This window comes from Mercurialis annua, linkage group LG1-X (assembly GCF_937616625.2).
Source record: "Mercurialis annua linkage group LG1-X, ddMerAnnu1.2, whole genome shotgun sequence".
Lineage (NCBI taxonomy): Eukaryota > Viridiplantae > Streptophyta > Magnoliopsida > Malpighiales > Euphorbiaceae > Mercurialis > Mercurialis annua.
In genome coordinates this window covers 11,739,749-11,883,512 of record NC_065570.1, presented here as the reverse complement: position 1 = coordinate 11,883,512, position 143,764 = coordinate 11,739,749, and the positions used below count along the sequence as shown (strand labels likewise).

Sequence of the window (143,764 nt, the reverse complement as noted above, 5' to 3'; positions counted from 1 at the left end):
ACAATTAAAGCCAAAAATCCATCAAAAACAACATGCAACAATGAAATCAATATCAACAGAAAATATCCGCTTGATGATCCTCACAAACTCAGAATTTAATTACAAAAAGATGATGATCAAGCTTCAAGAAACCCAACTTGAACAAAATCAACATGCAACACCAAAATCTTCAAAAGAATGACAAAATAAGCTTAAATATCCAAGGATCATCCAAAACCGTGAAGGATTGAGCTAGGGTTAGTGTAGATATAATTGGGAGAAGTGTGGGAGTGTTTGAGTTTTAAATTTTGAGTAAAATGATTTTTAAAAACGAAAATTGGATTTATAATCAGACATGTTTAGACGATCGTGATCCAAATTTTAAAAAGAAAACGATCGTCCAAATTTTAAAAAAATAGACGATCTTCTAAACTTTTTAGACGGTCGTCCTACACTTAAAAATCCCTTTTTAAATTTGGACGAAACTTGAAAATATTACGGTTTCAAAACCTGATTAAAATCCAAATGCTATCATGCATGAAAACACCCCAAAATCCAAATCAAACCACATTTCAAACATAACATCAATCAAAATCAAACACGTAAAGCAATAGAAACTCATCAAAAACTAAACAAAATCTCGACGATGCACGCAGAAAACACACGGGATATTACAATTGCGTTCACAAACGGCTCAGCCCTCTTTCAATAAAATTCACTTGGTTCATTTTAAAATACTTCTCATAAATTTAACTTCTTGAGAAGTATATTTTTTAGGAAAGTTTGATAATTTAACTTCACTGTAATATTAATTTTAATATATATAATTTTGTTTTCTAAAATTAAAAGACAAAATAATATTCCTAAATATTTTTGCTAAAAAATAAATATAATTTTTTTTCTTCTATTTAAAATTCAATAAAATTTGTATTTTCGTTTATCGATTCTTGTCTAACAATTTGGACCTATTTAAGTCATTGAGTATATATTGAAATGAATGTTTTTTTAATAATTTATAATTATGCATTATCCAAAGATGTTAGTATGAGATTAATAGAAGGAAAAAGTATTAATTTTGTTATAAATAAACCTATTTTATATATCACTTTTCTTTTTCAAACATTACTAAGTTTCTGAATACATCATTAGTGGAATAGGAAACAATGGATAAAAATACTCAAAGAGGTTCAACTTATCTGTGTTTTGAAATAAAAGTCATTTTCTGGTTAAAGAGAAGTTGACTCTTAACTTTTCGAAGAAACAATAAACCGAAATTAAACTAAACAAAAAAAAAATCAACTTTCAATTTTTTTTATTTTCATGGTTTATTTTACCTCAATCAAGTGAGGTCATATTCAAACAGTCTAAATAAGAACTGCCACGATCTAAATTTGTAATTTTCAAAAGTTCAAATAGATTGTATTCTAATTATATATATATATATATATATATATATATTTTATGAATTCTAATATTAATTATATTTTTATTTAACTTTTAGTATAATTCTCAAATAAATATTAAATTAGTAGTAACTTTTATTGAAAATTATTCAAATTTATGAAGCTAGATTAATTGAAGTATTCAATGAACATTGGTTTAAATTTGATTTGAAAAAGATATGATAAGCCATGGATACCAAAGTGGTGCTTTTTGACCTAAAAATGAGTCATAACGTTACCCTGTATCCTTATTGGATCCCATTTGGAGATGTGATCTTATTAATGATATAAAGTGGCGGTCTTATCAGTCTTTTTGTAATTTTTGGACTTCTTACCAAGTCAATCTATTGTAGTAATTACGTAAGTAAAGCTATAATTTGTTTGGTTCTTTGACAACTTTTCAAGTCTCAACTGTCGGCGTTTCGGCTGTGGGGATTTTATACTTGGTCGCTTCCATCGCACCTATGTTTTAGAGTGGTTCAATCTTTTTTATAACTTTATTCACTCATTTCTCAAATAAATAAATATACAATAAATAGAGGCTAAAGAAGAGCTATTTTTTAAAAAAAAATTATAAAATAATTTTGATGTACAAATAACTATATATATGTTCTATTTAATGTTAGAAATAGAGTTAGTAGGTTTTTTTTTTTTGCAAACTATAGATTAAATAGATAGACACTAACTATGACAACAACTACTAGTTACATATAACAATTATTTCATTGTTTTGCAATTGCAACGCTAAACAATTCACGTCATTTCGACGGGATGATGTTGCATCTGACATCCAAAGCTGCCAGTTCCCGTTCCGTTGTCTTTTTAGTTCTTCGTAGTCTTCTATCTTCAATCTTCAAATGTAAAGCCTCCATTTTTAATAGTTCCATGATTCTGCATTTTATGTTTAAAATAGGACTTGAACCGAAGATCTCAAAAGTTTTGGACTGCACTCATTGCTAATTGAGTAAGAAATCATTGGTAAAGTTAATGGTTGAAATGAAAACATTACAATTATACTATATAAATGTATATTTATATTATTTTTGGTGTTTCAAGTAAAATAAATTTGTTGAAAGATGGTAGGTACTTAAATAAAAGACCCAATAACAAAATAAATTCAAAATTTACAAGTTATGTTGCGGAATTCAATAATTAAACTAGCGAATCATGTATTGTGTTAAATAATTATACCAAAATAATTCTAAGGATAGATTGGAGGGTCACAAGTGGACCACTTAACTACCAACATTTTAGACATAATTTAAGTCGATATAACTAACTCCACAATAGATAATTCCAGTTAGCCTGAACACCAGTTAATAAATATACAATAAAAAGAACACCAGAACTTTAACGAAGTTCAAACACAAACCGACTTACGTCTTCGAGCACTACTAAAATATTCCACTAATGTCTGTAACATAACAAACTAGAGAGAATAAATCGAAATTTTAGGAGTAATAGAATAGTTTGCTTTTAAAAGGGATGATTAGGAAGGGAGAATGGGTTTCCTTTTATAGGTGAAGGAAGACTCCGACTCTTACTTCCTAAGCAATGTGAGATAAAACTACAAGACAAATGAATGAGCTTATCTCAACAAATCTCCACCTAGGTAAATTTTCTCTCTCTACAAACTCGGACTATTTTTAGTAATGCCTTCTACTATGCTTCAAAGTCCCAACTCTCAAATTCTTAGAATACTTATAAAATTCAAGCAATGTTTGAACTCGACTGCCGTCACCACTTTTGTCATCATATTTGTAGGATTTTTCATGGTCAAAATTTTCTGAAGTGGGACTATCGGACATTAACCCAACGTTTATTAATAGTGTACCAAAAATAAAATTATTGGTTTACCATTAAAATCATTAGTTAACCAACAACAAAACCATTACAAAAAAATATAATCAAATTCATCTACTAGTTTAATAAATTTATCACAGCAGGTCTGCCACCTCCCGCAACAACAACCAGTTCTCCATCTCCTGTCGTTGCTCCTTAAGACTCACGGCGGCCAGAAAACCCACGGCAACAACTCCGGCGGCGACAACCAGTCCTCCATCTTCGGCCGTTGCTCATTTAAGACTCACAACGGTTCAAAAATCCACGGCAACAACTCCTCAAGATTACCAATAGTTGTTTCCTCTTTAAGAATAACAGCATCTGTTAATTTTTTGGAAACGGCAGCGGTAGCTTTAAATCCAAATCCGACGACGTTTCTCTATTTCCAACAGCTCTTACCATATTTGGCGAGGTTGCAATTTTATCCTTAATTTGAATAAACAATCGGCGGCAAAGAAGCGAAGAATTCGGAAGGGCAGACAGAAAAGAAAGGCCAAACGGCTGTAGAAAGAAATAAGAATAATAAAATTGAGAAGATAAAGAAATTAGATTATAAAGAGGGGTAATGATTATTTGTGAAAAGCAAAAGAACAAAAATAACAAAAAAGTCTAATCGTATTTATCAAAACATGAAAAAAAGACGGTAGTTATGGAAAAAAAATTCTCGTTTCTCGTATATGGTCTAAATTTCTCAAAAGAAAACCATAGTGTGGCAAGCCCGTCCACTCCAGAAGGTTCACGGACTGGAGTCAACTTTTAAATAAAGGTTTATGGTCAAACTTGACGAGAAATTATTTAATGACAAGTGTAATACAAATTTCATATTAAAAATATAAAAAAAATGTTAGATATATAAGTGAAAAATTACCAATTGTTTTAGCCTTTGAAAAAAAAGACCAAATAACCTATTATCTTAGGGCTTTTTACATAAACAACCTATATTGGCTAATTGTTTACTTTTATACATGTCATATTTTTCACTTACTAAACTACCATACACGGAGCTCATTATAACTTTTATACGGATCTTATATATTCAACCCTAATAACACAATCATCATAATTTCATTTATTTTCTCTCTCCTCATCATTCAATTCTCTATTCCTCCCAACTCATATTTCTCTCCCTTCCTCTCAGCTCATCTTCTTCTCTCTTCCTCTCCGTCGTCTTCCGCTTCGCCGTCCTCTATTCCTCCGCTCCTCCGTCTCCGTTGTCATCTTCGCCAACGCCATCATCTCCTCTGCTCGTTGTGTCATCTATTTGATTTCAGATCTACAATTTATTCATTCTTCTTCTTTTTCTTCTTTTTTATTTTCAGATGTACAATTGTTTTACTGTTTTTTCACCATTAAACATGTATATAGATTATATTTCAAGAATATAATGTTAATTTCATGTTATGTAATATAAAATTATGGTTATATGGAATAATTTTTTGTTATTTCTGCATTTTATTTTTGTGTTTGGTTGTATTTTTGTGTTTATTTATTCTGCAGCTCGATTTTTTTATTATGGTTGATTGTTGAATTATTATAATGTTACAGTGTTGTTGATTTGTTGTTGATTTTGTGTTGATAATCAGTTGGTATTTCCTTGATTTTAACATTGGAAAAATTTGTTTTTTTTTTAAAATTGGCAAATTAGATAACTTTGTCAGCGAAATAAACTAAATAAAATAAAATTTAACCGAGAGTAGATAATTATATGTTTGCATTATTATGTTGACATATTATTGATTTCTTGTTGATATTTTATCGTTTGTCACAATTTTTCAAAAATTATGTTCTATTTTATTCCTTATGTTGATTCGTTGTTGATTTATTGTCGACATTATGTTGATATGTATTTCAACTTTTTTTGATTTTCAATTTTATGTTGACATGCTGTTGATAACATGTCGATTTTTCAACCATAGAAAGAAAAATAAAATTAGTCTTAAATTGATGTATTAATGAATTATTGATATGTTTTTGATAATATGTTGATTGTTTCTGACTTAAATCAATCAATGTTCTCATTTTACAAACATTTTGACTAAATTAGCATTAATTGTTGATTCGTTGTTAATTTATTGTTGACATTATGTTGATAAGTATTTTAACTTTTTTTTATTTTCAATTTTATGTTGACATGTTGTTGATATACTGTTGATAACATGTTGATTTTTCAATCATTAAAAGAAAAGTAAAGTTAGGCTTAAATTGCTGTATTGATGAGCTGTTGACATGTTTTTGATAATATGTTGATTGTTTTTAACTTAAATTAATCGATGTTCTCATTTTACAAATATCTTGACTAAATTAGCATTAATTGTTGATATCATGTTGACATTATGTTGATAACAACGACAATAATTCAAATGAAAAAATAAAATTATTTTTACATATAAAAATAAAAATATATTAAATATACACCAACACAACAGTTCACAAATTAAAGAAATCTATTTGAAAATATATTTTTTTTCTCAATTCTCTTTGCAGCTGCACAGTTTCTTCAAAATCACTTGTATAATTGTTTTGCGTTACACCTCTCATACCTAACTAAATTTCGACAAAGACGGTTATGATACAGTTCCATTTCATCTAACAAAAGTTTATTTCACAGACAATATTATCTTATTTGTCAATGTTAAAATAAAACGAATCAGTAGATATCAACATAATATCAACATAAAGTCAACATAAAATCAACAACACTGTAACATTATAATAATTCAGCAATCAATCATCATCAATAAATCGTTCTGCAGAATAAAAAAAACGCAGAAATACAACAAAACACAAAAAAATGCAGAAATAACAGAATTTTATTATATAAAATCACAAAATTATTCTATATAACATGAAATAAGTATTAAATTCTTTAAAGATACTCTTTATACATGTTTAATGGTGAATCAATAGTAAAAGATAAACAAATTACAGATCTGAAAATAAAAAAAAGAACAAAAAATTTCAGATCTAAAATTAAAAAGATAAAAGAAAGATGGCGCGGCGAGATAAAGGCGGAACGATGGAGGCGAAACGGCGGAGGCGCAACAGCGGAGGCGAAACGGCGGAAGCGAAGGAGTAGAAATCGTGAATTTTTTTTCACAACTCAAAAGAATTTACTGTTATATAAGTAAGAACGGTTAAGATAATGATGAAATAGAGATGAAAATGAGTGAAGTAAGAGGAGTCGTGCAGTAATGGAGATAACGTACAGCAAAATCGTGGAGAAGAGAAGCGAAAATGGCGGAGAAAAATGAAGAATCTGCCAATTGAGAAGGAAAATAAGAAGACGGTAAAAAAGAAAGAAATCAAACAAAAAAGGTTAGGTTTCATAAAATTGATGGTGTGAAAAGTAAAGATATGGATTGGGCCGTATAAAAGTAAAGTCTAGTCTAAATTCTGTATTTTATATAAAAAGCCCATTATCTTAAGGTTTGGATTGAATGTGACATTTGGCTTACGGTTCGTAGTTTTCATTGTAAATTCATGAGAAGATTACAAAACTATATAAAAAATTAATAAAGTTTATAAAAATGCTAGCTAAACTCATTTATTACACTAGCACCTAAAAACTTAAAAAAATTACATTTTACACCTAACCACTAAATAAGAGACACATGTCTTACTCAAATAGCCAAAAAAAGTAAAAAAAAAATGTGCCAAACAGCTGTCAAAACGCGTCAAACAGCTGTCAAAACGCGTCAGAAGCGCGTCTGACGCGCGTCAGAAGCGCGTCTGACGCGCGTCTTACACGTGCGTCAGTCACGCGTCAGTTTTTAAAAACTATTCAAACATGTATCAGATATGTATCTGTTATGTATCAGATATGTATTGAGGATATATTTGATTATTATTTTTTCATATTTCTAAAATAAAAATAAATAAATAAATAAATATATTATTAATATGTACTATTTATGTGTCTCTAAGGTGTATGTATAATATTTTTTAAATTAAAAGATATATATATATATCACGTGCTTTAATAAAATTTACACATCAAATTATATAAATAATATTTTGATAGTTACTATTCACTATAAATTAAAATATAAAAATAATAAGTTGTGATTTTTTTAACTCAACTTTTATCAATATAAACACCCTCACTTGAATTACAACCATTATTATACACAATGTATCAAAAATCTATTGATAATACTACATCTCAAAATACACACATAATACATATATTAAAATAGAAAATATAGGTCTAAACTATTTCTGATATGTATAAAAGATGTGTCGAATATGCATAGTATTTGTATTTGAGTTATATATTTAACGCATTGAATATATAACTTACGAGTAGTTGAAATTTATCTATAACATATATTAAAATAAAAAACATGTCATATGCTCTGTAAATTGTGTAAATTATTTATCAATGATACGTATTAAGGATGTATTTGTCATGTTTTAATTGTATATGAAAGATGTATCTAAAAATACATCTAAAAGACATATATATATATATATATATATATATATATATATTTATATAACATATATTTAGATATTCTTTGAACTGTTTCTGATATGTGTTAATGATGTGTTCGAGATGTATCGAAACTGTATAGGAGATGTACCAAAAATATATCTCGAAGGCATTGAGGTACCACCATTGACGAGAAGACGCATATCAATGATATATTTATCATGTATGAATTCTATATTAAAAATTTACCTAATAAATACATCTAAGAAACAACTTTGTTTTAATAATGTCCTCTTCTCCTATGAAGCAGTGTTGGGCCTTTGCAACAAGACTATTTGGGATTTCAGGTCTGTTAATGTTCCTAGTTCAGTGATGGAAGGAAAAAGTCAGCTTTGTTGGCAGAAACCGGATGAAGGTTGGATTAAAATCAACACGGATGCGGGTAATTTTCAGAATGGTTCATGGGGTTTGGGTGTTGTTGGCAGAGATAACAATGGAGATATTATTGTTGCTGGACATGTGAGGAAGAGGGCCTCGCCGGAGATTATTTGTGCCGAAGCGGAAGCGGTAAAATGGGGTTTGGAATTAGCTCGAGACTGTTCTTTAAATCAGATTGTTATTGAAAGTGATAATTCTGCCTTGATTGCTGCATTCTGCAACAATGGTGTGTTTTTAAATGAGCTTGGGGATATTCTGAATGAGATTCGAAATTTGGCTATAGGATTTGAACAGGTTTTGTGGAAAGCGGTTCCCCGAATTCGCAATCAGTTGGCTCATGATCTTGCCAAGGAAGCTGCTGCTGAAGATGAGTTCATATGGATAGAAGATATTCCAGAATTGTTTCAACAGAAATGGCTGGAGGAAAAGATTAGAAGTTGTGAGTTAAGTGGTAGTTAGTTTTTTTTCTTTTTTGTTTTGCTCTTGCTGTGCAAGGTTTTATTATTCATCAAAAAAAAACATGTCAAACACGTTTGATGAATTAATATATATTTAAAATAAATGTATTTGAGCTGTTTCTGACATGTATCTGATAATATAACATATGTATCTGATATGTACAAAATATGTATCTTGAAGACAGTTACATAGTATTAATGAAACTTATTAAAAACAAATATCTCAGATACATCTATGCAACACATTTGATATATAATCTTATAATTATTTAAAGTAACAATATAAAATACTTTGTCCTTATAAATTTCATAAGCTCAACCATTCCTTAAATCTCTTCCTCCACCAACTTCCTCACATTCTTAAACATGATTATCTCTTAAACATGTTTGATATATAATGTTGAATTATTTAAAAAAAACTTTCTTTAACGCACTTATAATTCATATCACACAAATTAATAATCAAAACACATAAACATTAACATAAAAAGATTTTAAAAAATTCAAAATAAAACAATACACTTAAAAATATACGTAAGATATTTTTAATGATACATCTCAAATATATAAATAATACATCTCATATGTAGAATCTGGAACCTTTTCTACTTTCATAAGATTAACCAACGGATCAACTTTGCTTGGCAAGACTAAGTGAAGAATATAGTTGTCATTACGGAGGACAACCATGGTTGATGGTGTAATCTTATTGATATCGATACTTTTATCAAAATCAGCAACATATTTTCCTTCTGGGTGGACCTGGAAATAAGAGGGGAATAAAAGTATTTTTTAGATATCTATCTTAAAGCCATTAATTTCAAATAACTTTATCCACATAAAGTCCAGACTTTACAGAATATACATATTATTAGTCTACAGTATGCGTAGGATGTTAAAACTTAAAACTACATGTAACCAAAAGTCCCCACTGAAGTATGTCTATCCGCACCGGAATTTTAATTGGCAATTTCCATCACGTATATGCTTTTCCCTGAGAAGGTTGCTAATCCTAACATATTTAATAAATAACAATTTAATTCACAAAAGGACAAAAAAATATAATAGACTCACAGTCACAAGCATCCTACTTTCCTAGTTGGAACCATTTTTCAATCATAGAATCACAAAGCAAAAACAATAACTTTTAACAATTTTCAAAAGATAAACAATTCAAAAGGATTATCACCATTTATGATATGTATCAGAATTATAAGTGAGAAAGAGGAATTGAACAAAGTACCTTAACTAGCATTTTATTTTTGCCCATTACTTTGACAACTTCACCAACATAAGACCTGGAGTTCCTGAAGCAGCTGTAATTCTTCCCTAAGCATCCCCACTGTCCATATCAACCATTATTAAATTTATCAATCCAATTACTACAAGCCAAATTTTAGCTAAATAACCAAGTAAACAGGACACCTTTCGATGTAAATAATTTCAGTGCTAATCTTCTAGATTCAAGCATATGAAAGAAACTAAATTTTCCTAAAGTTTTCAACTCAGTTATGAGAACAAACCTTAGCTAACAATTTAATAACCAACACCTAGATTCCCAATTCAAACAAATTAAAAAGAATGAAGAATTAAGGTAAGAAACAAATACCTCTAGAATTAAGCTCATTACGTTGAGCTTAGAGGCGATTAAGATTATGGGTCTTTTGCCTGACGAGAAGCTGAAGCTCGTGAATATATTGGAGATAATACTGTCTCAATCCTTCACCTTGTTTTACGGCGGATTTAGCAGAGCAAGTTTCGTGGGTGATGGGTGTTATGTTCGACCTTTACTGTTCATGTGTTCATCTATGAAAAAATGAATCAAAGATATGATAAGTGGAGGGCTGAGATGAATCAGGTATGAGATGTAATTTTTTACTGTTATTAGCTAAAAAAAGTAAAGAAAAAGTTAGCACAGCTGAAAGAATTAGGCAGCCTTAGCAAAAATATAAAAAAAGCCCGGTATTAGCCCATTCCTGTAATTTTCTCTAAATTCATTAATGTATTCTCTTTATATATTGCACTCTCATCCAACACTTTATAGAATTGGGAGGATATAAATTAACATTTCATATGGAAAACATATATAATGATAAATGTAGTTTTACTAGTCATAATAATAGTTAAAATTGCTCATTATTTTATTGCTAGTTCATGTCGCATTTAAATAATAAAGTAAAGGTAATTAAGTCACTTAGCAAAGTTACAAAAGGAATTAAAATTGTATTATAAAAAATTTAAATTAGTAATGACTAGACGTTTTAATTAGTTTTTTACTCGCCATTAGGATTAGGATTCACATTTGCACAAGAAAACTGTTTAATATTTAGGCAATGCTGAAAACTCCCTATGTTGGAAAAGTTGCAAATGAATCTTAAATATATTTCAAGAATTCACACATCTCAAATTTGGTATAGATTTCCATATCAGGAAACTTGATGGATTAAAAAACTTAGTCATCTCAAATTTGTGGTTAATAATTAGCAAACCAAGATTATTTAAAAAATATATTTAATTGTACATATCAGATCTTAATTAGCGATACATATGTATAAAAAAATTTCAATAGTTGTGACCACAAGATATTGTCTTATTGACTAAATTTAATTGATTTTTATATTTTTTTTATCATGTGAACTCATGAATGTGAAACTTAGGGTTGTGTGGTTGAAGTTCTTTCTATGGATTTCTAAGGAAATTCCATTATTTTTTAAAGTTGTTTGTTTTATGTTTTACTTTATTAATCTTGGTTGATAATAACTTCGAGCTTTGTACATTATATATGCATATAAGTCAATATGCTTGGTTGATGTTTGAAAACAGCTTTAAAAATTGCAAAATTGTGAACAACATGAATTTCTACATGGCTATGTTTCCATTCTAATGCATTGTATTTTGACTATTTATTGTAAGAAGAATTGCATTAGTTGTGGAAATTCTACTCCATGAAAAAAATCATATTGAATATGCATAACAATGGTATATATGCAAAAATCAAACTGAAATAAATTGAATTCGGTTGTTTAACTATTCAAATTAATTTCAATTTTATTTGAAGGAAATTTAAAAGATTAAGCTGATCGAAATATTCATCTCTTTCTCACAAACTGATAAAGTTGTGATTCAATTCCTCTCAAAAACGTTCGTCTTTTTAATTATCATGTTTACATTTATATATTTATATTAAAGTTTTAAACACTATAACAATTGTCTATAATTTTTAGGCACAAAATTCTATATATCTTTTTTTAAAAGGTCATATTGTTGAATTTCAAAACTAGCAAGATAAGTGACTTTTTTATTTCTTAGTATAAACATTAAAAGAAACTTGGATTCTAAAAATCAAACCCAAAATCTTGAATTCAATTAAAATAGAGTTCATGTGGCTAATTTATTTATTATATATATGTAAAAAAATTAAATATTACAGCCGCAAAAACAAATGACAGCACCAAGAAAAATAAAAAGAGATTCTCCGTACAATATAGTTGACATCTCAAACATCCAGAAACTTCAAACATGAAACGTACTACCTTCAATTTTTTATTAGAAATTTAAACTTGATTTTTTTATTATAATATAATTATTAGATTAAATAATTCATTAAAAAATTATTAGATTAAATATGTAAGAACAGTAATACAGATAAAATAATAAAATTCGAATATGAAACCTGAGGGTGCATATTCAATCTCAGATTATATAAAAAAACAAATCAATAATTTAAGTTGACTCTATCATTCCATATAAGGTGCAAAGAAATGCCACTTGTTGCAAGAAATCCAAGTCCTTGATTTAGAAAAATGAATTTGTTGTTTATTTTTTCTTTTGAAGATCTTGATTCTTGAATAACAAATGAACAATGAGATAGATTTATTTCTATTTAAAAATACAAAAATATATTGGTAGTTAGAGCTAGATAGCTACATTGACAAGAATGCCATAAAGAATCGAAATCTACTAAAAACACTGATAAATTCGGTTCGATTTAATTGAGATTATAATTTTTTAATTTTTTTTATTTGATTTAGTTTTAGTGGTCACAAATTTGAATGTAGTACAAGTTACATAATAAAATAATAACTCAAAGTAAACAATCGAATAACCCTAAAAATTTGCAAAGTATAAATTTATTCTAATTTGATAATTTCATTGTAAATTCATTCAATTTTTTTCGATCAATTTAATTATCTAAAATCTCAATTAATTTTATATACCAATTCCTTAATTAAAAAAACTCTTTTTTTTAAAAAAAAAATTGCAAAAGTTAGCTTCTAATCTAAACAAGAAATTCAAACACAATAGCAAAATTAAATTTTAAATTCTCTAATTTTCATTAGTTGGAGGAAAAAAAGAAGCAACTTGAAACTCGAATGAACTTAAAAAATAATTGAATATTGTGCTAAGATAAAAAAAATTGACACAACCCACCATGGGTTGGCTCAATTGGTTACAAGTGTGGACAGTAAGAATGGGACTTAAAAAACCCAAGATCGAATCTCATATCCCACAAATAGGACTTATTAGAAGCATTTATGAATGAGTTGTTAAGGCCCATATTAAGTGGGAGATCCGGCGGTGGGATGCCGAGACTAGCCTCTCCGGGGGTTTACTCAGGTGGTCGGGATCCGCCCTAAAGGGTGGTCGGGCTCCGTCGGCAGTTCCCTCGTCACAAAAAAAAATTGACACAGTTAAATTAATTGAAAAATTGGATATATAGATTTTTTACGAAATTATCAGATAGGAATAATTTATAAGCTTAAATTCGTAAAAATCGAAAAAATTGACTTTTTAACACTATTAAACATCAAAAATAATTATTTGGATTTAAACCTGATAAACTAACAGTTGCTTCCAAAACAAGAAATCGTAGGTGTCTAAAACGTATGCATACCATCCTTTCACTGTCCATCACACAAACATCCATTAGTTACCGTTAAAGAAGTTACGTGCATGCATGAAATCATACTGATACCTTCTTCAACTCCGTACGCATAGCTAAATTAAGTACTGTTTGTTTGAATTTTTGTGATTAATGTTTTGGATTGATACTGACGTAATTTGACAATAATGGTATGAGTGGCTTGCTTGTCGAAGCATCTCATTTGAAAAATTACATTAAGATTTTCATCCATTACATTGAATTATTTGTTATGTTCTCATCAAAGTTTATATTTAGAATAGGCTTAATGGCAAAAAAAACTCAGACCTTTATGACTTGTTGCAATTATATCCAAACCTTTTAATTTTTACAATAATATCCAAATTGTATTATTTTGTTGCAATAATATTCAAATTGCACTTTTTATGTAATTTTTTTTGAATTTTTTGCCATTTTTGAAGACTTTTACTATATTATTATACATCAAAAAATAATAATAGCCTAATATCTTAATTGAAAACAACAAGTTTAGCCATCAATTTGACCATTATTGCTACAAATAATGCAATTTGGATATTATTGCAATAAAAAAATGCAATTTGGATATTATTGCAAAAATTAAAAGATTTGGATATAATTGCAACAAGTTGCAAAGGTTTGGGTTTTTTCTACCATTAGGCCTTTAGAATAAGGATTATTTAATTTTTAACTGCTTCACAAAAGCAGTTTGATTTTTTAAGTTTAGTAGTAGGAACTTTGTCTATTCGGGATTGAATTTTTACAGGAATCTTCTTTGTACTTTATTCTCGAATTTTTAGTTTCTTCTTAGCTTTAAGTCGTAGCCTTTATTGTGTTCCTTGTGTTCCACTTTTTGTGCGAAAACTTTTAGCTTTGGTTTTTTTTGCCATTTCTTGTAGTCTTTAATATAATCATTATTCATTAAAAAAATTATATTTTGATGAGAGTATTTGCCTCGACAATCTGCCATATATAAGGAGATAAAAATTGTTGATATGATATGTTAGCTTGTTTATGTAGAAGTGTAGTATTAGAGAAAACTTAAATGAGTTGTGTACAAATCTTTGTAGGATATATCATATGTATAAAGTTATAGCCTATCTACACTATCTTTAATATCAATCTAACTTTTTTTTTGAGAATTAAATATATATCTACCTTAATAATAATAAATAAGATAATTACAATCGGTTACATATTGGCTAATAGTTTTATCATCCACGCACAAGTTGAGCGTGGGGTGTCAGAACCGTCAACTTGTCTTGATGACACTACTAGAAAACAATGTTGTTAAATCGTAAAAATCGCGAAAACAGTTTAGCGATGGATATGATATGTCGTTAAAAAAATGAAAGACTAAAAATCGCGTCCGTCGTTAAATGTATTTTTCCGTCATTAAATTGTCAAATTTTGCAACCATCTACCGATTATATAGCAACAGATTAGCAACGGAAAATTATTTACGGAATTAAAAAATATATTTTTATAATTAAATTTAAAAAATATATTTTTATTGAATCGTAATATCTATTCATATTAACAATTAGTTAATATCATTTTTGATATATTTATATATCATTTTCGAAATTTTTATAAATTTTCCAGTAGTTCACCTATCTTGAAATTGATCGCGGCATGGCTTGTTTAATTTTAACTGTGAAATATACCATGGCTTGTTTAATCTTAACATCTTTCATTTGTTACTCCCTTTGTTCACAAAAGGAGTAATGAGAAGAATAGCCGAAGGGGTTCTATATATCATATATTTGTGTATGTGTGCAGATTAACAGTTTTGAGCATTAAAAATTTTCAAGCAACCTTGTGTGAAAAATCTTTAAGACATTGTTAGTTTTGAGTGGGTCATTTGAACCTTATATTTATAGTTGTTATATAGTTGGATTAATTACATATAAAATCACGATTTTTATACTGAATTTTAAAAGGAATGTGACTTTTAAAAAGTGTCAATCGCAGGTACAACATTCCGTTTCTTTTCAAATTCATCATTGGCATATTTTTTGGTGAAATTTCGTTGACTTGGACAATCGATGGGTTTTCCACGTGTTATGTCCCGTCAGCGAAATTGCCCCTAAAATGTGATGATGATGAATTTGAAAATAAACGAAAAGTTGTGCATGCGATTGATAATTTTTAAAAGTCATGTGTTTTTTTTTTAAACTTGGTATAAATATCGTAATTTTATATGTAATTAATTCTTGTTAATTTTACTTTTCCCCTTGAAAAATCAAGTTATGGCTTGAATTGAGCTTTTAAAAACACATAATTTGAAAATGAATTTGTTAACTCTAGTTATAATAGAAACCTACCTCATTACTGAGGCAAGTGTTTATAGGAGAAGAGTTTACTTTGAACAACTATTAAGTCTGATTATTTTTTAATAGAAACTCGTAAATTAGTGTGCTGAAGTTCTTAACTTATAATTTATTTAGAAAAAAATGTCCATAATTTTATAGTGTATGAATCTATTTAAAATATTTTTAAATAATCTAATTATTTGTAAATTATATAATAGTTATAGTTAATTAATTAAATAAATTAACTTTAAATTAAAATTTCATTTGTACAAGAAAATGATTCTAATTATTTTACTATTAAAAATACTTTAATTTATTTATAATATAAAATATTAAATATGAAAAATATAAATAATTTATTTATGATTATGTAACATATTAACAACAACTCATCAAATACATATACATATTACATGGCTTATCATTTTAAAAATCTATAAAATTTCATCAAATATTTTAAAAGTCATAATTTTAAGGCCAAACCCTAAAAAATACCAAATATTTGTGATTTTTGTCAGTTATGACCAAAACTTTTAAAATTTACAAATATAACCTGTCTTGCCAAATTATGTTCTTTTTATAGCCAAATTCGAATCCAACTGATTTTATTGCCAACATTACAACCATTTTTATAAGATTTTATCACAATAAAATATCAAACATTTGCGTGTTATGTCATAATAAAATGTTTAATCACAATAAAAAAAATCAAACCGATTCAAAAATGGCTATAAAAGAAACATAATTTGTAAAAAGGGGTTATATTTGCAAATTTTGAAAGATTTGGACATAACTGACAAAAATCACAAATATTTAGTATTTTTTGAGGATTTTGCCTAATTTTAATTACATCTGGTTCATATATATATATATATATATATATATATATATATAATTTTACAGCTTCCATTCAAATACAGAAAAAATAAATAAAGTGCAAATTGATAATAAAAAATAAGTTTTTTAGAAAAAGAAATGGAGAAAGAAAATAAATCGTAAGAGACAATGCAATTTAAGAGATTCAATTAATTTCGTTATTAGCTTATGACTTGTCCTATTCTAGTGTACTTTTTATTTTGTTTTTATTTCGATGGCATGCTTTTTTGTTTTTTGTTTTTACTTGATCTCTATATTTTTGAAAATAGTTTTATGAAATTTTTCTTTTACTTAATTTTTGTACTATAGTTTTATGAAATTTTTCTTTTACTTAATTTTTATACTTTCAAAAATAATTTATTTGATTTTTTAAAATATACCACGTTTTTAATTTTTTATTAGAGAAAATACGTTATAAAGCAGTATTCGAAAATATAAGAAATACTTAAAAATATATTTAGGGATAAAATAAAAAAAATACAAAATACAAAAACTTTGACGTAGATTTTATCTTAAATTATTATTTACTCATGATCTACTGGTTAAATGAGTATTGATATATATAATTGCATTAAGTATCTGATTTTGGACTGATATTGGAATGATATTGGACTTTAACTTGTACATGCAGCTTATGCGGCCCAAAATGGATTGTAAAAGAGAAAATTAGGAAAAACACTCTATTTTCTAAAATAATACTCCCTCCGTCCCAATAGAGTTGTCCACTTTGAGAAATTTTTTTGTCCCAAAACTCTTGTCCACTTTCAAAAAGTAACTAACTTTTACACTTAGTTTTTCTATATTACCCCTATTTAAAATAAACTAATGAGTAAATTGCAAGTGGGTCCTATATTAAATAGGGATATGATAAGGAAAGTAAAGAAAATTTTACAAAATCCATAAACAATAATTGCTTTTCTTAAACTGTGTGATAAAGGCAAAGTGGACAACTCTATTGGGACGGAGGGAGTAGTAAATTATACCTCAACAAGGAAAAGATAGAAAAAATACCTCACATTTTTAGCACTTTTATTTTTTTTACTCTAAAATCTTTTTTTATTATAATAATACTTATTTCTTATTATTTTTTTACTCTTAGTATTTTATTTTTACTCTCACATGTATATCTTTCTTTTTTCTCAGATTTTTCTCTCTCTCTCTCTTCTTCTTCTCCTCCTCCATTTTTTCTTCTTTTTCAATTTTTTCTTCTTCTTCCTTTATTTTTTTTCTTCTTTATCACGTCATTGCTCCGTCTTCGCCGATCCGCCATTCCTCCGTTGTTGCTCCGCCTTCGCTCCGCCTTCGTTTCGTCTTCACTCCGCCGTTCTTCCACATTTTAGCGATTTTTTTAAACTCGTGGTGATTATTACGATTTATTTTAACTCTCATATCTAAAATAATTGTTCTTAATTTTTTTAGTTTATGATCTGAAAATCTGCATTAAAAACGATTTTATGATGAAAAAATGATTTTCTGCAGAAAAAACGATTTTCTGCAGAAAACAGCGCTTGATTATCATATTGTTATCACTATGACGTTATCATATCATTATCATAACACTGCAGAGAAAAATGATTTTCTGTCAAGAAAAGTGCTTGATTATCATTTCAGTATCATTAACGTTAGCATAACTGTGTCATAACGTTATCATATCAATACCATAATATTACGTGGTTATGATAATAATATGATAAGATTATGATATAGTTATGATAAAGTACGTCATGATAATGTTATGATAATAATTTTTGATATTGTTATGATAAAGTATATTGTGATAATGTTATGCTAATAGTATGATGATAAGTTTATGATAAAAAGTTAAGATATAGTTATGATAATGTACTAGGGCTGTGCAAAAACCGAACCAAACCGAACCGTTTAACCGAACCGAACCGAATATAAAGTTTGGTTCGGTTTTTTAATAGGAACGGTTTGGTTTGGTTGTGAGTTGTTAAAAATTTCGGTCATCGGTTATCGGTTCGGTTTTTATGTTTTAAAAACCGAAAAAACCGAAAAACCGAAATTTTAAAACGATGCAGTTTTCATATCTATAATTAGAATGTAGCAGATATAAAGAAAGGTTTACAAAAATAGAATTTTTCTATTTCATACGATACCGTTTTATTAGACTATAAAATCATTTCTTATCTAACCCTAAACCTAATTCTTTTTCTTACTCTTTCAAAAAAGAACTCACCGCCACTCCTTTTGCCTCACTTCATGGCTTCTTAATATCTTCTGTTTATTATATCTGATCCTTATCTCTCTAATTGTTTTTCAAAGATCAAATTTTCTTTTTTGAAGAAGTAGACAAGTTTCATTTTCTGATTCAAATTTGTTATGTGAAATCTGGTGGAAGAAAAACATTAGAGGTATAATACAGATAATATATTTTTTTATTTAAATCATTTTTGTATAAATGATAGTAAATTAGATGTTTTGATAAATCAATTACTTTTAGGTTTAGTCTAACTTGATTTCATCTCTTTTTTCTTTTTTCTTTTTTGGAAATGGTTTCTTTGGAAAGAAAAATTAAAATTATTTACTTTATGACAAATGAAATAATTTTGAAATTATCTGGGGGGTTTTTCAAGTAATCGTCTTCAACTCCCTTTTAAACTTATATTATTTAATTTTTCTTTTCAATTTTTATTATCTTTATAATATTTATTAAATGAACAATATTATGTTTTGTTTGCAGTTATCTTATCACTTTCTTAATTTTGTAGTTACCAATTTTATTAAGCTTGAGTTTTTTTTCATTATATATTTTATAGTTTTATCATTTTTAAAGAGTAACTTGTTTTAACTGACTTAAATTTTTTCATTCTTTGTAGATGTCCAACTCTGAGAAAAACAATGCTGATCAATTGGAGAATGATGGTGTTGAGGGCTCTGCTCAGCCTGTTCAAGCTGATACTGGAACTGAAAATGCAAAAATATTGCAAGGTAAAAAAAGGAAGCAAATTGTTAGTAGATCGATCGTCTGGGATCATTTTAAGCGTATAACCGACGACGACGGGAAGGTAATCAGCGCTAAGTGTTTATATTGTGCTAAAATTTACCAATCATCCACTAAGTTAAATGGCACATCTACACTTAGAGCTCATATGCTAGCTTGCCTTAAGAATCCACAGAGTAGAGATACCAGACAAGCTTTACTTACTTTGCAGACTACAATGAATGTCCCTGATGTTGGTGAGGATGAGGGGATTGGAAAATTAGGAGCTTGGAAATTTTCTCAAGAATTAATCAGGAATGCTGTAGCCTTTATGATAATTGTTGATGAATTACCAATTAGGTTTGTTGAGGGAATTGGGTTCAAAAAGTTGATGGATATTGCCTGCCCTAGGTTTAAAATCCCATCTAGATGGACTGTAACTAGGGATTGCTTTCAGCTATACCTTGATGAAAAGTTGAAACTTAAAGCCTTATTAAAAAATCACAGTCAAAGGGTAAGTATAACTTCTGATAGTTGGACAAGCATTCAACGAATTAACTATATGTGTCTTACCTGCCATCGGTTAGATGATGAGTGGAAATTGCATAAAAGAATTTTATCATTTATTCCAGTTACTGGACATCGGGGTGAGTACATCGCTAAGTCATTAGAGAATTGCTTACTAGAGTGGGGACTTAAAAGTATTTTCACAATTACAATGGATAATGCTTCGAGCAATGATGTGGCAGTTTCAACTTTCAAGAAAAAATTAATTTCATGGGGAACATCTGTGTCTAAAGGTCGATATTTGCATATGAGATGCATAGCGCATATTTTAAACTTGGTTGTTAATGACGGATTGAAAGATATGCATGTCTCTATCAAAAAAGTAAGGGATTGTGTTAGGTACATCAGAAACAGCCCCGCAAGGCTTAAAAAATTTAAAGACCTTGCCACATTTGTTGAAATAGAAACAAAAAAATGTCTTTCCCTTGATGTTCCTACCCGATGGAACTCTACATTTCTGATGCTTGAAACTGCTTCCTTGTATGAAAAGGCATTTGAAAAATATGATGAGGAGGAGTCGTCATTTAGGACAGATATGCAAAACAATTTACCCAACTCTCTTGATTGGGAAATGATTAGAAAATTTTCTGAATGTTTATCTCATTTTTATGCGGTGACTAGGGGTGTAAATGAACCGAGCCGTTCGCGAGCAGCTCGGTGTTTGGCTCGATAAGAGCTCGGTTCATATTCGTTCGTATTTTAAACGAACCGAGCTCGAACTTGATTTTATGTTCGTTAATATAAACGAGCCGAACATGAACATAGTGGTGTTCGGCTCGTTTATGTTCGCGAACAGCTCGAATAAGAGTTCATGAACAAGCTCGTGAACGAGCTCGATTAAGAGTTCATAAACAAGTGCGTGAACGAGCTCGTATATAGTTCACGAACAAGCTCGTTTAGAAACTCGATTAGGTGTTCGCGAACTAATTCATATTTAGATTAATTTGTATAATTATATTTCTAATTTATTCAGTTCATATTCGTGAACGAGTTCGATTGATTGTTTTTAATTTATTCAGCTCATATTCGTGTTTGTTCGTTTAAAAGTCTGTGTTCGTTCGTTTATCCGCTAAACGAGCGGGCTCACAAACGAACTCGTTTAGTACTTATTAAGTTCGTTCGCGAGCTTGTTCGTGAACGAGCTCGTTTAGTACTTATCGAGCTCGTTCGTGAGCTCGTTCGCGAACTTGTTCGTTTAGCGGCTAAATGAACGAACACGAGCTGAACACGAACCGAACATGAACACTATAAAATTTAAACGAACCGAACATGAACACTCTGTTCAGAGCTCGATTGAACATGAACCGAACATGAACACCTTGTTCGCTAAACGAGCCGAACATGAACACTCCAAAGCTCGGCTCGGCTCGGTTCATTTACACCCCTAGCGGTGACTATACGCATTTCTGGATCCTTATATGTAACTTCCAACATGCATTTTCAAGATATTAGTGATCTGCATATGGTATTAATTGATATGATGGACAGTGAAGATATTGATGTTAAGAATATGGGTCAGAAGATGAAGAGCAAATTTGACAAGTATTGGGGTGACCCCGATAAAATGAATAAACTGATTTTTATTGCATATGTGTTTGACCCTTCTGCTAAGCTAGATGGAATGGAGTATTCACTAACATCAATGTTTGGTGATGAAAAAGGTTCAAATCTGTTTCAATCTGTTAAGTGTGAGCTTGCTCTTTTATTTGATGAGTACAAGTCTATGTATGAAACTGTTGTTGATGGAAGCAATGTGTGTTCTCAATCGAATTTGAACCTACGCGAGGGAGTCCCTTCTACAATATCAGCTCGAGTTTGTGGTGTTAAAAAGCCTGAATCACTTACGAAAGCTAGATTTAAAAAGCATAGAAAGGAAAAAGGCACCCTAGCTAACAAGAAGAGTGAGCTGGAAATTTATCTTAGTGAGTCCCTCATTGAGGATGATGATAATTTTGATGTATTGAAGTGGTGGAAGCTCAACTCAGAGCGTTTTCCGATCCTATCCAAAATGGCTCGTGATATTCTTGCTATTCCCATATCTACCGTCGCCTCCGAATCAGCTTTTAGTACCGGTGGTAGGGTACTGGACTGCTTTAGAAGTTCCTTAACTCCTAGATTGGCAGAAGCATTAATATGTGCGCAAGATTGGCTTAGAGCATCGAACCTTCCTTTGATAGTTGAAGAATCAATTGATGAGCTTGAGTTGTTTGAGCAAGGTTGTATATTTGTTTTTGTCCTACTTTTTATTTCTTTATTATCATTGGTTTTCTTTTTCTTCTTGATTATAATATGTTTTTTTTTTCAGAGTTGCCGAATCATGGGCCTCTTGCTGGCTGAAAATGCAGCATGGACAGCATCTTTTGATGCTGTATTTTGTTTTTTGGGCAAAGAGATGGTGTTTTTTTTGGGAGAAATTGTGAAATGGTCAAATTTTCCAAGTTTAGGCAACAAGCATGATAATTTTTTGGTTTTGATGGTCTGAATTCAAGAGACTTTGATAGTCTTAATTCAGCTTTTAATGAAGTGCATCTATTAACGTCAAAACAATGTTTACCGCTGATAACTCAACTACTCATATGGACAAGGTATGTGATATTAATAATAATATGCTTGAAGTAGATTATAATTTTCTGAACATCTGGTCCATTTTTTCAAGTTCAGGTAGCAAGTGTGATACATTTTGGGTTTTGATGGCCTGAATTTAAAAAATTTGATGGTTTGAATCCATCTTGAGTTGGCGCATCTACTCACATCTAGGCATGGAAATATTGTTATAAGGTAATACCTCAACTACTCATATGAAAACCTATTTGATGAATATAATTGAGGTAGATAATAATTTTCTAAAAATTTATGTTTTAATAATTGTGCTCAACTATAAAAATGATTCATTTTTTAACTGAATTATCTCCTCTTGTCAGGCTTCTATCTTGATCATTAATTCTGTTTCTGGTGCATATGGATCTATGTATTAATATAATGAATGGAGGTGATAATTTATGTTTTATCTTTGTTTCTGATTTAGCTTATTGTTTGGGTTTTTCTTTTATCATCATTCTTTATGGCATTAGTATTACCATTGGCATGAACATGTTTATTTTGTTAAGGTCTAATTTTTATGCATTCTTGTATATTGCAGATTCAAAATTCTGGACTCATTACATAATTTGTTGAATGTCCCAGCTTCAGATTCCACCCACAACATTGATGTCTTCAGTTACTCTTGTGGTTCACCTGATTTTGAGTTGCCTGTGAATTTGGAAAGTGGCCATTCCTTGTGCTTGGAGCATTTTTTTGATGCATATGCATCCACCTCTCTATATGTGTTTCATACTTTATCATTATTTGATAGATTAAGATGAATTATTTACTGTATGTATGGATTTTTAATATGTTAATATATGGATTTTAGTTAAACAGGTTTTCAACATCTATTATTATGATGTATATTCAGGAAAATATGTATTAAAGTTCTCATGTGTTGGTGTATGCTTATTTAAACAGGTTTTGGACTTTTAATTTGTGAAGTTCAATTGAAATATTTCAGGGTCTAATTAAGAGGTTACAAACCGAAGTTAAAAACCGAAACCGAACCGAACCGACTAATAATTTCGGTTAAAATAAATTTCGGTTTTCAATAAAAAAACTACAATTCGGTTTAACCATAGTTTAAACTTCGGTTATTTCGGTTTTGACAAATCGTAAACCGAACCGAACCGAACCGACCGATGCACACCCCTATAATGTACGTCATGATAATATTATGATAATATTTTATGATAATGTTATGATAAAGTATATTATGATAATGTTATGATAATTTTTATAAGAATAGGTTATGATAATAGTATGACAAAGTTAATGATAATAGTATGATAATGTACGAAAAATAATTTTTTATAGAAAAATTATGATACCGAGATGATAATATCACTGCTGCTTTTATAATAATATTATGAAAAAATTATTTTTTTTATAGATTGTTTTTTTATATTTTTAAATCAGTGATTAAAATAGTTATGATAAAGTACGTCATGATAATGTGATGGTAAGGTTATGATGAAACTATGATAAAATCATGTTAAGGTTATGATAAAATTCGTAAAATTATGATAATATTATAAAAAAAATACAAAAAAAATCATTTTTAAGGATTTTTTTTTTATATTTTTAGATTTGAAACTAAAATGATCATTTTATAATTAATTGCAAGCTGAAATTAACATAAATTGTGAAAAAATATTTATTTGTCATAGAATTGTTTTGATGTATTATTTTTTATTGCAACTTATTTAAATCTAGAACTAAAATAAAAAATCAAATTATAAAATAAAATATAATAATTCAGAATTGATTGTATATTTTTAAAATTAAATACATGGTTGAAGATGATATTATCTAGAAAAAAAATAAGAGAAAGGAAAAAAAAGTGGAATAAGAGAAGAAAAAGAAGAGAAGTGAAAGGAAAAAGAGAAAAATAAAAGAGAGAAAACATGTGAGATGTGTGTAATATTGCATATGTTATGCACTGAGAGTAAAATAACAAATATTTTGTACACGGGAAGTACACAAATAAATAAGACAAAATCATGAGGTATTTTTGTTAATTTTGGCGTGTTGATACATTAATTCATATTATTTTTGTTTTTTTAGGTAAAATCCTAAATCTCTCATTGTAAAAGGGGCTATCTATAATCTACCTAAATCACCCAAATTAATAGTAAGTTACAAAAGTATACAAAAGAGGGATTGTCTTTTCATGCAGTACAATCAATACAAAAATAAATAATATGCGATACAAATTTTCAACAAATTATTACACCTGATACCTACAATGACGTCAGCAGGCCTGACGCGTGTGCACCAGCTGTGCTGGTGCACATGCTCCACTGACCCGCAGGTGACGCGCGGGTCAGCTAACCTGTCCACTTTTTTTTCAAAAATCAAATACTTTCTTTCTTTATTTATTTATTTAATATTTTAATTTGACCTCACATTTCAAACAAATAATTTATCTAATTTTTTTCATTTTATTTATTTATTTACTTATTTAATATTTAAATTTTAAAATACTAATATTTTAACAAATTTTTAAATACTAATATTTATTTACTTATTTTAATATTAATTTTAATTTTAATTTTAAAATATATGAAATTTTAAATTTTAAAAATATAAAAAATATTTTTTACGTCTCATAAAACAAAAAAAGTAGGCACTTTTTTTGTCATATAAAAATAAAAAAATAGCAATATTTATTGTTAATCAAATATAAAAATTTTGATAAGTTTTTCAGATGTATAAAAATATTAGTATTAAAATTTGAAAAAAGACATAAAAAGTAAGGAAAAAATTTCGAAAAACGAATGCGTATCAATTATGTACTATATATGTATCAGAGATGTATCAATTATGTACAGTATATGTATCAGAGATGTATCCAATATGTATCAAAGTTGCATCATATATATTTTTCAAATACCTTTTGTGTGTATCAAATATACATCAGTTGATTCAATTAAATTGATAAAAGAAAAAAATAACAATTTATAAATTTAATTAATTCAATTAATTAAACTTCAATTTACTACATCTGAAAAAATGTATCGTAGGTATATCAAATATGTATAGTAAATATATATGTAAAGCATGTATTAAAATTTCCGATAAGTTTTTGAGACGTATAAAAATATTAATAATAGAATTTAAAAAAAGACATAAAAAATAAGGAAAGGGTTTTGAACAACGAATACGTATCTATATGTATCAATTATGTATTTGATATATATTGCAGATGTATCGCATGCGTATCGAAGATGCATTAAATATATTTTCCAAATACCTTTTATATGTATCAAATATACATCTGTTGATTCAATTAAATTGATAAAAAAAAATTTAAAATTTAATTAATTAAATTTTCAATTTACTACATCTAATTCACTTCTTAATTCAAAATTTAAAACATTAATTCAATTATTTAAATTTTTAAATTTAATTAATATTTTTAAAATTTATTTAGAACGAAATATTTTTTAGCATAATTTAAATAAATAAATATATACATAATTATTTATGAAAAGAAATATATAAATAATATTTTTAATATATTTAATAAAATAAAAAATACATTTAGTGCCTTATGAATTGTTCAAATTGAACAATCCAAAAGACCTGTGTCTTTTGAATTGTTCAAACTTGAACAATTCATCTCTCTGACCCGCACATCATGCGGGTCACCTATGCTAGTGCACCAGCAAAGCTGGTGCACTAGACAAAGCGTCAGAAGGCCTGACGCGTGTGTCAGGCCTTTTGACACGCACTCCTAGGTTAGCGCGATATGACGCGCGCTGACTTAATCAAAAAGTATGTACTGGCTGTAATATTTTGGCGTTTTTTAGTAAACATGTAATTTTTTAGAGAATAAGGTAATCATGTTATGTGGGCCCAAAAAGTGTCCACTTCTATAATTATTCCAATTAATAGGGCTGCTGCATACACAAATCTCCAAAATAAAGTTTATTTTTTATTTATGGATAATATAATGGTTGCGCCATGTCATTCGTGTAACGAATCAATTGTGCGTTAGCCATGTGGAAAATTGAATGATAAAAAAATAAGTAATAACTAAAAAATTCTCTATCACAAATGTTAATTGGCTTAATGTAAAAATGACGTGGCGCAATGGTTGCATGGATAAACACTCTTTATTTATACTTCACAATTTGTTTTCAGAAAATTAGATGTGCCCCTTAAAAGTTGAAAATAATTAAATCGAGCATTTAATAGCTTTTTTTTATTGGGACCACCACCTTTTTAATTTAAACTATTATATATGTACTTAAATTGAGTAAAATATTTACAATAATCACGTGATTTATTTTATGATTTTCTTCTCTTCTTTTTCAATTACTTTTATCTTCTCTGCAGTCGTTCTCCAGTCAAATTTTTTGCCGATTTGTTCCCCGATTTTCTGCCGGTGTCGTCCTCGATCTTCTTCCGGCACCATCCTATATCCACTATCAACGCCTTTTTCAATTTGTTGCCACAAATTATTCTCTATTTCTTTGTTGGCAATGCCATTCTCCGATCTATTATCGACGTTGTCTCGGATATTTTGTCGTTGTCATTCGATCTACAACTATGGATGCAGTAGTATTTGTAGTTAGTAACCTCATAACTGGAAAAGTATAATAAAAGTATACCAAAAATAAACATATGTTATACTATATATAAATGATGGTGGCGGTACATATGGGAAGAAGATGAAGAATTAAAAAAAATATAAAAATCATCATTAAAGACGTATGCACAAATGTACGAACAAAAATACACAAAGTATACGAACAAACTATACATAAAGTATACTATTTGACATGTCATCCATAAATTGTTAATACACATATAAAAATGAAAAAAATTGCGGAGATGAATCATGATGGGTAGGTAAAGACGAACAAATGTGTGTGCAGTATACACGAAATATATATATGGTATACACAAAGTATACCATTTCATCTTGCATTCATGAATTCATAATATACATATTGACAATAATGTGGATGAACATCACACAGCTAGAACAGAAAAAGAGGATGTAGAGGTGAGGAGAAGAAGAAGAAAAATATAGAAAAGAAGCACGATCGGTAGGCGCAGCGTAACATGATTTTAAGGTCGATATAAGACGGTTGATAGTATTGTGTGCGGAGGCAGAGGAAAGATGGCGGTGGAGATGCTCTAACAAAAGAGTTAGAGAGAGAGAGAGAGAGACATAACTAAAGAAAAAATTTAAAAATTGGTGAAAATGAGCGTGGGATCATGTAGTGCTAATTTTAATTGTACAACTTTAAGACATGTGTGTATATGTGCATTGAGATACGTAATGAATGAAAAAGGTTTTGCAACTTACGTGTAAATGTAAATTCTTTTTAGTCAAAAAGTGTTGTTCCCAATAAAAAAAATGTCAAACACATATATTTATAATTATATTACACAAAATAGGTAAAAAAACTCAAATTTTTTTTATGTAAAAATCTCTCAATTTTTTTTATATATTTACATTTATACATCAATACCTCAAAATAAGCATACTTTAGCAAAAAAAGTAACAATATTATGTGTCAACATTTCATTGGTCTTTATTTAAATCAATAAGATGTTGACATGTGGCAGATGTGCTTTTTAATTTAACCAACCCACCTATCTCCTTCGAACCACCACTGCCGGCCAGCCACCGGCCACCACCTCCAACTGAAGTCTGGTGACCCTCCGGCCGACCACCAAACACCCCAGCCAGTGGTCAAGGACTGCTAACCGACGATAAATGTTGAACGAAGTCAAACTTCAAAATGTAAATTAAAATTAAATATTTTGCTTCTACCATGCTTTGAATTCATGACCTTTTAGTGTTTATGACCATGTGCTTTACTAACAAGGTAAAGATGTGTATACCATTATATCAAGTTTACATTAAGTTTACTTTCAGTAAAATGTCAATTATATTTTACTTATCATATTTATTTTTAGTATCATAAACTTTTAATTAATTAATTTAAATAATCTAATTTAAAAAAAACTATAATCAAATAATTAAAAAATATAGTTCAGATTGAGTTTACATTGATTTTATATTGAGTTTATACATAGTTTACATTGAGTTTACATGTAGTTAATTCTGACTGTATATTAAGTTTATTTTTATATATAATCAATTAATATTTGTTGTTGGACATTTGTCCTTTCATACTCCTTTGTTTTGACTTTGACAATCAAATATGAGTGTCTAATCTTTATTAGTGTATAGGAACTCATAGGAACCATCGAGAGTCAATTCAGAGCCTTCTAGTAAGAATCAAGTTTTTGAGATTCAAGCTGTCTAGGAGGTTTTCGTGAGCGCTACCCAGTCTTGGTAATAGGCGTGAAAGGTCTGTCGCGGGCGCGACAAAGTATCATCTCGAGCGCGACCCAGGTTTCACGGGCGCGACCAAAAAACTTGAGAAACCCTTGGTTTTTTTATCATAAGTAGCGGGCACGACTTATAAACTTCGCGGGCGCGACCAAGAGATCTTTTGAAGGCTCAACAAATATATATTCTTGAATGGCCTAATGAAGTGTTGACATGTGGCAAGAGCCGTTGGAAGAATATGCCTTCTAACTGGGTAGCGGGCGCAACACCCTTGGCAGCGGGCGCGACCTCCATGCTGACAACAAAAACTTTTTTGTTGTTTGTGCTCTGTTGTAGATTTCTTTGGGTATAAATATAAACCCATTTGAAATGTTTCAAGAAAAATGATTTGCAAACCTTGAAACAACAAACACACATCTTTAAATTACATCTGTTTTGTTGTAATGTTGGAGTAAACTTGTAAACTCCTAAATCATTGTAAGTTAGAGTTTAGCTCTGGAAAAACTCAACCCTTGTGAGTTAGAAATTAGCTTTGGAAAATCTCATAGTTGGTGTTTAGCTACAAAGCACTAAGTTTGGAGTTATCTTAGAAAACTCTTTGTGGATCTCATTTAGTGGATTCAAAATCTCAAACTTTGTTTGAGTAGTGGAGTAGGATCGATTTGTGATCCGAACCACTCTAAATCTCTTGTGTCAGTCCTCTATCCTTTAAACTCTTTCTAATTTCTATATTCCGCATTCAAAGAGTTTAATCTTTCGATTCTCATTCAAAAATCACGGTTTGCCATAGGGTCTTTCAGTTGTTGTACAATAATGTATTCTTTATGCTTATTTGTTGACATTTTACATGCAGGGATTGAGTTTATAGGTGACACTGACTTGATAATAGTCACGCCCTAGGCGAGTTGTCCACAGACACCTCGCCAAACTAGTTGAGTTCTCCTAAGTTAAAAGTCTTCCTAAAGAGTCTAGATCGCCCATGATAAATTCTCCCACAAGGAAGCTAGAACGCCTAAGGAGAGATTTCCATATGAACTACTTCGCCTGGCTAAGTATATTGGGCAAAGTTGCCTCTCATCCCCATTAAGCGAGAATATCGGCTAACGTTGCCTTACACGAACAGAAGATTGTGGGGCAAAACCACGTTCCAAGACACGGTATCAGAAACATAATTAGCCTAAAACACTTATCAATCTTATTTTCTACCAAAGAACCCTTATTGATTTACGAATCAGAGTGACTTTTAGGTAACACCACCTGACGTCCTTTGAAGTTTATTGTTCTCTATGCAGGAAGGCACGAATAGGCGATCTTAGAGTTTCTTACTTGTATAATTAAATGCGTGCGCGTGGAGCTTATTGTTTCATTGTTCCTTTCAGATTAATTTTATTTTACTATGAATCTTCCCGGAGATGATGTACCACTGCCGGTCGGTGACAGGGTAGTAGAAGAGGGACCAGCGGCGCTGAACTTGTTTCTACCAAAAAATGAAGAAGGGGAGATAAGTGACCCACAACCTATCAAACGAGTGAATCTGACAGTTGAGCCAATGAAGGAGTTCCAACAAAGGAGCCAATCACTAATCCAGCCATGTTTAAAGCTATCACGGAGATTGCCAGTTTTTGGAAGATATTAAAAAAGTCATCTGTTCCAAAAAAGCTACCTGTTCAGAATTCAGCCACCGTAGTTGACAAAAGGAAGAAGCCAACGCATAATGAGAAACCAACTGGAGGATCAGACCAAAACAGAACATGCCGATATCCATTCCAGATGATAAATCTTGGATGGGAGGAGAACCAAACTCCAAAGAAGAAGATGAGCATCTAGAGGAGAAAATACATCAAGTGATGAGCGGGCTGGGGATAAGATATGACAATGTGGATATATCCCTATGCAACGACTCACCCTTGGCCGATTTCATCATAGCCCACGAGTTTTCGGAAAAGTTCAAATTTCCAACAAACCTAGAGTCGTACAATGGTACCAGATGCCCCAAAATCCATGTACACAAGTTCCAAGCGGTGATCAACGTCCAGACCAATCTGGACCATGTCATATGCAAATTGTTCCGCACTACTTTGAAAGAATTAGCTCAAGAGTGGTACCAAAGCTTTGGTACTCACTTTTAAGCAGTTCTCGGGATTGTTCCAGGCAAGGTTTGTGGCGTGCATTCCGTAGAAAAAGTTATCAACGAATTTTCTTTTCCCATCTACTTAGATTTATTGTTTCAAATTATTCAAGTCCAACAAAAATAAAACTTCATCGTCGTCGTATTTCTTCTGGTAGTGTTGTGTTCGAAAATGGCACCATCCGACGATTTGTCACGAGCTTCTTCCTTTTGCTCTGTCGTTTTTGTGACTGTTTATATTTTTTTAATAAGATTTATAATCTAACTGTTATTGTTATTTGTAATCTGATTTTTTGTACACATATCATTTTCGATCGGATGTTAATATATTTATTGCTAAGAATTGTTTTTGTCCATTATGTCTTCAATTATGTCCTATTTTCTTAAAAACAATATTTTTTTAATTTACATCTTATTATTGTTTATTTTGATGCTACTAGTGTATTTACACTAAAAACTATAAATAAACCATAAATACAATATAAATACATCTATAAGTATACTATAAAAACACCAAACAAAAGATTAAAAAAACATTATAAAAACACCATAAGATACACAATAAATACATCTATAAGTGCACTATAAAAGTATCAAACTAAAAATAAAAAAGCACTATAAAAACACCAAAGATTAGATGCTGGCGAGAATGTAAAAAATTATTTTTCAAATTAAAAAACATTATTTTGAAAAATAAAAAATATATAAAATGTAAATATATTAAAAAAACTGGATGTTGTTGTAAATAAAATCTAAAACAGCGAAGATTTCTCTAATTTTTTTTCACGGAGATAAATATTTCAAATGTTTCAAAACAATTGAGTGTTTTTCATAAAAGAATTCTCTAAGGGAATGTTAGAATTAATTCTAGTGTAGATTTCATGTCACTTCTAAATAAGTTCTATGAAGATCATTTGTAAATAAATTTTTGTATTTAGTTTTCCAAAATTTTAAATATAAAATTAATTTTAAATAAATTAAATTAAATTAAATATTTTATTTTGAATGTAAATGTACATTTAAATGAATAAAGGGTCAACACACCCTCTAAACTTGTGACACAGAATCATCTAACCCAGTTTATAATTTTTTGACCAACTAATCCTAAAACTCTTTATTTTTTGGAACAAATAACCCTATAATTGTATTTTTAAAACGCACAAAATACAAATCGGAGGTGAGGGATGCAAAAAAATAATTAGATACTTCCCTAATTCTTGCGATATAATTATCCTAATCTATTTTTTGAAATAAAAATAAAAATTATAGGTTATTTAACTCAAAAATGAAGAGTTTTGCGATTAGTTGCTTAAAAAGTAGGGTTAAACCACCTTTACACGTTTTTTCATTTTAATCATGTCCTTTAAAAAGTGTCAAATAAAATCACCATCTTTCATTTTTTTGCAAATCTATCATCGATGAGTAAAATTCAATATTTTTTTCTCCCAAATAAATGTTTAAATTTGACTAATGCCCTATTAACACACAAAATACATTCCTCTTACTATTTTCTTGTTGATTCCGGTTGTCAAGTCAAAAAAAATACACAGAATTTTCACATTCGTGATAGTTTTGCAAAAAAATAAAAGGTGGTGATTTTATTTGACACTTTTAAAATGACGTGATTAAAATGAAATAACATATAAAGATGGTGATTTTATATAGAATTAACCCTAAAAAGTATAAATTGAATTAGATGACCCCGTGTCATAAATTTAAGGGCGTGGTTGACACTTTATTCAAACTTAAATTGTGAAAATTCATTTGAATCAAACACATATTTTATAAAAATAAAATTTTAATATAAAAATTGAAATTCATTTCAACTGAAAAGACCCTACTTATAAATCAAATTTATTACAAAGTAAAAATAATAATTTGAAGAAGTTCAAGAAGAGGGCTGAACGTCAATTCAGTTACACCACTACCGACCAATACCCGCCTCTTCCCTCCAACTTTAACCGCTTCCCTCCCCAACAAAAAATCGCCATTGCCACAATGAAACAGCTTCACAAGCAATCAAGCGCAAGCTACCACCTCCGCCGAGACGAAGAAATACCCACCTCCCAGCCCTCACTCTACTCGCCCAAAACCCTAAAATACCCCTCAAGATCCCTCCCTAGATCCATCAACTACCTCTTCAAAGAGCAGCGTCTCCTCTTCATCCTCGTCGGAATCCTAATCGGCTCCACCTTCTTCATTCTCCAGCCCAATCTCTCCCGCCTCGGCCCGTCCGACCCCGCCCAATCATCCTCTACCCACTCCTTCATCAGATCCATCCCCACCGTCCATTCTTCGTCGAGTTTCCCCAAGCATTCTCTGTCTGCGCGTGTGCCGGCCGGCATTGGGCGGCGGAGGCTGCGCATCGTGGTTACGGGTGGAGCGGGGTTTGTGGGTAGTCATTTAGTTGATAAGTTGATCTCGCGCGGCGATGAAGTGATTGTGATTGATAATTTTTTTACTGGGAGAAAGGATAATTTGGTTCATTTGTTTGGGAACCCGAGATTTGAGCTGATTAGACATGATGTCGTTGAACCGATTTTGTTGGAAGTTGATCAGATCTATCACTTAGCTTGCCCTGCTTCTCCTGTTCATTATAAGTACAATCCTGTCAAGACTATTATATCCTTTTCCAATTGATTATCTTCTAGGTATTCTAGGTAGCACGGATACGGACACTGCAAAATGGTGTTATTTTAAGCTTTCATGTATAAAAAATGAAGTTTCGTATCCGAAACATCAAGTGTGAAATGTTTCTGAAATGGGACATGTTAATTGAATGAAGTGTCCGTGCTACCTAGATTGGTTATCTTTAAGTGTTTGTTTTTGTAATTGATTTTTAGTATAATGTTGTATGTTTTCTTGATTGTTTTGAGATGTGATTCTTGACTATAAGTGTTTGGTTTACAAGACAAATGTGATGGGTACTCTTAATATGTTGGGTTTAGCAAAGAGGGTCGGTGCGAGGTTTTTGCTGACTAGTACGAGTGAGGTGTATGGAGACCCGCTTGAGCATCCGCAGAAGGAGACTTACTGGGGAAATGTTAATCCAATAGGTTTGTTAGAATTTAATTGCTGCATTTTGATTTGTCATTTGTATAGTGCGGGAGATGTTTAGAGTAGTTTATAATAATTGTGTTTTTGGCCTTGAAATTTTTAGGTGAGAGGAGCTGCTATGATGAAGGAAAGCGGACTGCGGAAACATTAACTATGGATTATCACCGAGGTGCTGAAGTTGAGGTAACTTTATCAATCTCTTTTCTTATTTATTTTTATATTTCATTCTGCAGCATTCAAGCTACTGTGAGCTATCTTACTATGTAGTGTAACTATGTTCTGTTTTAATATAAATGTCGGTGTTCTTCAATAAGCCTGGCTTTAATGTTTTACTGACTTTGTTGGTGAACATCTGAAATCATTTGCTTCATTGAAAGTGCCATGGAAGCTCAGTAAGCATATTTGCTTGCAGCTGCAAACTGTCTCTTGTGAGGAAATAAAAGCGATATGATATACTTCATTTCCATAAACAATTTAAGGGCCTGGTTTTACATTCTGTGGATTTTATCATTCTTTTCTTGCATAAAGTATGTAGAACTTAGAACTAATCAACTGTCTGATAATTTATGGTCACCGGTCACATAAAGTACCCATTTTTTAAAGCACGAATGGTTTGATTCCTTGCAGTTAATTCGATGGAATTGGAATTTTTCAATAAACCTTCTTGCATGGTATATAGGGCAACGTATTGGGCTAAAATATGACCTTAAAAAGCTAGGGTACCTGTTCAATCAGCTTTCTCTATCTTTTATATTGTATCTACGGTCTGCAGAGGTTAAAGTTGAGTAATTGCTGATAATGTGCTTAAGCAAAAGTTTTAGCGACAATTTTTATCAGGCAAAAATGTGACTATAAGCTGATTAAAAATGTGGATTTACTCTGTTATACATTGCCCCATGACGTTTCCCAAGCATACTCTTGGAGAAAAATATTGAATTAAGTATGAAGTACCACTCGGTTATTGTTCACTACTTCACAGCTAAACACATTAGTGTGTAGAAAGTGAAATTATGATTTTTATGTGCTATTTGTAAGATTGGAGGAAACTGCAATATAGTAAAATAAAAAGAAGCAACTCTACAATTCCGAATTCAGAGAAGAACTGTGAAGTGAAAAATAACCAACTTATTCTCATCCTTGAACAAGAATAGAAATGGCACGTTTATGTCTTATTGTGATTTTTATGGCTACCATATTTTTATCACCATAAGAAAGATTTGCTTTCATCATCCAAGGGTACAATAAATTGAGAAGTAAGATTTACGTTGTTGGAAATAAATAAGAATATGTAGATTTTAGCGAAATTGTAGATTTTCAGCTTCTATCATATGTATATTATGAGAAAATAACCCTGTTATTTTAGTTCCAGCTGGATCAGTGTTTATAGCTGTGAATAGTTTTCGTCTCACTGGGAGATAAGATGGGTTATTTAATTTCTGCATTGGTTGCAATGCTGGAAGAACCGTTTTCGTTATTTCTTTACAAGTTCAAAGCATTATTTCTGCATAATTATTTAGACTTATAGAGAAATTATCAAAATATGAAGTTCTATTCTCCTTCTGCTCTAGTTTTTCTTTTAGTTTGATTTGGTTGGCAGTGTTAAGGCTTTCTTTCTGGGCCATTTTATCTAATTCTGAAGTCCTTTTGTGAAACATTAATCTTCCATTGCTGAAAGATAAAGATTAACTTTGGAGTAAATGAGATTTGAGTGCCACAGACATGCAGGCTAAAAATATGTTATTTTCTGTTGAAAAAGGTAGACTTGCTTGACAAATGGATATAGAAATTTATGTCTACTACTTAATTCGTTTGTTGAGCTTCATTGATGCCCATATTTCCTCATTCAACCTATGGGTTAATGACAAATCTTATGATTCTTAGGTTCGCATTGCTCGCATTTTTAACACATATGGACCTCGTATGTGTTTAGATGATGGTCGAGTTGTTAGCAATTTTGTTGCTCAGGTATGGAATTCCATTTCACATTTCCGCATTGAATGGTGGCGGTTAGCTTAATTTTTCATTTCGGGTTACTTCTCAGTTTTTTTGGTTTTAATTACATCAAGAATATCTCAGGCCATCCGCAAACAACCTTTGTCTGTTTATGGTGATGGAAAACAAACCAGGAGCTTCCAATATGTGTCTGACTTGGTATGTTTGGTCATTTCCCATGAATTTTCTCAAAGATGTATCATTCTTTTGCTAAATGGCTGTGTTTTTGCTCCAACTCTTCTGATATGTTAACTGTCTTTTGGTATTTAAAATTGACTAAATACTCCAATGATAGGTTGACGGACTGGCGGCATTAATGGAAAGTGAGCATGTAGGGCCATTCAATCTTGGCAACCCAGGAGAGTTCACTATGCTGGAACTTGCTGAGGTGTGCATTTCATATTTTTAAAGTTGCTTTTGTATATAAAGCTAGGACCATGTTACATGGAAATGAAAACAATTTAAACGGAAAAACGTTTTTACAAGAATAGGTTATAATATTGAGTTTTAGAGTTTTTGAAGTGTTTTTAGAACCGGAAATGAAAAGCCCAAACATAGGACTCGTGAAGTTTCCGTATAATGTAGAACTAGTATTGTCTGCTAATGAGCAAACGTATGTGTGTGTCCACGCTCTCGTGTTGGATAGAGAGAGAGATTACAACTCTAGAAGTTTATATCGGCATACTTGTATAAGTTTTTCCCACTGATATGTAGGTTGTCAAAGACACAATCGACTCAAGTGCGACAATAGAATTCAGACCAAATACTGCTGATGATCCACACAAGAGGAAACCAGATATCAGCAAAGCAAAGGAGTTGCTTAACTGGGAGCCGAAAATTTCATTGAGAGATGGATTGCCCCTCATGGTGAATGATTTTCGGAATCGTATTCTGAATGAAGATGAAGGAAAGAGCTTCAACTGAAACGGCAGAAACAGCAGCATGTATAGTGTGAAGAGCATATTTGTATCTTGATTCTTTTCTTGATATTCGCCACGGAAAATTAAAGCGATGTGCTTACAAGAAGATGCATCTGTAATATCTGCAGATTTTCTTTTTGTTTTATATTGCAACTTTTTTCTAGCTCGGAATTTTGGAGATAACGAAGGCATATAAAGTTGCAAGTTTTGGTGCCATGAAAAATGGGTAATACAGAGCATTAAGGTAATGGATGAATATTTTGTCATTGATTCAGGACCGATAAGTTCTATATATCATCTTTAGAAAACTAGGTGGGTGACAAAAAGAGTGTAATTAAGTTGCCTTGAAATATTGTTTAGTTTGAGTTCGGCTTGATTATAAATTCGAAGCTCGAAATTTGATTTGAATTCGATTGAGTTTTGATTTAAATGTTCGAGATCGAATTTGATGGAATAATTAAATATTAAGATTTACTTGATTCAATTATCTATATAAAAATTTGAAAATTTTAATTTTGATGTAAAAAATATTGTTATAAATACATATAAAGGATAAAAAAAATATTTCAATCAAGATCGGTTAAATCCATGAGCTTGTCGAATTGAGTATTTTAGTGCTTTAATTCAAATCGACAATTGATTCGAGTATCTCAAATTGATTGATATGGAGTTAATTTTGAATACATTTTCGAGTCAATTCCGAATAACTCACCGGGTACTACACTCGTTTATAGAATACTCAATGTTCTTAAAACCGGAACGGAAAACAAACCGGCTTCATCGGGGGTTCACGGTTAGATCGGTTCAACCGGGGTTGAATCGGATTGGATCGGATTTTTTAATTTTAATAAATATAAATGATTTAAATTAAAAATAACTAATTTTATAAATAAGAAGGACTTGCTTGCTACTATCATCGTATTATAAGACAAACTGGGTTGCATTGGTAGCTATGCTTAGCGGTGACATACTTTTTCGTTTTTCAACTTAATCTCATCCCAAACAGTTGTGGCGGAACACGCCACTTAATTTCAAACGCCAAAGAAGGGCGTAAAACAAGATTTCAGTCCCATTCACCATAAAAGATAAAAAATTTATATATTCTTAAAATTTTACTATGCAAAATATAATTATCGGTGATCAATGGTTAAAAATATATAGAATAATTACTTTTATGAGAAAAAAGAATAATTTTTTTACTGTTAATTAAATTAAAATTATTTAATTAAAAGTTATAAATAAAAAATACAACTATATATTTAATTATAATTAATTATTAAATTTATGAAGTGTAATTATAATTTATCAGTATTTAAGTGTATAAAAAATAATTTTATTGTATAAAAAAGTTAATTTTTACTAAAAATAAAATAATTATTAATTTCAGTAGTCAAATTCAATAAATAAAAATGTGATAATTTATTTAAATAAAAAATATATATTAAATTTTATTGTGTGAATATTTTAAAAAATATATAAAAATAACTAATGTGTATAAGAAAGAAAAAAAGAATGTGTTATATATGAGAGAGGAAAAAAATATGATGTGGAAAGAAAACAAATGTTGTGTAAGAGAGAAAAAAAGAAAATGTTATGTAAGAGAGAAATAAATGTGTTGCGTGGCTAAAAAATTGACATATGTGTAAGGGAGCACAAATTGAAAAAAAAATGAGTATTCCGCTAACTTTTTCCAAAAATTGGATCCATCCGGTTTTGGTCAGATACCAGATTTTTTTGGTTCAATCCGATTTCTGACCGATGTTTTAACTATGAGATTTTTACCTGTAACCGGACTGAACACCTGACCGGTTTTTGGTTAATTTGGTCGGTCCGGTTTTAACAACATTGAGAATAATTTTAGGGGCAGTTTGGTTCGCCACAAAAAAAAATCTTAGGTAGGCTCAGTCTATCACGTCATCCATATACTAAACCTATATATTATAACACGTTTAAAATAGCGGTATTATCGTAATATCACCATTAAAAGGTGTAAAAAATAACAACTAAAATTACGATAATACCACAATTATAATGACTTGTTATAATTTAATAGGTTAGTTTATGGATGACATGATAGACTGAGTCTATCTAAAAAAATTTAAAACAGAAAGGGGGAAATGAGAATGATTTTCATTGTTTGTATTTGTTTTGTCAAATTGTATTAGAAAATGAGAATGTGATTATCACCCATTCCCCCTACTCCATGAGAATGAACTTTTGGAAATAGGAATCAAAATTTAACAAAATATTTTAATAATAAATAATAAATATATAATTATAGAAAAATATTTATTTTAAAAAATATACTTAAAATAATAAAAAGATAAATTTTAATAGTTTAAATAAAATAAATCTTTTAAAATAAATCTTTTAAAATAAATTTTTAAAAATAAATTGTTTTATATAAAAAAAAAATTAATAAATAATAAATAATTTTTTTGTTTAAAGTTTACCAATTCTCATTTCTAACTTAATTTTGAACCAAACAAAAATGAAAACAATTATTCTCATCCCTTTTCATTCTGATTCTCATTCCGATTTCGGTTTCCAACCTTAAACCAAACGCCGCTTAGGTTGGTCACTGTTTGGAGTGATAATAATAAAGGGAAAGGGTCATTTAAGTTCCTAAAGTTTGGCTTTAGGATCAAATAAGCCTTCAACGTCTGAAAAGGTTTAAATATGCCCCAAATGTCTTAAAATGTTGACAACCAGGCCCCCGATTTGGACAATCATGCCCCTAAAGTATCATTTATGCGTCAAAATTAGGAGTCTGGTTTTCAATATTTTAATACGTTAGGGGCATATTTGAACCTTTTCGAACGTTGAGGGCTTACTTGATTCTAAAGCCAAATCTAAGGAGCATAAATGATCCTTTTCCCTAATAATAAAGGGTGAGATTGAAGTGTAACCAAGTTGTGGGTAGGCAGGTGGAATGATATTTTCAAGTAAAGAAAGGAAAAGGCATGAATAGAGAAGCATCTGATTCTTAAGTTAGTGAAAGAAAAATTCTGTAAAAAGATCAAATGAAGGAGAAGCAAAGTGACTTTGTGTCTCATCCATCAACACCAAATTATTCATTCCAAAATTTTATATATCTGGAAGCATATGTTCCATTAGAATCTTTATCAATTATTTTCTAAAAGCTTAATGTATTAAAATTACCAAACATTTGCTTTTAAGATCAATTTTAAATAAAATTACCAAACCTCTTTCTTCTCTCTAAAAAAACCCTAGCCGCCAAGAGTTTTCTTCTTATTTCTTTTCCGGCTGCCGTCAATGGTTTGATTTTTGTTGTTGACGGTAGCCATCCCTTTATTTATGTTATTTTAATTTGATAGAATATAATAAATAGCGACTCTTTTTCATTTTTTTGATGGATTAAAACCTATCAACGAAGCGCAATTCATTTACCAAGAAGTGAAGATAGATCGAAGATCTTTCATCAATAAAATGGAATCGTTTATGAGCTATATTAGTTTTATTTGTTTTTCATTGTTTGTTTTTTTTTTGAATGTTTTATGTTGTCCTTTCATTATGAAAGATTTGTTGTCCTTTCTCTGTGAAAGGTTTGTTGTCTCCTTTTTATGTAGGAGTTTGCTGTCTCTTTTTTATGAAGGAGTTATCAAGTGGTGATTGAATGGAATGCTCTGAGTTTGTGGGTGATTGGATAAGTTTTGATCGACGAGTGATCGAAGACTGCACTTATTTAGCGAAACAGTTAATAATTTATTTTATGTTCGTAAGTAAGATCTGCGAATCAGGCAGCATGTTGTCTGTTCCATGTCAGGTCATCGGATTTAGTTTTCGAATTATTCCGAATTTCTTACAAATGTAACTGTTTCATATTCGATTTAATGAGATTTGATGATTTCAAAAAAAAAAGATCAATTTTAAATAAATCTTTTAAAACCTCTATTTTGGGAGTTTGCGTGTAAAAAATACATTACGGTTATCAAACTATAATTTTTTAAATACGGTTGTTATCGAAATATAAAAAACTATAAAATGGTTAACCGTAATCTTTTGTATAAAACGGCCGCTAAATTATAAAAGGAAACAAAACGGCTGCTAAATTATAGTAGTTAAAAAGTTATAATTAATTTGCTAATACCTTTTTAATATTGTATCCTGTTTTATAAATATAATTGGTAACTATTTTATAAAAAATATATTGTTTGATAACCGTAAAAATATTTAACACAACCGTTAGATAATGATATCAAACAATGGTTAACCCAAGTCAAACCAAAAATACTCTTAAGAACATCTCCAAATCATAATCTTTATATAGTTGTGATGCCTTTTCAAATCATTTAAACTCAATCTTGCTAAAAACCCTAGCCGTCTTTCTCTTTTGAATTTTTTTTTTAAACTCTAGTAAGTTTTTTTGTTCATTTGGAAGGTGGTTTTTAGCCATTTTTTTACCAACAATCACCTCCCCAATCTCAAAATTTCAATTTTTTCTAGTTTTTTTTTATAGTTTTTATCTTTAATTTTGAATAAAATTTCTTTCTTGACCAATTTGGTCTACATCTAAAAATAAATTTCTACCTTAGTATCTTAATTGGGATTAGATATGATCTAATCGAAATTAAGAGTAGTCTTTTTCATTTTTGGAGATTAAATTGTTTTTTACTGTACAAACGACTTGGATCTCTGAAACATTTAGAGTCGCCATCTTACAACGAATTTCTAACTATGAACCAGTGGCGGTTCGAGATTTGAAGTTGATTAATGAGGAAGGTGTTTCTGTGGATGTTACTTTAACGGTGGCTCAAGCGATGCAGGACCATCGAGATCAATAATCACTTGGTATGGAACGTTCAGAGATTAGGCTCTTCTAGAACGTTCAGAAAGTTGTGCGAGCATGTTAATAAAATCAAGCCTAATTTTTTTGGGTGACCCGCTTGATGGTTGGAAAAGCCCTAGTCGATTACTGTAATTTTTTACAGTTCTCATCATCTCTTTTAGAATAGTTCACTCAATGTGTTAAGGAATCGTTCATCTGTAATTTTTATTATTATTAATAAAAAAATTAGTCTTTGAAAAAAAATCATAATTTTTATAAAGCCTAATTACTTAAAAACACCACACCTTGTATTTTTTTTCGTTTATACCCCGACGTAGGAAAATTTTCAATTATACCCTATTTTGGGTTTTTCATTTTCAACTCTACCCCGAAGTACTAAATTGTTCTTTTTTCATCTAAAAAAAAAATTAAAATAGTCCCTTATTTTTAACTTATATTCTAATTAAACGTTAATGTTATTAATTATACAAAAATACCATCTTCTTTAAAAAAAATAACTAATAATAACTATTTAATTTATATTAATTATCATTAATTTCTTTAAAATTTAAAAACTTAACAAAATTAATTCATAACTAAAATAATTAAAAAAAAATCGCTTTTTTTTTTCGAAGGAGGAGTTCAAATCTGCTCCTCCTCCATGGAAGGAGGAGCACGCAGCTCCTCCTTCCATGAAAGGAAGGAGCAGTCTCCTTCCTTCCATGGAAGGAGGAGCTGCGTTCTCCTCCTTCCATGGAAGGAAAGGAGCCGCTGCTCCTTCCTTCAAGTAAAGAGCTGCGTGCTCCTTTCTTCCATGGAAGGAAGGAGAAGAGCTCCTCCCATAGAAGGAGGAGCACAAAAATTAAAAATTAATTTTTTAAAAAAATATTTAATGACGGATTTTTAAATCGGAGAAGTATTATGGTAGATCTGACTTTTTTAAAAAAATAATTTAATTTTTAATTAATGATTAGAATTTATTTAAATATTTTAAAAGTTAAAGGATTTATTTGTATTTTTTCAAATAAGAGAAAAAATGATATAATCCTTCTATTTGTTGTTATTAACATTTTTATTCATAAATTATTCAAATTATCAATTGTACCCTTAGTGGGGGTAAAGTTGAAAATGAAAAACCCGAAATAGGGTATAATTGAAAATTTTCCTACAACGGGGTATAAACGAAAAAAAAGTTTAAGATGGGGTGTTTTTAAGTAATTAGGCCTTTTTATAATAAAGAAAATTATGATAAAATGGAGAGTATTTCAAAGATAGAAAATATAATTTTTTTTTATTTTAGTACGATAGATTATCTGATTTATGATTTTTTATTTTATTTTATGAATATTAAGTAATATTATTTATTTTTAAATTACTTTTTTTATTGTTTTTTAATATTAAAAAGATAATATTATATTTTTAAGAAAAGAGATAATTAAAAATTATTTTGAAATTTGAAATTTTGTTGATAAGATATGAAATAAAGAGTGAATCTCTAATTTAAAATTAAATTGGAAAATGCTTTATAACCCACATTTTTAACCAACTCTTTTAACCCACCTTTTACGTGAGAAGGTTTCATTTGTTCAAATCCCATCCAAAAATGTATATTTCAAAAAACAGAATTTAATCAATCCACTCTTCAATTGCCACGTCAGGCGGTACAAAAAGATGGGTTAAAAGTCTATTGAATTTTTAATTTATTATCAAACTTTTTAAATTAGAGAATTTGATATTTTTAAAGAGTATATCGGAGAAATGAGACAATATTTTTGTTCTCAAAATTCAAAATTCTAATTAATTATTTTTTGATAAATAAAATTCTAAATAAATTAAAACAACTTTTCTCTAATTTAATTATCCTAAATTAATTGAAAATAGAAACAACATTTTCGTTAAACCCTAATCTCAAAACACCAATTTTAAAATTTTAAAAAAAATCTGAATAAATTTGGACTGATATATATAGCTGTTGCAAAGAATTTTACCGTTGGACTGTCTCATACACATAGAGGCATATTTAAAAACTGGTCGAAAATTGAATGGAGAAGAATTAAATAAAAAATGTAGGCCATGCACAGCTGTTGTTGTATTACTATTGAGCAGTTCTGAGTACCAAACTTGTTGTCTTTAACCTTTTATTATAATCAGGCCAAACCAACGCATTACATGGAAATGCCTCGTGACCTTCATTTTATTCCAACCTCAAAATTCCATGTTGCTCATAAGATACTGTAAATCATATTTGGAAATCAAACCCAATTCAAGTTCATTAGATTAGTTCATTCTTAAATTTGTAGTTGATTCGGCTATAGAGAATGAAAGAATATAAGATTATATCAGAAGTTAACTAATTAAATTGGCTGGTTTAACCGGAATTTAAACCAATTAAATTAATAAAAAAAACGGCTTTCTATAAAAATTAGAAGCAAACTACGTTGAACAGATTTGACTGATTGAATCATAAACCAATAGCTCATTACTAACTATCCACCGGTTCAATTTTAAAAATATCATTTGGAGTTATTGAGCATTCTTCTAGGTGAAATTAGTATTATGTGATTTAAGAGTTTTGAAACTATTTTAATATAATGAATTACTTGAGTTTATGAATATAATTTAGTTACCTATCAGGATTAGATTTTGTATCGTATAATGATGAGTTCTATTAAAATTAGATTCATTTTAAATACAAAATTTTCTGGTACTACGACTAAAATGAACTTTCTGAAAAAATCGATTTGGCCCGAATCGTAATCATATTTCTAGTAGCTAGGGTTCATCTTCTTTTTTCCCGATTGGATTTTGATTCTGAATTCTAGTCTTATTTGGACTCGGCTTTACTTTTATTTTATCTATTTTCTTTGAATCTTAGTCCTGCTAGAATTATGTCTATCATTTTGTAATGGCAATTTTTGAGTAATTTTTAGGTTTGGTGGAAAATGTGCAAAATGACTAATTTATGCATAAAACATTAGGTTAGGTCCATTTTATAGCTACAATTTCATCAAAGTTAGATCATTCACTCTAATTTGCAACAAATTAGACTAAATTTTTTGTATATACTTATTTTTTTAACTTTATAATAAACAAAAAATTGGAAAAGAAAAATGAGGATAAAGGCATCAAGTATGTATCATTTTCATGCATTAAAACTTTAGGGAAAGGTGGTTGCTTATCATAAAGATGAGCTTTTAGGAGTTTCTATTCTGTGGGTAAAGAAAGGTAGCAACCGTCACTTTCTTCATCTCTCTTTTCCTATTCCATATATTACTACTTTTTATTCTTTTTTTTTTAAGCCCATCCGGTTTTCACTTCGTCCTAACTAATCCGGATCCGATCCGCGTCGCGACCCTGGTATGGAGGTTAGTCTGCCAGTTGGAATTTTATGCTTTTATTATATGTTTGATATTTCATATATGTGCAATGTCTTAGATTTTGGCATTTTATCACCAATTTCTCCTTTCAATTTGGTTTGCATATCTACCCTTTAATCATGGCAATTGAGATTATGGCATATAGATGTTGTTTGAGACAAGTAAAATGTTAATTTTTTAATTAAAAAACAAAAGCATGTTGAAATAATATTTATTCTGTCCCAATAAATCTAGACTTGTTCATTTTCTCTATTGTTTGTTTAAAACTCTTGTCTATATTTAATAAATAACTATCCTTAGAATGAATTTTTCTATATTGTATTTATTTAAAATATATTAATGAGCTACTAATTGTTACTATTTATTAAAATATTTAAAATTGACGCCGTTTAAAGGCATGTTTATCATGCTTTAATCACGCCGTATAGTGACATGATATAACGAACCGATAGTAACAAGTCAGCAGTTCTCGTCGGATTTTTGTGGATTTGAGAAAAATTGGTAGTTGGTGATGAAAGTGACGATTTTTTAAATTGCGTGATTAAAATTAAAAAAATATGTAAAGTTAGTGTTCTTATAACATTATCCCTATTTTTTAAACTGTACAGCAATAAAAAAATTGAACAATTCTACAGGAACAAAATAAGTAGTTTTTTATTTTTAAATCACGTCCACGAGATATTTAGATAAAAAATACTTATCCATAACTAAAATTTTAATTTAAATGACTCTACACATTTAAATTTGTCTTCCCATTTCATTAAAAAAAAAGGAAATCTCATTTTGAATTTTATTTTTAAAAAGTAAAATCTATTTATTCACAACTCTGTAAAACAGTCCACATCTTTGTCACCCCCACATCATTGACAAATATAGATGAGCTGAATTATTGTGCTCTGCCATTAACCTACTGTAATTAAATTTTCACCAAAGGTGGAAGTGATAAATTCAGATTGGCTCACTTGATAATAATTGAATGTGAAAAATCATACTAATTATAAGCTAAACAACTTTATTCTTTTCATGGTAATCATTTGTGGTGGCTGATCATAGATTTGGGAATTAACTTTTTGAAAAAATTGTAGAAACTTCCACCACTTATCATAACCCTATAATAAAAATTCCTTAATTTCTTGAATCATAAAAATATACATTCATACAGTCCTATTTAAAAAATTATCTATTAAACATTTCATTTTATATCTATTTGAGTAATATTTAATATAATTTTTTTGTATACCTAATTAATTTCTCTAAATTAATTACTATTAGTTTAAATACAATTAAAAAGCAACAATTAATAAAAATGAATACACATATAAATTTATATTCACATTTAATTAATTTATATTTAAAATATAAATATCCTTTTAAATGGGACAAAAAGATAGATTATATTAACTAATTTGTTTAATTTGCACAAATAATTAATTACCGTGAAATTAATCATGGGATAAATTATTAAAAAAAAACTTTTTATGTATAAACAAGTTAAGTTTTATGGTAATTTTCGATACGAATCACAACTTATTTTTAAAAAAAAGCTTCAAAACAACTGACTATCCTTAAAGTGGAAAAAAAGGTAAATAGCAAAGATCATTTTGGTCCATATATTTATAAAAATAGACAAAACAGACAATTTTTTTGTTATTTTAATAAATTAATCCGATATTTTATAAATCATCATTTAAAAATGTTACTATACAATTTTATACATTTTTAAAGAAAAATAATATCATTTTCATCTGATGAATTTTTTTTAAAACTGTTAACTCCATTAATGATGGAGAGTTGGTTTTGAAATTTTTTGAATATTAAAGTTTGTTTTGTATCTTTCTCAAAAAAAGTTTGTTTTGTATCAAATTTTACCATTATATGAAAAATTTAGATTTTTCTTAATAGTTTTCCCTAATTTATTATCAAATTAAATAGGTATTTCTGAATAATTATTAAATTTTGTCAAAATTTTATGAGCAAATTACTCTAAGGCCCTCATATATATCATAATTTATAGTTTGGTACCTCTTATTTGAAAATCAAACGATTTGGTACCTCAATTTTAGTTTTGTAAACACTTATAGCCTTCTCTTAAATATAGGTACCAAATCGTTAATAGGATTAAATGTGAGGTACTGAATTAATTGTTTAAAAATGAGGTATCGAATCGTTAAAATAACTGAAAGTGAGGTATCAAATCGTTTGAAAGTGAATATCACATTATTAACGGAATTAACAGAAGCCCAATATTGTTGACGAAATTAAAAATGATGTATTGAATAATTTGAAGTGAATTAATTATGATAAGTGTGAGGGATAATTTGTTCAAAATTGATCTATTATAGTTAACTTTGTCGTATATTTAATGCACTTGCGGAATGAGGAATAATTAATTAATGTATCTAAACATACAAAAATTGAGAGGAGAAATGAATATTTAAGTCTAAATGCATACACCAAGCTTTGCTTTTAAATGTTCTTCACTATCTTTCTATCTATCTTTTATAGATGCAGATTCTCTAGCAACACTCCACTATCCAACAATACAGCCCAATTAATAAAATGAAAAGAATGGAAATCTTCTGTGTTTCTCAAGCTTCAACTGCAATATCCATGAGCATGGATCAACCCTCCTCCTCCTGCTCCTCCTCCTCCTCCATTCAACTCGGCGGCCGGAACATCGACCGCCACAACCCGATAATCAGAGACCAAAAAAGAACACCAAGAACCCTTCAACTAGCCCCCCCTTGTACCTCTCAAACACTCCCCATTAATCCTCAACCCTACCATTTACTTCACAACAGCACAAAAACAAGCAACAAAGAAAATGATCATACCAAGAACAAGAAGAACAAGAACAAGAAGAAGAATATTAGCTCTAAAAAGCTACAAAATGATGTTCTTGTGGTTCAGAAAAACCCTGTTGGTGGTGGTGATGGTGATGATGATAAGAAAAAAAAGAAGGGTATAATTTGCTCTAGTGCTAAAGATGAGGTGGTTTTTCAGACAAAAAGGTGGGCTCAGGGTGATTTGGTCACACCTGCAGGATCAACTAGATATTTATTGGGTGATAATAGTAATAAAGATTTTGATCTCATTGATGGGTTTAATGATCCTGTTTTAGCATTGGTTTCTGCTACTAATTCCAACAGATTTGCTCATCAACAACAGTCTACTTCTTCAAACCCAGTTTCTAGTTCCATCTCACAAGAAAAGCCTTCCAACCAGGTTTGCTTTTTGGAGTTAAAATTACCTAATTCACCATATATTAATTTTTTTTTTATTTATAGTCTCAATGTAACGGTCCAATTTAACTCGTCCAAATTAAATTTCATGCTTAATCTCGATTATCCTAAGTTAATTTGTTAGTTGAATCGTAAATATTACAATTTGAAATGTTATGCTCGCTTCTTTTTAATCTTGTGATGTCCTCGTCGGTACTAGTTTTAAGTCCAGTCTCGGACCGTATTATTGAGAGTTGGGATTCGCTAGCGCTAGCTCCTTCTCCTGCAGATTCGGCATACTAGAAAACACTTGTTTTGGCTTTGATTCCAACTATAATGATTGGAATTCAACTGTTTTGAATTAACTTTAAACCACCAATTAACAAATATCATATTAATCTATGATTAAGTTAATTTTTTCAGTTAAAATTAAACGCTCGTTATTAATAGGAGATATAATTCAATTATATCACCGATTTCATTATAAATGAAAATATTATAATTTTATATACTAAACTGGTTTTATATAAAAAAAATATATATAAATTGTGAGTATAATGAATTTTAGTGATTTGTTAGATGGAAATGGTTTGATGCAGGTAGTGGTTTTGAGAGTGTCACTACACTGCAGGGGATGTGAAGGAAAAGTTAGAAAACATATCTCCAGAATGGAAGGTATTTCTAATTTTATTTATCAATTATTTTAATTTTATCAAAGTATCGTGATATAAATTATATTATTTTACTTATAGCTAATTTATTTTAATTCAATTAATTAATTTATAATTTAATTCAGGTGTGAGCTCCTTCAACATAGATTTTGCAGCAAAGAAGGTGACCATAGTTGGAAATGTGACACCATTGGGAGTGTTGGCTAGTGTTTCCAAGGTTAAAACGGCGCAGTTTTGGACTTCTGCTACAACCCCAGCCCCTGCACTACCCTCACAGCTCCACAAATAATTAATTGTTTTTGAGATCATTATGCCTGCAATTTAATGTGAATTTCATACTACTTTATTTACTGTAAATTCAGTATTTATTAATTAGGTGGGACACATTTTATATTTCATAAAAATTGGTTAGAAATTGGACAAAAAATCAGTAAACTGTGAGGTCATATTTTGGCTGTTTTTGCCAGTTTTATTTCTGGGTATGTGGGCTCTTTTGTTTCTATGTGACAAACGGAATAGTTTGGGTATTTTAAGTATGAGCATCGGGTAAATCCACCTCTAATTTTTATTTTTGGAATCGATCATTTTTAATATTTTTAATCAATTAAATTTAAAATTTGTATTTCGAATCATACAATAACTTTTAAATTTTAAAAGTTATATCTTAAAGTTAAACAACTCCTAATTTATATACCTCAAAGGCTCAAACAAATGACTTAAATATAAATTTAGAAATCTAATTAATTAAAAAAATAAAATTAAACATGATTTATTAAACTTTGAAGGCTAATAATCACCCACGGCCCCTGACTTTAGGGGTACCTTACGACAAAACCCCTGATAAAAAAAACGATCAGTAAACCCCCTAATCTTTGTGGCGGCGCTCGCTAAATCCCTTTTGGACGAAAATACCCCTGGCGCCGTCTTTTTTGATCAACTGACTTTCCAAAAAAAAAAAAAATCTGACAGCGCCACGTCAGCTGACACGTCATCAAAAATTCTTAAAAAATTAAAACACCTAAAATACCCCCATATTTAATTAAAAATTAAATAAAATAACTCAACTCAACTTTATCTAACCCAAACAATTCAATCAACCCAAACACAAACGACCCAACCACCGCCACCCGACCAACCCGCCACCCGACCACCGCCGGAAAATTTTCCGGTCATCTTCTCCGAGATGACCGGAAAATTTTCCGGTCATACTCAGATCTGTTCTTGGAACAGATCCACCATGGATCTGTTCCAAGAACAGATCCGGTGGATCTGTTCTTGACAGATCCACACCATGGATCTGTTCAAGAACAGATCCCACGCAGGGATCTGTTCTTGAACAGATCCACGACGAACAAGAAATAAACTAAAACCGGAATCAGTAATTACGTCTCCAATCAACCATTGCATTGCATCTGCAGCAGCCATTTATCCACCCACATCACCTGACGATTCCCCTCTCACGTGCCAGCGCAGCATGCATCAACCTTCACTTTCCATCACCGTCATCACCACTCTCCCGAATTTTCCGGCCACCCATGTGGCCAATTATCAGCCCACGCCTCACCGTGAGGAGCTGCACTGGTCTCTCATCATTTCTTGATATGAAAGGCGGCGAACGGTATAAGAAAGATTTGAACTTTTTCACATTTTAGTTGAAGTTGTGTAGTTAATTACTGAATCAAAGTGTTTGATTTGTAGAATGAGTGGGTTTGTTGAGGCTGAGATAAAAGTGCGGGATTATGAGCTTGATCAGTATGGAGTTGTTAATAATGCTGTTTATGCCAATTATTGTCAACATGGTAACTTCTTCTTTTTAGCTTTAGTTATTGTTGGTGAAGAGTTAGCTGGATGATCCTCTATTGCAATCTTTGTTAATTTTTGAAATTAAGCTGACCATGCTTCTGAATTTGAGGTATTGAAATGACAAAATTGAAATGACGTAATTACGTCGCCGGATCTGTTGGATCTGTTCCAAGAACAGATCTGAGTATGACCGGAAAATTTTCCGGTCATCTCGGAGAAGATGACCGGAAAATTTTCCGGCGGTGGTCGGGCGGTGGGTTGGTCGGGTGGCGGTGGTTGGGTCGGTTAATTAAATGGTTTAGATTGAGTTGATTTATTTTATTTTTGTCTTTTTCTAAATTAAATTAGGGGTATTTTGGGTGTTTAAAATTTTTATGGTATTTTGCTGACGTGGCAGTTGACGTGGCGCCGTCAGATTTTTTTTTATTTTTTCAAAAAAATGACAGTTGACTAAAAAAAAAACGGCGCCAGGGGTATTTTCGTCATATTTGGGGTTTAGGGGGTTTAGCGAGCGCCGCCGCAAAGATTAGGGGGTTTACTGATCGTTTTTTTTTATCAGGGGGTTTGTCGTAAGGTACCCCTAAAGTTAGGGGCCGTGGGTGATTATTAGCCAACTTTGAAATATAAATTTTGAGATTCAATTGATTAATATAAAATAACTTTTTTAGATAAATTGCAAATTAAATCACAATATTTATTTTAATTTATAATTATAATAAGAATTTTATAATTTTATAATGTCAGTAACCAGTTTTTCATTTTTGGCAAATTAATGCACCGAGATCAAAAAATTACTAACGTGGACATTTAAATATACAACCACGTGTTATATGATTGGTTGGTATGTTAATTTGTCAAAAAAATAAAAGTTAGTTACTGATATTGTTAAATTTATATTTTATATTATAATTACAAATTACACTAAAATTCATAATTTAATTTGTAATTATCCCTAATTTATTTTTACCGTGAAATATAAATTCGGCAGATTGACCCTTCTCTCTTTTCAGTATTGCTACTCCTTCCTACCTCCCGCTTATACAGGTACAAATAAAATGAACTATGCCTAAGTTATTCGAAATTAGTTCGAAAAGAAATTAAAACTAACTTTAAAAATTTGAGTCCAATTTGAATCCAGCCTATTCGAATTAATTTCATTTAAAAGCTATCCACATTAATCTCAAGCCGAATTCAAATATCAATTAAAGCGGCCCGTGGGACTCGTGAGCTAAAAAAATCTCTTGTACATATAAAATAATAACAAAAAATTAATATTTCAACTTTTATATATTAAAATGTAGTTATTTATCATATTAATTAGTTTTATTTTTTATTGTTATTATTATTATTATTATTATAAAATAAAAATATCAAATATAATATTTTTCTTATTTTTTGTTATTATTTAACTCAAGTTGAATTCGAGTAATTCGAATGTCATTTGAGTTCGAGTTTGAGAATTTAAAGACATCTTGAGTTTCGAGTTTGAGCTTGTATAACACACTCGAACTCGAACTTGGCTAAATTCAAATTCGAGTAGTTTGTTTGCATTTTTATCCACTTATTAAAAAATGGTTAATTCTAAGAAAATATCAATCATTTGCAAGTTTTATCAGTTATACCCAAACATTTCAAAATCGGCTAGTTTAGTCCATTTTTGGATATTTGAAACCTTTTTCTAGCAAATCATGAATCAAACCAAAAAAGATAACATTTGTGAACAGGCTAAGGTAGCCAATTTTGAATGATATGGGATATTTGAAATCTTTTCTAGCGAAATCAATCAAAATGGGCTAGTTTAATCCATTCACGAATGACATTTTTTTCGGTTTACTTCACGAATGGCTAGAAAAGGTTTCAAATATTCAAAAATGTGCTAAACTAGCAAATTTTGAAGAGAAGATTACAAAACTATACAAAAAATTAATAAAGTTTACAAAAATGCTAGCTAAACTCATTTATTACACTAGCACCTAAAAACTTAAAAAGTTTACACTTTATATCTAACCACTAAATAAGAGACACATGTCTTACTCAAATAGCAAAAAAAGCAAAAAAAAAACGTGCCAAATAGCTGTCAAAACGCGTCAAACAGCTATTAAAACGCGTCAGAAGCGCGTCTGACGCGCGTCATACACGTGCGTCAGTCACGCGTCAGTTTTTCAAAATAATTCAAACATGTATCAGATATGTATCTGTTATGTATCAGATATGTATCGAGGACATATTTGATTATAATTTTTTCATATTTCTAAAACAAAAATAAATTAATAAATTAATAATATGTATTATTTATGTGTCTTTAAGCAGTATGTATAATATATATTAAATTAAAAGATATATGTATCACATGCTTTAATTAATTCATGCATCAAATAATATCAATATAACATCTTATATACATGTGATATATAAAAAAAAGAACTAATAACAATATGTATCCCCTTCATCAAATCTATCACCATTGATAAAAATAATAAATATATATATATATATATCATTTATGTGTTTCAAAACTATATTATTTATATGTATTATTTATATGTCTTAAAATTATATTTTTAATATAGAGTATTATTTATGCGTCTCAAAAACTATTCAAACGGACACAATTTACTTCAGAATCTTTTCAAACTAAATACAACTTTAATAGTACATCTTAAATACAAATAATACATATTAAATATAACTTTAATGGTACATCTTAAAATATACCAAAAATATATATTAAATACATAAATAATATCTCTCTCTGCTACTGTAATCTAGAATATTAAATACACTATTGTGCCATCAATTATATAAAAAATAGAGCAAAAATCAGAAAATATTTGAATAGATATCATGTAATGTGTACAAAATATACAAACAATACGTTTTTGATACACTATTTATACATAATGCATATCAAAATACACAAATAATACATATTAAATTTAATTTTAATAGTCCATCTATTTTAATATAAAAATTACAATATATAAATTTTACATCAAACATGTATCTATAATATATCATAAGTTAACGCTTATGTTATAAAAAAATTACAATTTTAAAAAAATTTAGTCTGCAATGTATCATAAGAGGGAATGCTTTACTCATGGTTTCATTTTCTAACACGCTCTCGAGCGTAATAATTAAATTGACTTGTGATCAAAAATGAACTAGCGTTAGCATATAATTATCACTTGTATGAGCTACTTCACTAGTTTAAAAATCGATTGATGTATCTACGATGTATTAAAGATGTATCGGTAATGTAATATTGATGTATTTATGATGTATGTATCTAAAATGTACCGGTGGTACATCTATGGCGTATTAGGTGATGTATCTATAATGTATCATTGATGTATCCAAAAAAAAAAAGATGAACTAATAACAATATAATGTCGTACGTCATAATATAATGTCGTCATAAAAAAAGATGAACTAATAACAATATAATCGCAAACTAGGACTTGAGTAGTTCATTGCAATAAAAACAAGTAATGTTAAAGCATCAATAATGTATTATTGATATATCAATAATGTATCTACAATATACCGGTGGTACATCTATGGCGTATCAGGTGATGTATCTATAATATATCATTGATGTATCCAATATGTATATACATGATATATAATAAAAAAAGATGAACTAATAACAATATAATGTCGTCATAAAATTTATCACAAACTGAAGCTAATCTTTGAGTTTATATAAAAAAATATAAACATTTTACATAATACATATACATATTAAATATAATTTTAATACTTGTATGGGCTAGTTCACTAGTATAAAAATCAATCGATGTATCAACAATATATAATTAATGTATTATTGATGTATTTACGATGTATCAGTAATGTATTTATAATGTACTGGTGGTATATCTATGACGTATCAGGTGATGTATCTATAATGTATCATTGATGTATCTAATATGTATATACATGATCTATAAATAAGAAAGATGAACCAATAACAATATAATGTCGTCATAAAATTTATGGCTGAACACATAGTTTCATCTCAAACCGGGTTTCAAGTACCACCAGTTGAAATCAAGAATTTAGTGGCTACTGCTATTCCAATAATCAAAATAATATATGAGCTCTACAGATGTACCATACAAGTTGTGAAAAAAAAAACAATATTATCAATTAAGAAAAATTGCTATTGAATCGATATGATAATATGAGGGTTTTAAAACTTGATCAGGACCAACTTATTAAATCGATATGTTTGCGTTATGCTCTCTACCATATTCTTGTTTTCAATCGCCATTTTCTCTACAAATCCGACAGCTCTTAAACTATTTCCCTCTACTAAATCACTTTCAAAACTCTTCGCCATCCATTCTTCCCAAAACCCAAAACAAAAAAATAGTGGTAATTATGGGGGCATGAGACTAGAAGACGGTTGATGCTAAGTTGACCAAGTCGAGACTTGATTCTTGGATTTCTTCTAGGATTTTTGGCATCCGTAGAGCTCGTATTCAATTCAACATTAATTATGTCCTTATTTCTGTGAATGGCAAGGTTGTTGATAAGCTTAGACATCGGTTTTATTTTTTATTTCTCTGTAAAAAGAAAAACAAAGCCATGAAAGAATAATAATATAGAAAAATAAGGCGGGTTATTGATTCTGGGAGTCATTGTACTTTCTCAAAGTTGCAAAATGGTCACCGAACAATTTTCTATTCCAAAATGGTCATTGTACTTTGTGATTAGTAACTTCGGCGATCACGAAATGAAATTCGGTGACATTTGTCCTACGTGGCTTGCCGGAAGCTTACTCACACCTTCCTCTTTGTCATGCCATTGTCGATATCACTCTTATTTTTCTACATCATCATCTTTTTCCCTAATTTTTTAAACATTTTCCGACAAAAAGAAAAGTGTGAGTCAGCTTCCGGCAAGCCACATAGGACAAAAGTCACCGGATTTTATTTAGTGATCGCCGGAAGTTACTAATCACAAAGTACAATGACTATTTTGGAACAAAAAATTGTTCGGTGACCATTTTACAACTTTGGAAAAGTATAATGACTCTCAGAATCAATAACCCAAAATAAGCAAATATCAAAATTGCATGAAAGAAATGGCAAGGTTGTTGATGAGCTTGGACTTCAATTTTATGTTTTATTTCTCTGTAAAAAGAAAAACAAAGCCATAAAAGAAAAATAATATAAAAAAATAAGGCAAATTCTAAAATTGGATGAAAGATCAGAATGAACAAAAAATACACAAAATTAACAATTTATTTAAAATATCCAACAAAACTGGAAATCAAAATGAAACCCACTTGTCCAAAAAATAATGAAATGAAAAACAAGAACATCTTGATTGTTTATTATTGTTAATAAAAAAATACCCACCATAAGTGTTTGATTTTATTTTTTAAAAGAAATTAGATATAAAAACAAGAAAAAATGGTATAGAAAGTATTTAAAAATCTAAGAAAAGAGTAAGGAAGAAGAAGGACGGGGATGTGAAGGTAATCGAGGGAGCAAGAGTCAGAGGAAGTCTGTCTCGTCCGAAAAATTGCATTTTTTTTATTAATTTTTTTTTAAAACCTAATCAGTAAGAACCCTAGAAAATGGTAAGAGTTAAGGGAAGAAGAAAGTGTAAGTTACATGTGTTGATCTTTCAGAAAAAAATAAATCAAACTGACAGGTGTAGCATAAAGATACATCACGTATGACATGTTAACATTTCTCATTATTAGATAATAAATGCAAACCAAAAATTAGCATTGATGAAAGAAAATTAGAAACTTAGCATATTTGTAATAAAGACCCGTTTATAGCCCAATCTTGTAATTCTTCCAATTTTGAAAGATTCGGTTATAACTGAGAAAATCCTCAAACGTTTGATATTTTATTGGAATTAATGCTTAAAAAAATAGCGCACTTATTTTTATTTTTAATTATATTTTAAATTAATTTTAAATAAAAGGTAGTGATGAATTCTATAAAAATATTTAGATAGATTAAAAATATTACTCGTTATTAGATCATGATCGAAAGTAAAGTACATTTCATATGCATGTAGGTCGTGATATTCTCACCTATATATACTCAATATTGATTAATCAAATATATGTTTTTAATATAATATCAGAGTGGGTCTAGCACAAATTCTTAGATATTTGGTTGTTCGTCTAGAAGTCTAGTCCTAGCGGCCAGATCTAGTGTCGTTGCTACGTATTAGATCAAGTTATAATTTTAGGGGAAGTTTCAATTTCAAGTGGAAACTGGATGTACTATCCTGATTGCATTTGAGGGAAAGTGTAAAAAATAATTTCATATTGCTTAAAAATATAAATATAAATAGATTTATAAATGTAGGGGTTCAGCCATCTATTAATTAATAATAATTATTAGGTTATGGTTGAACGTAAAGCGCAATTTATTTATATATGGATTTTCATATTTTCACCTATATATAATTGATGTAGTATGCCTTTGATCCGGTGGATTAATGATAGGAGTAAAATACTCCTATGTTTTATAGTTGTTTTCGTATGCTTTCGTTATGTTTTATCATGCTTTTTGTGTGTTTCGGATGCCTTATTGCATGTGCGAGTATTGTAGGAAAATTGGAGCATTACAAAGTCTTTTAGGCCTAAAAGAAACAAGAATCAACGAATCGGAGAAAGGGCGAAGTATTGGATCGAAAAGATGGTAAAGCACATTCGAGAATCTGACCTGCTGCACTAATTGACGAATTTGGACCAGTTAGAAGCTTCCAATGAATTTGTGTTCTTCATAAGAGTTGAAGTAGACATCCTAAGATTTCCAATGGTTCAAGAACCAACTCATTTGGACGTTTCTGCACTGAGATATGAAGTTTTGAAGTTCGTGGTCGTGCAGCACAAAGGGCGTCTCGAATCAAGACACAAATATTCCTTCACGGAACTTCCATCTCGAATCGAAACACTCTCCCAAGCTTCAGTGTCTCGATTCGAGCCAAGGTTTAGAAAAAAGGGTATATGGCTTGTTGCACATTGCCATTTTGGGCCCAACACTCTTGTAGTTAATGTTTTTATTTCCTCTTTTGTCTAGTATTATAAATACAACATTATCTCATTTTTAGGGTAGACAACAATTTGCATCATTTAGTTCTCTTTGTAGTTGTCTCTTTTAGTTAGGAGTAGAATAGTTTTAGTGTTTTATGCCTTCATAACTTCCACCATTGTTATGGTTATTGAAGCTTTTATTGCTATATAAGAACAAGATCTTTATATTGAATGCAAGCTATTGATTACTCTTCATTATCTTATGATCTATTGTTCTTCATATTCAATTAAGGTAACTTTTCTATACTCTTTAATGTTTAGTGTATTGTTTATTGCTGTGTTGAGAACTTAACCACCTGTTGCTAAGCCCCTTGTTGTGGGATTGATATGATAGCCTAGGATTGTATGATTGGTTGGTTCACATTGTTGTTTAATTATGTTTCAATCTTGTTGTTTATTGCTTGCTTAGGATTGGTTACCCTAATCATGTTTGGAATGTGATTAACGCACCGAGAGGTGGTTAATTAGATTTACTAATACGATTGAAAATCTAGAATAGAGCACCGCGAGGGCGGGTTTGATCCTAAGTGGCCTTAAAGTTGATTGATTAATTGCTAGTTGATTAGTTGATTGTGCCTTCTAACACGAGCGTGAGCTCGGTATTGGTTAGGTGATTAGGTAGCGGTTTTGTTGTTCTTTAAGGCTCGAGAGAGCGGGAATGACACTTTAGGCTTAATTCGGCCCTTAAACTACTTCTTATTGACCAACCATGAATGCATGACTTAGCTGTGATTGCCAACCCTTTGACGTTTCCTCTTATTGAGTTAAATAATTGTTAATTTAGTTGTTAATTGCAAGTTAATGTTTAGTTGAATTTTTAGTTGTTTAATTGATACTTGAAATCAATCTCTTGCTTTTCGAAATTTCACAATCGATTTCACTCACTTTCAACCTCTCATATTTGTGGGTTCGACAACCCGGACTTAAAATTGAAGGTGACACGAAACTTCTAGGTAAGGGCATTGGCTAGGGATGGGGGCAGTAAACCAGGACCATTGGCACCAATGCATTGAAACTGACTAATGATTAGTACAGTAGGTGCTGCCATGATGCACATGCCGCATCAATAAAGGCAGTAGTGTACTCCCCAACAGGACAAAACAAGGAGCTCATAGCCTGAAGGTCATTGTTTTCAAAATGGAGCTAGTGGCCCAATAGACTCAGTTTGCCACAGCATCCGTGGACTAACCTATCATATTATAACACATTATTTTAAAAACTGATTATAGCAATTCCACTGCAACTCTAATTTTTAGTGAAGAATCAAACCGGACTAATCTCTGGTTCATAATCAAATCCAGCTGAACCAACAGATCCAGTTCTTCAAAGACTTTCAAGCAGGCTAGTAAAGTAGTTATACTATGAAATTGCACAACTTCAAGAAATAATTGGTGTGTTACGGAGTGATTGCTATTTGCTAGCTTAATTATTACTGCTGTTATTATCTACGAAATAGAAGGGCCAGAAGACTTGATTGATGTAAAATCGTTTGTCTAAATAGCTGCATATTAAACAGCTTAAGCATCAGAACATATTTAGTTACTGGTACTGCATTTGAATACCTGTAGAAATTGCCAAGGCCAAGCCGGCTTGGGCAGTGTCAAACTTCTACTTGGATACAGACTCGGGCTTATAGATTCAAGCTCATTCTTGCTCAGCGCAGCGCTTTCCATGATCAGCGTTCTGGAGTTTATCGAGTTAGGAATTATACCAAATTTAATAGTAATCTACTAAAGATATGACATTGCATTGCTTCATTTTTTTCATTTCTGTATATACTTTGGCATCCTAAGTCTCTATACTGCTACAATCTCTTTTAGTAATTCTTCTATCAGCAATCTCTCAATGTCTCTACCGACTGCATCAATATCGCCTTTCGACTCCAACCACTCTGAGTCAGTTACCAGATCATTCTCTACTTCGACCTTGGTTGTTTGCTTGTCTTGGTTAGCAAGCAACTTACGGATGCCATCCTTAAGACCAAGATTACTCCATTTGGGAACCATTGCTCTTGTAGGCATCACCCAAGGATGTGGATCCGCTAATTGTTGGTAAACTCCCTGTAGAGCTGAATTTACTCGGTCAAATAGCAATTTCCTTTCAGACCTTGGCCAAGAGTTTAGACTGAGATGCTTCTTCTCCAGGGCTTCAAATACAAGGGAATTCACTGGATATTCTGAAGAATGACATGATGCCATGAAGGTATCAGGATCAGCATCACTGATACCGGATTCTAGTAATACATCAACTACATATGAAAATTCTCTGCTCTCTTCAACTTTTCCTTCCTCTTCGTAGAATCCGAGAAAGCCTTCTTCAACTTCTTCATCACTTGAGATGAGCATGGTTCCCTCTTCATATGCTTCTGACTCCAATTTTAGTAGCTGAAGCTGCATTCGAAGGCCTATACCATAAAATAACAACAAATAAATTAAATTTGAACATTTGGCGATATTAGAAATTATAATTAACTGTTTGACTATCACTCTAAGAACCCTCTATAGTGCAAGTTACACATTTGAAAAAGCACAATAAAATATAGAGTTGAAAATCTATCATTTTTACATACCAAGAGAATAAAATTACCAAATGCATCGACTCAACTTCCCCCAGAACCCAATGATCAATTAAAAGAAATGAAGAATGATTTTGCCGGATTACCTTGTAGGTCAGCAGAAAGACTCTCGAAGCATTCCGAACTAGAAGATATATCATCTGGAAATGGAGTTTCCAGAACTGAAACAGGACTTGGCTGCTCAGCTTCTTTAGAGCTTTCCAGAGATTCTAGCACAGCTGCAGAATGCTGCACAGGAACTGAGCCTTCCTCATGTGCCGCATTTGACAGTTCCTGAAACCAAATACTTTAGGTTTAATCATCAATGTAACTGTAGCATCATCAATATAATTGACGGCTCATGCATGACTTACATATCATTGAGCATAGATAACATGTTGAATAATTCTGTCCGAGAATTTTTAATTATTCCAGGAGAAATCACTTACCACAAAATATATTTCAAATGATTCTACAATATGAAAATTTTGACAGAAGCTTGTGTAATTGCACCATCAAGGAGAGAAAGAAATTGTATATTGCTTGGAAGCCAATCTCATTCGGTTACTTTTGTCCACAAATAAGTCCAATTTTCATCCAAAGGCTTAAAGATGGATACAGATGCACATGAACTTGACCATATGAATAACATGATGTGCAGTTTGCCCATGCAACACTAGGAAAAAGTCTGATGGCATTCTCATACTATTGTTTGAATCCGATACTACTCATATCCTTTAATTTTATTCCTACATTAAATCACTTCTTGCACAAGTTACCTAATCATTTCTCTACGTTTTTATCCTTTTTACTTTTTGCTGCTTTGAAATATATGAGTTGAATAAAGTTGAGCTAAATCTTCTAGAAATCTTTAACTTTATACAAAAGTAGAGCTAAGGTGCTCAATGGGTTCAAACTAAAGTTCAGGGCGCAACAAGACTTGATACAACAAGTAAGGACTAAGTCATTTAAGTAATAGTATGTGTTGTGCATATATAGTTAACAAGGAGCATCAAAAAACGCTAAAAGCAAACCTGCGAACTTAAGACATCTGGTTCTCCAGAAGAGGGATCACCCACTATTTCTCGGTCAGTTGTCGAATCCACCACAGTTTCAGATATTAAATTTGCATCTGTAAGGACAATATCAGATGGCTTGGAAACCAAATGATGTTGTGTAGACACCTCCCGGATATTCTTTTGTGGAGACAAACTACTACAATCACTCCAACTGTCTTCAAAGAAATGAGATCTCCTAATATGTGACCTTGACTTTCTAGAAGATGAAGCTTCTCGCTGATTAAAATTACTCTTTACTGACTTAATTCTCGGCTTTTGCGTCACTTCTTTCAGTAGATAACTGTCGTTGTAACGAGTCTCCCTGCGCATGCCTGTTCTCGGACTGCCATTATTAGTAAATGAAGCAGGAACAGACTTAGATCTAGAAAGAGTGCGAACATGTTCATCCTTCCAACCATCCCTACTGCAAATACCCAAAGGTTCAACCCATCCTGCTGGTCTATCATGGCCTATATATTTTTCAGCTGGCCTCCCCTCAATATCAGGCGTAGCAAGCATTTCACCTAGAGTGCTACTGTTACGGCCAACGCCCATATCAAATGACCTGTGAGTAATTTTCCACCTTTCTGAGAGTCTCTTCCTAGCCTCCCTGCTCACAGATGATTCAGCAGAGCGAGATGGCGAAGGCCTATATCGGTTGATTCGGCCACTAGCATTCCTAGAAATCGCTGCGGGCACATCTAATTCATTAGCTGATTCATTGTCAGACCTGTTTGATGAACTCTCATCTCCAGCATATCCTCTAAACCCGGAAGTTGAGAACTTTAGAGAACCATCTTCTAGACTACTTCTCATTTGCCTGGTGATCTCCTTAGCTATTTCTCTAGACTCTCTAGACTTATATCTTGGAAGCAATGCATCATTCTGAAACCTATCGTTTCCACATGTTTTTGCCTCCCCGTTAATGCTTGAAAGTTCCGCGCTAGCATTCTGCGATTTACCAAAGTTTGGTTTCAGCACAACAATCCTTGTAGGAGTTACAGAAGACTCATTTTTCTGTGACTTAAGTTGATCTTCAACAGCATATTTACAGTAGGGCTGACCGAGAGGATCACTATGATTTTTCCTAAAATTCTTCCACGCGGTTTCTGTATCACGATTGTACCCTAGACCATTTCCTTCGCGCTCTGGTTCACGCGATGACTTCATAACCGATACACGACCACAATGAGGTGAGGTAGGGGTTGCCCGCAAATCGTGCAGATGCTTTGTGAACAATGAATTAGGCTGCTCAAGGTATTTCAGCAGAAGATCGTTGTTGGACTCTAAATCATCAACAGCAACATGAAACTCTCTCGAATCATGAAAACTTCCCTCCGTCGAAAGACGCCCGACATCCAAGAACTTCTTCTTAACAAATGCCATCTCAGCTTCACTGTGGATTCTGCTACCAGTTACCCGCCGTGAGGAACTATTCATCTCCATTTTTCCTGTATCCAAAACTTCAAACACATCTTTAAATTCTTGTTCCTCCTTCGAGCTCTTCCTCGATGAGCGGCGGCTACACGATGTGCTACTCTTCTGAGACTTTTCAGATATTGCTGCCCTCTGTACATAGTTATGAGACGAGCTCTTTGGTTGTTTGTGAGACAGCTGATGAGGTGGCAACCCGTCGAAGCCCATCAATCGGGCAATAACACCCGGCGACTTCTTTTTAAATTCAGCATCTCTAGACATCTCTTCAGCTAATAATTTCTTTATCGGCGTGCCGGTTGCTTGCTTTGAAGATCTCCGCCCCAGTTCATACATTGACTGCACCACCCAAAAATGTCTAATCATATAAAATTGTACATCAAAGAACTTGTACAAGTAAATAAATAGCTCAAATAGTATAAGCGCGACAACATTCTGCCATATTCGTGCCCAATTATATACAAAACAAACTCAGAAATTAGTTTGCAAAAAGAAAATAGAAAAAACATGTGCAATGAGTAAGAAACCTAGATCGGAAATTCTGAAAAAAAAACACCGGAAAAAACCCTAACAAACACACACACAGTAACAATTAAACAAGCAGAAGAACAAAACAAACAGCTTACTCTCAGTTACAAACACGCATTCTGCGTGTCCGCCGGATCTTAATCAAAAAGTAGACTGAGAAAAACGGCGGAGGTCGGAGGACGGAGGCGGAGGGCGGCGACGGAGAGAGAAAGGTCCGTTAGAAGAGAGAGAAAGGAAGGAGAGGAGGTATTTTTGTGTTTTTGAATGTTCAAAAATGAGTAAATGAGAGACTGACGTGCACACAGAAGCGCGGGCAAGTGGTATTATTGTTATTTCTACATTTAATATTTTAGCCTATGTTATTATTAGCTTTGGACCGTCACTGTATTCACAGGTGTTTCTTTATCCTTACTGCCACGTGTACGGATGATTTGGCGCTTTTATTCGGCGTCGTTTAATTGTTTTTTTTTAGGGGTCACGCAATCCAGCCATGCTCCGTCCCGATCCTAGTGGAGGATGGTTCAGGAAACCTTGTCTTGTCTTAGTCCTCCTAACCTCTTATCATTCTTCTTGGCAATATACATATATCTCTTTTTAGAAAAAATAATATTAAATCTACGATCAAAAAAAGTTTATAATATTAAATCATGCTTAAAAGTATCATAAATAGGGGGAGTATGTATACTGAATTAACTGAAAAATCAAACTAAACCAAAAATTAAATTTAATTGAATTCGGCTCGGTTCAAACTAAATTTTAGATAATAAAAAAACTAAAGAAAAAAAAATAAACTACATAATATATTATAATTTATTAAGAAATAGCATTGTTTTTGAAAAGCAAATATATCATGTATGAATCAAAAAAATAGCTCTAAATTTTTTTATTAAGCCAATAATTAATAGGGGTATTTGAAAAAAAAAATAAGGTCCTTTTTTGTAATTTAAATCTAACGTTTAAAATATTACAAAATAAATTATAACTTTTTTAATTTTTGCATTTCGTAATCCAAACTATTTTCTGGCCATTATTTGCATATGTTGCAGCCATAGTATTAGCATATTAAATCCTAACTTTTATTTGCAAATAAAATCTCAACTTTTGATAATTTTTGCAATCTGTAGCCTAAAAAAGATGATAAAATAGCTGAAATTCGAGATGAGGTTACAAAACGCAAAACTTAAAAAAATTAAAAGTTATTTTGTAACGTTTTAAACATTAAATTTAAATTTAAAAAAAAATAAAATGTTAAAATTTGTTTTTCAAATACCCCATTCAATATATGTAAATCAACAACATCAATAAATTTTCATAAAAAAAACATCTATATACTTATATAATTGAGAGGACCAACGGAGCGTTCTCATTGATTCTCACAAAATAGAGCATTCTGGTAGTCTCCAATTTTTTTAAACTACTTATTCTAATTTAATTATTTTAGATAAATTGTTATCATGAATTTAATTTAAATTAGTATTATAATATATATAGATAAGTATTCAATAGTTGAGTTGTTGAGAAAGTGATAAGTTTCAAGTTAAATACAATTCGTCAAATTTCAATCTATATAAACTCTACCGATGTACTTTTAATTTACATGAATAATTCTATTCAGCAATTCTATTCAGCAATTTTATTCTAACTACTGGTGCGATTAATATTTCAAGAAGGTATCATATTTTTTTTACAGCAAATCTTATATATAATAGAGATAACTTGCATATAGTGTGAACAGTTAGTATTGTTTTGTTCATTATGAGTGTGCTATATACACATATCTAATCTCCTTGCAATGATGAATGGAACACGTACCCACTAATATATGGTATAGTCATAGACTAACTCAAATCTAAGTCCCTTGCTAGAAAGTATGCATATGTTAGTTAATTTCCCTTAGCATTAGATTAGTAAATGTACGCGTGTATAATTATTAAAAACCTTCATTAATTAGTTGAACACAATTAAGATTAGGACTAAGAATAATTACTTTAAAATTGGTAGGTAGAGGATCATACCTCCAGAAGATATTGTGCTAAATCGTCACGCGTTTTTTTATTTCTCTTAAGAGCTAATTAATGATCTATTAGATAATTTTTCTTTTACGACGAGACTCATAATTGTAGCTAATTTAAAGTGTTGCACCCCAGTTATAAATTAATAAATTACTTTAGATAGTGACTTAAAGATAAGATACTTTAAGGTAAAAATTGATTTCATTCCACTCATAATTTTTAAAAATTAATTTCATCTAATTTCTATAATATTCATTCTAATCATATCAATTTATTATTTATTATTTATTATATTGATAGATTCAGGGTGCTTTATTTTCAAATTATGAAAAATTCAAAATCATTCTTGAAAATCATTCGAAAAATAACTATAACTTTTTAAAATTTCATTACAAAATTATATATAATATAAAAAAACTCAATATATTAATATTAAAATATATACTCTATTTATTCGTAGGAAAAATAGTACTATTAGAATTCGTCACTATAAAGCATTATGATGAGAAGGAAAATAAATATGCAACTTTTACCAGTGTAATAATTAAACACATGTTTTCTAATAGAAAATGAACAATAATCTTTTTATTATCAATCGTAAAAAAAATCAAACTGCATAAGAAAATTTTATAAATATTGTAAATTATTGATTATTATGGTATCCAGCCCATATTTATTATGAGAAGTAGCATCATGTATAAAACTCTAATACAAAAAAAATATAAGAATATAAAATGAAAAAAATATATATTATAAATATTCATATACTTTAGAAAAATTTATTACAAAAACTATTAGAATGTATTTTTATTTTATTTAATATTATTAGTTTCCATACTATTTATTATAATTATTTTGGCATTCTATTAATTTTTTAAATAAAAATATTACTGTTTATATAGAATATGAAATTGATTTCGCGCAAATGCGCGAGCCTACGACTAGTCAATAAATAAACAGAAAAAAGTCGCCAAATCACATAGACCACCTTTTGCAACAGATAGTGTTATATTTAGACTTAATGGCAAAAAAAATCCAAACTTTTACGACTTGTTGCAATTATATCCAAACCTTTTAATTTTTGCAATAATATCCAAATTGCATTATTTTGTTGCAATAATATCCAAATTGCATTATTTTGTTGCAAATAATATCCAAATTACACTTTTTATGTGAATTTTTTTGAGTTTTTTGTCATTTTATGGGACTTTTACTATATTATTATACATCAAATATAATAATAGCCTAATATCTTAATTGAAAACAACAAGTTTAGCTCTCAATTTGACTATTATTGCTACAAAAAATGCAATTTGGATATTATTGCAACAACAAAAATGCAATTTGAATATTATTGCAAAAATTAAAAGGTTTGGATATAATTGCAACAAATCGTAAAGGTTTGGGTTTTTTTTACCATTAGGCCTTATATTTATTGGTTCAAATGATTAAATGTATTTTTAGTATAAATTGATAATTTCATCTTTTATTTTAGGTTAAATATGTCTAAAATCCCTCTACTTAATTTTTTATTTTGGAAGTCGTTCTGTTCCAATTTGCCCTTTCTTCTTTCTTTTATAATGATTTTTCCGACGTAAACGTCCCTTGATGGATGTTAATGCAGAAATGTATTTCACTCTCTGTTATTATAGTATTAGATTTTATCTACTAATTTGTTTTAGTAATATATTATATATCAAAACATTAATATTATTCATAATAAAAATTCAAAATTATGCCTAATGTAAAAAAAACATTAATGTAAATAAAACAAACAAAATAAAATTATTATTGTAATAAAAAAATTAAAATGATATTATTTTAATACAAGTAGTTTTAATACCGCCATATCGTCTAAATATGGGTAATTTACACCAATCGTGTCTAAACTATTTTTTTCCATAAATATTCTGAAACTTACAAATGGAGTGTAGCTCAAATTGTATAGGTGTTGGGTATCAAACTATTAGGTCGTGGTCTAAATTCTCACACGACACGAGCACTCACCCTGCCTAATTATCAAAATAAAAACTTATCTAAAATTCATTAACCAATGAGTTATAATTAAAAAAATATAAACGTTGGGCAACAAACTGTTAGATCGTGGGATCAATCCACCCACAAGCGTTCCTCTTTTTTAATTATATATATGAAAAATCATCCTGAAATTTAAATAATTTCAAATGTTTTTAACTTTTTATTTAATAATTTAATTGTCCATGTTCCAAATTGCTTTCTAGTTTTGTTAATATTTTATGATTTTCACCATGTATGATAGTCTATTTAGTAACATATCGACAACATAAAATTATTTTAAATTATTATAATTTTAATTTTTTTTAAATCCATAAAAAATCTTCCAAGAATGTAATTTTTTTTACTTTGATTGTTTAACGAGTTCAATAAAAAAAATTGGAATTTAATATGAATTCAATAGATTTTAAGTTGATTTATATATCCCCGAACATTTTTTTTAAATTTAAGCAACATATAATAAAAGTTTAGCAGAATTAGAAATTTTTTAGGGTTATTGTCATAGAATATCATCACCTTCTGTGATTTCTTCTGTTTAAGTGTATTTTATTAAACGCATCACTTCATATTTCAGTCTTTCTAAATTTTCCTGCTATAATCCAATGCCGTTTTGGGCGTTTTTTTTTCTACAAAAACAATATCGTTTTGACCTTCTTTGAATGACTAAACAACATCTGATAAAAAGTTGGACTTTTGAGCTAAAAAATAGAAAATTGGAATATGGAGTGTCGTGTTTGATAAGATGTGCTTAAATAAAAAAAACATGAAAAATAAAAATCTAAATTTTTACGTTCAAATTAAAATTAAGAGAAACAATAAGCTTCGATAAAAACAGTTTAAAAATGGTTAGCGTAAATTATTCTTTAAATGCTACTCTCTCCCGGTTTATAATATTTGTCACATTTGAAAATTTCTTTTGGTAGCTTTGAAAAAGTATTTATTGCTATTTTTTTAAATTTTTAATAATAAATAATTTAATAAAATTAAAAAAATTAATTAAATATAAAATTAGTATAATTAATAAGGACAATTTAATAAAAATATATATAAATTAAAATATATTTTTAATTTTAATCTATATAAAATGATTAAATGTGACAAATATTATATAACGGAGCAAAGCAATATTAGGTATGGTTTAGACTGAATTACTGTATTTTGGTAGGAAACCTTTATTTCAGTGTCCAAAACAAGAAGGCAGAGTTATATAAAAGATAGCATCATCATAACAATTAACAACCACATCATTGTTGTCTTCAATCCCTAAGTTAAAGTTAGATTAAAATTATGATCTTTGCATTCCTTCAAAAATGATGATTGAACTTGTTTTCTTATAGTTACTCCATCTTCTTCAATGCTTTTCCATATGGAATCCAATGGTCATAGGAGCATGTGAAAGTATAAATTTTATTAGACCCACCACTCTTAAAAAGTTCATGCATGAGACCATCTATTTAATCATCAGTTTTACAAAAAAAAAAAATTATTATAATTTGCCTCTTCAATTAGCTGAGCTATAACAGCCATTTGTATTGAAAAATTATTAACTAATTAATATAGTTTTGGTTAATATTTAGTTAAAAATATCAATACCATTGTAAATGAAAAATTTATTATCTAACATGATAGAACTTGGTTCATTTAAAAATAGCTAAATCTATTTTAAGGTCTCTTAACTATACGTTTTTGGTTCATCAGGTCCTTCAACTTTTATTTAGCTTCCTCAAGTCTCTAACTTTTATTTTTTGGTTCATCAGATCCCTCAATTTATATTTGATTTTCTCAAATCTCTAAACTTTCGTTTTTTGTTTCCTTAGATTCTTAAACTTTTGTTTTTTTACTTTATTAAGTCCTTAAATGGATCTCCCTTTAAGGACCTACTGAACCAAAAAAAACAAAAATTTAGGGATTTGAGAAAGTCAAATAGAAGTTGAGGGATCAGATGAATTAAAAAATAAAAGTTTAGAGACCTGAAAAAGCCAAATAAAAGTTGAGGGACCTGATGAACCAAAATTATATAATTTAGGAACCTTAAAATAGTTTAGCCTTTAAAAATCACTCATTCAAATTAGCCATAGATAAAGATGTTTCGTACTTTTTACATAATGATTTGAAGGATAAATTTTTTTAAAAAAATGTGTTGAATTTAAATTAATTATTTTAATCAATGGTTAGAGCATATTCACATAAATTTTCTGATATTTATTTTATTCAACGGTTTGAATCTTATGTGGATCTTTAACTAAGCTGATCACATAAAACACTTTCTTAAAATGATGGCACTAGAACAACCTTATTTGCTAAATTTTTATACATTTAATTTAGATATTTTAAAGTGCGCAGATGATGGAGTGAAGTGAACTTAAAAATTTCTGTATAAAATGGTTAGCAAGTGGGATTTATACAAGTTAGAATGGTGAAAGAATCTCCGTTTTTAGCGGTGTCTTTGTTTGTCAAATGACGCCGTTTTATTCAAGGCAAAGCAACAATTATAGAAAAGCAGCAGTAATTCCGGACCTTGCTATCTAAGGAAGAGACAAACACCTCATCAATTCTTTGCCACATTTGTTCTTTTCGCATAATTTTGTTTTATTATTATTATAGGAAGTTGAATGTTGAAAATGGATTCAAATATAAACTCAAAATGGTGTCGTTTTTTTTCCCTTATCATACTTAATGCTTTAAAATTACTAGTCTTTTTTGATAAAAATTCAATAACGGTTTATTTTGTCTTTTGAATTTTGTACAAAAAATTAAATAAGACTAGATTCATAGTTTTGGACAAAACATCATCAAAATCGATATTTTAGCTCGTTTTACCTTCCAATTGAAGTGGCCAAAAATTATTATAGCATAATATAGATAAAGCTAATTAAGATGGCATGAACTATCAGATAGTAAGGAGTAAATCGATATTTTAGTTCGTTTTATCCTTTAATTGAAGTGACGGGAAATTATTAGAACGTAATATCATAAAAAGCTGGGGTGGCAGAAATTATCAGATAACGCATATTTTGAAGATGTTTTTGTCTAACCTTAATTGATATATACCTAAACCATGAATTCTATCACGATAGAGAAAGGCATAGCCTTATCGAGCCAAACCCCAATATGAACACTCATCAATTTCTTAATAGGCATAGCGTTAGATATAATAATATTTTAATTTGAGTCTCGCATACCTAATTATTTAAACTTTTTGAAAAACTAATTATTTACTATGATGTTAGAAATTTTATAATCAAAATATATACAATTGTTGTTTAGTTAATTAAAAATATTTGAACACAGAAAAACAATTATGAGACAATTCATACTTGGATTAATACATTTTTAACCCTTTAACCTATACCATTTTATTCCCTACGACTTCCAAACTAATTTCGTGTTTCAATGGACGTTTTAATTATCTTTTTTTATTTTATTTAATCTCCCAACTTCAACTTTTTTTAACTGATCCAATTTTTTTTGTCCAGCATGGAAAAAACGCGTGTGTTCAATTTTTAGTGAAGTGTCCAGTGCTTTTTTTGTGCAGTACTTAATATGATAAGTGAATATAAAAGTATAATGTGCTATATTTAATGCATTATCTTGAATACTGTGCATAGAGGGAATAATAGTCAATTTATTTTGTTGTCTAATTCTATGAACAATAGGTGTTTTTATAGTAAATCATACAGTTTCTCTAAGAAACAAGCCAGTAGGCCCAAACAAAACAACAAAAGCAAATGATATTGAAAACAACTTGTACCTAAAGTTGAAACTTTATTTTGCACATTTATATTGCAATCAAAGATGAAGATGTGTAAAATATTATCGTGCAATTAGCCAAACAAGCCATTGTAGAGAGCATGACTTCATCAAGTGATTGCTGCAATTAGGACCTGCTTGAAATGCATGTGTGCTAATTCAACTTTCTTGGTTCACCAACTAAAAGTTCACCTTTAACTGAAGATTATCACGACTATTATGGTCGGAACAAGCAAAGAGAAAAACAGCTAATGGCCGGAGAAAAGTGACGGAATAACACAATTAAATCTAATTGTCTCACCCAGAACAACCGGGAAAAAAAGGGGTGAATGGCCCTTAGTTCCTTCCCTTTCAACAATGATGGAGCTGAAAATTGGGGTTTTTGAAATTTTTGTTCCCCCCTTATAGGGGGAAATCATATTTTGTGCCCCGGAGAACAAAATTTCTTAATTTATGTCTGGGGCCCACACTGCCCACAAAGGCTCATTGCGGGCAGAAATGTAGCCCGCAATGAGCCTTTGCGGGCCAGTTAATCCAGCTGATTACACAACTGGATTAATTCTTAAGCAGCCCGCAATGGATCATTGTGGGCTGCTTAAACTCCAATGATTGGGGAGATTCTCTCCCCATCATTGGCAGCAGAAATAATTTTAAAAAATAAAATAAAATATGTTATTTTGTTATTAATTTTTTTAAAAAAACTTAATAAATAAAAATTATCTACAATTTCGATATTTAAAAAGAATCGAGCGTTTAGCGATAAAGATAAATTAATAATGGAAATATACATAATTATAAAAAAACATACAACACAATTAAAAGTAACCGAAAATAAATTAATAATGCATCCATAAAAATTTGTACAAAAATGATAAAACTACTCAGTAAAGTCTGATCTATCATGAGTCCGTAAGCATGTCCTCAAGTCGTAACCCTTGTTGACACGTTGACTCATCTGACTATCATTCAATCGGCGGTAACGTCTTCCATCTGGTCTGGTGCTTCTCTCGCGACTATCGCCGGTTGGACTGTCCACATCCTCAATCTCGTCATCATCATGTACATCAGGAGCAGGAGCCTGTGAGGAGGGGTCTAACCCTAATCCCAGAGAAAAAGAAGGAGTCTGCATTCCTCGAAAGTCACTAAACGGCTGTGGGTCCTGAACCAAATTGTAGATCCAAGGGTCATCAAGAGAAAAGTGCATCTAGGAGGGAGTCTGAGTCGGGCGAGAAGAGGAGTCCGAATCTTGACTTGGCGGCGTCGGTATGTAGCCCTCAAAAAGTCGAGACCGCTGTGAGGGAGGAGTGGTCAGGGAGGTAAAGTTCCAAGAATCATCAAATACTGGAACAGTCGGCATATATGTAGGTGTCTGAGGATGAGGTGTCTGCGCCGTCGGAGTCGCCTGAAACGGGGTAAAAGCAGAATCCGGATGCTGGGAGAACTGTGGAGGAGGCGTGGCCAGCGGCGTAATGTAATCTGCCTGCCCAAATGACGGGCCTACATAGGGTACAGACGAAGGCGGTACCGTAAAAGACGAAGCAGGATACCGGCCAATGAAGTTCTCGGTATCCCCAAATAAATCATCCTGAAAGAAAAAAAATTGGTATTTATTATAATTGATATTATAATGGAAAATATTTAAATTGAGATTGAAACGTACCTGTGCCGGGAGAGGGTCCGTAGGTGGTACCGAAAAGGATGCAGCTGGTGGGCACTGTGTCTGCGCTGAGGTGCTCCCGTAATACGTCGTGGACCGTAATACTGTCGGATGAAATCCTCGGTATCCCCGTGAAAGTCGACCTAAAAAAACAAATTGTTTATTAGAATTATTGATTTAATATTAAATAAAAGAAAATTTAGATTAAAACGTACCGGTGGTGGCATAGGGTTCGCCGGCATCTCGCGTGTCTCCTCATGAGGTCTGGCTCTGCCCCGACGACGACCTCGTATACGCTGTACGTCGACCGTCGGGGGATCTATATGAGGCAATGGCTGTGGCGGAACAACAGGCTCTGGTGGTGGCCACTGTGTGTCCCTCCGGTCCTCCATGGTGCCTAACTGGTGACTACGAGCGTAAGTACCAATACTCGACCCTGCCTCTGACTGTAAGTGAATCCTCTCCATGGCATCACGCTGATAAAAATTAAAATAGAAAGTCAGTTATCATATTATTTACAATAAAATTTAAATAAAAATTATGTAGGTTACGTACAGCTGATCCAGTCTCTGCCCCGTGATGGATAATTCATCTCTTGCTGATGCGTCTGTACCACTCCATGTACTCTGAATGGAAGTGGGGCGGATGGTCCAACAACGGGCCTTGGAACACATACAGTTCCCTGGAGTCCCTTATCGCGACATACTCTCTAAAAGTGTTTCGGAAGTTTGAGCTCCCCCGAAACTGGATGGTGTGGTGGATGTGGAGCTGGGAAGGGGGTTCAGGTATAGGCTGAAGCAATCCAAACTGCGGCATCAACCTATCCGGATGGTGCCACTCGATAATATGATAGTAAATCAGCGGCATGCGGGCACGCCAGAACTGAGCACCATCCAAAAAATAAGGATGTAGCTGACTGATAACATCCTCTGTGTATGGCTGCCAATCGATCTGCATTTGTAAAATAAAGACTTCAGTAATAGTGTTGTGCAAATTGGTAACTATAAAATAAATGTTTCCACAATAACTCACATCTGAGTAACGCAGTACATCAAGTGCTAGTCTCATGGCCTCCAAATTGCGATGAAGAACCCGTCGAAAATTTAGCGGACCCGCCCATCTGCGCAAGTAAAACATTTATAATTAAAAAAAAACGAAAATTACTAATAATTGTTCATGTAAGTATCAATAAAATGATGTACCTGTCACCTAACGGTAAGTGCGGTGTGATGGCCGGGTATCTCAACGTCGGCCTGAACGGTCTAAGGCGCTCGAATGCCCAAAGGTGAATAATCCAAATCGGCCCCCCAATGTTGAGCCTATGCTCCGAAATCATAGTGCACGAGCACATTTCGTGGTAAAGGTGTGCGAGAACCGCTGAATCCCAATTAATGCTCCCTAATGCCGTCAAGTCCTCCAGATGTGGGAGAATCCTCAGTCCGATCTGCCCGCTGTTCATGTCTGAAAAACACCAGGTGTGTAGATGGAACAACAAGTACGCCCAAACTGCCCAGTCTATCTGCTCATCTGAAGCCGCATCAGGTATCCGTGTGAAACTCTCAAACTCACCGACCAACCAACTAGTGATAACAAAAGATTCCTAACAATTTCTACACCCTATCCTACCTCTCCCAAGCAGTCGGCGAGTAACACTGTCTCAATCTCTGATAGTAGGTCCGGTAACAGCACTCCCATTTATGGGGAGTCCCGTCAAGATCGATATGTCCTGAAGCGTTATTGTGCACTCCTCATCAGGAAACATAAATGTGTGGGTCTTCGGCCTCCACCGCTCAACTAATGCAGTCACCAGAATCATGTCTACGGTGTATTGCCGCATAGTAATGAAGGGTGCTAGTGATGTCCGCATTACTCCCTCTCGAATGCGCGGATGAATATTCTCTATTCGGGTCAGTGAAGCACTCCTGCTCGAGCCCAAAGCCGGAGTCTCCTGAAATGAAAAATTAAAAGATATCAGTTGGAAAATAAAACAACAAAACATTATCCGTATAAAGAAATCATTAAAAGATTGCCTACCGGATGCTGCCAAACCGTGTCGAACCTGTGATCATGTTGTATGCTAATTTCCAAACATATCACAAGTCCTACACGGTTTGGCAACATCCGGTAGGCAATCTTTTAATGATTGCTTTATACGGATAATGTTTTGTTGTTTTATTTTCCAACTGATATCTTTTAATTTTTCATTTCATGAGACTCCGGCTTTCGGCTCGAGCAGGAGTGCTTCACTGACCCGAATAGAGAATATTCATCCGCGCATTCGAAAGGGAGTAATGCGGACAGCACTAGCACCCTTCATTGCTATGCGGCAATACACCGTAGACATGACTCTGGTGACTGCATTAGTTGAGCGGTGGAGGCCGGAGACCCACACATTTATGTTTTCTGAGGGGGAGTGCACAATAACACTTCAGGTAGCGATCTTGACGGGACTCCCCATAAATGGGAGTGCTGTTATCGGACCTACTATCAGAAATTGGGACAGTGTTACTCGCCGATTGCTTGGGAGAGGTAGGATAGGGAGTAGAAATTGTCAGGGATCTTTTGTTACCACTAGTTGGTTGGTCGGTGAGTTTGAGAGTTTCACACGGATACCTGATGCGGCTTCAGATGAGCAGATAGACTGGGCAGTTCGGGCGTACTTGTTGTTCCATCTACACATCTGGTGTTTTTCAGACATGAACAGCGGGCAGATCGGACTGAGGATTCTCCCACATCTGGAGGACTTGACGGCATTAGGGAGCAATAGTTGGGGTTCAGCGGTTCTCGCACACCTTTACCACGAAATGTGCTTGTGCACTATGATTTCGGAGCATAGGCTCAACATTGGGGGGCCGATTTGGATTATTCAGCTTTGGGCATTCGAGCGCCTCAGACCGTTCAGGCCGACGTTGAGATACCCGGCCATCACACCGCACTTACCGTTGGGTGACAGGTACATCATTTTATTGATACTTACATGAACAATTATTAGTAATTTTTGTTTTTTTTAATTAAAAATGTTTTACTTGCGCAGATGGGCGGGTCCGCTAGATTTTCGACGGGTTCTTCATCGCAATTTGGAGGCCATGAGACTAGCACTTGATGTACTGCGTTACTCAGATGTGAGTTATTGTGGAAACATTTATTTTACAGTTACCAATTTGCACAACACTATTACTGAAGTCTTTATTTTATAAATGCAGATCGATTGGCAGCCATACACAGAGGATGTTATCAGTCAGCTACATCCTTATTTTTTGGATGGTGCTCAGTTTTGGGGTGCCCGCGTGCCGCTGATTTACTATCATATTATCGAGTGGCACCATCCGGATAGGTTGATGCCACAGTTTGGATTGCTTCAGCCTATACCTGAACCCCCTTCCCAGCTCCACATCCACCACATGTCCAGTTTCGGGGGAGCTCAAACTTCCGAAACACTTTTAGAGAATATGTCGCGATAAGGGACTCCATGGAACTGTATGTGGTCCAAGGCCCGTTGCTGGACCATCCGCCCCACTTCCATTCAGAGTACATGGAGTGGTACAGACGCATCAGCAGGAGATGGATTATCCATCACGGGGCAGAGACTGGATCAGCTGTACGTAACCTACATAATTTTTATTTAAATTTTATTGTAAATAATATGATAACCTACTTTTTATTTTAATTTTTATCAACGTGATGTCACGGAGATGATTCACTTACAGTCAGAGGCAAGGTCGAGTATTGGTACTTACGCTCGTAGTCACCAGTTAGGCACCATGGAGGACCGGAGGGACACACAGTGGCCACCACCAGAGCCTGTTGTTCCGCCACAGCCATTGCCTCATATAGATCCCCCGACGGTCGACGTACAGCGTATACGAGGTCGTCGTCAGGGCAGAGCCAGACCTCATGAGGAGACACGCGAGATGCCGGCGAACCCTATGCCACCACCGGTACGTTTTAATCTAAATTTTCTTTTATTTAATATTAAATCAATAATTCTAATAAACAATTTGTTTTTTTAGGTCGACTTTCACGGGGATACCGAGGATTTCATCCGACAGTATTACGGTCCACGACGTATTACGGGAGCACCTCAGCGCAGACACAGTGCCCACCAGCTGCATCCTTTTCGGTACCACCTACGGACCCTCTCCCGGCACAGGTACGTTTCAATCTCAATTTAAATATTTTCCATTATAATATCAATTATAATAAATACCAATTTTTTTTCTTTCAGGATGATTTATTTGGGGATACCGAGAACTTCATTGGCCGGTATCCTGCTTCGTCTTTTACGGTACCGCCTTCGTCTGTACCCTATGTAGGCCCGTCATTTGGGCAGGCAGATTACATTACGCCGCTGGCCACGCCTCCTCCACAGTTCTCCCAGCATCCGGATTCTGCTTTTACCCCGTTTCAGGCGACTCCGACGGCGCAGACACCTCATCCTCAGACACCTACATATATGCCGACTGTTCCAGTATTTGATGATTCTTGGAACTTTACCTCCCTGACCACTCCTCCCTCACAGCGGTCTCGACTTTTTGAGGGCTACATACCGACGCCGCCAAGTCAAGATTCGGACTCCTCTTCTCGCCCGACTCAGACTCCCTCCTAGATGCACTTTTCTCTTGATGACCCTTGGATCTACAATTTGGTTCAGGACCCACAGCCGTTTAGTGACTTTCGAGGAATGCAGACTCCTTCTTTTTCTCTGGGATTAGAGTTAGACCCCTCCTCACAGGCTCCTGCTCCTGATGTACATGATGATGACGAGATTGAGGATGTGGACAGTCCAGCCGGCGATAGTCGCGAGAGAAGCACCAGACCAGATGGAAGACGTTACCGCCGATTGAATGATAGTCAGATGAGTCAACGTGTCAACAAGGGTTACGACTTGAGGACACGCTTACGGACTCCTGATAGATCAGACTTTACTGAGTAGTTTTATTATTTTTGTACAAATTTTTATGTATGCATTATTAATTTATTTACGGTTACTTTTAATTGTGTTGTATGGTTTTTTTTAGGGTTAATTACATATAAAATCACCACCTTTATACGAATTTTCAAAAATAACACGACCTTTAAAACGTGTCAATTCAGGGCATCACCTTTCATTTCTTTTCAAAAACAACATGGGCACATTTTTTGATAAAATTTTGCTGACTTGGACACCTGATGAGAGTGCCACGTGCACGCCACGTCAGCAAAAATGCTACTAAAAATGTGCCCGTGTTATTTTTGAAAAGAAATGAAAGGTGGTGCCCTGAATTGCCACGTTTTAAAGGTTGTGTTATTTTTGCAATTTCGTGTAAAGGTGGTGATTTTATATGTAATTAACCCTTTTTTATAATTATGTATATTTCTATTATTAATTTATCTTTATCGCTAAACGCTCGATTCTTTTTAAATATCGAAATTGTAGATAATTTTTATTTATAATATTTTAATTTTTATTTATTAAGTTTTTTAAAAAAATTAATAACAAAATAACATATTTTATTTTCTTTTTTAAAATTATTTCTGCTTTTAATGATGGGGAGAGAATCTCCCTAATCATTGGAGCGGCTCATTGCGGGCTGCTTAAGAATTAATCCAGTTGTGTAATCAGCTGGAATAACTGGCCCGCAAAGGCTCATTGCGGGCTACATTTATGCCCGCAATGAGCCTTTGCGGCCGCGTTGGCCCCAGGCACAAATTAAGAAATTTTGTGCTCTAGAGCACAAAATAGGAATTCCCCCTATAAGGGGGGAACAAAAATATCAAAAACCCTAAAAATTGTAACGAAGAAGACAAAACTAAGTGCATCATCATTGTTTTAAAAAAATAACAAATACAATGTATAAATCTTAAAAACCAATTCTAAAATTATGAAAAATAAGTAAAAATGGAGATTTTTGAAAGTTAGAGACCATGGATACTTTTGATGCAAACCCCATAGAACCATCATCTAAATTAATTTTCATGACAAATTAAAATGATTTAATCAGTAGGTGTCGCCAGTTACAACACAACCTGATTGGTAAAATCAGGTAAAACTAGCACAACATGCTTAGTGGAAATTCACCACTCCGAAAGAATGAGTTATGCATCATAAAGACTAACCTGTGTCATCTCTTGTAGTAAAATCAAAAATAGCTAACTGGGCAACGCTCAGCTCAACCCCATCATGAAGACCAGCAGTGCGTTGTATTCACTTGGATCCATCGCACATAAATTCTTCATGCTCTAGTCGACATAATGATGACATTTACAATATCAATACGTAATTACACGATCTCATTTACTAAATTTATGTTGCAAGACATTTTGACATTTGACGTAGTCAGAAAGACGTTTCACACCAACAAGAAGCAAAAGGGTGAGAACTGATATGAAATCCATCTTTGCCAAGCTCGGCTGTCCAACCTTTATCCAAGGATGGTAGAGGAACTAGCCAACTGTACACTAGGCTTGAATAAAAAAAGTGAGAAAGATGTAAATTAAGAGGGAAAATAAAATAAAATGGAAAAAAGCTCCTGAATCTTTTTCCTTCCTTTATCTTGAATTTAAGATCAATTGTTGGGATACTATCAAGTATAGGCCAAATTATATATACAACAATGACTTTAACATACTCCTAGACCACAGTAATTTCTTCATCAAGCATCTATAGAGATTCCTTTCCTACTTTATGCAACCACAAAAAAATTTCCAAACTCATGCCTGAGAGTCCACTTCTAACCCGCAATTCACACTCCGGAATCTGATTTAGTTTATTTAAAATATTAATCAATTTCTAGAGTGCTCCATAATACAAAACTATAACAACATCCTTTTGTAGAGAATGGTCCAATCGCAATAAACTTCCTTCCTAAATGCTATATATTTAATAATTCAGACACATCTGCTAAAATCCAAGCTTAACAAAAAGAACCTAAAAAAAAGCTAACAAAGCCACCATTAAATGATAAGTTGACGAGAAGTCTCTTCCTTCTCAGTTCTTCCTATGGTCAATAACATCATACTGATTCCCTGAAGTTAAAGAAGGAAGACGTAGTAATAAGGGACAGTTGTATGGAGAATTTAGGTAGTTCATGAGCTTGAAAATAACTAATTGAAATGCGGTGTTCTGATTTGTAATATGGATATTCAGGTCCAAGTGAAATCAAAATCACCCAGCATTTGTTAAAGGATTAGGCAAGAAAGCAACTTGAGGTTCAATTGCATTCTTTTAATTTGTTTAAAGCTTAGAAAGAAATCAACATGGAAGGATACAGCAAGCTAAACGGATGAAATGAGCATCAAAGAAGAAGAAGCAAATGCATTTATGGTTTGTCATATAGGATAGACCTTAAATAGCTAACAGCATAAACAAATAAGCAATTCAATTTTTTTTAGAAAATGTAATAGAGCGAGGGTCGTTCATATTATATCCATGTTTAAACCAGCCAACTTATGACCAATTTATCATTATTATACCACTAAATATAGAGCAAGCATATATGACAATCAAGAGGTGAAGCATAACCATTTCTACTACTAGTCTTGAATAAAAACAAGAGACAAAATGATCATCTGAATAAGCATCAGATATTCACCAAAATTTACTACTAAGTTCTAACTAGCATGGTAATCAAATTAAAAAAAAAAACTACGCAAGGCACTTAATAAGGCAAAAACTATGACAAAAACGAAAAAAAAGAAACAAACAAACAAAACCCTTGCTATTATTTCTCACCTACGTTCATTCCCCGGTGAGCTCAACCACTTGCTCCTGCCCCCTCTCTCTGCACCTTCTCAGAAAAGAACTTAGTTGCAAACATGTTATCGAGAAAATACTCCCGATAAGGATGATTTTTCGGGACAAGCTTCCGAAACTGCTCAAATTTTTTCTCCGCCTCTTCTTTCTTCCTCAACAAGGTATATATAATCCCTTGACACAAATAGGGCCTAAAATCTCTTGGTTCCTCCTTCACCAACTCCTCATAAACATTCAAAGCATCTACATATTTCTCCTCCATTACTCTAATTTGTGCAATCAGTAACTTAAAATCCCTCAAATCCGATTTCTTTTTCTCCTTCTTACATTTATCCATAGCAAATTCAATCCTCTTCAATACAGTATCAACTGAACTTCCAGTTTCAGCATGTGCCATAACCAATCCATGATACGCCTCTACACGGAGCGGGTCTTTGTCGAGTATATCCTCGAACTCTTTTCTCGCCGAATCAAAATCTCCACTATAGCTAAAGATTTGAGCTTTTAGCAATGGCCATTCCTCCTCATCAGGCTCTAACTCAATCAAACGCTCAACCACTTCAATTGCCTGTACGAGCTTCCGGGATTTAATCCGAACCTCCATAAGCGACTTCAAAGAGTCAATATTGTTAGGGTTTCTAGCTAATTGCTCTTCCACAACACGCTCTTGCTCTTCCAATGACATATTCGAAAAAGACGAACCTGGCGATGATGATGATCCTTCGTTTACGGGCTCCATTATAGGCGGCGGGGAGGTGACGGGAACGGCGGCAAATGCGGGTTGAATGCGGAATTTATTGAAGAAGAAAAGAGCGGCGGTGGCAGTGAGAGTGATGCAAGTGGTTTTGAGAATAGGGTTTAGGGTTTGGAGAAGTGAGGGTTTAGGGTTTGGTGGTGATGATGAGGTGGCTTTGATGGAGGTGATTTTGAACGGTGGTGATGGGGTTTTGATGGTGGGGAGGGAAACTATGGGTTTGGAGAAAAATGGACGGTTGGGATTGAAGGAAAGGTGGAGAGGTGAGTGACTGCAGTGTAGTTTAGCAAGTGAATCCATGGTAGCGGAGAAAATGCTAAAACCCTAATGAAGATGAAACGGAGAAGAAGAGAAATGTGAAAACCCCTGTGCTGATGATGAAGAAGAGAATAATGCTGGTAAAGGATTACGTAAACGTTGTCGTTTCATCTTGTTTTGGATGGCCACACTTTTTTGTGGGCCATTATTGGGCCGAGCTTCTCAAGGCTCGTTTGCATTTCAAGGCTAAAAGCCTAGTAGCAATGTCGTTTTTAACTTGGGATTTTTAGGAAAATCAATTCTAAAAATTGGAAGAAGGGAGTATCAAATTTTGTATCCTATAGCATCCATGATGAATTCTCTATTAGTTTAGAATTTTTTATTTTAAAAAATACACCTATGAAATTGTATTCCAATTGTCACGAGTCAATTTCAGAGATCGTGATCGGTGTTAGAGTATGAATATGGTTGTATTGAAATCCGTAACTGGCCTCGCGGATAACCACACAAACAAATAAAATATGTAAGAGACCAATACTTGGGAGCAACCGAGACTCCAACCTAAGCTAGCAGTTATATAATTAAATACTCGGTTCAAATCCGAGACTCCAACAACATACCTTGTATAAATAAAGGGATTTCAAAACATAACATGCCAACAAAATAATAAACATTCGAACCAATCCGAAAAACCAAATTATGAATAACCATAAAAGATAAACTAGTTTTGCTGCGGTCTAAGAGTATAAAACAATTTACTAGCTTTAAAATTAAAATAAAGGAACCTCTGAAGAATGAAAGAAGTCGGAGACCGACTCAAAACTCTCAAATCATAAACCTCAAAAATGGGGAAAACAACGGGATCAGATATACTGAGATGAGTTCATAACATTATTTACATTTATTAAATGAAAACCTTTAAAAAAACCATAATTCTTTTGTACTAATATATATCGCATTATGGAAGCAGAATTAAAATGAAATCCAAAGTATAAATCAAAGTAAACGGGAACAAATCCTCGTCAATCGCAAAGTAGACCAGACATATAGTCAGCGGAACCCAAAGTACTTACCAGTGCACACAGTCTCGATAACGCCTATCGAGTAGCTCGTTCCAACTCAGTTACATAACTATTCAAAACAGTTCCAAAACATTTATATACTAAAATTTATAAGTTACTTAATAAAGCGGTAAATAACACTACAAACTCACTACTTGCGAAACCACGTGATAATCATGGCAAGCAAACTAATCATGCGCCTCCGAAGCACGAGCAGACGACGGGTCTAAAAACAAGGCACAAGTTAAAATTCATACAATCTCTAACTTTAAGAATATTAGACACCACATAGAAATAGAATATCAAATCACACCAATGTACAAGTCGAAGTAAAGCATACATCCATACAACCAAACAAACAATTTAAGATTAGATGAGTTTTTGCTTTAAAACCAAAATCCGGAGTTCTTATATGATTTAGATAAAATTTAAAATCACTTAAAATTCTCAAAGTAGTATGTTAGCCATAAACCATACTATAAGCTCAACACAACATGTCGGGAGACACAAGTCTAACCCGATCCAAATAAAATACCAAAGTATAATTCAAAATTTAACTTCAAATTCCTTTACTTAAATCAAAGTATTTTTGAAAAAAGAGCTCAATTAAAACTTAGTAAAACAATATTCCAATAACAACAACATGCCAAACAAATTGCTAACACTTGATAATTTCACCCAAAGTATATACAACTTAAATAAACCACCTTAAATGAATCAAATATGATTTAAAATGCATTTAAACGCTCAAATTCAGATCTGAAAATACAATTTAATTAGCCAACAAAACCATAATAAAACCTAACATAACTTATGTATAATTCCACCAATCGATTACCAATCAACCCTAAACAATGATAACATAATTAAATCTACTAAAACAACCCTAAAACTTTTCTAGGCAGCCACTAAGCGATTTAATCAACAATGAAAGCAACCTAGCACATATTCAAGTCAAAATCCGACAATTTATAATTATAATATAATAATAAAATAGTTTCTATCAATATACTGGAAAAAATTGTTAGACATAATTCATCTTATTTAAAAATTCTACTCAAATATGTAATATTATCATAACTAAAGTTTTCTGGACTAAAATGTTAGATCTAAAACTTTAATAATTAAAGTTTATTCAAATAATATTTTAAGAATTAAAAACAAATAAAATTGAGTTGTTTGTTGTATTTGACCACTTGGATATCTAATTTTTGATAAAAGAACAATTTCGTAAAACGTGATTCTAATATGTTTAATAAATTAGAAAAATGGTGTACTTTTGTTCTCCACATCATATAAAATTCCAAGTCATTTTATAAGATATAAATTGAAAATTGAAAACAAAAGAAAGATGAGGTTGGAAATTCAAAATAAAGTAAACATTGTAATTTATGCCATGAATTTTAAGAGTCGCATGAAAATGAAGACAAAATAATAGTTTATGCCACTAAAAATACTGACTAAACTCACCAACCAATAGCAAAGAAGAACAACATAACCATGTAATTGAAAGTCATCAACTTATTATTTGGAAATATCTATATTAAACTTCTAAAAGAGAAATATATTTACACTGTACATTGAACAATGACTTTCACTTCCCCCTAGTAGCCCTTTCTATTTTCTGTTTCAAATATCATATCGTTAGATCTTTTAGATAATTTGTAATTTTTATAGTCCTTAAAAGACTTTTACTTTGATTGCGAGCAGTATTTTAACGCTGTTAGTAGGAAACAGTTCATGCAAAAGTTAAATTAATCATTACTCCCATGACAACTAGGAATGAGTCCTTCAGTTCTCCCATGAGCCCTTTAATCTGTTCTTACTTTTGCTTCATCACTATCTTAAAAGCACCCACGTGCTTGACAAAAAACTAACACCATCACAAAAGGACTCTAACACCGTTACCAAAAGGCAGTCAATTACAACATTAGCACAACAACTTCGTGAGGAAGTTTTGTATTGTTGAATAAACTTATGTGGAAGCTTTCATGTCCATACAATTTTTCTGGCTCTTTCCTTTTTCACCCCTGCAATGAACACTATATAAATTAGAATTTGCAAAGGAAAAGCTTACACTTCTACTATTACCTGTTGGTTTTTATACTAGGCTACTAGCATTTACTTTTAACATTTAACAATTTCTATTGCATCAGTATTTATGATCAATTCTTTGCTAATCCACTTTATTAATTTGTCACGGGTTTGCAAGTCTAGAAGTACGACATAAAAAAGAACAAGGTTATGATCCGATATTCTGTGTAATTAGATTACATTTAAATAAAATCCAATACTCGGTTTAAAAGTATATAGCATGTGTGAAATTCTCTTATTCAATTGTTTGATTTATTAAAATGTTTAATTAGATATACAATTTTATGGTTACTTAGAACTATATAAACCAACTCTATACTTTTTTTTGTCATTGAGTCTATTGAAAAAAATTAATGTGAAAATCCAAAAATTCATGCTAAGAAGTATATAGTTTATAAAAATTATTGTAATAACGCCCCTAATAAACAGATTGACATAAACTCAGTAGAGATGAAGACCAAGTTTAACCTTGCATCGCATGCTGACCAAACACTTGATAAGTTGCAAATATTATAATAATGACATGGTGTATGAAGATCTGATACTTCTTCTAAAAGGGAGTAAAAGAAACATATAGTAAAGAAAGAACCAAAACCTGATGATCACAAATGCACCAAACATAGATGACAATTTTCTGGTCCCTACCTACTTTATATAGGATAAAGAATGTCACTGCTGCCATTGTAAAAGTAAAACATTAAAAAAATCAAACAAAATGACGAAAAGTAAATGACAAATGAATTGCAGAGAGATTGAAACTGGTAGAGAAAAATATCATTCGGGGCAAATCTTGAAAAAAGAAGACAAAATACTATAAACCTCGCATTGTAAGTGAAAAAGAGAGAAATGGGGTGTTTACCTATGTCTACAATTTTCTCGTCTTCAGTAGCACTGCTTACATCCCGGCCCAAATTTTCTTGATCTGAAGAGATGGAGCTCTAATTTGTGTCGGCTTGGAGGAATGCAACGGATGATCTTTTGGTTTACACTTTTAGGGTTTAGAAATAAATTGAACGACAAAGGAGCGATATCAGCTGATCTTTTGGTTGTTATTGTGCGGATTTGTAAATGGTTGTGATTGTATGTCTTTTGATGTGCAATGGTTGAGATTGAGTCAAATTTTCTCCTCACTTAGCGTTATTAGGCTGATATTTTGGCTTTACTTAGAAATGCTAATGAAATTATGTGCGTTAAATTTAGGCATGTTTTGCCTTTTGTAGTATATTTTTCTATTTTGTGCATCACTAGAAGAAAAAAAGACTATATAAATAGGAAAAAACTGTGTGACTTAAACCTTTATTTTTAATAAAACATACATTTTGAAAATTATAATTTTAAAAAGGACACTTTGTTAAAAAAAAGTTAGTATTTACATACAATTTTATTTTTAAAACAATTAATTAATAGTCATAATTTATACTAATAATTTTAAAATAAAAAATGCTTACAAAATTATAGCTAATTGCCTAATTAATTGAAAAACATATAATTGAAATGTAATGCTCTATTTTTAAAAATTTATTATTATTATTATTATTATTATTATATACTTATATCTTTTTATGATTATATTTATATTTTTGAACAATACGTCATTGAATATTGAATTTTTTATTATTCCGATAAAATTAAATTAAGACTATTTTCTATTTATTAATTATGTTTTGTATTATTTTATAGTTGTGCTTTTTTAAAAAATTTAATTTTACCGAAGCAACACGAGGGTTCCGTGCTAGTAGATGAATAAGAGTAGGGTGAATTATGTTATAACTACAATTTGGACCACATTTTTATTATGTCTCTCTCTCTACAATTTTGTGCTCTCACTTTCTCTAAATTTTTTTTTTCTCTTCATCATTTAGAAGGTGGGAGATGATGATTTTTCCGGTTGGCCGAAAAATCATCATCTCTCCGCCCATATCTATATTCTATATTCTAAAGATGAAATGTAAAGTCCTGTACATTGCACAGGACTTTACAAGCCTAATGCATGAAGAGGTTCGAATCGTAGTTAATTGCGCAGGCAGCCAAATGCACAATCCTCATGAAACATGTCCTACATGGAGATGAATTTTTCTTTTTCTGTACTCAGCGCAAGTGCCAAAGATATGAATTATTTTATACACTATTTACAATTGTTCTTGTGTGTGTGATTGTTTTGCTATTCAACTCTCATGTCTCATCACAGACAAAGTTTTTTAATGCTTAGAGAAAAGGACCCCATATACACAATTATTTTTTCTTGGATGCTTTGCTCTTGGGGAATTCAATTGGCAGGATACTATTTGTTTTTGTGGATGCTTTACTCCTCGAGGAGCTCAATTTGCAGAAGCAAAAAAAAGGTCTCGCTAGCTTCATAGACCGTGAATTATTGTCATGGGTAGTTGTGCATTTATTTCCTCACGCTATTGCATTTTATATAACCTGCTCCGTTGGAAACAAAAAAAATAAATGCTATAGCTGCCTCCTATATATCTATGAAACTAGACTGTATTGAAAAAATTTATTTCGAGGACCAAAGTATACCTTTGACCACCGTGAATTAAGGACGACCTTTCCTTTAGTGAAACCAGTGCAGTCCTTTACACTTTCCATAACCCTGCCATGCAGCTATAAATTTAGTTACTATTGTTCTGCACCTCACACGACTTTGCGCATTGAGGTTGGCTTTCTTTTTGGCGATTTCATTATCTTCGCTTTTTTGTTTCCATATTTAATTTTTCTAAATTTGCCAGGTACCCACACCAACTCAAAAAAAAATTTACAAGGTAACGAAAGTTGCTACATATGTTTACAAGCATATTTGTTACTAAGATAGTTTGCCACTTGCTTATTTCGGTAATATGTTTTTTAATAAAATTTGTGTTGTTTCAGGATCATCGTAAAATTACACTTATCTAACGCAACTGTTTACAAATAAATGTAACTGTCACTTTTTGAATTCTTTAAATTGATACTAATATATAAGAAATGCATACATAAATTTATTTATAAAAAAGAACCACAAATTTATGTATTTGATCCATATTCTTTGCACTGAAGTTAAATTTCTTGAATTCGAATTTGTGTTTTGTCCATTAATATTCTTGGCTCATTATTTTTACTTTTGATATGGAGGGTTTATAAGCATATACGGCTTTGCATGATATTGCATTTTTTTCTTTTATATCATGGTACTTAATAACATAATGCTAATAACTTTAGAAGTTATATGATTGTTAAAGGTTGTGGAATAAATTTTACCTAACTTTTGGTTGAATGTTGTTCCTTTTTTTTTCCGAGCTCATTAGTCCTGTACAAATTTCCGTCCAAGGTGCACGTCTCGATCGGATTGCATCGCCGTGTCTATTGTACGCGCTGTTCGCAAAAACATTGTGAGTTAATTATATAACTATATTGCAGTATATCAAATTATTTACTATTAAATATAAAGTACATGCTTTATTTAGCTTTAACTTCGTCAGGTGTTACTTAGTCAAGTGTTAATTAAAAACATCGCTAAATGACTTCGAGTATATATAGTAATTATCAGTTAGTGTATATGAAGTTTTGTTATGAATCCTGTGCCAAATGAATTCAAACCCACTTGATCCACTTTATATATTAACTTAGATTGCCATTTTAGTCTTGAGAAATGATTAGAAGGCCAACCAGAAGGGAAAATGGATGTTCATCGGTATTTAAAATGATTTTGAACTTGGTTAAAATAGTCAAACTTAGAGTTATGAACTTACAAAATATATTTTATAATTGTATTTGGAAGTTACACATTAAGTTACAAAATGACTTTATTATATTTGTTTACAATTATAAAATATATTTTGTATAATACAGTTTAATAGTTTAAAATTTTTGGTAAGACATCATATTTGACATTTGGCCTAATTATTTATTATTGGTATTCTATGTTGGTGTTTGAATTTTATCAGAAATATTTATGTAGAAGCTATGTAAACCCTACATAATACTTACATTGCAATAGAAACTTGCGTTTTTTTCAATCAATTATTTTTATATTTGCAATTTACACATTAAGTTACGAAATAACTTTGTTATATTTGTTTACAATTATAAAATATATTTTTTGGTTAATATAATTTAATAGTTTAAAACTTTTGGTGTATAAATTTTCCTTTAGATGTGCGAAAATGATGCGTCTTTATGAGACATAACAGTTGAAAAATATTTTAAATTAAAACGATCATAAAAGAGAAAAATAATATATATGACATTCGAATTGGATTTTTTGTTACCTAGATGCCGCAACTTATCGTGACGTCTGACTACTTGCTTATGTTTACGCTATCTAATTTGCACTGTCCGCCACATTTTTACAAAGTACGTAAGCAGTCCGGGGCATTCTTGTGGGATGCGACAGTGGTTTTAACATTTACAGACGTTGGCTTGGGTTTGACTAATGCCGAATTCCATGAGCAAAGTAATATTTCCGAAGACGATGCCAAAGATCTCGCTGCCCAGAACGGACTTGAATTTTTGAAGAACAAGTTTGACGTTCAAATAAATTATTACCACACACATCGATTGAAAATTTTGACTAAATCTATGGACAATATTCTTGAACATTGCGGTGGAGACCCTATGTCATACGTAGGGTTGATGGTTAGGTACAAGGCCACAAGGCAAAAATGTGAAAGACTAAAATCGTAATTACTACAATTTGGCATTTCATTTGCCTTAGAGCAATTTAACGGCATATGTACAAGCGTTATAGTTTATTATGTGGATTGTTTGTTGTATACTGTATTTATGTTATATTGGTGAATTTCTTATGTTTTCAATTACTCTATTATTTGCATAATTGTCAGAAGTTTGACCTCTTTATACAACAGTATATAACAGTGTATTGCTATCGATTAAAAAACAATTACGATAGCTAACACTTTCGTTTTTCATTGGATTTGGTTTGTAGCTTTGACGTATTCAATTTCAAACAGACTGAGCATTTCCGCCTTTTTTGCCGAAACTGCAGGTTTTTGCTGGAATTCGTATACCCTGCTGCGTTAGCAAACTGTTCGAAACAAACCAGTGAGTTGCTTTATTAATTGTACTGCATGCTATTAGTTTTTGTTATCATTGCGTATTACCTAGATTTGTAAAATTAAAACGTTCGTGATTCGTATTATTACATAACGCGCAGACTGCAAAATATGCTACCACACGGGTCTCAAAAAAACGTGTCTGATTTGCATCCGCATTTTATATTTAATGATCAAACCAATTTTACACCTTAATTAAAAGGAGAATAAAAAGGTACTAGGAAATACGAGGGGCATGATGGTAAATAGTTAAAAAATAAAAGAGTTAATAGTAAAATAGGGTAAACATATCTACCAGGGACATTCGTATGTTTGTCTGATTCAGGTATCTACATCTGGGCCCAAGGAACATAACGTTGAACTTATAAACTCATAACTTCAGTTTTAGCGTTAAAAGTACACACGCACCAAGGTAAACATGATGGATTCTGTTTTGGACTGTTAGTAATTCATTATGGTTGAAAAGAATCATTTTCCTTGGTTTTCTCTCCCGGTAGCATTTGTTACATCGTACAGTTCGGGTGGATGACACAATACGCAGGTCGTGTGTAAAATTCCGTTTCTCTTTTGTAGCATGGAAATCGTTTTTTTATTGTTCCACACTTATTTTAATAGCGTTTAATTGTAACCTAAAATGTTTATTTCTTCCTGCGCTGTCTCCAAAAGATTTTTTGACATTACAAACACCGTAATTAGCGGAGCCGCCAGCTTCTAAACAATGATTCTGCAAAGCGCGCCAGTATTTGTTCGAACTCAATTTTCTAAGTTGACCTCTGTGGTGTGCACATGCCTGTGCTATCGGTAAGTTGTGAATCATTGTTAGTTGGTGGCTTGAAAATCCTATCCATGCCAGCCCCGATTTATGATACGGACCACACAGTGGGCGGTTGGTTTTTTTGCCGTGTGACGTTCACATATAGACATCTTCGATCAAAAGATTTGGTCGATAAAGTTATAATCGCGCGTTGTGACAGTGCAAGAGATGCAAGGGAAACAGCATCTAGACAGGCTTTGGAATTCTTGGAAGAGGCTTGCGGATTGCGAATTATTGATCCCAGTTTCGCGGACCTGCGCCGAATCGAGCGTTTTTTCGGTGTTTTTGGCGTAGAATTTCCAGGCCAGCGTAAGCCTGATTACAGAGAACTTTGCGCTCTTTATGAAGGAGTACGCAGGGAGTGCGAAATTCTTGAGGCGGCTATGCCGATTACCATGCAGGGCGACGAGTGGATTGACTTTACCTTTCCGACTCTAAAATCAGTCTAGGTGTTCGTCGTGTTTGGTTTTAGGGCATTCCATTTGCATATTCTAAATGTTCGCGTTGTTAAGAGACTAAAATATTATAGGCATGTTCCGTAAACAGTGCTTTTAGCTTTTTATTACACTGTTATAACTACATTATTGTAGTTTTCGTGTTGTTAATTGTCAGTATAATATATAATGCTACTTAAATGATTAATTCCATAATTTCAGGGGTCATCAGGTTACAATTGTAGATGTCTAAGCATTTTATTTCGCGACGCCGCAAGCGTCGGCATGATTTGATGCTGAATTCCCAATCCAATGAGCCTTCTAAATTGACAGAGCTACTAAACAGCGTTGTCAATGTATACAAGGGACCTGAATGCGAGTGTCCTGATTGTGGAGCTCTTTTCTGGCGTGCCGAGGCAATAAAACAGACTGCAGGTCGCAGATTGCCAGAGTTTAATATGTGTTGTAAGAAAGGCATGGTACGATTGCCAGCATTGCAAAAACCCCCGGATTTTCTTCATGCTCTACTAAATGACACAGTATATACAGAATCTAAGAAATTTCGTGAGTGTATTCGAATTTACAATGCAATGTTTGCATTTACCTCCGCAGGTGGAAAGATTGATTACGACATTAATAAAAAACCAGGACCGTATGTATTCCGTATTAGTGGGCAGAATTATCATGCGATAGGTTCTCTTTTGCCAGCCGATGGAGAGAAGCCTAAATTTGCCCAGTTGTACGTTTTCGATACAATTAACGAAGTTAGCAATCGAATATCATGCTTTAACCAGAATAGTTCTCCAAATTCGATTGATGAAACAGTTGTCACTAGACTTATTGAAATGTTTGACGAATGCAACGACATTGCTAAATCATTTAGAATGGCGCGTGATAGATTTGTTGAAGATTCTTTAGTGCCAATAAAATTGAAGTTAGTTGGTCGAAGAGAATATGACACTGATCAATACGCTGCTCCAGTAGCGAGTGAAATTGCTGGACTTTTAGTTGGGGATTTCGGTTATTATGACAAGAATCGTGATATTGTGGTCGAATATAAGACTGGGGATTTACGGAGAATTAGTTGTTTGCATCCCAGTTTCATGGCGATGCAGTTTCCAATATTATTTCCGTACGGCGAAAGAGGTTATACAATAGACATTCCGTACGCACCTACCAATAGAAATAGACGCGTGAAGCGGGCTCATATTACAATGCGAGAATACTATGCTTATTTCATTCAACAACGCAGATCTGATCAGTCAGCTTTGTTGCGAGGTGGTCGTCTATTTCAACAATTTATTGTGGATGCTTTCACGTGTATAGAACAAGAGCGTTTAGATTTTATTAAACGAAATCAGAAAGCTCTTCGCTCAGAGATATATAGTGGTATACGCGACGCTTTTTTTCGTGGTGATACTGAAAGTAATAACATAGGCAAACATGTCATACTGCCTGCCTCTTACACTGGGAGTCCACGATATATGATGGAACATTACCATGATGCTATGGCTATTTGTCGTGTCTTCGGTCATCCTGATCTGTTTGTTACATTCACATGCAACCCTGCGTGGTCTGAAATTTCTGGTATGCTAGCGGTTATGGATGGACAAACGGCAGAAAATTGGCCTGACATTGTGGCTCGTGTTTTTAAATTTAAGGTTGACATGCTTAGCAAATACATAAAGAATGGCAAGTACTTTGGGCCGATTAGTGCTTTTTTATATACAGTAGAATTTCAAAAAAGGGGCCTTCCGCACATTCACTGTTTGATTTGGCTTGCTACATCGCAGAAACCGCTCACAACCGCCCAAATAGATAACTTTATATGTGCTGAATTGCCAGATCCTGAAGTTGATTTACAATGCAGCAAGTTAGTAATTAAATTTATGATTCACGGCCCGTGTGGTGTTTTGAATGAAAAAAGCCCATGCATGCGCAAAGGAAAATGTTCAAAGCATTTCCCTAAGAAATTTAGAGATGAAACTTATATGGATGAAAAAGGGTTTGGAATATACAAACGGCGAGATAATGGAATGTATGTCGAAAAAAAATGGTATTAAAATTGACAATAGATTTGTAGTGCCATACAATCCAAAATTGTTAAAAGATTTTGAAGCGCATTTAAATGTAGAATTTTGTTGTTATTCATCATTAGTTAAGTAATTATTCAAGTACATTAGCAAAGGTTCCGATAGAGTACGTGCCGTACTTGAAAATGGTTCTGATGCTACGGGCGAAAAAACAGCTCCTCGAGATGAAGTGAAGAATTATTTAGATTGTCGCTACATATCTCCATGTGAGGCAGCTTGGAGAATATTTGAATTTCCTATTCAACATCGAGAACCTGCCGTTGAAAAATTAGTTGTGCACTTACCAAACATGAATTCCGTTTACTTTAGTGAACACGTGGGCATTAGGAGCCTGTATTATAATGACAATAATATAAAAACTATGCTTACAGAATGGTTTTCCATAAATGCTCGGTTTGAGGAGGCGCGCGAACTTACTTATTCAGAATTTCCATCGAAATGGGTTTGGAATTCCAGGGATAAAATTTGGGAATTGCGAAAACGTGGACGTAGCATAGGTCAAGTGACATTTGTGCACCCAAATGCAGGGGAATTATATTATTTGCGAATGCTATTAAATATAGTTAAAGTGCCTCGCAGTTTTGAAGAAATACGAAAAGTGGGTGAAATTCAATATCCAACTTTCCAAGCGACTTGCATGGCATACGGTTTATTAGGCGATGATAAGGAGTGGATTCAAGTTTTGGATGAATCTACAGCATGGGCTTCATCGCAACAGTTGCGTAGACTTTTTGTCATATTACTTATTTTCTGCGATGTTGGTGACCCTGTGAGGTTATTCAATAGGTTTTGGCGTACTTTTGCGGACGATGTTGAATATAATATGTTGCATTTTTGGTATTGCGTATACCACTATACCAGACGAATTACTGAAAAATCACGTGCTTTTCGAGCTTGAAAAGTTATTGAATCGTAATGGGAATTCGCTTCCAGATTACAATCTTCCTTTGCCTGCAGGCTCTATATTTGCTAATTCCGCAAACAAACTTATTGTTGAGGAACTATCATTTGACCCGTTTGATTTAAAAATAAAATATGAATCGATGGTAAACACTCTAAATAATGAACAGAAGACAATTCACGATGATATTGTTAATTCAGTTAAATCTGGGGATGGTAGGCCTTTTTCATTTATGGACATGGCGGAACTGGGAAAACTTATTTATACAAAACAATTATATACAGGTTCAGGTCAGAAGGCAAGATAGTTTTAGTTGTTGCATCATCTGGTATTGCGTCGCTGCTATTACCGGGTGGTCGAACTGCACATTCAAGATTTAAAATTCCAATTAACTTAGATGGCTATTCGTCGTGTGAAATTAAAAGGGGCACACAGTTATCAGAGCTAATAAAACAGACTGCCTTGGTTATTTGGGATGAAGCGCCCATGAACCACCGCCATTGTTTTGAAGCCATTGACCGTTCTTTTCGTGATATTTTAGCTACATCGTGTGAAAATTTTAAAAATTTACCGTTTGGCGGTAAGACTTTTGTATTGGGTGGTGATTTCCGACAGATCTTGCCTGTTGTGCCCCAAGGAACGAAAGAAGATGTACTAAACGCGTCTATCACAAAGTCTTATTTGTGGGAATTATTTAACGTTTATAAGCTTAATATTAATATGCGCGTAAATGAAAGTACAACCGTTTCTGATTTTTTGCCTGATTGTTCATTTTCACAGTGGTTGTTGTCTATTGGAGATGGTAGATATATGTCAAGACAAATAGAATTGTTTGACGAGGAAAATAATTGGATAAATATACCTTCTAAATTTATAATTACTTACGATGACAATCCGATTGAGAGTATTATTAACTATGTATATACTGAATTTAAGGAAAGTTATATGCACCCCACATATTTACAGGAAAGGGCAATCGTATGTCCTCGAAACGAAGTGGTTGAAATAATAAATTCTGCCGTGTTGGATTTAGTACCTGAACAAGATCACGTATATTATAGTTACGACAGTATATGTAATAATTCGAGTAATTTAGAAGAATTGTTATTGCTTTATCCTGTTGAATTTCTAAACACTCTTCAATTTAATGGCTTCCCACAACATGCCTTGAAACTGAAATTAAACACACCTGTGATGTTACTACGCAATTTGAATCCTTCAGTAGGTCTGTGCAATGGAACTCGCTTACTAATAATTCAACTAGGCGTACGTATGATTGAAGCTCAAATTATGACAGGTTCATTTGCCGGTGATCGGGTTTTCATTCCGCGTATAGTTTTGTCAGCAACAGATAAAAAATGGCCTTTTATTTTAAAACGTCGTCAATTTCCTTTGCGTGTTTGCTATGCCATGACGATCAACAAAAGTCAAGGGCAAACTTTAAATAAAATAGGAATTTACTTAGACAACCCTGTATTTACGCATGGACAGTTATATGTTGCATTATCACGTGTCACGAATGAAAACGGTATAGGTTTATTAATAAAAAAGAACGACAAAGATGCTGAAGGCATATATTTGAACTACACAAAGAACGTTGTTTATTCAGAAATTTTGCGGGACCTGTAAATATGCTTATCATGTTATCCTTCTAACATTGATGTGCAGTTGAACATGGCATCTGTTGAAATCTGCAATATTACAAATGATACAAAGCAAGTTCGAATTATAGCCAGAGTTGCTAGAGTCTGGGATTTTTATAGCCCTAATAATCCTGATGTAATATTCAGCTTTGAGTTTCTTCTGATTGATTACAAGGTTCGTTTAAATTATTTATTTTGCATGATTTATGTGTGTGTAGTTATATTCATACTATATCGATGCATATTGACAATGTCGTGTATGATGTTAGGGTGATACAATTCAGGGCGTTGCAGGCAAGGGTGCGGAAACACAGTTCCGTGAATTATTGGTCGAGGGTGAAGTTTATGCCATATCTGGCTTTTCGGTTATGCCTGCGCAGGCTAACTATCGCATAAGTCCGCATGCTTTTCGTCTCATGTTGCCGAGAAACGCGATTGCTAGGCAAATCGATGATTTAACAACCCCTGCCATTCCGTTTGACAAGTTCAATTTTCTGTCCTTTGACGATTTAAAAGGACGCGTTAACCAATTGAACTTTCTGAATGGTTTGTTGCAAATTTTGAAAATTGCGTAATGTATGTTTATACTAATTATATTATTAACGCACTGTTTTTTTTAGATACGATAGGGAAACTGGTGGTCCTCGAAGGTGCTGAGCAGACTCGATTTTCCGACAACATTAGAACCAAGCGATCAATAACGATTCAGAATTTACAGTATGCATCTGTGTTTATGTCTTATGGCATTGCATTATGCTACGTAGTTCTTTAACTCTATAGGGTTATTGCACATCATCATTCTGACCTTCGATACATTTGAATGAACTTTCGCAATTTTATTATAGTTACAATGTTAACGCTGCTAAATACGGTTGGGTTCAAATATTTTTATACTCAATTTGCTTATTGCTAGACATTTGAAATTTATTTACTTTTCTTGAAATTTAGGAGGGAAAGAATGAGTGTTACACTATGGGAAAAAGCTGCACGGGACTTTCCTGAAGCACATATTATTGAATGTGCCAAAGAAGGCCCAATTATTTTGGTCATAACATCGTTAGCCGTGAAGCCACATTATGGTAATTTCTCAAACATTTATAAATTAAGTTGCCATGATTTCACAGTTATGCGCTAATTCAGTTTCAGGAGAACCCGTGTTAGCGGCAACAGCGGCAAGTAAGTTCTTTGTGAATCCTGAGTTGACGGAGGTTGAATCCTTTATGGAAAGGTGTTGTTGGCTGATACAGTCGTTTGTTATTCTGTTTAGTTTATTATATTCATTTCTTATTCACTAATGACACTGCCTGCTTTATTTACACATATTATTTAGTTTGCCAATAAAACCGTCGGAATTGGAAGTGATTGTAAATGAAAAGGCCCCTTTGACGGATCCCAAAACAGAAAGGAATGAGAATCGAAAGACTGTGAATGAATTGTTGCAGCTCGATTTCCACACAGATAAGGTAATGCCCTTCTTCTACGCTGCTCATATGTAAAAGTTTATGTAATCAAATTTCCTCATATTAAGTAACAAATATTGTTTATTAGGGAAAAAAATACACATGCGAAGCTGTCATCAGAGAGATTGATTCAAGTGAGGGATGGTATTATTGTCACGACCCGAATTCCACCCTAATCCAAGTCACGACCGGCTCTAGGGAATGGGAATGGTTGTTCCGAAACCCGTAGTAAGCCTAGAACCTCTAGAAATTTTTTGCAAATATTATTAAAAGATCGCACCTCTCGTACGATCCGTTTTCAGAAAACGCCATTAAAACTTTTTCCGTTTAACGCAAACACATTTCTGAAATTATACATATAAGCGAAATCTGGTTTTCAGAAGTACTGGTTGGATAACCTCGTTATCTCAACCCTCGCTTCCTTCTGAAAACCTGGCGTGGTAGCAATGGAAACCAGGGACATAAGTCTCGCTTGCCTTAACACATAGGCAGCCTTGTTCCAATCCACACGCCACCGTTAATATGTTTAATAAAATAATGCGGACACCTCTGCGTCTCGCAACGGTGGTATTAAACACATTAAAATACACAGCGGACCGGTTACACGTAGCCGGCGTATATAAACCTTAATGTTTTTAACCCTCATAAAAACTCACGAGGCCGACTCGGTAACTAGATACAATATGCCACTAAGCAGCCACCCGAAAGGTACATATGTGCACTAGATCCTATCAGAGTATCTAAACAGAGGACTAGTGGCACGGCTGCTGGCATATCACACTTATACTATTGCAACATACTAAGAGTGCAAAATCCTATGTACATTACCAAAGAAGAGCTTTCCTGAAAAAGAGATGTGGAAGCTCGACTAATCTCAAAGCTCGTTTCCTGAAAAATGGGATAACAACAACGGGGTCAGAAATATAAATATTTCTGAGTGAGTAAACAATTTACAGGTAAATACCAAAATCGCATCATATATATAAAACCGTTATATATATAAAATATGTTACCAATATGTCGATCCATATGAAACCCTAGTCCACAATTGTCCTAACAGACACACTTATCTTACGAGCTGATAGACAACAGAATAAAGACCGTGACCCGAGTCACTGCCGTCCACTTCTGTATCTCTGGTACCTGGACCGTAATCATGAAACTGCCATCGCGGTTTTACCCGCGACCGTAACTGTATTACTGTCGTCTCAGGGTTTACCCGTGAAGTCAGGGCATCTACTTTCCCAATGACTTACACGACAGACATACCTCTATACCTCGACAGAAGTATATCTAAAAATCGGTGTTGGTGATCACACAACCTTATTGCTGCCCAATAGGTAGCTCGTTCCAATGGACCTTTCTTGGCTAAGTTATACTACTGCGATTTATGGATTTAAAATAATTGAATACTGATATTCAAAAGTAAACATGTAAACTCACAGTACTGCTAAGTTACTACTTAGCCCTGCCGTATGTGTGACAGACTACCCTGAGTCCTGGTCTGACTGCTGGACAGCTAGTCGGATCAAACATACAAAACACACAAGACAGCACATCAATACTTATTTCTGGTATAAATATCTAGGTCCTGAAACCTAGGTTTAATCAAATCATGCAATTCACATAACAAATAGCACGTATGGTCTCTTTCTCTTTAAAAACTATTTAAACCGTTTTCACCTTGAGAAAACGTTTAGACTTCACTCTAGAAGTCATTTTAGTTATAGCAATACCTAATTAAAATCATTTAATAGTATCGACTTGATTGTCAAAATAATTCACAGTCGTGTACTAATTATTTAGCAACATCGTTTGCTAATTCTTTTAAACCGGTTAAACATCGACTTTAACTCTTTTAAAGTCCTTTTTAAATGTTTAACTTTACTTTTAAAATCTCATTTTAAAAGTCTTTGACTTACGTTTAAAAATATTTATTTAAAATATTTGAGTTTCGGTCAGACAACACATCGAGTTACTAGGCGAAAACATTTCAAAATCGCCCCTCGAAAGTCCGCCGAAAAAGTCCGAAAAAGTCCCTACGCACACGTCCCGCTAAGTCACTATACGTCCGCACGTGACTGGCTGTGCGTTCGCACAGTTGACTGGCTGTGCGTTCGCACAGCCAGCTGTGCGTTCGCACAGTTGACTAGCTGTGCGTTCGCACAGCTAGTGCTGTACGTTCGCACAGCCTCTGCTGTGCGGGCGCACAGCAGGCCAGCCCCGGGGAAAATCGATCCCCGGACCATTCCGACGTGCTATTGAATTTCAAAACGCTGCAAAAACGCTATTTTAACGTCCTAGTTCACATATACACAATCCAATCACAATTTGAACGTATATTTTAATCGTTCGATACGGTAACCGTTTATAAACGAATATATATTCGAAATATATCGAAATATATTAAAATAAACGTTTAATACGGGTTTAGTACCTCGATTACTTGAGTAATCGTCGAATAAACGGAGTTAGAATCGAGAAACGGATCGAACGGATCGAAAAGCTAATTTTTGCGCACTGTTTAAAGTTTCAGCGCCTCCATTCCTTTTCTCAGAATGAGAAAATGGTTTCTGTACCCTAATTCCCTCTTCAAATGTTATATATATAATGTTGGCTAAAGTACTCTTTAGTACTAGCTCAATCATGCACTTTAAACCAACTTCTAAACTAGTCGTCCGTAGCTCAAACGGAAACGACTTTCGAATTTCGTAAAAATTTATCCAAAAATCTAATAAAATATAATAAGAATAAAAATATAATTTTTTTTCTCACCCGACTTATATTTTATTTTTAATAAATCTCGGAAGATTTATTAGGTCCAAATCAGTCCCACTTGATTAAACTTTCTACGTCCAAATTCTATGAAACTTTGACGATAGCTTCGTCAAATTATTTCGCGAATAATGACATTAAAATTATTCGCTCGGGATTTATATATTATTTTATTTTAATTTGGACTAACGAATAATATTTAATTAGTTTATAACTAAAACTAATTAAAGTAAAGAATCCAAGGACCAAATAATACTTTTTCCATAACTTGCCGCCCACTCACTCTTTCTTTCTTATCCTCTTTTTTTTTAATTAATATAATATAATATATATATATATATATATATCTTAACTTATATTCGTTAATAACACGTCGAGACTTACGAGTTTCGACATTTTAATTTCGGGATTTTATCCGAAATATTAAACTCTACAATTAGAGTGGTATATTGATATATTAATTATCAATATATTTTTATCTTACGACTCCAGTCGTATCTTCTATTCTATTAATCTCGTTCATATCATTTTATTAAAATTTAAATCCTCGATTTAAATTTTAAACTCCTATTATTACGATATAATTTTAGGAATATTTATAAATTAAATTTACACTTAAATTTAATTTACGTATTCCCGGCTAATAAAAGCTTTACACGTGGCTTATAAAATACGGAGTATTACAATTATCGTGCGTGCCCAAGATGTAAAAGTGGCGTGCAAACGTATGATAAAAATATTTATTGCAAAAAATGCGGTTTGTTGGAAGCTATGCCTATACCATGGTAAATAATTTAATCAATAATAGTGTTATTTACTTATATAACTTGCAGACTAATACAATATCATATATTTATTAGGTATAGGGTCACGGTAATAATTACGGATGCGACCAACGAGGTTCCGATTATTTTATTCGGCAATATGGCTGCAAATTTAATTGGATTGCCTGCGTTTACTCTATCAAGTATGGCGAAGGACAGATACGATGTGCCGCCCTTTTTGAAAAGAATTTGTGGGTTACGCCGTGTATTCCAACTTCAAATAAGCGACCGCATTCAAGATTGTTCAGAAATGGCGTTCAAGGTGGTCCAAGTGTTCAGCGATGCTGAAAGTAGCATGGATAACTTCCCAATTTCCCCTTCGTTGCCACCTTCGGAGTCAGTAGTACGCACGCGATTGTCTCCTACAACACCATCCAAGCTCCGTCGTACTTTGCAATTCTCAGACGAGGAATCTTCTTCGTCCTCGCAAGGAAGTAAGAAACAGAAAATCGACTAGGGGACCTGCCCCAGAGTTTTTCTAGCATGAACTGAAGCATACTATCGATCTATAAAACACTTTTAAAGTTATGGCTTGAATATTTGTATTTTTGCTATTTTAGACTTTGCGTATCTTTGTTTTTTACTTCGACATTTAATTGTTGCTGTAAATTTATTTGTTTGGTTATATTTAGTAATGTGCTATTTAAAATATAGTCATATGTGTTTGGTATAAGTTATGATTCATAATATAACTGTTCAAGACGAAAAATAACGTTGGTATTTACTGAAATAAACTTAATCGTACACTATATTTATGCATGATGTGTTTATCTAAGTATAATTTCATGACACATATTTCTTTTTAAATTACGAGATACTCCTCTATTTAATAATATAATATCGGCCAACTTTAAAGTTAGTTTTCTTGTCATTATTACAGCTATGGTATGAAAAAATTTGCATTATTGGTACACAGTATTAACAGCCAGCTTGAAATACGGGGTTCCACTAAATGTGTCGGCTGTTCAATCAATGACTATTCAACGACAGAGGTGGTTGCCGTCCACACAACTTTCTTTCGCTTTACCATACACTCCCACAAAATAATATTAATACCATGGTCTCAGAATTACACATTCCACTAGCCACTATTTTTTTCTTTCTATTACATGATTTGTTTCTTCCAGTCTTCGAAGAACATAGGCGAAACTAACATTCAAGGTGCGTTATTTGTTCAATTGTAATTGCAAACTAAGCAGTTTTGTATTTTTCAATACATTTACATTTTTCAGCTAAGAGCGTCATAATGGAGAAACTACTTAATCAAGGAAGGACATTATCGGATGGCAAATATCAAAGGTCTTACGCCAAACACGCTCAAATGCTACGTTTTCGAACGATTATTCCGCACAACTACAAATCTGTTAGGAAAAAGGATTTATGGATACTGTGTACATAGTCACATGCCGGCTTCCACTTTTTGAAGTTGAATTTGTTGACTGCAAACTGGGAATGAAGCTTTTAGGTCCGATCAGACTATATGATTACATATATATATATTCTATTATTATAAGTGATTTAGAATTATGTTACATTCAGTCAATATATAATATGTAATGAATAAAACATAGCAAGACCGTGCGACTACTAGAAAATAAATTAGTAATAGATATATGTGTATTGTTACTGATGTGAAAAAATATGTGTTGACGCGTCATTGGTTAGTTAATTATTGTCATGTTATTGTTTATCAGATATATCAGTTTACAAATTAGTTTTGTTTTGTATTATATATATATATATATATATATATATATATATATATATATATATATATATTACTAATTAATAGATGTGTTCCTGCTATTTTAGATAAAAGTGACACATATTTTGATACGCGATTATTTGATGAACTGTTGATACAATAGCTAAGCTCTAATGCATCCCAGTTTGCACAACAAAATTATTATGAGAAAATATTTGTATGTATATTATATTAATAAATGTTTTAATTTGAGGTTAATTAGTTTCTTATTAATATATATGTTTTTGATATTTAAAAAAATGGTAGCTCATTTATCGATAAGTGATTATTTGACAAACTATGATTACATTGATTTTAATTTATGCTACATCTCATTCTGCACAAAAAACTGTAAAATAAGAAAAAATTGTATATATTAGATTAATATTTGTGTATAATTAAATATTACCTATTTTTTTATTTTAAATTTGAATTTTTAAAATCTACAACCCTTTTGAAAAATTTCATTAAAACAATTTGAATACTTTACAAATAGTGCTATGTTCCAAATTTATACATAATGTCATTATTGTTTTATCTAACTTTTTGAAATAACGGTCATATTAAAACGGTAATAAACGGCCATTTTTTTTACTATTTATACTCTCTTTTTTTTATTTGTTAATTTGCATAAACCCTCTCATATATTTCCTATTTCCTATTTTTCACATCCCACTTTAAAATGAAATATTTTTTGTTTTTTATTATAGTTTTAATTGTCCTACTTCTAATTATCATGTTCCATCTCCCTGAAGATGAATTTTTCTTTTTTGTAATTTTATTTTTTCTTATTATTGGCCCACTGTTAGCTATAGCACTAATTATAGATTATGTGATATAGATTAATTATCGTAGCGTAATGTATTTGTCGTTAAAGCGATTTGCACTGTCATCATTTATGTGTTGTCAGTTTCGAGTGTATCGTATAGTAATTGCATAATTGCAGGTGACGGCCACAAGTTCGGTTCTTTTCGTCGCAAGAGTGAACGTTCAACCGTTACAAGTTGTAGAAGAATACCATTTTGTTGATTCGTAGTACCATCAATGTACCTTTTATTTTTAACTATGTAGTTGTACTACAAATGCTTAATTAAATAAAATTATTTATTATAAAGTAGTTTGCTTACCAATTATCATTGTACAGTTGTGTTCTAGCAGCAAATGCACATGGCTTTTTTATATATCATTTTTTTATATATAAGTTCAACACAATGCTTTTAATAAACCAGCAATTTGCACTACTAAAGTCGTTACTAGGCCAGCACAGGAAGATGTTGGTGTTGGAAAGGTTGTAATTTTGCTGATTACTATTTTCCCTAATGGTGTTTTCAGTTTACTTACGTTAATTACATAGGTCAATAATTTAAATTTTGTTAGTTGGCTTATTGTTCTATTTGTATAAACGACACACCTATATTGATGAAGAAAATTGAAATGATTGATGATGTATTGAACGTTGCACCATAGTTCGCTCTCAGTAGCGGTTGTATAGTGAGACACAATGAAAAAAGCATATATATGTTTAAAAGTATGGCCGACTGTTACGTGATTTGCATAGAAGAGAATACTTTATTCAATGAGCATTGATTTAATGATAAGAACGTGATGTTAATTTTCATTTTACATTTTGCAAAAATATTACAATTAATAATACTTATGTACAGATAAAACTATTATTTCATAATAAATTATGAACGGTTGAATATTTGAATATGAAAATCCATGTGCATTGCTCATGGTGTTTTCGAAGATAGCAAAATTGTTAATTTTATATTGCGTTGTTGTTTTCATGTAGGGACGGTGAATTAATTACTATCAACTTTCCAAACGCATCACAAATTCAAATTTGCTGTCTTGTGATTGCTATTATTACTTTTGAAAAATGCCGGGACAAAAAAAAAATAAATTCATTTGTCAGCTTTTCCATTCCATTTCCAATCAATTTTTTTTTATTATGTCATTCACTACAATAATTATTGCTATAGCTTTCCCCTACGTGTCTACGCATAGACTTTAATTGTTAAATTCACTTTTTAATGGGGCTAATATATAATCTATTCTCCGTGAATTAAGGACTGCCTCTTCTTTAGTCTGTCCTTTTTACATATATCACCTTTAATGTGGCCCTCATCCTTTTCAGACTAACATTTATATTTTTTATTGTTCTTTAGAAATGCATTACTCTTCGCCTCAATATATAAATTGATTATTGTTGTGTCCATCGACACTCAACATTGGCTTGGACTTCCTCCGCATACAGTGGTACGTTTGTCTGACTTTCTCTTCGTAAGTTTAAGTTTTGTGTTCCATGTTTGTACGAACTATTAATTTGCCAAGTATATATATTCGCATCTATTTAAATTGACGACGTTACGTGATCATGTTCCTTTAGGTATATTTTAAACAGGATGCCAGACCTTATAGTCACGTATGATTACTTGCTTGCACTAATGTTATCGGAATTAAAGTTGCCTCGGCATTTTTATAATGTTGTTAATCATGTCGGTACATTTCTGTGGGATGCGACTGTTGTTTTTACATTTACCGATCTACTAACGGTCCAATTAATACTGAGTTCCATGGTCATAGCAACATCTCTGAAGAGGATGCGAAAGAAATGGCTGCCCAATGCGGTGTTGATTTTTTAAAAAGCGAATTTGACGTCGTAATTAATCATTACAACACACAACGGTTAGAAGTTATAACAAAATGCATGGATGATATTCTAAAACATTGCGGTGGGAAAGACATTTTATATATTGAGCTGATGCTATTGTTGGCAAATAATCGCAAGTGTACGATATCGCTCAAGTAATATAACTTGGAAGACCAAGTATCGATCCCACAAGGAACAATGAACTAAACAACTAATTTCTAATATTCTTTAATTGGCTAGTAAGAAAATAAATGGATTTGTAATTTAATTAAACTAATATAAACTGAAAACAAATAATAAAATAGGGTTTAAAACAATAAGATTAAAAAGTTCAAGGATTGATAATCCCAAATAAATAAGCAAAATTATGGAATAGGATTTCTTAGTGATTTTATCGCGAATCGAGCTATTCTAAAGCACCGAATCCCGCCCTCTCAAGCCTCAAAGATCCGAATAAAATCACAACCTAATTAACTAACCAATTATTAACTCGCTCTCACGATATTAAAACTGAATTAAATAATCAAATTATAATTATTAAGCAAACTCAACGACTACCTAAATTCCAACCCGCTCTCACGGCGTTTTTCTCTAAGTTCTTAATTATCTATGTCTATTTAATTAACAATCTCTCAATTAGTTAACTAAACACAAACTCATGAACTAAGTAGCTAATTTAATCCAAGCAATAAGATTAATAATTAAGACACGAATTAACATTAATCCATCCAATCCAAGTAATTACCAATTTATAAGTTCATATCAACCCTCGAACAAGGGTTTTAGTTACTTATATTAAAACTGAAACAAAACAAGAAGGATGATGAAGAAGAAAGCATAATTAAACAATAAATACCGGAGTTGTCAATTTCGGAAAGAATCGTCTTGATTAAACTTGAAATCTTCAACAATCGTCTTGCAGAAACTAATTATAAACTACTTATAAACTGCTGAGAAACAGAAAACTAAAACGCTAATCTAAGAGAAAATAATTAAAACTAATGTATTCTAAATTATTCTACATCTTAAATTGAGTCTAGTACAAGGTCTTTATATAGTAGGAGAAGTTCCGGAATCTTCTAATTCGTATTACAAATTAATTTGTAATAGGAATTGTAATTGTAATTTGAGGAGGAATTTCAGTCCAATTCAAAGTCTGCTGCACGCGTAATTTTCTTCTTTCCCGTTCGGGAAACCATAGTTCCGTTCGTGACATGCCCAATTTTCTTCTTTCCCGAACGGGAAACCATAGTTCCGTTCGAAAAAACTGCAGACCGAAAGCTTTGAGATTTGATTTCTTCTTGAGTCCCGAACGAGACAAGGCCTTCTCGTTCGAGACTCATACTCATTCTGCATGGTTCCCGTTCGTGAAACCTTTGTTTCGAATGGGAACAACCCATTTTTGCTCAATCTCGTTCGTGAATCTTCAATTTCTTCGTCCGCAAGCTACGCTTTTACTCGTACACGCAATCCACCATAAATTTGCCCCAAATAGTCGTTTTTCACCTAATTTCCACTGAAACACTAACAAACACTATTAAACGTAAAAACGCCAAATAATGTATAAAAACAATACTACACATGATGAAAACCGAGTAAAATCGACCCTAATTATAGGAGTAAAATACTCCTATCAAACCTCCTCACACTTAACCTTTGCTTGTCCTCAAGCAAGAAATAAATCTTACTCTACAAAATATGTTAGAAATCCTTAGCATATAACCTAACAATAAATCAATCAAAGAAATCCCCGACCCTATGAATAATATGAAAAACAACCTTCTAAAACCGACAACTAAATAATGATGCAATCAAATAACAATAATAATTTTATGACATAATTCAATATAACAACGGTTACTAACTCATTAGTACAAGGTCAAATTGAATCACACTTCAAGCTTCACTATCACTTGCGGGACATGGAAAATAATCAATTTCTCACTTAGGCAAATCATAGCACAATTTAGTAAAAACTAAGCTAATGGCATCAATATTTCAACAAGTAGGGTATATAACAAAGAAAGCTCACAATTGAAAACATGAATACTCACCATAAGCTTGCTCATAGTCCCGGACTCCGCTACTTGATTCGGTAATCAACAAAAATCATATGGTCTTTTATTGGGTTGTAATGTGGCTAAGGTAAAGGGTAGGTAAAAAGGTTAAACAAAGGCTAATTATCAACTTAATACACTATTTATTACTACTATTAACTTCTAGGTTGATCTAACTCCGGTTTTGCGTTTATGTGAACTTATAACTTTCTTTTCTTTTTTGAATTACGCTCTCCTCATTGCTTTTTTTTTGCAATCTCAGAATTTTTTTCTTCTTTTTGAAGCTTTTGCTTGCAAATTTCTATCTCTTTTTATTTTCTTTCAATCTTTTATAAGGCGTAACTTTATCTTTTAAGCACAATGTAGTTCACTTTCTCTTTTCACTAATCTCGAGTTATTAATCACCTATATTCATCATAGTCATAACAATTAATATATAAAGTCGATAAGGTAAACAAAAGAGGTAAAACATAGAACGGTAAAGGGTAAAATATGGTAAAAACGATAAAAAGGCTTAAGGCTCAGATTGGTGTAATCTAGGGGATAAAGGGTAGTCTATTTAAGTGGTCTAAAAGAAAGGTTATACCTAATTGCCATAATCATCTAATTGTTGAAAACTCAATCGTGTAACTTTAAACGGACACCGAGCAAGTTCTAGGAATAAAACATGAAATCAACACTCACAACAAGGAAATTAAGCTCAAAACTCTCAAAAGTGTGTAGTGTTATGCCATAAACTCAATTCCTACTTGAATTATGCTACTTATGCCAAAAGTTTAAAAACGACTATAAAAATAAACAATCAACATGTCATGAATCCGCATCAAGTTATTCAATTATGTTTCAACGATTTGAACAAGTCTAAATTTTGAATTCACCCTTATTTCATCGGATTATGTCAACGAATTATTAAGTCATTAAGTAAGCATCGCTTGTCAATTGTCGAATTAAGAAATCGCGTTCATACATTCATTGATTCGGGGAAATCTAAGATTGACAAATTAATTAAGATACACACCAAATCAACTAACACTTTCATATTTAAAAGACAAAGATTTAAAGCGATACAAGACATTGTCAAAAACTACGACTATCCTAAAACACCCTAATACAATCTACTAAAGCATGAAAACACAAGAAAAACAAACTAAAAAGAACAAACTAAACCTAAGAAAACATAAATAAACAAACAATAATAAATAAATAAAAATCCTAACTAAACGATATGTTTTTCCCCCATCCTCACACTATTTCATGCAATGTCCTCAGTGTAATGAAATAATAAAAAAAAATTGAAAAACATGAGTGTAAGATGAAAGGAAAATAATACCTCTTGGGATTGCCTCCCAAGTGCGCTTTAGTTAGAGTCTAAAGCTAGACTCTTCGCGTAAGGTTGCTAAAAATAAAACCTAACATGAGGAAGCCGTCTTGGTAGCATCTTCTTCCTCTTTTTCCTTGTTGGCTCCTTCAAATAAAACTCGGATGATATAGAGTATGCTTGTACTCTATAGTAGGGAACATGAGGAGTATGAAGCATATTCATATATTTAGTATTATTTCCATCATACTCGGAATCAAACCCTTCTAAGAATGGATCTTTAAAATCAAAGGTTTTATTAAATTCCTTGTAGAGTACCGTAATACCAAATTGCTCTCCACTTTCATTATTTAAGCTCATGGATGTTGTAATTGGGTGGAAAATCGGAGTTTCAAGTTCACCATCCTCACACTGTTCTTTTTCGGCATCTACATGTACCTTTGTTGGATGATGTCCAACTAAGGCATTGACATATGGAGTTTCAGCCATCTCATCGTCACTATTGATCGGCACATCGTCAACTTGAACCACCTTCGTAACATATGGACTGTCAAGTGATTTTCCGCTTCGAAGCTCAATTACTTTTACTTGCTCTTTTAGATTTGATTCTGTTGTAGATGGTAGACCATCTTGAGCTATATTTTGAATCAAAATAGCCAATTGAGAAATTTGCGTCTCAAGACGGTGGTTGACCGCGGCTTGATTTTGGAAACCGGTTCTCATCTCCTCAATGAATTCGTCAATCTTGCTTCCTTCATCCACATTCCAATTTTGCTGAAAATCCGGTGATTGTTGTGGTTCATTATCAAAGTTGGAATTGAAATCCCATTCGTTTTGATGTGGGTGATAACTTGAATTAAAGTTCAAATTTTCATTGAAGTTCTCCCAAGTATCGCTCCAACCATAAGTTTCACTATCTTGCCATTGATCACCCATATAGTTGACATGTCCATTCCAATCTGGATAGAGTACATGACAGTCAGCTCGAGTATGACCAAAATCCCCACAAATTTCACAGTTATACTGAAAATTTTGGTACTGCATATAATTTTGATTCCATGCCATTACTCTTTCCAAAATAGGTACACCAAAAACAAATTGAGGAAAAACCAACAAATATCAAATTTCCTGCACACCCAAAAACAAGAACACCCCACGTAAAATCCAATAAACACAAAAAAGATAAAAATAAAAAACAGAAAATAAAAGCTAACACAATCAAGAATATAATACTCTTAATTTATTAAATACGCAATTGTTCCCCGGCAACGGCGCCAAAAACTTGTTGGCAAATAATCGCAAGTGTACGATATCGCTCAAGTAATATAACTTGGAAGACCAAGTATCGATCCCACAAGGAACAATGAACTAAACAACTAATTTCTAATATTCTTTAATTGGCTAGTAAGAAAATAAATGGATTTGTAATTTAATTAAACTAATATAAACTGAAAACAAATAATAAAATAGGGTTTAAAACAATAAGATTAAAAAGTTCAAGGATTGATAATCCCAAATAAATAAGCAAAATTATGGAATAGGATTTCTTAGTGATTTTATCGCGAATCGAGCTATTCTAAAGCACCGAATCCCGCCCTCTCAAGCCTCAAAGATCCGAATAAAATCACAACCTAATTAACTAACCAATTATTAACTCGCTCTCACGATATTAAAACTGAATTAAATAATCAAATTATAATTATTAAGCAAACTCAACGACTACCTAAATTCCAACCCGCTCTCACGGCGTTTTTCTCTAAGTTCTTAATTATCTATGTCTATTTAATTAACAATCTCTCAATTAGTTAACTAAACACAAACTCATGAACTAAGTAGCTAATTTAATCCAAGCAATAAGATTAATAATTAAGACACGAATTAACATTAATCCATCCAATCCAAGTAATTACCAATTTATAAGTTCATATCAACTCTCGAACAAGGGTTTTAGTTACTTATATTAAAACTGAAACAAAACAAGAAGGATGATGAAGAAGAAAGCATAATTAAACAATAAATACCGGAGTTGTCAATTTCGGAAAGAATCGTCTTGATTAAACTTGAAATCTTCAACAATCGTCTTGCAGAAACTAATTATAAACTACTTATAAACTGCTGAGAAACAGAAAACTAAAACGCTAATCTAAGAGAAAATAATTAAAACTAATGTATTCTAAATTATTCTACATCTTAAATTGAGTCTAGTACAAGGTCTTTATATAGTAGGAGAAGTTCCGGAGTCTTCTAATTCGTATTACAAATTAATTTGTAATAGGAATTGTAATTGTAATTTGAGGAGGAATTTCAGTCCAATTCAAAGTCTGCTGCACGCGTAATTTTCTTCTTTCCCGTTCGGGAAACCATAGTTCCGTTCGTGACATGCCCAATTTTCTTCTTTCCCGAACGGGAAACCATAGTTCCGTTCGAAAAAACTGCAGACCGAAAGCTTTGAGATTTGATTTCTTCTTGAGTCCCGAACGAGACAAGGCCTTCTCGTTCGAGACTCATGCTCATTCTGCATGGTTCCCGTTCGTGAAACCTTTGTTTCGAACGGGAACAACCCATTTTTGCTCAATCTCGTTCGTGAATCTTCAATTTCTTCGTCCGCAAGCTACGCTTTTACTCGTACACGCAATCCACCATAAATTTGCCCCAAATAGTCGTTTTTCACCTAATTTCCACTGAAACACTAACAAACACTATTAAACGTAAAAACGCCAAATAATGTATAAAAACAATACTACACATGATGAAAACCGAGTAAAATCGACCCTAATTATAGGAGTAAAATACTCCTATCACTAAGATACAAGGACCTAAAGAAAAAATATAAAAGACTCAAAGGCTGCGAACATTAAGATTGGACCTATCACCTTTATTTGGGATGCCAAATATTGTTTAAATATGTTTTATTATATGACGTGTATTGTTTAAAATTATATGGCAATTTTAAGATTTAGCAAATAATTTAGATGCTGTAAGCTTTGGAGCGTTTGAGTAATATAGTTGAATGTTAGTTAAATTTGGTCTATTCTAGAGTTCTTTTGCATTTAATTTTTTTTAAAGTAAACTTTAATTATTATATGTTGTAATATTGAGCATAGTTTTGTTTGGTAATTATTTTGCCCTTTTAAGTAAATCATTTATACTTGGCATGACGATAAATTACTATTCGAGTGTTATATGTTCTTAGTTTTTCTTTGCCATGTTTGTAATTTGCATTCTTTATTTTGAAATATAATGAATGCATTACCCTTTAATTCATGGCTGATGCATTTTAAAGCTCATGATTTAACCCATATTTTTTCGGTGATTCTATAAGTAATATAATCTGGAATTTATTCTTTAAAATGGTTTGGTTGTGTGAAGTTTATGCGAGACTTTGTAAGCCATATTTCTTGAATTTGCAGATGCCTATTGTGTCAGTTAGTTGTGTGTATCTACTATTAGCTGGGCTGAAATTGTTACATATGCCGGCTCCAACTTACGAAACTGATCGTACGACAAACGGTTGGCATTATTGCAATGTCAAGTTTACATATAACCATCGTCAATCCAATGATTTGGTTGAGAAAGTCTATATTGCGCGATCTGACAATGCACACGACGCTAAAGAAAAGGCGTCCAGGTTGGCTCTTGAATTTTTAGAAGAGGCTTGTGGATTGCGTATTATCGATTCCTGTCACCACGACATGCGTCGGGTGCATCGTTTTCTTTGTGTATTTGATGACGAATTTCTCGACCAACGTAAACCGGAATATACGGAACTGTGTGAAATGCTTGCAATACTAATCAAAGAATGTGAGATGCTTGAATCGGTTATGTAAACTATTATTATTATTATTGGTGTATGTGTTTTATGTTATATAAGCTGCTTGAATCGGTTATGTAGAATATTATTATAGTTGCATGCTGCTTTATACTTTTTCTATTTCAAACTACATACTGTTTTGAACAAACTTACACTATATTAACTATTATTTACAATTCTAAATTCCAAAGTTAAAGTTTAAAACCCTATACATTTTTTAGGAACATTGGTTAAATAAGATTTTGGATTGTCTTATGGCTAACATAATGTGTTGACGAAAATCAAAAACTGTACATAGTGGAGTTCTTGACGTAGAAGACCAAAAATTATCAAACGTCCATGCATATATATAAAGGCTAACAAAAATAAAATATTAAATAAACATATATTAGGATTTTGTCAAACAATCGCAGAAAGTATTTATTATACTTTACCGATTACATGTCAAATTGGACATAAACATTTGACATAATCTATAATCACTTTTAATAATAGCTCCAAAAATATTTTCGTCAAAAGAGCACAACACTTTAAAATTAGATCTAAAGTGTGCTATGGCTAACATAATGTGTTGGTGGAATCTATATTAATTGTGCTAGAAAAATATCAATTCTTATATTCTCTTATCACAAATACACAAATTTCAATACAATACCCTGCTATTTTTTGTTTAAGTAATGGATAAGTTTGAAAAAAAAACCAATGGATAAGATTGTTTTAAAAATAATTTGCAATTTAATTATGCAATTGCATTATGACGAGCCTAAGTTGGGAGACAGAGATTTGTTATGACATCTCATGGACCCTAACACAATTGACAGAACTTTGTTAATATTCAACATATATAACTGGTCATGTGAATAAACAGTTACCTACAATGTCATATAGTAGTACTTTGGGCATTGTGCATATAAATTGTCATAGGCCAGTGTCGGAAATAGACTTTTTTTCTGCAAAAAAAACATGACTTGAAATAACATCTGTCCTCTACATCCCTATACATAGAGCTCTATAAAATTAAATTTGAATATCTACACATATCTTACAAAAGCCTTAAATTGCGGGCAGCCGTTCCGTGTGTTTTGTATACTGCTCGATTTCTTATCACAACTTTAATTTTCAAATCCCGAGAAATAAAAAAAGGAGTTTACATTGCCCACATATCTTCCCGAGAAGTTGATGCCCTAAAGGAGATTGTTGACATGTACAAACATGAGAACCAAATTCTCAAGGAAGAAATGGGGCTGGAAATGATGGAAGTGGACACATTGAAGGAGAGGATTGAAGAAGTTCAAAACCACCATGCACAAGCCAAGAAAACCAAAACAAAGCTGACCTATGGATTATATGGATGTGGTGTAGTTACAGCTGGGGCAGTTCTTTATGCATATTATCGTTAGACCTTATTCCTTAGATAGTCTCATTTTTCTTGCTACTGTGCTTAGTATTGTAATGTATAAAGGTACTGTATTTTTAAATTTGCAATTATTTCATATTGTGCCTTTTTTATTTCAAATTATGTACTACTTATTCGAACTTAAGAATATTAATTATTATTTACAATTAAGTTAATATAATATGTCCCCGAAGCAAAGCGAGGGTTATATACTAGTTACTAATTATTATAGATCTACTTGTTTTAGTTCAATAAGCCTTTGTTTAAAGTTTAGTTTTTAATTTGGGTCTTGTTAATTTTCTTATTGGAATAAATTTTAAGGTCTTTTATACATCATTTGCTTAGATTTCTTAGATCTCACAAGAAATTTTAGTGTTTGTTTGAATTTTAATTTTAAAGTCTTGTAGATCTAAGAAATTAAAAGGCTATGAATCTATCTCTTTAGAGTTTAAATGAAGATGGAGATCGAAGGTCGGAAATAGTAGGTTTCAACGGATCAAGCGGATTGAATACAAATCGGAAAAGGAAAATATCGAAACAGCCTCTCAACGGAATCATTGTGTTAAAGTTCAAAGATTTATGTCTAGAATTTTCTTGTTTTTTCCGATTTTTTTTCTTTTATCTTTATTATTGCCTATTATTTTATGTTTTAATCTTTGAAAGATCACCCATCGGAGCCGTAGCGAAAGCGAGTTTGGCATTGTATCACGGTTGTAGGATTCCTCTCGACGAATGTATATATGTCCCTTGTTATATGACTTTCGCTCTTTGTAAGTTGGATCTTCATAATAGACTCTATCTTTGTAAAAGAAAAAGAAAATAAAAAGAGCAGTACCTTGTTTTCAATGAAAATCTGAAAATCTCTTAATAAAATAAACGTTTTCAGCTGAACATAGAGAAAAGAAAAAAAGAACAATTTCTTTTATAGTCTAACATTTACTGGGTTTAGGATTTATTCGGCAATAATTAAAATTCCAAGTTTATCCTTATTATCATAATTATACTACGTAGCTTTATTTTATTTTGTTTTATTATTATTATTATTATTGTTATTATTATTATTATTATTAATGTTCGGAAATCACATCGAAACGATCACTGAAAACCAAATGAAAAAAACGGGATATTACACCAATGGACTCTTTATATTTAAAAATAAATATATAAAGTCACTTTGACTCTTCACATCTAAAGAGTCAAATCAACACTTTATTTTTTAAAAACACGCGTGTTTTTCTATATTTTCTCACCTATCTCTCTACTCTTTTCTTGATCTTTTTACTTCAACTTATTTTCATCAATCAAAATAAATCGCAAGTTGTTAGGCATGAAAATATGAATATAAATCAAATTAAAATCCTGAATTCTCAATCAAAATATGTTCTTAGTCTGGAGAATTTCCTATAAGATATTTGAACAACAAAAAATTGAATGACAATGTAGAGTTCTTTTCAAAATAGAAGGAAATTTGCAGTTTAGGCTATTTTTCCGTTTGAAAATTTAGGATTTAGTAATTTCCGATGGGATTTCTCAGCAATTTATTCGTCTTTATAAGTTTTTGTAAATTTTACATTTTTATAGAGTCTTGATTTTCTGTCTATTTGTTTTTGCTTAATTTCTGCTTAAAACAATTAATTCTCTGCATCTAGAATTTCACCATGAAACTTGATCTCATTACCAATTGTTTTGGTACTTCTAATTCTTATCCTCAATAAATCCAATTTCATTTTGATTACCCAGAATTTCAAATCTATTTTCCATCCATTCACTCTCTTTAATTCCATACTTTGCAATATCTTCATTTTCTTTTCTATTTTTCGTTTCAAATGCAATCAACGAATCCAATACATTAACGAATTATCATGAAATTAAAACACTCTAGAAGTGGGTTTAATCATATAATATCTCATTAATTCACAAAATCACTTCGGTACAATATGTTCATCAATTCAGACCCATTAATCTATACTCTATATTTTACAAAATCACATCAAAGGTTTTAGCTTGACGTTTGAAACGATTATTACCCCGAATTATTAGCCTAAATCAAAGTGCATTTATACGTGGTAGATTAATAACATATGATGTTTTAGTGGCACATGAGCTTATACATGCATTGAAAAAAGCGTTGACAAGGCAAGTGTTTTGATTTAGCATTGAAATTGGACATGTCTAACGCTTATGATCAGGTGAAATGACAATATTTGAGACATATGTGATAGGAGTGAAATACTCCTATAATTATAGTGCTATTTCGTATGCTTTTGTATGTTTTCACCTCGCTTTTCTATAAAAATGTACACCTTATAGCGGGTGCGTATGTTTCAGGGAATCAAGAGCATTACGGAGCGTTTTGAGGCCAAAAGAGTGAAGAATCATCAAAAGAGGAAGTCGAGTGCGAAAGTCGGAAGCAAGCGAAGTTCGATCTCCCCCTTTAAAGGATGTCTCGAATAGAGACATCCCACTTAAGAGAGTGTCTCGATTCGAGACACCAAGGAAGCCAAGGCAATAGCTTTTCCCATGATTGTCTCGAATCGAGACAACTCCTTAAGTTGCAAGTCTCGATTCGAGACAAGAGAAAAAAGGATGGCTTCAGATTTTTGCTCAACACTTGCACATGGTTTCCTCATTTGGCCAAGCACACTTTTATGAGTTGTCTCCTATTTCCTCATTTGTAAACACTATATAAACCATTTTATCTCCTTTTTAGGTTAAGTGTGATTTGATAGAGAATCATTGTCACCTTCATTATTGTAGCAACAACTTTTCTCTCAAATTATTAGTATTGTTCTTATTGTTCTTACTATTTCTAGTAATAGATCATCATAGTTCTTTGTGTTCTTAAAGTTATTTCCAGATTTTGCTACTTTGGGAAAGTTATTCAATACAAGTATTAGTTTAATTATTGAAGCTTCATTATCTAGTTCATGCTTTTAAGGTTCATTTATTATTCCAAGGTACTAAATCTTTACTCTATGCTTAATCTTTGTTATTGTTTAATTAATTGTGTTATGATGATGGTTAGTGGCTAAACACTTTGTTTAGGGGTTGTTATGATTGCCATGTTGCTTTGATAGGTGATTAGGGTTAGGGTTTTGGATTGAGTTGGTTAGATTAAAGTGATCTCTTAATCTATGATTTGTGATTTAGTTAGGAGGGCGAGAGCTAACTAATTAGATTATACCTAAGGGAGTACAAGGTTTAATCCTAGATGCACTAGCGTGATTTAGGATTATCTCGGTTGTGAAGTTTGCTTGATTAGTTGACTTGATTAGTTTTATTGAAATCTATGAGCACGAGAGTGGATTAGATTTCGGTATTGTTAATCAAGATTCGACTCGTTCACTTCCGGCTCGAGAGAGCGGAATTGGTTCCGTAGAATAGCTTGACCCGACCTAGAATCCAATTACCTTGACCCGAACCGCCTAGTTATTACTTTGGCATGACTAGCAACCTCTAAGCTTTTACTCTTATTAATTTAAATCTTGTGTTAATTAGTTGATTGTTAGTTAATTGTTTTAATCAAGTAGCGTGTTTAATTAATAGTTTGTTTGTGTGTTCCTTTTAATTGAAACCAAAACCAATCTTTCTATTGCTTTCCGAATTGAATTTCACAATCAATTTCGTTCACTTTAAACCTCTAGTCCTTGTGGGTTCGACCTCGACTTGTCGAGTACTACGAGTTGGCTTTTTGCTAACAGTATGATGTTGGTGTTGGGCTTTCCTTTACAATGGATTTCATGGATTATGAAATGTGTAACTACTGTATCATATTCTATCATTATTAATGGTGAGCCTAAAGGTTTTTTCCGTCCATCCCGTGGATTAAGGCAAGGATGCCCACTCTCTCCTTACCTATTTTTATTTTGTACAGAAGGTTTTAGTAATATTCTTAATCGGTATGGGGTAGGATGTGAGCTTAATGGTTTGCGTATTAGTCGAGCATGACCCCGAGTTTCACATTTATTCTTTGTAGATGATTCGCTGGTATTTTTAGAGCAAACCTAGAAGAATGTGATGTTTTTATAGAAATTTTATGGTTATATGGAAATGCTAGCGGTCAACTCATTAATTTGGAGAAATCGTCATTGTTTTTTAGCAGCAATATACCGACAGATCTGTGTAGTGTTCTGGCTGATAAATTGCAAGTGGGTAGTGTGGGTTTGCAAGATAAATATCTCGGTTTGCCATCTTTGATATCGAGATCCAAAGCACAAATATTTTCAGATATTAGAAATAAAGTGTCTCAGAAATTACAAGACTGGAGAAGAAGCACACTATAATTTGCAAGGAAAGAGAATTTGATTAAATTTGTTGTTACATCTATGCCCGTCTATACGATTTCTTATTTTTTGTTGCCTAAATTTTTATGTCAAGATTTAAGTCGTTTGGTAGCACGATTTTGACGGGGACAAAAGAACTCTGATTGACAAATTCATTGGATGAAATGACAGAAAGAATTGTCGAAGCAAGCATAGAGGTGGACTTGGATTTAGGGACTTGTAGCCTTTTAATAATGTATTGCTAACTAAGCAGGGATGACGTCTACTACATGAAAAAAACACTTTGCTATATAAGATTTACCATGGCAAATATTTCCGTTCGAGTGATTTTCTACAAGCTTCAATATGAGGTAATCTATCTTAGGTATGGAGAGGGTTGTTAACTGCCCGTAATGCGCTGAATTTAGGAATGTGTTGGCGTGTTGGTACTGGGGGAATGATATCTATCCGGGAGGATCCATGATTACCAATAGAATACCCATTTAGACCGCGAATTTTACAGAATGCACCAACAGAGATCCAACGAGTTTCATCACTACTAGTAGAGGGGGGGGGGGGTGGAATGTGGATTTAGTGAAAACAATAATTTCATAAGATGATTGTGATTCTGCACTATCTATTCCGGTTCAAAAATCTTTGCTGAAGATAAGTTGATATGACATTATTCTCGAAATGGAATTTTTTCGGTTAAATCATGATATCATTTGATTTACGACACATGTCTAGATATGGAGCTGCAAATCACTGGCAACATAGGGTCTAGAACAATTGACCCTCCAAATTGGAAATTTTTATGGATATTAAATTATCCTCCTAAACTTAAACATTTTTATGGAGATCATTATCAAATTGTCTTGCGGTTAATAAGAATTTACAGAGACGTATGTCAAATACTAATCCTATATGTGTTGTTTTACACAAGATGAGGAAATTATTGTCCATTTGCTTACACAATGTCCAACGGCTAAACAAGTACGTTTTATTTAATTTACTAATTCAATATTTAATTAATGAAGTGTGCTAATAACAGGGGCCGGGATGCCTTGGCATGTAACTCTCTTAAAATAGGTCTTTCATTTGAATGATGTTCATAACTTATTAACAGGTCAGATCTTCGGTTTCCAATTGAGAGAAGCTTTTCAAATTTATTCTCTGTTTTCTTATATGATTGAAGCTAATGATATGTATATGTGCATCTATTTCGGTAGGTTATGCAAATTCAAGTGGATGATACAACCTGTTAAGTATAATCTATTGTTTTCAATTCTCAATTGTATTTATTAAATTGAAAATTGTGTTATGCCACCGCAAAAAAATTGTTTATTGAAGTTTGCCGATTGTGATTGTAGTTTGTAGAGTAGGATGTATTGTTGAATTAGAATTTATGTTAGTTTTTTTAGTGCATATGTTTTATGGTGAGAAGTTCTATATGTTTTAGCTACTGAATTTTCTCGTTGATATTATGTCTCTACTTCTTTACTTGTCAGATCTTTAGTTTCCAATTAAGAGAAATTTCTCATATTTTTCTCTTCTTTCTTATATGATTGAAGCTAATGATGTGTATATGTGCATCTATTCCGATAGAAATTATGTTAGTTTTTTTAAATAATAATGCATTTTTTCTTGGTGAGAAAGTTCTATATGTTATAGCATTGATTAGGAATCAGATTAAAATAATAATAAAAGAGTGATGATAATAATAAAGAAAGAGTGAGATGAAATAATAATTTCATAAAAAATAAGATAGCAATTCAAAATATTAGTGGCTGGTAAAAAAGGACAGCCATCTATTTGATTTCGTAAGTTCACATCAATTTAAATGAAGAAAAGTTTTGTATCAAACTTTTAATTTTAGAATTCTAAATTATTTGATAATATGCCACGTAATTATGCTAAAATATACGCAATTCTGCAAATTTAAATAAAACCTGAAATGTATCATCCATTTTTAACAATATTCAATTGTATTTCTTAAGTTAGAATTTTATTAAGACACCAAAAGATTGATGAAAAATTCACATATAATGCTAAAATATAAAAGTTTATGTAAAATTTAAATTTTTTTGTGCTAGCTAAAAGAGTAGCTGTTTATAAGTTTTGATATTAATACAGTGTTGTACCAATTCTTAAATAAAGTTTATTACCAAGTGTTGTTACCTTATATGATTTACTTAATTTGCACTACATATGAACATTAATAAATTCTTAAACTCTTACCATAACTTATTTCATGATAAGAACAGTATGCAAATAAGCATTCAAGTGAAGACAGCAAACCTTGGCTTTTTTAAGAGAATTTTATATCATATATGCCTGCTTAACTACAATTATAAAACCTACGAAATTGGTAAGAGTTGATGTTTACATCAATGCTTTAATGTTATAGAAAACTATAATTCTTTATATGTACTTAAATAGCTATATTGATATATTGTTTATATTCATTATTCTCTTTAACGTTTTATTGCTTGCTTTATTGATATTAGGTATGGTTTGAATCATTTTTTGGACTGCGGTCGAATTTGTTTCCTCATAAAGCTTTAATAGAATGGTGGAATGCTTTGATGAATAATTTAATCATATAGGAAGACCTAAAGAAGACTATGCTTTATATCCGTAATATGGCGTTTATGGAAAGCACGTAACGACCTGGTATTTCAACATATCCAATGAACATCGTCGTTAATAATCACAAAACCAAATGCAGAGCAATGGGAGTTTATTATGGCAACCCAAACAAGTTCTACAAACAATAACAGGCAAAGTATCACAACAAGTATATATGTCAACACTTTGGTATGGATGCCACCACCAACAGGGTTTTACAAGGTTAATTTTGATAGTGCTTTAGATTTACGTTCTCGAATAAGAGCAATTGACTTTATGGTCTGTGATAGTACATGTAAATTCATCTTGGCCGAGGTTCAGCATTTTCCAGGTGTAGTAGATCCGTCTGTGGTAGAAGCGATTAGGGGTGAGCACGGTTCGGGAGAATCCAGAGATTGACAAATCTCTATAACCAAACCAAAAATCAGAGATATCAAAAATTGGACCTCTGGATCCGTACCAATAATCGGTTTGCTTCGGTTCAGAGATTTTATTTTTCGGTACGGGGATTCAGTCCTAATGGTTCGGTATAGATATCACTAGAACCACATATATTGTTTTATTTAAAATATGATTTCTACTATATTATAATATATTATTTGACTTTTAAAATTAATTAGCTACTCATTTATATTTTTTACTATCATAATTAAATAATTATCAATAAAATAAAAAAGCACAACATGTATATTATCGTTCGATTTAATATTAAATTTTGATTATTTGAAAAGGGTACTTTTATCTATTATTAAATCTAAAACTATATCATTTTTGTTAAAATTATGTAATTTTGTCAATGATAGAGAATAATATAAATTGTTCATATCAAATTTTAAAAAATACTTCTAATAATTATTAAATATTAGACAAATTCAGATAATTTTCATCGAAATATATAAGTAATTTTATTTTTATGTAAATTGATAATTTATATATAGGCAGAAGGTACAAAAACGCCCTCGAGTTTTTCTTAAAAGTACATATCAGCCCTTTTACTTTATCTGGGCACAATTAAGCCCCCGTGTTTTTAAAATTAAACAATTAAACCCTTATTATTTTAAAATCGAACAAATAAACCCTTTTAGTTTACTTTTGGAACACTTACCCCCTTAAATATTTGGTAAATATTTTAAATATTAAAATTATTTTTGAACTTTTTTCCTATATGATTATGAGAGACATGTCAACCATTAACGAGTGTTTCTAATGATGTTGGATGAAAGGGGTTATTTGTTCTATTTAAAAACAAAGAGGGCTTAAGTATACCCCAAAACAGTAAAAGGGCTGATTTGTACTTTTGTGAAAACTATGATGGTTTTTTGTTGTACCTTTTGCCTTATATATATATATATATATATATATATATATATATATATATATATATATATATATATATATATATAGACTAATATTTTTAATATATATTATTTAATTTTGTAAAAAAAATTTAATGTTTAGTAATTCAAAGTTAATACGAATATATTAAACAAATTAAATATATATATTATTTCGGTTCTTCGGGTATAAGTTTGGTACTTCAGTTTGGTTCTCGGTACGGTTATTTATAAAAAATCCAGAACCGTACCAATTAAATTTTCGGTACGGTTTGGTTCGGGGAAAGTCAATGGTCAACGAATATTTTTCGATCCTGGATATTTTTGGTCTGGTTTTCGGTTCGGTTTTGGACATATGTAGGATCCGTGCACACCTCTAGAAACGATGAGACTACGAAGATCAATGTAGGAATTGCTGCTCGTCACCTAATTTTTAAAGGTGATTGTCAGGTTCTAATCAATGCAGTTAATTCTTCTTCTACTGATGACAGAAATGTCGGAGTAATTCTAGTGGATATTCATGTACTAATTCCCCACTTTTTGGGAATTAGATTTCAGTTTATTAAACGAGATTGCAATTGGGTGGCCTATTTAGTGGCTAAAAAGGCCCTTTTAGATGACTGCATTTGTAGCAATCATCATTTACTTTTAGATTGGATTACACAATGTTGTTGAGTAGTCATTTACTTTTGTATCGAATTCTACTTCTACCAATGAAGATTAGCCTATGACAAACAAAAAGGAAAACAAGTAGGCGAGGTGTCAAATGGAGAGAAATTGAGTGTGGGAATTTGAAACGAAATTGTTCCTTCTTATATTCAAACATGGAACAAACTTAGTTTAAATTGTTCAGATTACTGTTTACTTGTCTTAAAGAGCTGAGGCCTGATGTTATAATGTGAAAGCAATCATACTATTTTGTATCTTTAAAATTTAAAACTACGTCACATGTGCCTTTAGGACTATAAAAAAAATGATCATTGAGAATTATCCCCTTAAAAAGTAAATTGGTGCTATATTTCCAAGAGTTTTCAAATGGCCATAAGATATACTCTCTCCGTCGCAATAGAATTGTCCACTTTGAAAATTTTTTTTGTCCCAAAACTATTTTCCACTTTCAAATAGTAACTAATTTTTACACTCAATCTTCCTACATTACCCCTATTTAAAATTCACTAATGAGTAAATTGAAAGTAAATTGCAACTGGACCTTATATTAAATAGGGGTATAACAAAAAAAATAAGATTTTTTTTTATAAAACCCATAAATAATAATTGCTTGTCTTAAACTGTGTGATAAAGGCAAAGTGGACAACTCTATTGGAACGGAGGGAGTAGTATTTAACTTGCTCATGGAGAATGACAGATTAATAAAGCACGATTTATCCAAATATTAAGTTGCATCTGGTAAATGAAAGAGAACAATAATGAAACAGATAAAAACAATAAAAGAAAAAAAGTTGAAATTTAAAAAAAAAACAAATTAGAGAGTCTATTGAATGTATATTAAAATTTCACTTTTTATTATTAAAGATGCTCTGTATTTATTTAAAGATGCTCTTTAAAATAAGGGTTAATGTCACAAAAAATCACGAACTTTACACGTTTTCTCATTTTAATCACGCAGTTTAAATTTTCTCATTTTCATGCACGAACTACCACTTTTTCTCAAATTCATGCACGGTGCTGAGCTGGCACTCATTCATTGATGTAAAATGATCTCCACCTCATCGAATTACGCCTATGAAGCCGTGACATCTCAATACCGTGCATGCATTTGAGAAAAAGTGGTAGTTCGTGCATGAAAATGAGAAAATTTAAACTGCGTGATTAAAATGAGAAAATGTGTAAAATTCGTGAATTTTTATAACATTAGCCCTTAAAATAAAGAGTATCATTGGAGAACCCTTACATGGAACACACAATCCAGTTAAATGTTTAATTTTTTTTTCAATTGTTTTTCATTTTTCAAATTGATACTTACCAATTTTCATATTTTAATTTAGTTTTATAATTTTAAAGAAATTAATTACATACAAAATTACCAAATTTCAAAGATATATGACTTTTAAAATGTGTCAACGATTGATTTCAATTAATAAACTCGCTAAAGAACCAAAATATGTTATTGTTACAACTACGGGGGATGTTCAGTACCAATTCTTATAGTAGTGTTCGGAGAGTTGATAAGCTAATTCTGATCGGAAAGACCTGTTAAGTAAGTTTCACAAATATGGAGATCCCGTTTGAGTTTGCTCCTCTTTTTTGCTCTTCTTGCTTTTTGGACTATCTTTCAAATGTACAATTGCTGGAGGTAGAAAGATAACGGGAAAGGAACGAAGGAAAGAATCGACGAGGAGATCGAATCGTGAATGTTAAACGCGTGATGAGAATTCGAAAGTAGAGATGTTAGAAATACACCACCTTTTGTTTCTTTTCAAAAATAATATCGGTAATTTTTAGTAGCATTTTTGTTGACGTGTCATGCCACGTGGCAGACCTATTCGATGTCCAAATCAGCAAATTTCACTGAAAAATATACTCATGATGAAATTAAAAAGAAATGTAAGATAGTGTTTGTAATTGACACGTTTTAAAGGTCATGTTATTTTTGAAACATGGTGCAAATGTCATACTTTTTTATATGTAACTGATGGAGTCAGCCTTCTGATCCGGTGGATTAACCTGCAAAACAGGGTATAAGCTAACCAGACGGTGGTTGTCCGATTAACTCTCCGATGCTTCATTCAATATTGAGCTTTGAGTATCGTTTTGAGTATATGAATGTAATTGCGTGTTTAGGCATACCTCAAAGTTTTTATATAGTAGTTGAATGTATACCTTACAGACTTGGAATAGGAAAGTGAATCCTATTTATTAGGTTTGATCCTGATTAAGAGTGTGATTCCTTATTCAGACGAGAGTCTTATTTAGTAATATTTTTCTAAATAGTCTCGTCTTACTAAGTTGCAGCTTAACTTACCAAGTTGGAGTTTGTATCTATATGGGAAAGATTTTCGCGGATTTAGTTGTTTGGCCGAATCCCTAGGTCGACGCGCTTAGTTCGAGTCCTCAGGGGATTCAGTCTTGTATTTGTGAATTGAAGTATTATTCCAGTCAAGGCGAATCTCATGGACTCAGCTGTTGGTTTCGTCTGACTTAGCCTTATCGTCTGAGAATGTATCTCCTGCGACTCGGCTTCATAATTCAGATCCATCAATAATTAACTATTTTTAAAATTCAAATATAATATTAAATTTTAAATAAAAAATTAGGGATTTATTTGCATTTTATCCTTTTTGCATCTCCCTCTTCACTTGCCGTCGACACCAATTCCATTCCCAAATGGTTCTCATCTCTCGAATTCATCAACGCCAAGCTCATCTCACAATTGTCATTTTCAAATCGACTGAAAACACCTACTTCTCCATCTGACGCCGCTGATGTTCCTCCGGATCCGCTGCTGGTGCTGCTCTAGATCATCTCTGCCTCCACCGACGGTTACTCTTTTCCCCAGATTCTGTAACGATCCCGAAATTCTTCTCGCCTGCACCGTTAATTGTAATTTTTTCCTCACTGTTCAATTCAATTACTGCAGCTCTTACTTTTTTCATTTGTTTTTTTACTTTGTTAAGTCGATTGATTATTTATGCAGATTTTTAGAAAATGGAAACCCTGAAAACAATGCCGATAACAACAGAAAACAGCAACAGCAATAAGGTAATGTTGTTTGCATCTTTTGTTCATTCCGCGACGTTGAAATTTCAATCTTGAGTTTAATTGTTTGTTTATTTTACGCTGCAGGAACAAACTCAAACTTACAATGTATTTGATTTAGGAGCATTTGTTGGTGATTTAACTGTTGAAGAGGATGCCAATAGGTGTTATCATTTATTGTTTTCGTGATTTCTTTTTAATTTTCTTTGTTTCTAAGATTTACTTTGGAAATTAATGAGTTCTAATTGTTTAGTGTTAATGTTATGTTTTTATGGTATATTAGTGATGATGATGTTTCACTAGAGGGACTTGATCAAGAATTGGAAGAATGCAAAAATGATGATGTAAGTTGGTTACTTGTTATTTATCAAGCGCTATTTAGAAGAATATCATGTATGAAAAAATTATTCAATTCTAATTAAAATTTCTTAAGATATTTAGGCCAGTTTTCTTGCATGATTTCTTCTTTTTTGGAATGTCTTTTTATTATTTATAAGTTGAAGGAATTGAATTCTAGCAACCATGAACTTGCAAAACACGAGATTATTTAACTACATAAAATTGAATTGAATTGAATTGAGCTCTGGTTTTATAATTTCTAACTAAAAGGTTTATGAACTCAGCATATCCTAATTCATACTTTACCTCTTCTTCTCTTAGCAAGTATAAGTTTGAGCTTTCTATGTGTGATAATGTATTGCATATATCTAGTTTGCTTGAAGAGATTATATTCTCGTCCTCTTAATATAGTGAATCAGAACATTATGGATTTGCAGTAATTTTTGGCATGTTAGCATTATTTGCTAGACTTACTTTTTTCTTGTGCTTGAGTTCCTCGTTAATAATTATTATTCTGTTCAATGCTTTTGGAGTATCAAATTTTTATTTACGGGTGTGGAACACTATTCTCAATTTAACTATATTTCAAATTGAGATTTTGACACAATTTGTTAAAGAATCAGCGAATATTTCAACTGAGGAATAGAAATGTTATGTTATAGTGTACTTCAACAAAAGCTATATTTCTACCTTTTGATTGATGGCACTTCATAAATATACAGCTGTTCAGCTATACCTATTTTTGCTGTTATAGAAACTATTAGCACATAGATTTTGAATCTATGACATTAGATTCCAACTTTTTAGCTTAGTTAGCTTATTTTATTTTGGGCACAAGCATCTACTAAGTAGCCACTTTTTTTTAAATATCTTTCATGTATTTGTGTGAGATGTTGATTTGTATCTTTTCTATCCACCGTTGGATTTAGGTAGTTGCAAACATACTATCTAAAGGTACAGCCTTGAGGGATTATACTAAGGGGGTTGAGAACAACTTGCGGCAAGTTGAGTTAGACTCAATTCAGGTCTGTTTTTGTTTTCTTTTGCTTATTTATGGCTAATGCATATCCAGCTTGATTTTTTTTTTTGCATGTATATAACCTTTATCTTTACACAATTTATAGTTACGTAGATTTCATCTTACATGATATCTATATTTATCATGCAATCAAGCAGAAACGTTCACGTTTTCTTAAGGCTATTTATTTAGACTGTGGCACGCTTAAATAGTTTATTGGAGTAGGAATTTTATAGTGTGAACTTTAGTTGCTATTACCATTCATGCATGTAGAAGATAGTGCATATTAGCAGTTTATGATAATGATTGAGCAAAGTGGATACTCTGGGGGCTCCATCTCTAAAGGCTATTTAATTCTCTTTTCATTTAACCATGAAGGTTTTGGTTATATATGAGATTTCTGTAATTTATTCTTGCCTTGTGATTTATCAAAAGTGAAAAAGGAGATTAATGTTATATTGTTATGTAGTTTAGTTATTTATTTTGAAACGGAAAAACTCTAAACTTTCACTAGCATCCTGCCACATTGTAATTGATGTCTTTAATGGGTTTCAAACATATACTTTAGTTTCTAACAATATGTTTTTTTAGGCTAATATCCTTAAAAACTACCGACCTTTATTTTTTCTTCCAATAACACCCCGACCTTGTAATTTCGTCAATTGCACCCTATTTCGTATTTTTACGTTTCAATAGCACCCTAAAGTATTAAATTGAACTCTTTTCATTTGGATAAAGTTCAAAACAAATCCTTTATATTGTTCAAAAATTCTAAATGTCATATGATGTTTAAATTATACATAGAAACCATCTTCTCCATAACAAACAAAAAAATATAAATAAATCAAATAAAACGTCACCGCCTCCCTTCGGACCCGCCGCCGCTCTCCATTCGGACACCATTTTCTCTCCGTCACTGGTCTTCCACCGGAAACAAGCTGCGTGTCTTCCATGGAAGACGAGAAACTCGCCTTCCATGGAAGACCAGATCTGCTGGTCTTCCAGATCTGGTCTTCCATGGGGAAGACGAGCGTCTTCCCCAAGGAAGACAATGGGGAAGACGAGTTTGTCTTCCCCATGGAAGACTAGCAGATCTGCTGGTTTTCCATGGGGAAGACGAGCTTGTCTTCCCCAAGAAAGACCAGATCTGCTGGTCTTCCAAGACCAGCAGATCTGGTCTTCCATGGAAGACGAGCAACTCGTCTTCCATGGAAGACTAGCAGCTCGTCTCTGGTGGAAGACCGGAGACGGAGAGCGGCATGTGGTGGATTCTGTTTTAAATATTTATTTAATTTTGAATTAAATAATTAATTAAACATGTATTTAATTAATTCTTTTTATTTAGGGTTTATTTGAGAGTTTTTAAATTAAGGAACTTATTTGAATTTGTCCATGGAGAAAAAGGTATAAAATGATCCTTAAATTTGATTGTTTTATAAAATTAAATCCTTATAATAATAAAATTATCAATTTTTTTAATTTAGGGTGCTATTGAAACGTACAAATACGAAATAGGGTGCAATTGACGAAATTACAAGGTTGGGGTGTTATTGAAAAAAAAAGTAAAGGTCGGTAGTTTTTAAGGGTATTAGCCTTTTTTTAATATTAATCAAACATTTTTTTGAATATGGACATTTATTGTGTTATCTTGATGTATGTGCACCGGGTGAGCCCTCTGTCTTGATGCATGCAACACCTCGAGTCCTATGTTTGAATAGCTTATTAAATTGTTCAGAATATTTGGAGATTGATTCGTGCTATTTTAACTGTCTTAAAATATAATTTGTTTACTTTACTTTACCTATGTCATATTGCCATATGATATTTTCAGTTAATGTGATAGATAATCAGCATGATACCATGTCAACCATGCAGGATTACATAAAAGAGAGTGATAACTTAGTGTCTCTTCACGATCAAATTCGCGATTGTGACAGCATCTTGTCACAGATGGAAACCCTTCTCAGTGGATTTCAGGTATGATGGTTATTGGCAGGCATGTGTATGATTATCTAGTGTCCATTCTATTTTAGCTTTTGCAGCTTTTATTATTTTGTGGTTTCTTTCCGTTGTGCTTGTTTCTTTTTGTGCTTCCTCGTTTTTATTATTCAAAAACCATAGGTTTCATGCCTAAATTTTTTATGCTCAACCAGAATTCTAATAATCCTTTTGAAGTTACTATCTAAAATGAGGAATTGATTACTAAACAACCATACATGAAGAAAAATGCAATTACATACTGATGTTTCCGACTCCTGTCTGATCTCAGTATAGCTTTTGAACCCATAAGGGCACATATGAATTAGAAAGTTGATGACTGGATTGATCTAGCAGAATAGAAGACCTAAGTGCATTCTTAATACTAATTAATTTGATAATGATCGTCTTCCAGAGCGGGTATGAACTGTTATAGTAATTTATTTGTAATATGAACAAAATCCACAAATCTGCAACAGCACTGTGAGGGCACTTTTACATAATGTTGTTTTCTTTTTTGAATTTTATCAATTTCTTTGGCTCACACTGATTTTTTTTACCAAACGCTGTTGACTTATTTTAAACTTTGGTTCTTGAAAATCTTGTTTTCCTTTCATTATGATGCTGTCATCTTTGAGTAGCTTAGGCTCCATTTGTTTTCTGAAAATACTTATGGAAAATTATTCTCCCAGAAAGGTTTTGAAGGAAAATTAACTATTTTTTATTGTTTGATTGTCATATAAGAAAATGTATTTGAGAAATTTTTTAATTAAAAGAAAATAACTAAAAATAGAGTAAAAAATCAATGTCTCATATGGGGCCATGTCACTTATATCAAGGAGAAAAATTGAGGAAAATGACTTCATCATTTTCTATTCAATTGGTCTATTTTCATTTACTGAAAAATGTTTTTTTTCTTTTAGCTTCCCAATTCTGTGCAACAAATGGAGCCTTACTTTACTTGGTGGGGCTGTTCTTTCTTGCAATATAATCTTTTTTTGATTTTTATTATTAACTATTCTAGCAGTGGTGTTCTAGGCTGAGATTGGTTCTATTAGTTCGGACATTAAAATTCTTCAGGAGAAGTCTATGGATATGGGTTTGAAGCTGAAGAATCGCAAGGTATAATTTTATGGGAAAAAAGTTTTGCATTGCATTATTACTGCTTCTCTTAAAGTTGTTTTTTCTTGAGTTTGGAATACCACAAATTCTCATTATGTTGCCTTGTAGATCTGATTATGGTTGTTTCCTTGTGAATCCTCTATCGAATCAATAGTGTGTACAAATAAGATTTCATGCTGTGACAAGAATACATGGGTGTAACTTTGTGTTGAGGTTGGAAAAAGCTTTTCTCCAACAATTGTTTTTTTTATTTAACTTTTTGGATTTTCAAAATTGCTGTTCGAAAAAAAATACATGTTCATATTTTTTTCTAAAAAACAGGTTTAAAAAAGTAATTTACAATAAATGAAAAATTATTAATTATTTCAAAGTAATTCCAAAAGCAATCCCAAACTGAACTCCCAAATAGGTCCAATATATACTGTCCCCCGCCATTTTATGGTATGAGACACTTGCAGGATAGACACACGAATTATAGCTTTCTCTACCCTGCAAACCCACACACAGAGAAAAGCTATTGTTTCTAAAGAGCTGGGACTCCTTTATGATTAAAACATTTGGTTTATGGTTGGATTCAGGGGCCTAGTCTAGTCCCCACTGTCTCAGTAGGGTCAAATGACCCTACTGAAAAACCTTAAGGTTACATATTTTTCCCACTTTTTACATTTTTACCCTTTGAAATTGTAATTGTTTTCCTTTTTATTTATATTTTTCATTTTAGCATCATTGAATACAAGAGCTGGCTACCCAATGGTTAGGTTGGCATGTTTCAGTGAGAAATGGGTATATTTTGATTGGGAAACATGGGAGGAAGTCTGTGACTTGCTTGTAAACTGGTCATGACCATTGGGCATGTCACACAATGAACTATCTAAAACAACATGCTTCCCACATTTTTCTCATTATTTTCAACTACTGGTACTATCTTGAGATTTTTAGTCTGGAATCTACTTAGATTAAATTGCCATTATTTTTGGCTATTAAGCTCGGAGACTTTCAAAAATAAATTCTCTCTTGAGAACCGAAAGCTCACATTTACCAGATTTGAGCCCAAATTTCTGATGCTGCAATTTTCTTTATTTTCTTTTAATGAATTATCTAGTTTCATATAAATTCAAAATTTTATTTATGCTTTGATGTTCCATGCTTCGTTTTTATAGGTGGCTGAATCACAGTTGGCCAAATTTGTTGAAGACATCATAGTTCCTCCAAGAATGGTAGATGTGATTGTTGATGGAGAGGTACTTCTGATTCCTTTATATGCTTGACAAAATCATGATTGTTTCTTTCACAACGATGTTCTCTTCCAAGAAAAATGGATATTGTTTCAGTTGGTCACATGTGAAATAGTTCATCCTGGTCTTATGATACTCGATGTAACACATTTGGTAGAAGTTTGTGGGACAAAGTGATTCAAAAGCAGAAAATTTGGCATGAATAAGTTAGAATTGTTGCACTATTAAAATAATTTAGTGGCTTTTTTATTTTTTGAAAACTAAGATGCTTAAATTTGACTTTTCAAGGGTTTGATCAACTAATCATTACTTCGACTCGGTTCCATCCAGTATGGGTCTAATTCCTGAGGAGGAAGAGGAATAATTGGCTTACCTGTATGATGCATTTGCTTTCTGATAAATTTTAAAGAAAATTAAACATCAAGAACCAGGAATTCAGATTCATCAGTTGCACTTCTGATTCTGACCTTGTTTGTTTTCAATCCGTACAAACCGATATATATGTCCTGTTTTCATGCACGACTTTCAATTGCAAACAATTCTATCAGATGTGTTTTACATCATTTTAATGAATTCTACACCCTGTTTAGACATTCGCAAATTACTTTGATTCTTTGAATTTTATAAGCCTACCTAAAAATGTCAACTTTCTTGCCTGTTTTCAATTTTTTGTTCCTTTTCTGATGCAGCTCTGATTTCATTATATGTCTTTGGGTTGCCTCTCTCTATTTAGTAGTTAATAGAAAAGAAAAGGACATTGAAATAATTGGGCAACTTACCTTTTATTCAATTCCTTCTGCTATTATTCATTCCTCAGTTGAAATCCAATTGCCCAAATTAATATTGTTGTTGAAGCATTTAGAGAATAACAATGCTTTTGCTGTCGCATGTTTTTATTTGTCTTACATATGCTTTTCTTCCTGCCCCTTGCTGCATTTGCTAGGAACATATGTGATTGTATCCTTAAAGGTATATAGGGAATATGTTCTAGTTTGTTGTGTGGTTAGTCCAGTAAACATAGATTCTGTTCTTCTGTTTCTTGCATCTGCTAACATGGTTGCAGTGCAATTTGTATTCAGGTCAATGATGACTATCTGAGAACTCTCGAGACTCTTAGTAAGAAGCTGAAGTTCATTGAAGTGGATGCTTTAGTTAAAAACTCAAAAGCTCTGAAAGACGTGAATCCTGAGCTTGAAAAGCTTAGGCAGAAAGCTGTTTCAAAGGTAGTTTACTTATGGTCTGTAGCTGTTGATTAATTAGTCACATAAGTCTCTTAGTGGTCTACAAAATCCAAACCTTTATGACATTTTGCGACTCTAACCAAATATATTAATATGGGCAATATCAACCCAATCTGAAGGATTTGTTTTAATTCGACCTTAGTCAACAAAATTAGTCAAAATGAAAATGAGATATTCATAATTTATTATTCAATATTTTTAGCTCTTTTATTTCTTTTCCCCATTCTTTCCTCCACTCCATCTACAATATCACCATCTCACCACCACCTCTACTGCCAATCCTTATTTTTTTCTCTTTAGCTTCTATTACAACTCATGTAGACACTTCATCATGTTTTCTCTTTCAATGTCACATCAAATCCCTTATCATCTGTCACAAACTATAAGCGAAATAAGAAATAGATATATGGTTAACCCAAAAAAGTAACAATATGAGTTTCTTAAAAACAACGCTTATTATTAATTCTTTTGTAGCTTTACATTTTGTTCTCTTTAACTTGGTGGTCTTAGCGGCGATGATGGTAGTGATTGGTGCTTCCTTGCCGCAAAACAGTAATCTAAGGTACAAGCTCGACGGCAATGGCGAATCTCAGATACGAGCTTGGCTTCAGTGGCTAGATCTTTAAATGCCATTAGAATGGTTGACTTAGAAATTAGAACATACATTTTCTGTGGATCGAGAAAGGAAAATGGTAGTGAAATTGGGGATCTAAAGATGAAATTGTTGTCCCGCAAATTAAATATTATGCTTTATGCGAGAGGATGATAAAACAAAGGAGATTTAGCTTGTCAAGCTTGTGAGATAAAGTATCCAAAAGGGGAAAAAATGGACACAGATTGTGATGTTGAAGCTTTGTTTTGGATTCTCTATGGTGGTGGTGGTGGTGGTTGGGTTGTTAGTGATGCTGGTGGTACATGATAGTATACATGTAGATGAGGATGGAAGGAAAAAGAAAGGAAAAAATGAAAATGTGAGTGAAAGGAAAGCGTAGAAGAGGAGAGAAGGGAAAAGTAATATTTTATTTCAATTTTTGACTATTTTTGTTGACCGGAATAGAATTGCAATTAATCTTTCAAATTGGGTTAAAATTGATAGAATTAAAAGTTTTGGTTATAATTAATGTCAACAAGGTTTGAATTGTTTTGACCATTAAGCATATATGTTTTCATGGTGCAATGAACAGATAGTGAAATCCTTAAAACTGTCTCTGCCTCAATTATGCTTGCTCTGATTAAAACATTGATATTTTCTTCTGGATGTCAATTTATTTATTAGTTAAGTACATATAGCTGTTCAAAAGTTAGCATGCAATCAGAGAAATAACATTGTGCTGTTGTTACATTTCTTAGAATCATTATTGTCTTTTACTCGATAAATTCACTTAATGACAGAAAATATACATTTTTACTAAATCCTTACATATATTGTTGAATTATATAAAGTGCTTTTATCTTGAAAATTACTTTCTTTGCTAAAAAAAGAAATAGCTTGTATTGCTTCGGAAATTCGAACATGCGTCTGATTTGTTGCGTGCTTTCTTGGTTGGATCTAAGTTTATTGTCTGAACTTTGAAGATGTGTGAATCAGTGACATGTTCTTCATTTCTGAATGCAATTTTTCCTCAAAGGCTTTCTTCTGATGTCCATGTACCTACACCTTGTGGCAGGTTTTTGAGTTCATTGTTCAGAAGCTACATGCATTAAGAAAACCCAAAACCAATATTCAGATCCTTCAGCAGAGTGTTCTTTTGAAGTACAAGTAAGTTGTCGTAATAATTCTATGCTTTCTTGTGGCAGTGGTTTTTTTTTAATCATCCTGATTTTCTAAATGTAGCATTTCTGAAGATGAGTCAAAGCATTTAGTAGATTTCTGCTGCCTATAATTATATATCTTTATTAGTTAAATTTTTGGCCTTTTGGTGATTTACTTGTTTGCCATAAATTTATCAGAATCTGCAACCTGTCTTTTGTTTGCATGCGTGTAGGCACTCTCACTCCTGTTTTTGCAATTGATTTGCCAAAAGGTTTACTGAATTGAATAAGTAGTTTATTTATTTCTAGATGTTACATGTTTTAGTCTTACATATATGCACAATGCAAATCTTTCAATTGTGTTCGTACAGCTTACTTGATGGTCGACTGGAATTTTAGGTATGTGATTTCATTCCTCAAGGAACATGGAAAGGAGATATATACTGAGGTTCGCGCAGCATACGTTGACACGATGAATAAGGTGCGTGCCTTATAATTTAATGTGTACCTTCAATTAATATCAATTGCCATTTTCCGAAATAAAGAAATGGCTAGAACTGAATTGGGAAAGTACGGAATACATGTTGTTAAGTATTATATTATCCTTATTTGTCTGAGGATGCACTCTTCATCAATTGGAATAATTTAATTTAGATCCATCCATCATGTCATATAAGTCAGATGCGTAGCTAATTTATTGCTAAAAAATGGCAACAAAATGGAAGTACAAATCCTACTTCAAGCTTCAACTGTGATAAGCTTTGAAAAGGTGATCTTATAGAACCAAACTCTGCAACAAAATAATTCTATTAATTTTTGTATATCTGACAATAGATAAAAACTAGCTGCTTGCTTATGGTTTCATCCATCATTTATGTTTGGTAAGAAGCTTGGATCTTGTTTCATTGTTATTGAATGAAAAAGCTACTTATGTGCCTTCATTTATGATTACTTTTATTAAAAAGTAGAGCAAATCAATTGATAGTAGGATACTCTTCTTTTTTAATTATTAACTTCTGACTATACGACTATACTTACATTTCTTTAATATTTATGCTCGTCTTAACTAAGCTTTATACCAAAGTAGATTCAATTGTATGGATTCCTTCCCTCTTTACTGTCTAGTTTTAGACTATAACTTTAGAAAGACTTGAGGATATTAATCCTTTCTGACTATTTTCATCTACATCATCCTTGGTCATCCTCTCCTTTTTTTTTATCTTCACAACTTCAAAAGTCTGCACTTTGGTACTTTTGCTACTTTATGATTGCTAGTTTTTGATGCACATGTTCGAACCATCTTAATTTCCATTTTTTAACTTCATCTCTTTGTATGATCGAGCAGTGTGATTGGAAGTTTATTCCCTTTTGTTTTTGTACTCAAAGAAGACTCAATTTAATTGCCGACCCTTGGTTTGTCAGATTGCAAAGCATATACTACATTTTAGTGTTTATTCCCAAAACACTTAAAATGATGATAACTAAATATAAGTTGATTGCATCATATTTCTCTTGCAAGCTAAATGCCTTTCAAATAAGATTTGTAATAAGAGTGGAATAGCTGGGATGAACCTATAATGTTCTTAAACCTTCCAATGGGATGCACATGACATCATATCTTGTTGAATTGCTGTTTGTCAATTCTTCTATGACCTGAAAAAATGGGTACAGGCTCACGGATGATTCTCGGTCTACTGCATTTCTAATAGAATTGAATTGCCTGCAGGCTGCACACATAAATCCTTCAAGATTTCTACTTATCTGATACACAACTTTTTATCTACCTTTTTGCAACCCGCTATATCACATCTGTTGAGATTACTTACTCTCCATAGTTCTAGAACCAACTTTTATTTAAATCTTAACACTGTATCAACATTCTTGTGAAAAATATTTCATTTACAGTCGATCTTTCTAGCATAAAAACAAATACTTTGCTAGAACTGTCATACATGTTGAATTTCATGTTACTTCTTCCAAAATTTTATTGCAATTATGGAGTTCTACTTTTTCATTGCTTAAGCAACTTTGAATATAACCCAAATGGCCTTAATGTATGGACAAGATGCTTCTTCTCCATTATTTGGACGTTTGATTTAATGTCTCATCAATGAATCTGCTACCCATATCGGTCTTATATTGCCAAGACATTTCCTGACTTCAGTAGGCATTCCATTAGATTCATAGCTTGCTGATCTTCATCTGTCCTACAGCTTTTTTAGTTCTGATGTCCTTCTCAGCCTTCCATTGTAATTTTCCCTTTTTCTGTTATGCTTCCTAGGTGGCTATCAGAAAATGATATATGAAAGTAGCTCCACCTGTCTTTTTGTTCTTTTTTCTTTTTAGTGAAACTATACTGCTCATCATCATTGTCCATGCACCTAAACCGATTTGGTTTTAGCTTTTTTTTTCCTATTACCCATTCGTTACAATTTCTGTCTTCCATCCGCCAAATTTTTTCATAAGTGTTCTTTAGGGACATTTTCTCTAGCTTCACTTACTGCTTTTTGTGCTTCCTTCTTTAGCTATGCTTTTGTTGTGGAAGATATGCCTAACCTGGCATGGAACATTTTGTATTACTCAAATTAATCATTTTGACTGAAAAATTATTATAATGTTTCAGATGTGCTTGGTAAATTTCTTGCAATTGTATTTTCATTAGAGGAAAAGCTTCTGCTGCATTGTGCATTTTATTTTTTAATCTAATTCTTGTTAGATCTGATTTTGTTTTGTTTGGTTCTGTGCATAGTGCATAGGACGCAGATCATACTGTAGCAGCTAAATTTGGCATTTTTAGGATTATGATAAACTAATAATCGATATCCTTGTTTCGGAAACTAGATTTTGAAGGTGCATTTTGCTTTTTGCAGGTGTTTAGTGCACACTTTCGTGCGTATATTCAAGCTTTGGAGAAATTACAATTAGATATTGCAACTTCTAGTGATTTGATTGGTGTGGATACTAGAAGCAGTGGTCTTTTTTCAAGAGTCAGAGAATCCCTGAAGAATCGATCAGCCGTCTTTGCTTTGGGGGAGAGGATTAATATTTTGAAGGTTTTGTCTTTTCTCATTTTCGTATGATAAATGAAATGTTCTGTTATTTGTTCGTTCATGAATGAAAATGTTTATAATGCCATCATCATTGTTCATTGATTTTTTTGTCCCTGCTTCTATAGCTTTTCTTATTTCTGAAGGTTTTTGCATTTCTTTTAACGCCTCATTCATATTTATTTCCCTGATATGTTTTCATACTAGTGGTTTATGCTTATGTGTCTGCGTGTATCTGATCATTCAATCCTGTATTCTTTTTCTTAGTCATTCTGATCCTGTTTATGCTGGAGTAACTTTCGTGAGGACTAGACAATGCTTATTCTGTTTGCTGTTTGGTTGGGTAATATATGTGGGTTTTACTTTTTTGAATACTGGTATACTTAGTTAATATTTTATTGAAGAGTTGCTTTAGAGTATGTTGTATATTGAAGGGGGTAGACAGTTGATTGATAGGTTTAAGACCGATAAGATTTCTCTCTTAGTTTTTTTTGGATGGCTCTCAATGATTCACATGCTGTTTGTGGTGGGTTGTTAGGAAGATGGGAATGGATGGCTAATTAGACTGGAACAATTTTAGCTTGTTCTTTCTAATTCAGCTTTACATGGAATTTGGAAGCTGTGAGATGGAGTTTATGTTATCAAATTACTTCTTCTGTTCTGTCTGCTGTGAGGAAATAGTCAAGCTCCGAGTAGTCATTTTAGATAAAGGCAAGCTGTTCTGCTTTTTGTGACCAGAAGGTGTTTCGTTGATTTTTCCTTCAATAAAATGTTTATTTTGGAAATGTCTTGCTGTGTTACGGAAATGGGGAGATATTGGTTTACTCTTGATGATTAGAGTACTAATGTTTCAGTGTCCTCTTTATAATGCCTCTCATGAAATGTCCGAGAGGTTTTGATTTGGTGTTAGCTATTTGCTGCAGGCAGTAGTTTTATGGAAGGAAATCTGAGATAAAATTACTTTCAAGGGTAGAGAGACAGAGGGAGAGAGAGTTTTCTAGACTTGCTCATTTGACTTGTTCACTATTGCCATGGTTATTCTTTTTTAACTTTCATCTCTTTAACATCAAGCAGCTCTTAATATTTTCTGGATTATACAGCAAGTAAAAAATTGCAGACCATCATAGCCTATAGGACACACTTAATTGACCTTAGTTTCCAAATACATATGACCAAAGAATTTGATAAACTAATGTTATCTACTTGGTAGTACAATTCTATTTCCTGGGCTTAGTTATTTCCATTGTTTATGATATGCTACTGCTATGTTTTGATGAAAAGCATATTTATAGATGCAGAAGTTTAATTTTTCTTTTCCTGATAAAATACTTTTGTTCAAAGAGGAAAAGTTGGATTGATATTTCAAATTATAATTGGTCTCAGGAAATCGATCAGCCAGCATTGATTCCTCATATAGCTGAAGCCAGCTCCCAAAAATATCCGCATGAGGTCCTCTTTCGGAGTTTGCATAAGTTGCTAATGGATACCGCCACTTCTGAGTATGCTAGAGATGCTCTTTTCCTTGATGTTTTTGCTAGATAGCTGTCAATGTAAATCCACTTATATGCAGATTGCCTTCTATCATTCTGCAGGTATCTTTTCTGTCATGATTTCTTTGTGGAGGAATCTATTTTTTATGAAATTTTTTCAGGTAATTATGAAGTTTCTTTCTTTCAAAGATTGCATGATTACTTCTTGCTCAAATGCTGACAAGAATTTTATAAGTATTTTTAGCTACTTGTACTATGCGTTTGCTCTATTGTGAACGATAAGTGCGAAGTGGAAATTTCAAATAGTGGACTGATGCTTGGTGGAAATTGTATTGGTCTTCGGACAAGAAAGAAGTTTTATGCTTATGTGTGTACCAAGCGCATGGGCGCACACGTGCACATGTCCCACGTATAATGTCATGTTTATTTGTATATTATTGTTGCTGATATGGAGGTGCTAATGCTTTCTGTGATGTTTTCAGGTCCTCTTGCTGTTGTTGATGAGCACTTAAATACAATATTGCCTAATTGCTATGATGCTATAGGCCTCATGCTGATGATTCGCATCACACACCAACACCAGGTTATTTTCTTTTAATGATTTTCCTGGTCATGTGACACCGTCAAAATGTTGTTTGTTGTGTCATGTCTTTTATAGTACATGTAATTTCTAGACAATTTTATCACAGGCCATGTATTATTATCTAATCTTAACTCATTGTGACCAACGTGGTGAGAGAGCGTGAGTCGATCTGTATGTCTATGAAGAATATTTGATAATATGGGCCGCAAAATTTGGTATAATGATGGTTTGATGCTGCTGGTGGACGGATCAACGCACCCTTTAATGCGAACAATTAGATTCAACTGAGCTTGTTTGTTATGCTGTTATGACTCTACTGGCCTCGCGCCTGTGGCTCCATGTCCATATCTTTCCCAATTTTGAGCTTTGAAAGCTCTACGCTGTTGGGGACTCTGCACAGATCTCACCTTCTTGATTATTAGCTATATTTGAGCCTTTGCAGTACTTTGGGAACACGTACTGCATAAAGGATTTGAGCTTGTGGGCTATGATGAGAACCCAACAAAAGGAATGGATCATACTGCCTATAGTATTCTAGAAATTAAGGAATTTATTTTAATAGCATGTAGTAGGAAATGCTCGAGTGAAAAAAAAAGCTTCCATCTTTGGGGATAAAAATTTGCTAATAACGGTGCTCATTAATTATATTCTACAAGGGACATCATGCCCATTCTTTTGTCCATGCCATCACTGAAGCTGATTGGTTCAGTGCTCTGAGGGTTGTATTAATCAGGCGACTTGGTTAAAAGTCAATTCATTGGGTGATCGATAATGGGCACTGGGCACACCTTGGTGATGCAGAGTAGGAGCGTATGTTCCAGGCTAAGCTAGGATATAATTAGCCTTGGAGAGCTAACAAAATTTCTCAAATAAAAGCTTTATAAGTTCAGGGTTTGAGGGGAAGAAATTATTGATATTTACAATGTCTTCTATTTATATAAGAAAGAATTACTAAATAATTGATACTTTGTCATTCACTAGGCAAATACTGATTTTGCAATACATATAATCACATGTACGATACTTTGCTTCAATAATAATGCCTATTCTAGAGGGTGAGCCTTGCGCAGCGATAAAACTGCTTTTTTCAGTTATCTATTGATCACTGTTTTAAGGTGTGGAGATATCCCTTTGCCAAATAGAGGGTAAAGCTGCATACAAAATGCCTCTAATCTAGAGAACCTCCTTTCCCCTTTCAATTGATCAACAAGTTGATTCTTTATTTCTCTATTTATCTTTTCATGATTTGGGATGTTTGGTTCACTGAGTTATTTGCCAATCTGTTTGACGTATACCTTACCTCACACGATGTTTTGATTTCCAAGTGATTAGGCTGCTTTGTTTGCTCTATTATTCCTGATTTATCTATAGAAGAATACTATTCCATAACCTTTTTCTGTGTTTGAATTTCTTCATGCAATTTCAACTTTGCTGCTATTATTTTTGGAACATAATTGACCGTTTGCTCATTTTATATTCCTTTTCCAGCTTATCATGTCAAGACGCAGAATTCCATGCCTGGACTCGTATTTGGACAAGGTCTGTTTCTCTTATAAAGTTCATGAGTCATGACTGCAGTAAAATTCTTTTCTTCTTGAATGGCTATACCTAATTCAAATTTCTTGTTGAATTACACAGGTCAATATTTCCCTGTGGCCGCGTTTTAAGATGGTATTTGACTTGCATCTTAGTAGTCTGCGGAATGCAAATGTGAAGACATTGTGGGAAGATGATGTTCATCCACATTACGTCATGAGGCGTTATGCTGAATTTACAGCTTCTCTTATTCACCTGAATGTTGAATATGGAGACGGACAGGTTGAAACCCTTGGAATTTACAAGATTCTTTTTCTTCTTCTCTAAACCTCTGTGATAGATCTTTTGTATTTATTGGTCCCTTTGTATATGCAGCTTGAATTGAATTTGGAACGGCTGAGAATGGCTGTGGATGACTTGCTCATCAAACTTGCCAAGACATTCACAAAGCCAAAACTTCAGATTGTGTTCCTAATCAACAATTATGATATGACAATCTCTGTTCTCAAGGTTAGTACCAATTAATTTCTTCTATTAGGATTATATAGTTCCACCATCTATAGGCTGTTTTTTAAATTTGCCTCGGGGAAGTAATTTTTTCTTGGGTTTGTATGCTTTTCAATTTTATGCCACATGTGTCATTTGAATTTCAGGAAGCTGGTCCAGAAGGTGGAAAAATTCAATTGCACTTTGAGGAATTGCTGAAGAGCAATACATCTTTATTTGTGGTATGCCTTCTGAATAGAACTGCACTGGCGATGTTTAATTCAAAACTTTTAGTTGGCGTTTCAATGTGCAAGTTTGATTTTGTTTATTTCATGTAAATAAGCATAAAAGGAAGATAAGGGTCTAAGATAACTGCTTCCAGTAGAAAATAAGATTTTTCACCTGATAATGACATTTTATAACTTTTTATGGGGCTGAAAAGGGGTAAATTGGTCTCCAAAATTCAGATTTAGAAAACTATTATATACATGTCAGAGAGAAACGATGGTGACAAGTATTATTTTCTTGTCGCCGTAGTGAACAATTAGCAACAGGAGGAAAACAAGTATCACGAATCCTCATATTCATAATGATAAAATGTTGCAAATGAAATTCTGGAAAGATTTTGATTCAAGCTTACCTTGGAGTTGGATCTGAGAAAGCCCATTGCTTTACTCGATTACTGCTGAAGATTTAGAGATCAGTTATAGGCTTCCATGCCTAGATCTCATTTCTAGGTTTTACTAATTACCCTCTATATGCAGGAGGAGCTGCTGTTAGAGCATTTCAGCGACCTCATCAAGTTTGTGAAGACCCGAGCCTGTAAGTATATGTTTCAATAACTATTCGTTCTTGGTTTAGATGTACTCATGATCACTGCACTTTCATTTATATTTAAGCTATCAATCTTTTATCACCCAAGCTTTTACTTTCATTGCATTGCGAAGTGGCTCGTTGGAATCTGGAAATTGAAGTGCTGTTATGGCTTTTAGAAGAAACCATATTTTTAATTTCAAAATTAACGTTGTTGTATCATAGAAATTAGCTGAGCAATTTTTTAAGCTAAAGAAACCTTCAGAATTGCGCGATCACTAGACAACAATATTTTTTTTGGATAGGCTAGGGAATCAATGAAACATAGGCTTTTTTCTTGAATCCTTTATCAGCATTTTAGTCGCTGGGTTCTACTGAATTTGAATGATTCTTTAGGGCTACAAAATTAGAATTGAGCTGTTAAATTGTCAGAGTTTGAAGCGTTTTTACATAGAATTTTCCATGTTCATGAATCTAGTCAAACAAAGAAATCTACAAGTTCTTTTTTGCCTTGGGTATGTAAATTCTTTTTTCACCCTGGGTAATTAGGTCATTATTTTACAATTTTAATCAAAATACTTTATTTTGGTAAGTTTAGCCCAATTTTAAAGGTTTACAGTAATTTAGTTCAATTTTGACTAATTTTAGCCCAATTTCAAAAGAAGTTCAATTAATATATGACATGCTGCATTAATAAATTGAGCTTTAGAAGTTATGTGTAAAGCTACAAAATAAAAGTAAAAAATGAAAAAGATATATAATTATTATTGAAATCATATAAACACTTGTGATATTGAACAATGAATGAAATGGAAGAATTAATGTCTGTAAATTTTAAAGTTGGACGAAAATGACGGAAATTAAAAAAATTGGTTCATTTATAAGGAGCCAAATTTTATAAAGATTTGTTGGACCATTAATGTGTTAGATTAAATTGAACTATCCCGAATTATAAAACTCACATTTTTCCATGGTCCTATTAAACTAGCTATCTCATCCGGAAAATCAAAGTTCTTTTACTCTAATGACTAATCTTGAGATGCACTAAAAAAGTTTTAATTTTTATAAAGAGAAGCTGAATTTTTTTTGCATCTTGTGATCAGCTGAGGACCCAGGTTCGAGTTCTGAGAAACCCGTAACAGTTGCG

The 143,764-nt window shown here is 32.1% G+C and overlaps 13 protein-coding genes and 1 long non-coding RNA gene across 19 annotated transcripts in view; 9 read left to right on the top strand and 5 right to left on the bottom strand.

Moving 5' to 3' along the window:
- Positions 1-7,818: 7,818 nt before the first annotated feature.
- Positions 7,819-8,592, top strand: LOC126664453 (uncharacterized). The gene is made up of 2 exons (XM_050356848.1): positions 7,819-7,918; positions 8,006-8,592. Exons 1-2 carry the CDS (start codon positions 7,819-7,821, stop codon positions 8,590-8,592), a joined length of 687 nt encoding a protein of 228 aa, XP_050212805.1.
- Positions 8,593-9,069: 477 nt separating this feature from the next.
- LOC126665079 (26S proteasome regulatory subunit 8 homolog A-like) lies at positions 9,070-10,543 on the bottom strand. Its single transcript, XM_050357778.2, has 3 exons — positions 10,201-10,543; positions 9,835-9,933; positions 9,070-9,353 (listed from the first exon to the last, which is right to left on the bottom strand). Exons 1-3 carry the CDS (start codon positions 10,216-10,218, stop codon positions 9,150-9,152), a joined length of 321 nt encoding a protein of 106 aa, XP_050213735.1. The 5' UTR covers positions 10,219-10,543; the 3' UTR covers positions 9,070-9,149.
- A 6,740-nt stretch (positions 10,544-17,283) lies between these two features.
- Positions 17,284-23,712, top strand: LOC126664443 (zinc finger BED domain-containing protein RICESLEEPER 2-like). The gene is made up of 8 exons (XM_050356838.1): positions 17,284-17,335; positions 18,969-19,057; positions 19,523-20,786; positions 21,639-22,420; positions 22,499-22,669; positions 23,115-23,161; positions 23,333-23,516; positions 23,698-23,712. The coding sequence occupies exons 1-8, from the start codon at positions 17,284-17,286 to the stop codon at positions 23,710-23,712; spliced, it is 2,604 nt and encodes an 867-aa protein (XP_050212795.1).
- Positions 23,713-33,096: 9,384 nt separating this feature from the next.
- Positions 33,097-37,603, top strand: LOC126662193 (UDP-glucuronic acid decarboxylase 1). The gene is made up of 7 exons (XM_050356091.1): positions 33,097-33,849; positions 34,136-34,282; positions 34,387-34,466; positions 36,165-36,248; positions 36,360-36,434; positions 36,571-36,663; positions 36,990-37,603. The coding sequence occupies exons 1-7, from the start codon at positions 33,225-33,227 to the stop codon at positions 37,197-37,199; spliced, it is 1,314 nt and encodes a 437-aa protein (XP_050212048.1). The 5' UTR covers positions 33,097-33,224; the 3' UTR covers positions 37,200-37,603.
- Positions 37,604-47,754: 10,151 nt separating this feature from the next.
- LOC126665630 (protein SODIUM POTASSIUM ROOT DEFECTIVE 2-like) lies at positions 47,755-49,725 on the top strand. The gene is made up of 3 exons (XM_050358470.2): positions 47,755-48,586; positions 49,182-49,257; positions 49,379-49,725. Exons 1-3 carry the CDS (start codon positions 47,921-47,923, stop codon positions 49,540-49,542), a joined length of 906 nt encoding a protein of 301 aa, XP_050214427.1. The 5' UTR covers positions 47,755-47,920; the 3' UTR covers positions 49,543-49,725.
- Positions 49,726-50,216: 491 nt separating this feature from the next.
- LOC126665478 (acyl-acyl carrier protein thioesterase ATL4, chloroplastic-like) lies at positions 50,217-51,437 on the top strand. Its single transcript, XM_050358296.2, has 2 exons — positions 50,217-50,871; positions 50,952-51,437. The coding sequence occupies exons 1-2, from the start codon at positions 50,789-50,791 to the stop codon at positions 51,103-51,105; spliced, it is 237 nt and encodes a 78-aa protein (XP_050214253.1). The 5' UTR covers positions 50,217-50,788; the 3' UTR covers positions 51,106-51,437.
- Positions 51,438-59,581: 8,144 nt separating this feature from the next.
- On the bottom strand, positions 59,582-64,024 carry LOC126664328 (uncharacterized). Its single transcript, XM_050356677.2, has 4 exons — positions 63,801-64,024; positions 61,717-63,513; positions 60,790-60,976; positions 59,582-60,532 (listed from the first exon to the last, which is right to left on the bottom strand). The coding sequence occupies exons 2-4, from the start codon at positions 63,508-63,510 to the stop codon at positions 59,925-59,927; spliced, it is 2,589 nt and encodes an 862-aa protein (XP_050212634.1). The 5' UTR covers positions 63,511-63,513; positions 63,801-64,024; the 3' UTR covers positions 59,582-59,924.
- Positions 64,025-71,461: 7,437 nt separating this feature from the next.
- LOC126654101 (protein SLOW GREEN 1, chloroplastic-like) lies at positions 71,462-82,036 on the bottom strand. 4 transcript variants are annotated; one of them, XR_007632418.2, is made up of 3 exons: positions 80,867-82,036; positions 79,252-79,374; positions 71,462-71,696 (listed from the first exon to the last, which is right to left on the bottom strand). XR_007632418.2 is itself a non-coding variant. In XM_050348170.2 (2 exons), exon 1 carries the CDS (start codon positions 81,939-81,941, stop codon positions 80,889-80,891), a length of 1,053 nt encoding a protein of 350 aa, XP_050204127.1. In that variant the 5' UTR covers positions 81,942-82,036; the 3' UTR covers positions 79,087-79,374; positions 80,867-80,888. The 4 variants fall into 4 exon arrangements, 2 of the variants coding, with proteins under 2 accessions (XP_050204127.1, XP_050204139.1); XR_007632419.2 differs by having other exon boundaries at positions 71,462-71,632; XM_050348170.2 differs by lacking the exon at positions 71,462-71,696 and having other exon boundaries at positions 79,087-79,374.
- Positions 72,251-75,341, bottom strand: LOC126654122 (uncharacterized). Of its 2 annotated transcripts, none has more exons than XR_008790885.1 (6): positions 74,358-75,341; positions 74,188-74,275; positions 73,711-74,106; positions 73,371-73,631; positions 73,159-73,298; positions 72,251-73,083 (listed from the first exon to the last, which is right to left on the bottom strand). XR_008790885.1 is itself a non-coding variant. In XM_056106088.1 (6 exons), the coding sequence occupies exons 4-6, from the start codon at positions 73,620-73,622 to the stop codon at positions 72,996-72,998; spliced, it is 480 nt and encodes a 159-aa protein (XP_055962063.1). In that variant the 5' UTR covers positions 73,623-73,631; positions 73,711-74,106; positions 74,188-74,275; positions 74,358-75,221; the 3' UTR covers positions 72,251-72,995. The 2 variants fall into 2 exon arrangements, 1 of the variants encoding a protein (XP_055962063.1); XM_056106088.1 differs by having other exon boundaries at positions 74,358-75,221.
- Positions 75,447-76,616, top strand: LOC126664429 (serine/threonine-protein phosphatase 7 long form homolog). The gene is made up of 3 exons (XM_050356813.2): positions 75,447-76,108; positions 76,190-76,277; positions 76,359-76,616. Exons 1-3 carry the CDS (start codon positions 75,447-75,449, stop codon positions 76,614-76,616), a joined length of 1,008 nt encoding a protein of 335 aa, XP_050212770.2.
- LOC126664421 (uncharacterized) lies at positions 76,625-78,131 on the top strand. Its single transcript, XM_050356802.2, has 4 exons — positions 76,625-76,753; positions 76,848-77,093; positions 77,166-77,305; positions 77,381-78,131. Exons 1-4 carry the CDS (start codon positions 76,625-76,627, stop codon positions 77,466-77,468), a joined length of 603 nt encoding a protein of 200 aa, XP_050212759.1. The 3' UTR covers positions 77,469-78,131.
- A 2,527-nt stretch (positions 82,037-84,563) lies between the features above and the next one.
- On the bottom strand, positions 84,564-86,036 carry LOC126673958 (uncharacterized). Of its 2 annotated transcripts, none has more exons than XR_007639412.2 (3): positions 85,914-86,036; positions 85,650-85,729; positions 84,564-84,990 (listed from the first exon to the last, which is right to left on the bottom strand). It is a non-coding gene; the product is annotated as an uncharacterized LOC126673958 (long non-coding RNA). The 2 variants fall into 2 exon arrangements; XR_007639417.2 differs by having other exon boundaries at positions 85,650-85,726.
- Positions 86,037-117,739: 31,703 nt separating this feature from the next.
- On the top strand, positions 117,740-118,783 carry LOC126664387 (uncharacterized). Its single transcript, XM_050356759.1, has 3 exons — positions 117,740-117,936; positions 118,035-118,278; positions 118,685-118,783. The coding sequence occupies exons 1-3, from the start codon at positions 117,740-117,742 to the stop codon at positions 118,781-118,783; spliced, it is 540 nt and encodes a 179-aa protein (XP_050212716.1).
- A 6,767-nt stretch (positions 118,784-125,550) lies between these two features.
- Positions 125,551-143,764, top strand: part of LOC126688249 (vacuolar protein sorting-associated protein 52 A) — an 18,832-nt gene continuing 618 nt past the window's right edge. Inside the window, exons 1-21 of the mRNA XM_050382885.2 lie at positions 125,551-125,822; positions 125,917-125,981; positions 126,066-126,142; positions 126,262-126,322; positions 127,247-127,342; positions 129,211-129,312; positions 130,351-130,434; positions 131,595-131,675; positions 132,749-132,892; positions 134,578-134,669; positions 135,062-135,143; positions 137,533-137,715; positions 139,093-139,208; positions 139,302-139,360; positions 139,682-139,782; positions 141,271-141,321; positions 141,421-141,600; positions 141,694-141,828; positions 141,972-142,046; positions 142,569-142,626; positions 143,721-143,764. The exon at positions 143,721-143,764 is cut by the window's right edge and continues 618 nt beyond it. Coding sequence (XP_050238842.1) covers positions 125,928-125,981; positions 126,066-126,142; positions 126,262-126,322; positions 127,247-127,342; positions 129,211-129,312; positions 130,351-130,434; positions 131,595-131,675; positions 132,749-132,892; positions 134,578-134,669; positions 135,062-135,143; positions 137,533-137,715; positions 139,093-139,208; positions 139,302-139,360; positions 139,682-139,782; positions 141,271-141,321; positions 141,421-141,600; positions 141,694-141,828; positions 141,972-142,046; positions 142,569-142,626; positions 143,721-143,764 — 1,875 coding nt within the window. The 5' untranslated portion in view covers positions 125,551-125,822; positions 125,917-125,927. The remainder of the gene's footprint in view (positions 125,823-125,916; positions 125,982-126,065; positions 126,143-126,261; positions 126,323-127,246; positions 127,343-129,210; positions 129,313-130,350; positions 130,435-131,594; positions 131,676-132,748; positions 132,893-134,577; positions 134,670-135,061; positions 135,144-137,532; positions 137,716-139,092; positions 139,209-139,301; positions 139,361-139,681; positions 139,783-141,270; positions 141,322-141,420; positions 141,601-141,693; positions 141,829-141,971; positions 142,047-142,568; positions 142,627-143,720) is intronic.

What these genes read in the sequence shown, in the direction of transcription:
- LOC126664453 (XM_050356848.1), top strand. Translation starts at nt 7,819, where the DNA reads ATGTATCGAAACTGTATAGGAGATGTACCAAAAATATATCTCGAAGGC. An exon ending in ATCAATGATATATTTATCAT is followed by an intron (nt 7,919 to 8,005) that starts GTATGAATTCTA and finishes CCTATGAAGCAG; the next exon opens with TGTTGGGCCTTTGCAACAAG.
- LOC126665079 (XM_050357778.2), bottom strand. An exon ending in AAAATAAAATGCTAGTTAAG is followed by an intron (nt 9,354 to 9,834) that starts GTACTTTGTTCA and finishes TCTTATTTCCAG; the next exon opens with GTCCACCCAGAAGGAAAATA.
- LOC126664443 (XM_050356838.1), top strand. Translation starts at nt 17,284, where the DNA reads ATGATATTGGACTTTAACTTGTACATGCAGCTTATGCGGCCCAAAATG. An exon ending in TATGCGGCCCAAAATGGATT is followed by an intron (nt 17,336 to 18,968) that starts GTAAAAGAGAAA and finishes TGTTTTTCAAAG; the next exon opens with ATCAAATTTTCTTTTTTGAA. An exon ending in GATTAGAAAATTTTCTGAAT is followed by an intron (nt 20,787 to 21,638) that starts GTTTATCTCATT and finishes TGCATTTTCAAG; the next exon opens with ATATTAGTGATCTGCATATG.
- LOC126662193 (XM_050356091.1), top strand. Translation starts at nt 33,225, where the DNA reads ATGAAACAGCTTCACAAGCAATCAAGCGCAAGCTACCACCTCCGCCGA. An exon ending in TCCAATATGTGTCTGACTTG is followed by an intron (nt 36,435 to 36,570) that starts GTATGTTTGGTC and finishes CTCCAATGATAG; the next exon opens with GTTGACGGACTGGCGGCATT. An exon ending in CTATGCTGGAACTTGCTGAG is followed by an intron (nt 36,664 to 36,989) that starts GTGTGCATTTCA and finishes ACTGATATGTAG; the next exon opens with GTTGTCAAAGACACAATCGA.
- LOC126665630 (XM_050358470.2), top strand. Translation starts at nt 47,921, where the DNA reads ATGAAAAGAATGGAAATCTTCTGTGTTTCTCAAGCTTCAACTGCAATA. An exon ending in AAGAAAAGCCTTCCAACCAG is followed by an intron (nt 48,587 to 49,181) that starts GTTTGCTTTTTG and finishes GGTTTGATGCAG; the next exon opens with GTAGTGGTTTTGAGAGTGTC. An exon ending in ACATATCTCCAGAATGGAAG is followed by an intron (nt 49,258 to 49,378) that starts GTATTTCTAATT and finishes AATTTAATTCAG; the next exon opens with GTGTGAGCTCCTTCAACATA.
- LOC126665478 (XM_050358296.2), top strand. Translation starts at nt 50,789, where the DNA reads ATGTGGCCAATTATCAGCCCACGCCTCACCGTGAGGAGCTGCACTGGT. An exon ending in GATATGAAAGGCGGCGAACG is followed by an intron (nt 50,872 to 50,951) that starts GTATAAGAAAGA and finishes TTTGATTTGTAG; the next exon opens with AATGAGTGGGTTTGTTGAGG.
- LOC126664328 (XM_050356677.2), bottom strand. Translation starts at nt 63,510, where the DNA reads ATGTATGAACTGGGGCGGAGATCTTCAAAGCAAGCAACCGGCACGCCG. An exon ending in CAGATGTCTTAAGTTCGCAG is followed by an intron (nt 60,977 to 61,716) that starts GTTTGCTTTTAG and finishes ATTTGGTTTCAG; the next exon opens with GAACTGTCAAATGCGGCACA. An exon ending in TCTTTCTGCTGACCTACAAG is followed by an intron (nt 60,533 to 60,789) that starts GTAATCCGGCAA and finishes TTTATGGTATAG; the next exon opens with GCCTTCGAATGCAGCTTCAG.
- LOC126654122 (XM_056106088.1), bottom strand. Translation starts at nt 73,622, where the DNA reads ATGGAGAGGATTCACTTACAGTCAGAGGCAGGGTCGAGTATTGGTACT. An exon ending in CGAACCCTATGCCACCACCG is followed by an intron (nt 73,299 to 73,370) that starts GTACGTTTTAAT and finishes TTGTTTTTTTAG; the next exon opens with GTCGACTTTCACGGGGATAC. An exon ending in CGGACCCTCTCCCGGCACAG is followed by an intron (nt 73,084 to 73,158) that starts GTACGTTTCAAT and finishes TTTTTCTTTCAG; the next exon opens with GATGATTTATTTGGGGATAC.
- LOC126664429 (XM_050356813.2), top strand. Translation starts at nt 75,447, where the DNA reads ATGCGGACAGCACTAGCACCCTTCATTGCTATGCGGCAATACACCGTA. An exon ending in CACTTACCGTTGGGTGACAG is followed by an intron (nt 76,109 to 76,189) that starts GTACATCATTTT and finishes TTACTTGCGCAG; the next exon opens with ATGGGCGGGTCCGCTAGATT. An exon ending in ATGTACTGCGTTACTCAGAT is followed by an intron (nt 76,278 to 76,358) that starts GTGAGTTATTGT and finishes TTATAAATGCAG; the next exon opens with ATCGATTGGCAGCCATACAC.
- LOC126664421 (XM_050356802.2), top strand. Translation starts at nt 76,625, where the DNA reads ATGGAACTGTATGTGGTCCAAGGCCCGTTGCTGGACCATCCGCCCCAC. An exon ending in GGGCAGAGACTGGATCAGCT is followed by an intron (nt 76,754 to 76,847) that starts GTACGTAACCTA and finishes GATGTCACGGAG; the next exon opens with ATGATTCACTTACAGTCAGA. An exon ending in CGGACCCTCTCCCGGCACAG is followed by an intron (nt 77,306 to 77,380) that starts GTACGTTTCAAT and finishes TTTTTCTTTCAG; the next exon opens with GATGATTTATTTGGGGATAC.
- LOC126654101 (XM_050348170.2), bottom strand. Translation starts at nt 81,941, where the DNA reads ATGGATTCACTTGCTAAACTACACTGCAGTCACTCACCTCTCCACCTT.
- LOC126664387 (XM_050356759.1), top strand. Translation starts at nt 117,740, where the DNA reads ATGATGTTGGTGTTGGGCTTTCCTTTACAATGGATTTCATGGATTATG. An exon ending in TTTAGTAATATTCTTAATCG is followed by an intron (nt 117,937 to 118,034) that starts GTATGGGGTAGG and finishes TGGTATTTTTAG; the next exon opens with AGCAAACCTAGAAGAATGTG. An exon ending in TTTCAGATATTAGAAATAAA is followed by an intron (nt 118,279 to 118,684) that starts GTGTCTCAGAAA and finishes AATCTATCTTAG; the next exon opens with GTATGGAGAGGGTTGTTAAC.